The sequence below is a fragment of the Cricetulus griseus genome, assembly GCF_003668045.3.
Source record: "Cricetulus griseus strain 17A/GY chromosome 1 unlocalized genomic scaffold, alternate assembly CriGri-PICRH-1.0 chr1_1, whole genome shotgun sequence".
In the NCBI taxonomy this organism is placed as follows: Eukaryota; Metazoa; Chordata; class Mammalia; order Rodentia; family Cricetidae; genus Cricetulus; species Cricetulus griseus.
This window is the reverse complement of record NW_023276807.1, coordinates 132,533,908-132,636,586: the sequence shown is the minus strand read 5'-3', so window position 1 is coordinate 132,636,586 and position 102,679 is coordinate 132,533,908. Positions and strand designations below refer to the sequence as shown.

The window sequence follows — 102,679 nt, the reverse complement described above, 5'->3', positions numbered from 1 at the left end:
TTCAACATTGCAAACAGTATCACTATATGTGTAGACACTGGAAGTCATGCTTGAGAAAAGTCTATGCAACAGTGAGAACTTGGAGTTACCTCCTCAGTGACACCAACAGGCTGATGGGTATGCATTTATTTCAACAGGGGCTGAAGGATGGAAATTCAGCTTTTAAACATCTACTCCTTGGAACTAGAAAAAGTGATTAATACAGAATCATTTTGTCAAAGTCCATAAAATAAAATGTAAACAGACACCTTCCTTTTCCTTTTTCCTATCTAAACACTGGTTCCATCTATGTATACAATATACCTGACTACTATTTTCTGCCCGAATTCATCTTAAATCCTTATACCACCAAAACTTCATTTCTGGTGTTGCTACACTGGATTTCAAGAACATCTTACTTGCTATCCTGATGTATATTGCAGTCCAGCTCTGCTTTTCACATTGGTAAACAGCTCATCAGCCTAACCAGTAAAATAATGTGCTGCATTTGTAGTGCATAATGAGCAAAGCCTGCTGCCAGTTAGTTTCTTCCCGCAGACACTTCAAGATTTTTGCATAGTGTTAAATGCCACCAACAATCAGGAATATAAAAAATTTCAAAATAAGTGTTTTAATCTCAATTCACTGGTTTTACTTCTCAAAAGCAAACTACTCAAGATTCCAAACATGTACAGATTTTTGAAGGTGATGTGTTTAAGTAAACCACATAAACTTGGGACACTGGTTAGAACCAGTATGCCTTCAGTGTCTACATCCTGTGTTTGGAGTCAAACCTTTATGTGATCAATCCCAACATGCTGACAACTAAGTTTTCTACTAAAAGTCAGGCAGAGGCTCAGAAAAAGAGACTGGATTATGTAAAAGCCTTTTAGAGGGTCAGTGACTTGTAGTAAATCTGCATGCTCTAAATGAGATCTCACTAAAATTACTGGGGAGAGGTATGTTCCACAAGGACTGCGGAGCCCTGGCTGGCATGGAACTTGCTATGTAGACCAGGATGGGCTCAAACTCACAAATCTGCCTGTTTCTGCCTCTCAAAAAGCCTGGGGCTCAAAGCATGTGCCACCACACCCAGACCTAAATAGTAACTTTTTAGAACTTTTTAAACCGTCAAATTCTCAAATGCAGAATTACAAAAATTATTTTCCTCAGGGTACTTTTTACTAAGCCTGAATTTTTAGTATTTTCCTAAATGTTTTTAATACCAGAATAAAAAAAAAATTGAAGCTTTTTTGTTTCTGATTAAACCTACCAGCAGTTGGGGGGAAAGAATTTTAAAAGGAGGACTTAAATGAAAATGAGGAGAAATCTCTAGCAGTTTTGCGTATGCCTTGAACTCATGGTTCTGGTACCCAAGAGCTGGGATTACAAGAGAATTTGCTTGCCACCACCCCTGGCTGAAAAGTAAGTTCTATAAAGGCCTCATCATGGAAATCTGTGAAACCACATACTACACTTCTCCAATTTTCTGGGTGCTAGGGACACTTCATTGTGTTTAGTAGTTTAGTACATACAGAATGGGACCAGTCTCAGGCCTGGGGGGTGGGGGTGGGGATACCAAAGCAGGACATAGCTGTCTCCAAGAGCAAATTGGGTAATGCCTGATTCTAGTCATCTGAGTTATGTCTCATCTGTGTCTAAACAGATAATATTCCCTGATAATACAGGCAAAGGGTAAACCCCTAGAGTATTTCATACTTTTAAATATCCAAATATTAGTATTACCAAGCCACCTCCACTAAAAAAAAAAATCTAGTCAATAATGGAGCACAACTGCCCATGACTTCACACAATTCCATCTAATCTCAGAATATAAAGAAAAGTACAAAGTTTTAGCTATTTAAAATAAATAAAGAAAAACTTGTTTCCTTTGGCATCTTTAGAAAATAAACTACAGCAATAAAAGGATGTGGCTGCAACAGGAAATGTGTGCATCCGCAAACATGGAGAACAACATAGCAGCTTGAGTTTAGTGTGCAGGAACAGCAACCCTAAGAGTCACTGTTAACTGTGAAAGCCTTACAAATTGCTCGAAGAACCTTCACATCTTTAATGTTATGTATTTAATGGTTCTTTTATTGCTTGTAGTATCAAGATTATTGAAAAGTTAAATGAAGTTATGCTGAGTTAATAGGTTCAAAAAGTATTTTCCAAACATTTTATGACTATAAGATGAAGAACACTTCAAGAAAACAAACCTTTTATAATATGACTTTCAAGAGAGAGCCTTACTTTAATTCAGTCTGATTCCATTACATTTCTGTTATTTATGCATTGGTCCTCAAAATTCATAATTGTATCTCCTATGTAATAACTGCCTACATAAATTCACTTGAACCTTATTAAGATGGTTAAATTATGTGTTTGAATTTTCAAAACAAAGAGTTTTCAAACTTTGGAACTTAGATGTGACGGTCAATAAGAACAGGAAGTCTATGTACAAGAGAAGGGAAAGTTTCAATTCTCACATTATTAGAAACATCATAAAGAAAGCTAGATTTATAACACACCCCTATTCCTATGTGCATCTGAAGTATGTACAGTGAGACACAACAGCTTTTATGTGTCAATATGGGGAGTGCAAGAAGAGTGACTCTCAAGTGTCCGATAAAAGCAAACTAAAGTCCCAGTTAAACTGGACACTACTAGAAACAGTTGGCTGCATCCTTCAAGTTTCCAAAGATTGATCAGTTTAAAAATGTCAAATTCACTGAAAAACTAAGTAGGGTCCTTTTATTAAATCTGGGAATACTGCAACATCAAGTGTTAATTCTTTTGTAAGAGAAATAAAATTTGCAGCCCCATTTTTACATTATTACTTACATAGTGAAGAACTCGGACAAAACATTTCAAACCTATGACCTAAAATGGAACAAGGGACACTTCCTCAGCACGTTTCCCACCAAACACAGAGAAATTCACCATGAGAATCTTAGCTCTGGATGGTAACAAGGAAAAAATAAGAGTGTCCTTAGACCTATCCACAGGGACTGAAAGGCTCTGATTAGGTCATCTTTAAATCTGAATAAATCTCAAAATTCAAGAATCTCTAACACTTAAAAGGGTGGTCATTTCAGCTACCCATCCTAAGAAGTCAAGTACAAGCATGCAAGTAAATTCACAGGCACAGAGGATCCATGTTCAAACGCTTAAGGTAGCTGTGATGCAACAGGACAATGTGAGCAGGAGACACTCAGTGTTAATCCTAGTTATTCAACAGAACCCTGAAGCAAACTCGCTAGTCTTGTTATACTGCTAAACACTAACGTAGCATGTTTTCTCCATGGTTTTAGCTTAGCTCAAAGAATTTTTACACTATTAAGAAAAAATTAAAGTATTTCCCCTTTTTAAATTTACACAGACGTTTAATTAGCTTTATTTACAGAGCAGGGAATTATTTTTTTTTTTGCAGTCTCCAATGGTGCCTAGATAACATCATTAGGCAAGAATGCCAGTTTAAAAGAAATTTATGCAGAATCCTAAAAATAACAGATGTTGGTGCTCCTCAAGAGGCGAGCGTGGCTGGTGGCAGCTCCCAGGCCTCAGTTACTCAGAAGCAGTTCTGTTGCAGTCTCTACATCCCATGATTTTGAAGACAAGGCCACTATTACTGCATTCTGTAAAGAAGTGGATAAGAACAATCACATCTCAAGGAAGCAGTTACTAAGCTCTGAAAAACCTCACTAAGGTTTGCACAGAGAATCATGCATTCTTTCCTCTACCAGTGCCTGGAATCAACAAAAAGAATCGTTGATTTCAGTAACACAACACTATTAACCAAACAGTTTAAAAAAAAAAAAAAAAAAAACATTGCTAGCCCACCTGTCCCAAGGACTCAGAGCAATTTAGAATGAGGAAGTCAAATCAATTCCTCCTGTACTTACCCTATCAAAGCCCATAGCACACAGGTTTTCTATTTTTTTGGTGTATTCTGGACTAGAAACTGGTGCTCCAGCATACACATGTGCCCAAAGTCGAGCTGTCTGCTTGAACATTTCAGGATTTTGTTTGTACTACATGGAGGGGGAAAAAACGATTAGCATGACAATGCAGTGACAGTTAACATAGCATCTCAACTAAAGAAAATACATTTATATCTAAGATGGGACTCATTTGGGCAGAGCTATGGGGAACACTGAATGGTATTGTTAACTGAGTCAAAAGTCAGAAGTTCAGTTACCAGCACCTACTATATAATGCGGCAGAGGCAGGCAGATTTCTTTGAGTTCAAGGACAGCATGGTCTATTGAGTTAGTTTCAGAACAGCCAGGGATACACAGAGAAACCATGTCTCAAAAAAAAAAAAAAAAAAAAAGATATGTATTTCAATACTTTGTAACCAAACAAGCAAAGTTATTAGTTATTTTAGATGTTAAAAAGTCAGCTTTGGGGGCTGAAGAGATGGCTCAGAGGTTAAGAGTGCCAACTGCTCTTCCAGAGGTCCTGAGTTCAATTCCCAGCAACCACATGGTGGCTCACAACCATCCGTTATGAGATCTGGTGCCCTCTTCCGGTGTGCACATATACATGGAAGCAGAATATTGTACACATAATAAATAAAATCTTAAAAAAAAAGTCAGCTTTGATGTTACATCTAAATCTGTAGGAAAATCAGTGCTAAATTTCTGAAGACAAGATGTCTGCTACCAAATTATTAATGAATAGCACATATGTGCAAACTGCGAAAAGCCCTAATTCCAAGCACTTTAAGTCCATCAATGGAACTAAGGAAGCACGCATAAAAAAGAATAAGCAGATCTTCAAGCAGAAGGAAGAGAGAAGGGAAGCCTGAAGAGGTGTCTCTTCCCAGCACCAATATTAGGTGGCCAAAATCAAGGATATATTACCTTATTTAGACCTCAACAGGTACTGGCACTCAAATGCTCATACCCAAAGACACACATATATATATAATTTTAAAAATAAGTCCTTTTGTTTTGTTCTTAAAGAACTTAAGGATAAAGAAATTTGGGCCGGGAAGATAGTTCAGCAGCTAAGGACACCGCATAAGCCTGACAAGTTGAATTTGATAACTAAAAGCCTGGCAGTGGTGGCATACACCTTTAATCCCAACACTCAGGAGTCAGAAATAGGTGGATCTGTGACTTTGAGGCCAGCCTGATCTACAAAGCAAGTTCCAGGACAATTTGAGCTACAAAGAGAAACCCTATCTCAAAGGAAAAAAACAAATACAAGAACAGTTTGAAGCCTGAAACTTAGGTAACATGGCTGCTGTGAGGTACCTATGCCCACGCTTAGACATCAAGCAAGTATGTTCGCAAGCACACATACACAGGGACAGTTCTAAAAAATATAAGGATATTCGATAAGAAATGTTTCCCAAAGGAGAAACAAGGAAAACAGTATAAAAATTAAAATGATTACAATCCCAAAAATTCATGAATTCGAATAACATTATGAGTTAAAACATGTTCAATAGCTTAAATCATGGAAAACCTCTGAAATGTAAGTGTTAGGTCATGAGTGAATAACAGTTGATTTGGGTTGTTAGTTTTGAAACAGGGTCTTACTTTTTAACTCTGTCTGGTCTGGAATTTACTTAGTACAGCAGGCTGACCATGAACTCACAGAGGTCCACCTGTGTCTGCCTGCCAATGGCTGGGATTAGAGTACACCTCCACACAGGCAGGATCTGGGGTTCAGAGGTCAAGCACGGTGCTTTGATCATCCAGGGAGTGCATACAATGGAAGGGGAACTACAGTAGGAGCCAATAGCTCTCATTAAAAGTGATTAACAGGCCGGGCACTGGTGGCGCACGCCTTTAGTACCAGCACTCAGGAGGCAGAGGCAGGGAGATCTCTGAGTTCGAGGCCAGCCTGGTCTCCAGAGCGAGTGCCAGGATAGGCTTCAAAGCTACACAGAGAAACCCTGTCTCGAAAAGGAAGGAAAAAAAAAAAAAAAAAGTGAACAACAATGGCCAAAAAGGCAGAGGCAAGTGGATCTTTGTATTTTCAAGAACAGCCAGCCAGGAGGACTGTTACACAGATAAACCATGTCTTAGAGAGACAGAGACAGGGAATCAACTTTAAAAATAGGGAGAGAAGAGGAAAGTATTTCATAAATTGAGAGATGTTTAACAATAAAAATGCTCAGTAAATCAGAATACTTTAAAGTAGAGGTTGGTGAACTAAAACATAGATTTTAACAATTTAAACCTTTCAAACCACAGACAGTGTGACTGGATATCAAAATAAACACATGGTTATGACTCTGTTCCTATAAAATGAGATTGCCCAAACCAGCCAGTGTGAATGTACCTTACCTTACCCTTAGAGGCATTAAAGAAAAGGAAAAAGTTCTCCATTCAACACCCATGAAAACCATTGCAATGCCACTACCATCAGCTCCACTTCTGTGGTGGGAGGTTATTATGATCACCACCAGGAAGAAGCCAGTAAGGTATAGAAAGAGGGTTACAAAAGTGCACAAATGATAAAGTGCATGTGGTAAATGCTAACTGTAGAATCTACACAGGTGCTCACTATGGAATTCAATCATACATAAGGGAAAAGCATCTGTCATGTATCCAATGAAACCATTTCCAAATTTAGTACCAATATAGAATGTTCATATGCTGACATCAAATATTAAAATCCATATACACAGGTCTAAGAAAGTCTTTCAAAAACTTCCTTCTTACCTGATTTGCTACTACTGCATCTTGGGGGTCATCTGGTTCTGCAGCTGCCAACAGTGCTTGCAATGACAATAATACCGTGCGCAGAGTCATTGCTGCTGCCCTAAATTTCAAAATAGGAAAACATACCACTTAAAGGGGGTGCTGAACGACCTAAACAAAGTGTATGTTTTCTGAATTTAAATAAGAGTTAACTAATGTGTGTATAATTGCCATTTTTTTCTTACAATGAGCCTATTTCTTCGATAATTTAAATCACTGTATTCTTATCTGACTTCACTTTTTCTTTTTGTTACTCTTACCTATCTTGTAAGCTTTATCTAATGGTTCCATTTATAATTCATTCTCTTCTTAAACAGAATATTTTAGGTTTTAAGTGTATGAGTGTTTTGTCTCCATGTATGTGTGTGCACCTGAGTGCCTGATGCCCAAGAAGGTCAGAAGAGGGTTCTGGATCCCCTAGAACTCCGAGTTACAGATATCATAAACTGCTGTTTGGGTGCTAGGAACCAAAGCCAAGTCCTCTGCAGGAACGCATGCTCTTACCCACTAAGCAGCCTCTCCAGTCCCTTACCCATATTTCTTAGTAAAGAGATAATTAAAGTTATTAATATTAACATGGGGATTTTGAAAGTTTTATTGTTTTGAATTGTAAGAATATTCATTTATGTGCATATAAGTACAGGTGCCTACAGAAGCCAGAAGCAGCTGATCCCCTCCAGCTGGAACTACACACAATTGTATGTCATCCAACATGGGGATTGGAAATTCAACTTGGGTCCTTCAAAGAGCAGTAATGCCTTTAACCACTGACCCACCTCTCCAGCCACCTCTTTTAATAACACGCTAAATAAAACAAGCAAATAAAGTACCCTTTAGAAGTTCCAAAATAAGTCTGTTATATTCCAAAATAGGACAAATTTTTGTTTAAAGTATCATCACTTGGGGTTGGAGAGATGGTTCACAGTTATGCATGTGTACTGCTTTGGCAGAGAACCTAAGTTTAGGTCCCTACATAAAGGGTTGTGAGTTACACTGAGACGTGTCTCAGACAACAGCAGCAAACACCAAAAAACAGGCTGACCTGCTAAACTAGCATTTAAGACACAGAGTTCTTTTAAAAGCTTTGAAAACACAGCTGGATTGCCGGACATTAGTGGCGCACGCCTTTAGTCCTAGCACTCAGGAGGCAGAGGCCAGCCTGGTCTCCAGAGCCAAGTGCCAGGATAGACTCCAAAGATACACAGAGAAACCCTGTCTCGAAAACAAAACAAAACAAAACAACCACAAAGGTGGGTAGTACTAGCCTTTACTCTAAAGATCACTGTAGGCAGAGGCAGGCAAGAGTTCAAGACCAGCTTGGCCCACAGTTTTAGCACCTCAGCTACACAGATGCTGTCCTAAAACAAAACCTTTAAAAACAGCTACATAGTTCTATATCCTAGCTGACAAAACAAACCATGTTTTCTTTTTCCTCCCCCCACCTAGACCTAGGTGTTCAATTTCCTAAGAGCATCAATGTTAATTTTCCACCAAGAGCTGTAATACTAAATTTTAGCACAGAAGTTGATAAGATGTCTAAGTGGATAAAAACACTCATGACACCAGCCTCAAGACTGAAGTTCATCCCCAGAACTCAGTTGAAAGTTTGATGAGAGACCAGAATCCATACTGATATCCTATGACCTTCACACAGAAACCATACCCATATAATAAGCTCTGAAATAAAGATTAAGTCACATATAACCACACTTAGCTCTTAAATATTTATATCTGTCTTTCCATTACCACAAAAACACGGAAAGAGTGTATCACTCTGATTTTAATTTTTGAGGAATTTCAGTGGCTGGAGAGATGGTTCGGTGATTAAGGGCCTTGCTGCTCATTAGAAGACACAAGTACAGTTCCCAGACTCCATGGCAGCTTCCATCTGTCTTTAATTACAGGTATAGAGGTTTCAACATCTATGGCCTCACACATACATACAACCAAAAGGCCAAATTCATTTAAAAAAAAAAAAAAAAAAAAGAGGCCACTAAGACCTCTCTCCCGTAACTAAATTACTTCTTTTTAAAAATTATGTTTGGGGCTAGAAAAATAGCTCAGCTGTTAAGAGCAGTGACTGCTCTTCCAGAGGACTCAGGTTCAGTTCCCAGCACCCACATGGCAGTCAAGACTGTCACTCCAGTTCAAGGGGATCTGACACCCATGGCAAAACACCAATATACTTAAAATAAAAAAGTATATTTATAAAAAAAAAAACCAAAAAACTGAAGGCAGGCAGATCTCTGTGAGTTTGAAGCCTGGTCTTCAAAGAGAGTTCCAGGACAGTCTCTAAACTTACAGAGAAACCCTGTCTCAAAAAACAACAAAAAAAAAAAGAAGGAAGGAAGGAGGAGGAAGGAGGAAGGAGAAAGGAGAAGAAGAAGAAGAAGAAGAAGAAGAAGAAGAAGAAGAAGAAGAAGAAGAAGAAGAAGAAGAAGAAGGAAGAAGAAGAAGGAGAAGGAGAAGGAAGAAGAAGAAACATTTGAACCAGGAAGGAGTGGTACACACCTTTAATCACAGAAGAAAAAAGAAATGAGCAGAAAATTTGTTTAGTGGGGTGGTGGTGGTGATGGCAATCCATCTTTAATCTCAGCACTCAAAAGGCAGAGACAAGAGGTTCTCTGAGTCCAAGACCACCTGGTCTATAGAGAGAATTCTAGGACTTCTTGGGCTATACACACACACACCAAAAAAAAAAAAAAAAAAAAAAAAAAAAAAAAAAAAAAGAGGGAGGAGGGAGAGACGGAGGGAGGTTGAATAGCAAAAAAAAAATTTAAGAATCTCGCCTTTAATCGAAACACTTGGGAGGCAGAGGCAGGTGGATCTCTGAGTTTGAAGCCAGCCTGGTCTACAGATCGAAGACTATTACAGAGAGAAATCCTGTCTCAAAACAAACAAAAAACAAATAATAAAAATAATAATTCTTGAAACTGCATAAGGTATATAGAATTCAACCACACACTTAAAAATGGTCAGGAAGAAGCAAACTATCCCTTTCCCACAATCCCTCAGGATATTCCTTTCCAATTTGACCAGAATGGTTCTCGAAGAGTGGTGACAAGGGCAATCTGCCACTTAGAAGGTGGTTGCTCAAGAATATAATACCAACATCCATGCACACACTCATGGAGAGGCCTCAAAGATTAATCACCCTGTGCACATAAAAATGAAAGGAGACAGGGACTCCAAAGGTGTTTTCTCAACAGAGTTGTCTGGGCTGAACATGCAATATGCCTAACACCTATGAAGGAGGAAGACTCGATAACCAATCCTGAGAGTTGGTTCATTTGGTGTGGTGGTTTGAATGAAAAAAAAAATGCCTATGTAGTGACATGTATTTAAACACATGATCCCCAGTTGACAGCACTGTTTGGAAAGTTTGTTAGTTTTAGAATGTAGAGCCTTGATGGAGATAGTAGATAGCTTCCCTACTTCCAATTCACTCTCTGTTTGCTGGAATGTTAGTGAAATGTGATAAGCAGCTGCTCTGGCTCCCTGCTGCCATTTGGTCCCTGCCATTATGGACTCTTGCCTTCTGGAACCATAGATAAACACTTTCATTTCTAAGGTGCTCGTGGTCATGGTATTTTATCACATCAACAGAAAAATAACTAATATACTTGTATTCTCATACCAATTTGTAAAACCTAGAATAATCAATGTGGATGAGAATAGTTAATTGTCAAAGTTATAAAATCAAACATGTAGTTAAAATGATATATATCCTCATGTTCATAGAGAGACTCTGTTTCAAAAGGAATAGGTTGACAGTGATACTATGACATCCAAAGCCTATATCTGGCTTCCTGTCTCAAAGAGAAAAGATAGGGGGTTGGTGATAAACAAGTGATTTAAAAAAAAAATGAACAAATTGAATAAATAAGGAAGCCTGAAGACATGAAATTGGGAAAAGACGGCAGGGAATATTCAGGGAGTTAAAAGGGAAAAAATGAGAAGAGATATAATCATATTCCAATGAATACATATACAAAATTCTCAAATTAAAAAGTATCAATATTTTTTAAGTAATACTAGCCAGGTATGATGGTGCACCCTTAAACCCAGACACTTAGGAGGCAAAGGCAGACAAATCTCTGAGTTTCAGGCTAGTCTGGTCTTTATAGTGAGACCTCACCAGATAGATAGATAGATAGATAGATAGATAGATAGATAGATAGATAGATAGATAGATGGGTGGACAGATAGATAGATAGATAGATAGATAGATAGATAGATAGATAGATAGATAGATAGATAGATAGATAGATGGTAGTGGCCAACCCTAAAAACTACAGAAACTCTTAGGTGGCATTAACACATATTTTTATTGTTTTATTTAATCTTTAAAAATCTAAATTTGCTAATGTCAAAAATTAATTATCTGAAAAACTTGCATTCTACTCATTTTTGTCACAAGTGGTGAAATTTTCAGTATTTCATGTGCAAAATTAATTTTATTTTAGGAAGTACTAAAATGCAAATAGAAATATGAAATTCCTAAATGTATTAGCTGACAACATGTCCAGACAGAAAAGGTAGAAAGCAAATACGGACTCCACAAAGTTGTCCTCTCACCTGCACACATGCCCTGATACCCATGCTCACACACCACCTACACACAAAGCAATGAATTTCAAATAATATATATGGCAATGGCCTGACATGAGGCCCAAAGTTCAATCACCAAGAAAGGAAAAAAAAGAACAAAGAGAGGATGTAGGGTGGGAGAGATAAATGGAGCCTACCAGAGATCTTGGCAACCTGAGTTTAACCCCCAAGACCCATTTGGAGGAAGGAGAAAAGTTGTCTCTTCAAAGTATACTGTGTCTCACACACATACACAAATACATATGGACTAACAGACAACAGAGGCAGACAGCACAAATTTTGGATCTATGGTCAGCAAATTAACATTTCGTTAATGATACTGCTGAAAATGGCCTGAGAAGAACAGAGTGAGAGACTGAGAGGGGACAAGCTACTGCAATCATCCAGACAAAAAGTAAAATGGACTGTAACTCAAAGTGACAGTAGGAAAGCTGCCTATAAGACTGCAAATTTTACCAAGAGATTTGTTTAGACAGGATACAGGATACACAACATCACAACAACAGACAAGACAAAAAAAAAAAAAAAAAAAACAAAGCCAGGTGTGCTGTTGCATGCCTTTAACATAAGCACTTGACAGACATATAGGTGGATCTCTTCAAAGCAAGTTCCAGCCACACAGTAAGACTATCTCAATTTCAAAACAAAAAAAGGAAAAGAAAATCCAAGAACATAATGAGGCTTCCAAGATCATAAATGAACAGATGTACAACTGCTAAGAGCTTAAATGAGGAAGACTATGGAAAGAAGATAAAAGTCTTTTTATGTTTACTTATGTGTACTGGTATGTGTTGCCTGTAGGTACGTCTGTGTACCATGTGTGAGCCTAGTGCTCCTAAGCTGGAAGAGGGCATTAAATGTCAAGGCACTAAAATGTGAATGTGCTGGGAATTCCAACCTGAGTTCTCTAGACCAGCAGCCAGGGTTTTTAACTGCTGAGTCATCTCTCCATCCCGAAAGGATTTTTTTTAAAGTTAGTATTTCACTATGTACCCTGGCTGGAGTGAACTGGGTATGTAGATCAGACTGGCCTCTAACTAACAAAGACCTGCCTGCCTCTTCCTCCTGGATGCTGAGATTTAAAAAAAGGTGTGCATCACCAACTCCGGAACAGCAGATTTTGGTTGGATTTTAAAACAATATGTTCATTATGTAACTCAAATACAGATAGACATCAACATAAGCTTGGAGTGTAAGGAAGATTCTTAAGTACTTGGCAAAATGGCTCAGTGAGTAAAGGCACTTGATGCCCAAACTTGTTAAGTTTGATGTTAGAAAAAAAGGTACCAAATATAGGAGGTTGTCTTCTGCCACTCTCCATGCTCTATGTTCTTACATGTGCACACATAAAAAATTTTAAAATATAAGAATAAATGTAAACAGATCAAAAGGAGGCTAAGATAAAAATGGGAAAATATGAAATTAGAGTAATTCATCAAGAAGCAAATATGGAGAAGAGTCTAGAACTGATTGACCTGCATGGATCGAATGTGCAAAGAGTTGGAAGACACACAAACAACAAGCAGATTATGGAGTGGAAACAGGAAAAGAAAGCCCAATGGATGTCCTGGAAGCAAAATAAAAAGAGAACACCTCCAGTTATGCTAATATCCACTAACATCACTGTGACATGAAGTTATAAGAGGCTATAAATAAAATGTTGTAGAAAAAAAAACAACTCAAAACCTTGACTTTTAAGACACTGACCAAAAAAAGAAAAAAAAAGTCACAAATCAAAGAGTGACTAGTAAGTATATTCTAAAATAAATCAAGCTACTTGATACAAAAAATACCAAAACAGGAATCCTACCATGTTCACAGTCAAATAAACCAAACTGCCCATATACTAAATGTCTTCACTCCAGTGTGAGTGGTCTAAAACATCATTTTGTTTCCCTTAAAGAGTGAATAAACACAAACTTGAACAATATACATGACTTCTGTAAGATCAGTGCTCCATGTATTCTTACCAAGGGCACCATTTCCCTTTGTTTGTTGAAGTCACATACTTTTATTTCCCCCCTTTCAAAGCAGGGTCTCATTTTGTTGCACAAACTTAACGATCATCCTACCTCAGCCTCCCATGTTCAAGAATCACAAGTGTATACTACTTTACTCGATTTCATTTTGTAATTCTGGACACAGTTTCTCCATTAATAATAAGATTATGTGCCAACTATGAGTAGGAACATTTTATGGCTAAACCTACTCCATCAGATTAATTACTGCTAACATATACCAGGCTTCATTCTAAAGATATCATATGAATCAACATATTTAATTCTCAGGCCAATGAAATAAGCATAAATGCCATCTCATAAATTAGAAAGCCAATAGCCACACAACCTAACAAATGTTAGAAGGGGGATTTAAAACTGAGGTCTACAAGAACGGAAGTTTTAAATACTAATCACTACCAGGAACAAGGAATATACTCCTATAATCCTAGCACTCTGAAGTGCAAGGCAGGAAAAGAAGCTCCAGTTCAAAGGCTAGCTTGGACTCCACAAAAAAAAAAAAAAAAAAAAAAAAAAAAAAAAAAAGCAAAACAAAACAGTACATATGCACCAATGAAATAGTTCAGCAAGTGGAGAAGTGGAGGTGCTTGTTGCTTCCCACCAAGACTGTTACCTTGAGCTCAATCATGGGACCCAAAGAGTAAAGTGCATTGACGTCTGTTGACTTCCCTAGTGTACCGTGGCAAGTTCATGCACACATACATACACACTTAACAAAACCAAAACCAAAAATATACACATAAAGTAACCAGGCAAATGAAGTGAAAGAAGCCTTATGCAAAAGAAAGTAACACTTACAAGCTGGGCGTTGGTGGCACACGCCTTTAATCCGGCACTTGGGAGGCAGAGGCAGGCGGATCTCTGTGACTTTCAAAGCCAGCCTGGTCTACAGAATGAGTTCCAGGACAGACTCCAAAGCAATACAGAGAAATCCTATCTCAAAAAAGAAAGAAAGAAAGAGAGAGAGAGAGAGAGAGAGAGAGAGAGAGAGAGAGAGAGAGAGGGAGGGAGGGAGGGCAGGAGAGAGGGGAGGGGAAGGGACAGGGGAGGGGGAGGGAGGGGGGGGAGGGAGGGAGGGGAGGGGAGGGGAGGGGAGGGGAGGGGAGGCAAAAGACGGGTGATACCTGAGAGCCTTTAACTGTTTTCAATTAATACAACTTTGAACAACTTTTGCCTATATTTCATCTGAAAGATGACTGTGTCAACTTACATTTTTAGTCTATTACAAATACCTTCCTTAGATAAAAAAGAAGGAAATTTACCAAAATAAGAAACCCAAGATTTTAAATGTAAAATTAGTATCTGATAATACTTTTAAATAGCTATCATGATATCAATCAAAATACACTTTCAACTATGTATGTACTTAAGAGAATTTATAAACTACTGCCTAAAGTATAACTTATGTTTTAGAGAATTAACACACTTAACATTTTTAGTCTTGGTTCTCCTATGTGACAGAGAAGAGAGAGCAAATTCAGAAGTCTCTTACCATTGATCTTTCAGGATATCCAAACAAATAGCGCCTGTGACGGAACTAATATTAGGATGCCATATTTTAGTGATAAACCGGACCTAGAATATAAAGCACACTTGAGTTTTTAAATAATAAGGGAAAAACAAAACAAAACAAAAAGGCTAACATATAAAGGTAAAATAGAACTAGAAGAAAATGGTATCATGAAAGAGAAATACACTTTTATGACATACTTTTCCAAGGAGCCATATAGAAATCAAAGCTTTCAATCCGCCAAAGGTCAATGACATATGTTTGAAGCTTTTGACGTACATTCTACATTCAAACACACCTAATTATCAGATGTTTACACTGTACCTCATATTATGCCAGATATGAGAAATAAGACTATAAAATCCAATAAAACAGCAAGTAAAACCAAATGAAAACATTAAATGATACCTACTCAAGTTGAGGTAAGGAACAAAAACAGGCTTAAAGAAAAATGGATGCATATGTACGATGGTCCTAATTTTTCTATACAAGTTATTCTCAAAATTATTAGATAATACTTTGATAAATATGTATTAGATACTTATTAGATAAATTAGATGAATATTCGAAGGTCAACTATTAGATTTGACACTAATAAGAAACAATCTTAGAGTTTAAGAAAACTAAAATCAAGGTGGGCATGGTAGCCAACATCTCTAATCCTAGCACTGGGACACAAGAGGACAGATCTCTGAGAGTTGGGAAGCCAGCCTGATTTGCCTAGACAGATCATGCCAGCTGGCACTACAAAAACAAAATAAGAACAAATACTTTCACTGTATTCAATGATACCAACTTTCTCTCAATCGCTCTAAAGAATGGTTTGACTATTTGTGACAGGCCTGGCTCATTCACCTGTTATAACATCTTGCTATTATCCTAACTTCAGACCACAGTTCAGGTCTCCATAAATCCCATATTCTACTCTCTGCCTCATTATCATAGTCAAGGGTTTTGTTTTCTTTGGCCTCAACTTTTGTGTGCCATTTTTTCTTCTCAGTAACATTCTTCTATACACTCCTTGTGCTAAAGTCATATTTTAGCTTCCATAATTTTCACTTCTTCCTAACCTATTCCCACAGTAACCTTTATTTCTCCCTGTATCATATAATTGACTTCATATCTATAATTTCTGCCTTGTCCCATCTTTAATAAAAGATCCTACCTTTCGAACTACACTTGTATGGGTCCCTGAAAAGGCTAGACATGGTGTCAGATCCCTTGGACTTGGAGTTACAGGAAACTGTAAGCTGCCTAAGATGTGTGCCAGGAACTGAACTCAGGTCTTCTGGAAGAGCAACAAGAACTTTATAAACTGAACCATACAGCTCTCCAGCAACCATTTCTTTATAACAGATATAAGCACAAAAATGTACAACTTAATAGCCGATCAGTAAATTAAGCTCATAAAGACATCAAATAATCACTGAAATTAACAGCAATACCTTAAGAAAAGCATAGTATTCTATAATTTTTGCTAATTTGAGACGAAGTCTCACTATGTATCCCTGATAGGCCTGGAATTATGTAAATAGATCAGGCTGGCTTTGAGCTTAAACTGCCTCTCGCCACTTCAAGGATGAAAGGTGTATTCCACCATACCCAGCTACCCTGTAATCATTTTATTTAAGGCTTATTTATTTGTGTTAATGCATCTCAATCTGCATGTATGCCTTTATACCAGAAGAGAGCATCAGATCCTACTATAAGATGGTTGTAAACCACCATGTGATTGCTGGGAATTGAACTCAGGACCTCTGAAAGAGTAGCCTCTTAACCACTGAGCCAACTCTTGAGCCTCTATTTTGTAATCTTAAAGTGTTTCGGCCTTTGTGACAAGAATGAAATATAAAGTATTTTTTTTATTGTTGTTTTGTTTTTAAGATAATGACCTCAAATTCAGGATCCTCCTGTCTCAGCCTCCAGAGAGAAGAAATTCTAAAGCTGCACTAACATAACTAGCTTTTGTAAAACAGAATTTTAAATTACTACTAAAGATGCCAGAAAGAACAGGTTAGGCAAGTGATCTGAGGACATGTTAATTTATCTTGTTCTTGCAGGGAGTGGGGAGCCACTGTGTTGGGTCTCAAACCTACGGCCCAGGAAATTCTAGAGGCAAGATTTCTGTACCAGTAAGCTATATTGCAAAACACTATATTTTGTTTCTAAAGGGAAGGTAACCTATACATTATTTATTGAAGCTATAAATGTACAGAACCAAGGAATTAAAGGGACCAAGGAAATTGTTAAAATAATTCTTTTTATTTTTATTTTGTTTATTTATTTATTTTGGTTTTATCGAGACAGGGTTTCTTTCTCTGTGTAGCTTTGGAGCCTATCCTGTCACTCGCTCTGGAGACGAAGTCTCCAGAGATCCGCTTGCTTCTTGCCTCCCGAGTGCTGTGATTAAAGGCGTGTGCTACCAGCACCCCACTAAAGTAATTCTTATATTGATAATTTCCTGTTATAAAAAAATTTGAATTTAGAGGGTCCAATAAAGACAACTTCTTCAAAAGGCCACTCAATTATCATCTACTCATACAACAGTGACAGACTAACAAGACATTTTTATGTACACCAGCATTCCATCCCATATTCCTTTTTCTTTTTCTTTTTCTTATCATCAGTTACGTCTGGCTTTCCTGGGCCTTAAGTTCTACCTAAGCAACCCCATGCTTTCCACACCATTGTTCTAAACCCACCTGGTATCAACCATATACTAACAATTTCTCCCATTTCTTTAATTCCTGAACTAAGTTAACAGAAATAGGTCAACATAGTTGGATAGGCCCTCACCCCCCTTTGGGAGATAAGAGTCTCACGATGAGTTTCAGCTGGTCTGGAACTCAAAGAGACCTATCTGCCTTGAATCCCAAAAATACTGGAATACAATACATTCACAGCCTGTGAGACTCTTAAAAAACAAACAAACAAAAAACAACTTGTTCTGTGGGGCCTGAAAGCCTGAATTCAAATCCCTGCAACCCATGAAAAGGTAGAAAGTGAGAACACAATCTAAACGTTGTCCTCTGATCTCCACATGAAGTACAATGATACAATGAAAGCTCTTTTAGAGTCACATTCTATTCTAATGACAATCATTTATATGAGTTATTATACTCTAGTACTACAATACACTAATAAAAACAATTCAAGTCTCATTATTTTTACACAAAAATGGTATTAGCACTGTGTAAAAAAATCAAAACTGGGTAGTGGTGGTGCACACCTTTAATCCCAGCACTTGAGTGGCAGCCTGGTCTACAAGATCTAGTTCCAAAGCCACAGAGAAACCCTATCTCGGAAAAAAAAAAAAAAAAAAAAAAAAAGAAGAAAGAAAGAAAAGAAAAGAAAATGCAAAACTCACTAGTTATAGTGAATGTTCAACTGCTACGCAAACATCTGAATATTGTATACACAGAGGAAAAAATGTTACAGAAGAGAAGTGAAAGAGACATTAATCAGCCATACTAGCAACGATTATCAGTATTATTCTCTCTTCCTACAATGTACAATCTCCATTTCCCTCACTCTTAATTCAACAAATATACAGCTCCTTCATGTTAGACATAAGTTCACAATTTCATCATTAACTTTGATTTAAAAAAAATTAAGGATATTATATGTACTTCATAATGGAAAATACTTCACTTAAAGGGAAGAAAAAACTATATTATTTAAGACAAGCAGATCTGCACCTTAAAGATTGGTATTAGCGGGCTGGAGAGATGGCTCATTGGTTAAGGACACCGGCTGTTCTTCCAGAAAACCCAGCTTCAAGTCCCAGCACCCACATGGTAGCTCACTACTTTCTGTTATTCCAGTTCCAAAGGATTGGACACCCATACACTAACAGGTATGATACCAATGCACATAAAATGAAAATAAATCTTAAAAACATTAGTATTGGTATTTAATACTCAATTTCAGAACTGGAGAAATGGCTCAGTGGTCAATAGAACTGGTCATTCTTCCAGAGTACTGGGCTTCACAATTCCAAGCATCCAGATATTTGTTTCTTTTTAAAAAAATAAACCGCATTTAAAGAAAACCAAAGGCTCAGATCTATACTGTTTTAAGATATAAGGATGTTTTGTATGCATGTATGCCTGTGTACACATGTATACCTGGTATTTAGGAAGACCAAAAGAAGGCATTGGATACCATGGAACTGGAGCTGCAGATGACTATGAGCCATTATGTGGGTGCTGAGACTCAAACCCAGATCTTCTTGAAGAGCAGCCAGTGCTATTAACCATTGAGCCATCTCCCCAGTTCCCATACAACTATTTCTAATTCTAAGTCCAGGGGATACAAGGCAGTCTTCTGACTTCCAAGGGCACTGCATGCATATGGTTCACATACATATATGTAGGCAAAACCATATACATAAAAAAATTAAAGCAATTACTACTTAATTCTTATTTAATAGCTATATTGGCTAGTCCAATAGTGAGTTGCCCATACTAACTGGGGGCTCAAACAGCTTTATCCCCAGCCCTACAGAATCTAATTCTAAATTATTTTTATTACCACAGGAAGAAATCCTGGGGCAAAGCATTTGCCTAGTAGGCACAGCCCCAATGTTCAAACTGAACATAGCAAAAAATAGAAAAGAATTAAACCAATGGGCTGAGAACATGAGGCAGTGAGAAAAATCAATTGATGCATAAGTGTAAAGACCTGAGTCTGAATCACACACACACATACACACACATATACACACATACACATACACACACACACACACACACACACACACACACACACACACACACACACACACACTCGGAGTAATACTTTGTTCTTACTCCTTCCAACCCAATAACATCATTACCTAACTCTGAAAATGCAGCAGCTATAAAGCCTGTTTCTTCCTTCCTTTTCATTTCCATCTGGGAAAAAAATTACTATATTGCTTGAGTCTAGGAGTTCAAGTCCAGCACAGGCAACAGAGAAAGCCCTTCTCGAAAACAAAAAACCACTGGGCATAGTATCATATACCTTTCTTCTAAGAATTTGGAAGGTACAGGCAGGCAGATCTCTACGAGTTCCAGGACAGTAAAGGCTCCACAGTGGGACACTATCTCAAAACAAACAAAAAACCCAAAGACTAACCAGATGGCTCTGAGAACAAAGGCACTTGTTACCAAGCCAAGTCTTACAACCTGAGTTTGATCCCTGGGCCCCATAAAGTAGGAGAAACAACTCCTCCGTTTGTCCTTTAACAAATATCAATGTGTGCACATTGACCCACTTGCATTTACAGAGTGTTTGTGCATACATGGTAAATAAGCAAATAAGTATTTTTATTTTTTTGATACAGAGTTTCTCTGTGTAGCCCTAGCTCTATAGACCAAGCTGGCCTCAAACTCACAGAGATCCACCTGCCTCTGCCTCCCCAGTGCTGGGATTAAAAGGCATGCACCACCACTGCCCAGCATGCAAATAATTTTTTTTAGAATCCATTCATGTAAATGGATAACTGAAGTGGAACATGTACATACAATAAATGAAACACTCAACATTAAAAATGAAGGAAATCTTGACATGTTACAACATGGATGAACAGAGACAACAAAATGCTAAGGGCAGACATCAAAGGACAAACACTGTGTGATTAGTCTTATACAATGAACCCAAAAGAGCCAAATTGATAGACACAGAAAAAAAAAAAAAAAAAAAAAAGAACAATGGTTTTTCTTTGCTTGGGGAGAGAGGCAGTATTTTATTTAAGGTCTCTTCTATTATTTTGCTCTAAGCTGTCCTGGAACTCAATATGCAGATCAGGTTAGCCTGGAACACACAGAGATTCACCTGCCTCTGCCTCCCAAGTGCTAGGTTAACCTGATCTACAGAATGAGTTCCAGGACAGTCAGGATGACACAAAGAGACTCATACAGCACTGGCCTGCAGCTGGGATTAAAGGTGTGTACTACCACATTCAGTTAAACGGTATTTTTTAAAAGCTGGAAGTAGGGCACTACAGAATTACTGTTTAATGAACACACATTTCATTTTAGGAAGATGAAAAAACTCTGAAGTAGATGCTTATGGGTGCACAAAATGTGAATACATATTGCTGAACAGTACATCTAAAAAGGCTAAGGGGATTGGGGTTGTAGCTCTCGAGTGCTTACCTAGAATGCAAATAGTCCTGCCTGCATTCTAGGCACACAGGGAATGCAAGAGGATAAGCAGTTCAAGGTCATCAACAGTACATAACCAGCCTGGGCTACTCTGTCTCAATCAATCAAAAGAATTAAATTGGTAATGTTTATTTTACCACAATTACAAAAAGAAAAACAAACTCCCTTTCCCCTCAAAAGTCAGCCATATCATAAAACAGATAGATGTACATTAGCAAGAGAGTTAGGTGCTCCAAACTCATCCTGGAGTACTGCCAGGTGAAGCTGAGTGGTAAAGTGTTTGTCTAATGTGCACAAGACTACAGGTTCAATCCAAAGCAACAGAAAACAATGAATGAAAACTATGCAACCTGTAATTTTCACTACCACATTAATTCCTTTTTATTTGTATTGTGGTTCTGTATACTTTTTTGGTTTTATTTTCCATAGGTCTCTGGCACAGCCCCAGAAGACCTGAAACTCAGTCCTCCAACTACCATCTCCAATGTTGAGGTTATAGGTTCCCATTTTTTTGTTTTGTTTTGTTTTTTGAGACAGGGTTTCTCTGTGGCTTTGGAGGCTGTCCTGGAACTAGCTCTTATAGACCAGGCTGGCCTCAAACTCACAGAGATCCGCCTGCTTCTGCTTCCTTCTGCCTGCTGGGATGAAAGGTGTACACCACCACCATCAACACCACTACCAAACAGCTGATTTCTATCTATTTTTAAACAGAAACAACCAACAGGTTGAGAGATGCATTCCAGGACATTTCAACTAAGATATTAAATCAAGGAATTACACTATCAAAAGCTATAGATAAAACATAGTAGTAATAAGGCCACTGAAAGACAAAAATATAATACATGAATTTTAACAGTATTTATGTCAGCATTATATAAATTTTATAAAACACTAATGAGATAGGGGACAGCTCATTATTTAAGAGCATTTCTTGCTCTTCCAGGACCCAAGTTCAGTTCTTAGCACCTACAAATGGCAACTTACAATGTCTCAGAACTGCTCATATCCAGATCCCAGCTTAAGGGATACCTTCTTCTAGCCTCCATTAGCACCCATAAACACTCAGCATATTCACAGTCACACATATACACATGAATTCCTTTAAGGACAAAAATACAATCCAAGAAAGCTGATACAGGCCATTAAATCCAGTATTTGGGAGGCAAAGATATTCGGGATTTCTGGGAGTTGAAGCCAGAAATGAGTTCCAAGCAAGTCAGAGCTGTAAAGTGAGACACTGTCTCAAAAATAGGAGGGAGGCAAGGGTGTAGAGTTGACTCGGAGGTTAAAAATGTTTGATGGAGGGTTATGAAGGTGACACTGGCTGTTTTTTGTTTGTTTGTTTGTTTGTTTTTTGTAAACCCAGGTTTGATTCCCAGCAACCACATGGCATCTTACAATTATCTGTAAACCCAATACCAGAGGATGCCCTCTTCTGGTCTGTGTACACTGCATCACAGAGTGAACAGACATATATGCAAGCAAAACACTCATATACATATTTAAAAACTAAGGAGTGCTTGCTGCTCTTGTAAAGGACCCATGTTTCGTTGCCAATATAGTCAGGCAGCTCATAACCACCAAAAATGCTAGCTCCAGGAGACTCAAGTAAGTCAGTCCTCTTCTGGACTCCTTAGGTGTCTGCACTTCCATGTGCACATATCTACACAGAGATATACAATTAAAAATAATCCGTTAATTTCTTAGCTGGGTGTGGTGGTGCATGCCTTTAAAACCAGCAAGCACTCAGGAGGCAGATCTCTGATTTCAAGGCCAGCCTGGTCTACATGGTGAGATCTTGCCTAAATAAATAAACAAGAGAAGATAAATCTATTAATTTTTTTAAAGATTTATTTATTATGTATAGTGTTCTGTCTGCATATATGTCTGCAGGCCAGAAGAGGGCGCGAGGTCTCATTACAGATGGTTGAGAGCCACCATGTGGTTGCTGGGAACTGAACATAGGACCTTTGCAAGAACAGCCAGGGCTCTTAACCTCTGAGCCAGCATCTCTCCAGCCCCCTATATCTATTAATTTTTTAAAGTGAAAGCTGAAAAAGAAGTATTTGTTGGGCACAGTTTACAAAGATAAATTACTCACAGCTCAAAAGAAAACTAGAATTTCAAATAATATGGATAAAGACTCAAGGGAAAACAATAGAAGGCACACAAGAATAAGCATCTATCTACAAACTGCAAATAATCTAGGCTGGGAAATGAGACTCATGTATAGATGGAAAGGATAAAAGACTAAGATGGACAAGAAAACTGTCCAGAGATCCAGTTGTGGGAAGTTGTTAAGTGCCAGGATAAGGAGTTTAGACACTATTAGCAAAATAGCACTCTTCTTTAGGAACATTTACTGAACAATAAATGAGTAAGATGACAAAGATGGACAGTTGATCATATAATAGGCAAAACAAGTAATAAAATTGGATGCCTAGACGATGGTTATAAATATAAAGGTATAAAGAAACTGACGATCAAAAATCTAAGTTTAGGCTAGGTCTCCTTATTATATACAATCCTAGAGTGATAGCATTCTCTCTCACTTAAAATAATGGCTTTTCCCTTCTACAATGTGAGCTGCATAAAAGCAGATAGTGTTAAGTCTTACTGATAAATTCCTTGGCACACTTTTACTCATTTTTTGTTTGTTTGATTTCTATTGTAGTTTATTTGGGGTTTTTCTTTTTGGCAGTAATTCAAATAAAACCAAGGCCTAATACATGCAAGTTAAGTATTCTACCAATGAGCTAGCTAATCCCTGATCTTCAATTTCTAATTGAGTGTAGAACATATACTTCTTCAAATAACATTTAAAACAAGTATGAACCTCTCTCTAAAGCAATAATACAGCTAATTATCTGAAGCTAGTATTTGGACCATTATGAGATACAAAGTGTACTCCAAAATACAGCCATCTATGGTTACCATTAGTAAACTTTGCTTTTCATTCTAACTTCAGAAGCAAACCATTGACCAATGCCTGAAATTATGTCCATTAGATTTAGTCACACTTAACTCAGAATGTTGTAATTTTAATAAGTACTAAAATGTATTGATATTCATATATTACTAAGGTGAGTCAAGAAATACAGAGTATTTTTAAAACTCCATGCACAAAGACAGGGTTACAATACCTTAGGGGGATTAAATGGATATGTTTCTGGTATTTTTATCTCTAGTTGATAGCGTCCACCTAAAAAAACAAAAAAAGGGAAAAAAACAAATTTGAGAATGCTGATCAACTCAATTACATAAAACAAATACACTGAAAGACAGTTTCAAAATATGTATTATTTTGTACTAAGAAAATTAAAAACCCAAAATAAAATAACCAAAGTTATTTTATAAGACTATTTAGAGCATATAAAATTCCCAATTATACTAATTAACGGTATCAGAACTACAGACATATTAACTCTATAGACAAACCAATGTCAAATATTTCATTATTAAATAGCAGCATAAAGTTCAGAGTTCTTGTTTTATCTAGTCCACATGATAAAATATACTAAACAGGAAACAGAAGGTTTAAAAAAAAAAAAAGGCAAAGATTTAAAGGATAGACAGTATAAAGACAAAGGACACAAAACTCTTAGCTAGTTAAATCCCTATAACCTAAGCACTTGGATAGCATAGAAAGAAGAGAACCACTGGGGCCTGTAGCATAAATTCTAGTTGGTCTTAATAAAAACCCAGAGACAGATGTTGGGGTTAAAGCTGAAGATCAGAGAGACAAAGTGACCAGCGTTCTCACCTCTACTGATGCTCTGATTCTCTTTTAGACTAGATCAATTTCAAGTAGCGCAGGGTGGCCTTGAATTAATAGAGATCTGTCTTCCTCTGTCTCCCAAGTGCTGGGATTAAAGGTGTGTGACACCATTGCCTGGCCTCTATGGATAACTAGTTTGGCTGGCTTTGCACTCTGATCTTCAAGCAAGCTTTATTTGTTAGATCATAAACAAAATATCAACACAGAGAGTTGGTGGCACACTCCTTTAGTCCCAGCACTCTTGAGACAGAGGCAGGGGGATCTCTGTAGTTTGAAGCCACTCTGGTCTACAGAGTGAGTTCCAGGGCAACCAAAACGACATAGAGAAACCCTGTGAGAGGGTGAAAGAAAGGGAAAAGAAAAAGGAAAGGACCAGGAACCCAAGGTCCACCAAGGCTTCACAGAAAGTTCAAGACTAGCTTGGGCTACATAAGACCTGTCTTGAACAAAACTAAAAAAAATCAACATGTGCCCCAAAATTAGATGTCAACATTTTGTCTAAAATTTCAAAATAAAGGCAAAGAACAAAACAAACAGGCATAGGACACAACACTAACCTCTTCCAAGACTTTAGAAAGTACTGTCAATAATTTATATAAACAGCAACATTCTGTTTGCTTCTGAAGTTATCTTGAACAACCACAAGTTGTTAAACAGGCATTTTTTAAAGTTCTTTAAAGAAAGAAAAATGTAGCTAGGTTCTCACAAAGTGAACCATGACTCCATGTTCCTAATTTCTGAAGGAGAAAGTCTTCCAATAATGGACTGAAAAGGAAGACTCTGTAAACTGGGTGTAGCAGCACATTGCTACAAAGCTAGTCTAGTACACAGTATAGGGAGACTAGAAGGTCTCTTGACTCAAAACCCTGCTGACCTACAGAGCAGAGCATTCAAAGCCAGTCTGCCTAACACACTTCCCCTCCCCACACCTCCCCTTCTGCTGCAAAACTCTACCTCTAATTAACCTCCCAGTTCTGGATTCCACTATTTAAAAGCAGGAAGTAAAATTGGGCTCCTGAAATAAACATTAAACTAAGGAATTTTTCTACTAATAATAAAGAAATGAACTAGATTAAAAACAAACAAGCCATATTATTAAGTTAGTTACCCCTTCCTATGCATATGAAAGTTAACATAGTAAAAGTATGCTAGTGGCATTATAATGATCAAACATTCAGCTCTTGAGAAATTTAAGTAGTGAACTGTTGTCAGTATATCAGGTGTCCTATCAAATCTTTCTCCACTGTTACAAATGCACACAGGTCAATCTCAGAAAAAATACAAGAGCATTTCACTGATAATAGGTTCTTTAAGCAACAACTCCCCTCCCATGAAAATCCCAAGGTCTCACTATCCACCCAGGCTAGCCTTAAACCTGAAATTCTGCTGCCTCAGTTTTGCAAGTGTTGGGATTACAGAAATGCAACATCATGCTCAATCTTCAAAAGCTTTCTTATTCCAATTCTTTTTGCCTTACAATTCTTTTTGTAGAGTCCCCTCATTTAATGATATATGAATTAAACAAGAAAAATGAATCAAAAACATATGGTAAAGGTGAAATATAAAGCAGTCAGAACAAGAGAAGACAACAGGTAAGAGAAGGGTACTGAAAAGAACCTTCTAAATACGGAAATGACCATTTATATTAAATATTATAAATAACAATTCCAAAGACAGGTACAATGCAATTAGCTTGAATACTATGTAGACTCATCTTTTTCTTTGTCAGCAGTTTACTAAAAGGAGAATAAAATGACATGAGGAAGTGGCTGCAGCACACACAGAGTGTTATGCCTACACAGGCTCTTCTTTTCCCTGAAGAGTCTCTTTTTCTGACTAAATTTCTGAGTGTCATCTTTATTATCTGTCACAAAGCTCTTCCTTCTTAAATGCTTAAAACGATTTTTAGGAATAGTTTAAGAGCCCAGAATATTATATAAATACTGTTAGATTGTGGAGCTCTCAAAATCTTACTGCTACTCCATGTTATATTGGTTGTCTTCTATTATACAACAACTTTCATACAAAACCACTATAAGATTGGTCATGACATACAATAGTTTCCACTTGACAAGGCATGTGAGAAGTGTATCATTAAGTGATCTCACCTGTACAAACATCATAGCCTGTTAAAGCAGCTAACTGTTGCTGGGTACTGCAATCTCAAGGGCCCACAGTCATACAAGTAGCTCCACCATTGAATATCTAAGGGACTTTTATAAGCATTATACACAACAACCTTCAATATAATTTATTTTACCTCTTAAGGATTTAATTTTTATTCTATTTATGTTTTATGGCTCTTTATTTTAGAGAACAGGTCTTGCTATATTACCTACGCTAGCCTTGAACTGTTAGGCTCAAGTAACTCTTTCACCCTCCTAAATAGCTAACTACAGACATGCCACTACACACAACTTTAAGAATAGTTTCCAATTATCAAACGTTTAGCAACTTTTTCTTTTCTCCTGTAGGGTGGGGTTGGGGTTGAAACACATCCTTTATAGTCTAGTAATATCTGGGACTCAAGTGTCCTAGGGTGGCCCTGAATTCAAAACAATCCTCAGCCTCCCAAAATGCTAGGGATACAAGCCTTGGCCCACTATGTCCAGAGAAACAATTGTGAACTTTAACTTCCTCTAAAGAGAAGAAAGGAAGTGGATGAGAATTACTGAACTGCCCATTTAAATTCAACAAATCTGAAAGAACTTTTACACAAAAAGAACTAAATTAGTTCTTTACCATTAAGTTATTTAGGAAAAAGAAGTTAAAAAAAAAAACTGAGATAGTGAAATACAATATGGAAACTTTCTATGTTTATTCTCCTTGACAACCTGTTTTGGTTTGTTTGTTTTTTCCAGAAAGGGTTTCTCTGTGTAGCTTTGGAGCCTATCCTGACACTTGATCTGTAGACCAGGCTGGCTTCAAACTCACAAAGATCCCAAGTGCTGGGATGAGAGACATATGTGCCACCAATGTCTGGCTCAATATGGTTATTTTTAATACTACATAAAATTGCCTTTTAATGGTAATACAGATGAATATTTTACAAGTAAACTTTCACTTTAGCTTTAAGTTAGACCAAAAGCAAAAGCAGACTGAGGAAATACAGCTCAGTTAGAGCTTGCCCAGCAAGGACATGGCCCTGAATTCTATGCTCAGAATGCCTATCTCAGCTCAAAAAAAAAAAAAAAAAAAAAAAAAAAAAAAAAAAAAAAAAAAAAAAAAAAAAAAAGCAAAAGGAAAAAAGGAAACAACAAAAACCCCATATCTTCCCACAGTAAACCTATTTTTCACCTGTGTTTATAATATTCAGAAGGAAAAGTTTATGACTTAAATGGTACTTTTTCTTCAAATACTGCTGTAACACTTTTATGATAAAAAGATCTTAAAACAATCTACAGTTCAAGCACATGCCCCCAAACCATAAGGAAACGAATAAAAATGTCTTATTTTGGGAGCTGGAAAGATGGCTCAGAGCTTAAGAGCACTGGCTGCTCTTCCACAGGTCATGAGTTCAACTCCCAGCAACCACATGGTGGCTCACAAACATCTGTAATGAGATCTGGTGCCCTTTTCCCTCTTCTGACGTGCATGCAAATGGGCAAGTAAAACATTGTATACATAATAAAATTTTAAAAATGTCTTATTTTGAAGCAGCTACAGAAATAAGCACTTAAATAACTTGTTTCTGACAAGTATGGAATGTTTTATTTTAATTAAACATTTACAAGTTCTTTTACTTATGAAACATGACTAAAAAGGTAAAAAAAAAAAAAAAAATCTATCCACTGAGTTAATGAGGTACCTGTGTATTCTAAGTTTGCCAGAGAGTTCTAGAATAAAAATACTATTTCTTGCATTTTAAAGCTATCTAAACAATCTCAAAAAGCACTTCGGGAACAATTATGAGGTTAGGAATGTAGCTCAATTTATAACTGCTTAGGACCATGCACAAGGCCTTGAATTTGATTCTTGGTACCACAAAAAAATGAAACAAAAACACAATTATAATACCTGGCATTAAAGAAGGTAGGAGATCAAAACAATATTTGCTACTAAGATATTTGATTTTTATAAGGTAATTAAAATCTTCTAATATCAAAAGAACTAAATCAGCCAGATGTGGTGGCATACACCTTTAATCCCAGCAGTTGGGAGACAGAGGCAGGCAGATCTCTGTGAGTTCAAGTCCAGCCTGGTCTAGTAAATTCCAGGACAGCCGGAGCTACATAGTGAGACCCTGTCTTGGGGGTAAGGGTGGGTTGAGGGGGTTGAGAGAGAACATGTACAGCAAGCCAGACATACTAGTAGGTATAGAATATTTAGCAATATAAAAATTGTTTGCACTTCAAAATTGTTGCCCCAGCATATGAGCTATGACTGTATATCCAGCAGCTGGGAAAATAGGAGGAGGAGGAGCAGGAACTCAGAACCAGCCTCAACCACAGCTGCCAGTCTGAGGACAGCTTAGATCACAGGAGAACCTGTCTCAACAAATCAGACAGGAGTAGGGAGAGAGTATGTTGTGAGAGAGATGAAACCCAGGCTATAATCCCAACATATAGCAAAATGAAGCAAAAGGACTGCTGAGTTTGAAGCTAGCTCAAGCTACAAAGAAAAGCCCTGTTTCAAAAAAGAAGAAAGAATTTATAGTGATACTTAATGACGGCCTAGGATCTTTTAAGGTTTTGAATGAAAACAAACTTTGCCAAGAATATTGGGTTTTTCTGAACTGAGACACATTTAAAGAAGCCATAAGCACCCCTATTAATACTTGGTAAAACCCGATTTAATCAAAAGCAGAAAGTTATTTAAAAGCATAGGCTCTGAAGCAAAAGGCAAGCTAAATCCCGCTGTTCGACCTTAGACAAATGACTTATCTCGAAACTCAAATTTGTCTATTAAACAGGATTATACTTACCTTGTATGATTAGGTGAAAACTGAATACAAAGAAGAGCTACCACATAAGGCCATATGCTTTCTATTATACAAATGCTTGAATAGTTATTATGCAATATGCAAAAGCCATGGATATCCTACATGACCCAAAGTTGCAGTAATACTCATTAATGAAGATTTGTCTAAGAAATCCAAATCCTCCAGTTTCTTCCTTTATCATATACTTAATTCCAGGTAAAGAACTAAAAGTCATAATTATGAACATGGAAAGCAACAAAGCTATTTCCTTTTTTATATAACCACTCAGAGTGATTTTAAATAAAGAAAATTAAGTATCTAAAAACCTATATAATTACGTGACCAAATGAAATATGAAATGATAGGGACGGGGAGTTTAAAAGCAAAACCATTATCTTATTACTCAAAATGTTAAGACAAGGTTTGTTATCAATCACATCAAGGGTGTCTGAGTATATCTAAATTCATGGCTTAACATTCTATATTTAATCCTGTTATGCTATAAAATGTGTGGCTACTTTACACAACAGAATTGAGAACAAGATAAAGAAAGAGGCTTTACGCTTTATGGCATAGCAGAATAAGACAAATGGAATGTTAAATTCTAGCCTACATAACCTGTAACCTGGCTCTATGAGATGTATTTGAAAAAAAAAATTTTAATTGCCTAAAACTCAGTATGAAAAATGAGTTAAGTGTCAAAACTGATCATTTTTTAAACTGCAGTATACCCTAAGCCAAATAAGATTGCCTTCCATGAATTTTGTAGATGCTCAAGATTACTGACTCAATCTTTCAGACAAGTTCTAATACGCACAATATTTTGATACAGAAAAAAGTACTTGCCTTCATATGGTGTGTCTGGAGGTCCTGCTATTTCTCCTCTTAATTCTGTAAAATTCTCATCTACAAGATCTACTTTAATTTGATTTTTGCTCGTCTTAAAAATAAACAGAAAATAAATGTTAGTTATACCAACAAGAAGAAAGCCTATTTTAAAATATTACCTATTAAAAAATTAAAAACCCATTTTTCATGTGATTATCTATCTACTTTAGTAAAACAAGTCCAAGCTTTTCTAAAACCTAAAAAATGTTTAAATAAACATATCTCAAAATTTTTAATAAAATGGTACCAATTTGAACAAGAGCACAATTGCTTGCTGACCTTATTTATTATAGACAAATTATTTCATTGGCCAATACAATGCATGCTAATCATCTGCAGTTGATTGCTAAAAGACACTGTCTCTACACTATCTCTGCTCAATTACAACAAAGTGTATGGTTTAATGAAAGCCATTTAGGCCATAAGCTCTAATTTGAATTAATCATAACAACTCTAGATATTTGATTAGCTGAAAAAATTACTATACCATCCCCGAAATGATAAACACCCTAGGCATAGCATTCCTTTCCATGGTAAAAAGCCTAAATTCGTTACTAGTACCTGCTAATCTAATGTCTTATTTTTCTGCTTCACTTACTTCAATGACAACTATCTTCTGACTAAAACAAACCAACTTTAAACTTATCTAAAGCTACTTATTTTTCACTTAATGCTTCTCAAAGTACATTTCATAACCTTGTGACAGCCCATCCTCAAGAGCCATGGTAATCTTAAATAATTCAGAAAAACACCCAATGTGATTCATATTAACATTCTCTTCTAAAGATTTGACGTGCATGGAAATGAGCTCTCTCCATTTACCATCTTATGCTTTTCTTGTTATTTTATTGGTCTATATACTAAGCGCTCATAATTTACCAGTTTCCTCAATTTAAAACTAAACCCCAATGTACAAGTTTTTCAAATTTGAATTCCATATTTTTATGTAAGTAACATGACTACATTTATGAAAGAAAGCTTAACAAAAAATTCAGTAGTGAATTTGTTGTTGTTTTTTTTTTTTTAAGATTTTATTTATTTATTATGTATAGTCTTGTGCCTGCATGCCAGCAGAGGGCTGCATGCCAGCAGAGGGCACCAGATCTTTTTCAAGGTGGTTGTGAGCCACCATGTAGTTGCTGGGAATTGAACTCAAGACCTCTGGAAGAACAGTCAGTGCTCTTAACCGCTGAGCCATCTCTCTAGCCCCGAATTTGTTGGTTTTTATGAGCACCTTCTGAATGGATAGAACAGCAAGAATGACTATTTAAGGTCTTTAGCATCTTCTTTTCACATCAAATAAAAAACATCAATCACTTTTACTTTTTTATATAATAAATATTTTTTAATATAGAAACAGTAACTCGTTTTTTAAGTTTTTATCACTCATATTTGAATAAAAGCACAGGATGAAAAACATGACTTTTATGCATTCTAAAAGCATCCTAACAGTTTCACCTTTTTTCTGAGATGACAGTATCTCTTTTTTTTTTGTTCAAAAGATGATTATTAATGATAAACACACATGAGAGGCTTCTTACTGTATCCTAGGAAATTAGCACTATGAATTTGTGGTGGAGGAGGAGATGTGTATTTTAGTAAAGCAAAAATACTTTGTCTATTATGTGTAAGTGTTAAGAAAACTGGAGGCACTGAGTTTTACCAGCCAATTTAAACAGCCACAAGTATGACCTTCATACTTCATTTCTCCCACTAAGATTTTTAAGCAAAACATCTTATAAATCATCAGTTTTTTCAAAAATAACTACATAGCATCCACTTCTGTATAAAATGAAATAAACAATGATAATATGTTACAGGACTAATGGATCTAATTAGAGTCAAGCTTTTGAAAAGGAAAGAGATGATAAATTAGAAAACTGCTTTTCCTACAACTCTCCCAATTCTCTGGTTAGTAAAACACTAAGTAAATAATTAATTTTTACACTTGTCCTTCTATCTGTCCACATGACCCCCATATTATAATTAAGAGGAAAAAATGGACCTTTTTTCACTCTAGAGAAAAAACATTATTCGTGTATGAAGAATTTATTAAATCAGCTCAAAAAGTGCCATCACCATGATGAATCCCATTATAAAGAAGCATTCTACATGGTCTAGAGTAGGGTCTTTATCTGCAAATAACTAAAGATAAAAAGAAAATGAAAAGTTAAAAACAAGTAGTTTTCAGAACTCGATTTTCTAACAAGTTAATAGTTATTCTTTAGAGTTTTGTGGTTTGATTTAAACATCCATTTCACAATCCAAACCTCCTACTACCCCCACATCCTAACTTAAAAATCTCAATGTGTGACTCAGGAACATTAGGAAACATGGACAACAGCCCTAGAAAGGCATGGCCTCTGGATCAAATCTGTGCTGATTCTGCTCTGTCCCTGACTCTGTCCCTGACAGTAGTTCAGGGTATGTCACTGAATATGCAACTCTCAATTTTATTATAATCATTTTGGTAACATAAATTTGATTATTTCTGTAATTTATCTTTTTTGGGTTGTTTTTTTTTTGGGGGGGGGAGGGTTGCTGGGATCAATCCCAGGGCCTTTGGGCATGCTACGCAAGACATCACCAGCACTTATCTCAGAATAAATAAGTAACCTAACAGATACTGAATCATTGCTTAACAACAAATACCTACAAACCTTTGATTACAAAGCCTTATTGTGGTTTTGTTCTTATTTTTTGTTTGGTTTTCCAAAACAGGATTTCTCTATGTAACAGTCTTGGCTGTCCTGCAACTCAACTCTGTAGACCACTCTGGCATCAAACTAAGAGATCTGCCTGCCTCTGCCTCCTGAGTGCTGGGATTAAAGGTGTGTGCCACAACAGCCCAGCTACAAAGCCTTATTTTATAATTTACTTCTCAGTTCTGCTGCCAATGATGGAAACATAATTTCTAAAAATGAAAAACAGTATGCTAGGGCTGGAGAGATGGCTCAGAGATTAAGAGCACTGACTGCTCTTCCAGAGGTCCTGAGTTCAATTCCCAGCAACCACACGGTAGCTCACAACTATCCATTATGAGGTCTGGTGCCCTCTTCTGGTGTGCAGATATACATGGAAGCAGAATATTGTATACGTAAGAAATAAATAAAAAAAGAATCTTAAAAAAAGAAAAACAGTATGCTACCATGAAGAGTGCAACAACCAGAGGTTGCAGCTCTCACACAAACCCCTGAAGTGTCACATTTTGGCACTGCAACTTTAGTGAGGATAACTGCAAAACTGTTCTTCTATAATTTTCTTCTAACAGTTCAACACAAGGCAAAAGTTCTAGTCTTGGATTTCCTGATACTCCTGTAGATCTACAAAGCATTACTAATGCCTTAACACAAACTATTAAAGGCACACCTTTAATAGCAGGACTAGGGAGGCAGAGGCAGGCACCTCTCTGAGTTTGAAGCTACATAGCAAGTCCCAGGGCAGCAAAAGAAACCCTGTCTCAAAAAGCAAGGGGAAGGGAGGGGATATTTGTAAAAGACACAGCTCCTAATAAGCAATGTAGCTATTAAGAGAGCAAACCAGCACAGAACACTGAAGATAACCATATGAAGCTAACTAAGTGAACATTACTGCTAATGAGAAAATACAGAATCAGTTGGTAAGAGTGACATGAAATTCTGGCTGGGTGCGATCTCAAAACTAGGGAGGTGGGAGGAGGAGGATCAGAAATTGAAGATCGGGCTGGAGAGATGACTCAGAGATTAAGAGCACTGACTGCTCTTCCAGAGGTCCTGAGTTCAATTCCCAGCAACCACATGGTAGCTCACAACCATCCATTATGAAATCTGGTGCCCTCTTCTGGTGTGCAGATATACATGGAAACTGAATGTATTATACATAATAAATAAAATCTTTAAAAAAAAGAAAGAAAGAAAAAGAACTTGAAGATCATGTTCAGCAGCACAGCAAATGTGAGGCCAGCCTAGACTACATTAAACCTTGTCTCCAAAGAAGGAAACGGGGAAAGAAAACAGGGCAGGAAAAAGAAAAAGAAGGCCAGCAACATGGTTCAGTAAGGAAAGCGAGTTGACACCAAAAGTGATAATTTCTAGAACCCACATGGTAGGAAAGAACCAACAACTCACACACCAAGACAAGTTGTCCTCTAATCTCCCTGTACCCACATGTGCATATACACACATGTACAGACACACAAATATGAAAATAAATGGTAAAAAAAAATAGTATAGAAAGCAATCCTTGATACAGCATTGATGAATGTAAAGCAGCAATTTGTGCCATTATTGTTCATTTTTGGCTATTACTGTTCTCTCAGTCTCCCTATGCAGCCCAGGCCAACCTCAAAGCTGTGGCAATCTTTCTGCCTCAGTGTATTAAGTACTGGGATTTTGGTTATGTGCCACCATGCACATGTGGTACTGAGGATCAAAGCAAGGCTTTGCACATACTAGGGTAAGCACTCTACCTAGCTGAGATACATTACTAGCCCATAAATACTGCATATGTTGTTATGACTATGAGAGAAATGCCTGTGCACCACTTGCTTGTCTGGCGTCCATGGAGGTCAAAAGAGGCCATTGGAGCCAGGCAGTGGTGGTGCTCGCCTTTAATCCCAGCAGTCAGGAAGCAGAGGCAGGCGATCTCTGAGTTCGAGCCCAGCCTCGTCTACAAAGCAAGTTCCAGGACAGACTCCCAAGCTACACAGAGAAACCCTGTCTCAGGGTGGGGAGTGGGGGGAAGGAACACAGTTCCTAGCATCCACAGTGTGTCTCCAACCATCTCTAATTCCAGTTCCAAGAGACGCCACCATCAGCCATGCAAGTGGTACACAAACATACCTGCAGGCAAAGCACTCATTTACATGACCGTGGTGGTGCTTGCCTTTAATCCCAGCACTTGGGAAAACAGACAGGTGGATCTCTGTGAGTTCAAGGCTAGTCTGATCTAAAAATCGAGTTCCAGATCAGCCAGAGATACAGAGAAACCCTGCCTCAAATAATAAAAGGGTAGAAGAGAGGAAGGGAGAGAGGGAAACAACTATGGTAGCCAGTACTCTGTCAGAACATAGGTCTATGAATGAAGATGAGTGAGAATTCTGAGAGCCTATAAGAAAGACCTCTGTTCCTCCAATACACAAATTGGAATGTGCGTTTGTGCCCCTCCTAGGTGTAGTAAAGAATGGATTTACTTCAGATTACCTATAATGCTACTACTATTATTATTCAGATGATGTTTCCAAGCAGAGGTTGTTCTAGTGACTGCATACAGCTTGAACTAAAGTGACCTCTGCTCACATGGCCTTGCTTAACCCTCCACATACCCTTAGAATATAAACTGGTGTCCTGAATAAAGTTGGCTATTGCATCAGACTTTAGTCTACCTATTTTGAGGCTACACTGTCTAAAGGTTCGCTCCACCAACTAGAACAGTAATACTCTACCACTGAGTTACATACTTCCAGCCCTGGTATAAAGAAATTATTCATTTAAACTGGGCATTGCTAACAGAAAGAGTAACATCGAACAGACAATAATGTGGGATAATTCCTTTGTACTCTATGAAGATTTGTCACTGTGATTGATTTAATAAACAAGATGAATAGATGAACAGAATAAGGTTAGGTGGGAGAGTCAAACTGAGAATGCTGGGAAGGAGATGGGCAGAGTCAGGAGACACCAGCCAAATGGAGAACAATTTGGACACACAAAATGGGATAGAAGTAAAGACCATGACCCTCAGGGCCGAACATGGATTAATAGAAATGGGTTAAATTGTAGGAGCTATTAGCCTAGAGTTTATAACTTAATATTAAGTCTCAGTGTGTTTATTTGTGAGTTGCTGGCGGGACAGAAACTTCTGCTTACACAATAATCTAAAAATCCAACAACTGAAGGATAGCCTCAAGGATCATCACATAATACAAAGGAATAAACCAACAGAGGCACTAGAATAAAAGTAAACAGGATGGAGAGACAGCTCAGTCAGTAAAGCACTTGCCTTGGAAACTCAAGGACTTCAAATAAACAAATGTGATGATGATGGACATAGTGACTGCCACAATTAATCCCAGCAATGGGGAGGCAGAGATGGGTAGATCCCTGAAGTTCTCAGGCACCCAGCCTAGGCCACTTGCCAACTTCTTACCCAATGATAGACCTTGTCTCCAAAATAAATTAATTAAATCCTGAATACTGATACCTAAAACTGTCCCTCAGTTCCGTTTGTGCAAATACATGTACACACACACATTTGTGCACACATTTGTACATGTACACAGTATGCACACATGTACATGCGTTTTCTCTGTTTCTGTTTTATCATAAAAAATGTTTCCACTCGGGAGGCAGAGGCAGGAGGATCTCTGTGAGTTCGAGGCCAGCCTGGTCTCCAGAGCGAGTGCCAGGATAGGCTCCAAAGCTAGGCTCCAAAGCTACACAGAGAAAAAAAAAAAAAAAAAAAAAAAAAAAAAAGTTTTGAATTCATCACTCATACTAGAAGACATAAGCACAGTAATGGGAGTGTGGGATCTATATATCATGTATAAAACCCTCTGGTTCAATCCTCAGCACCAAGAAAAAAAAATCAACAGCAACAAGCTGAACAAACTGAAAAATCAACAGCTCAAATCACAGAGCACACTGCTGTCCCTCAAACTGGAAAGGCAGAAAAATACATATCACAAATTACCAGAGTAGAATCTCATGACGTTCTCTGTGGGAACTCACACCAATTTATACTTCTATAGTGATGGATGCATTATTGGAGGAATAAGTGAGCACAAATATGAGCAAAAAATCCTAGAAAGTTCCCAAGTTCTCTATTTTTCCTCAAAGACTGGTCCTCTAAAGGACATATGAGAAGAACTCCAGCAGGGAATAGAAAGGGGGCTATATTGTAAGTCCACAGTATTCTGTCCTAAACAAGACCCACCACCAAGAGAAACCACCCTGATCAACTTAGTGAGAACTTGTGTCAAAATAAAAGAGGGCTGGGGATGGATATAGCTCTGTGGCACAGCACTTGCCTAACACAGAGAAGCCTTGTGTTCAATCTCCAGAACTACCAAATAAAAGAGAGTGATACTGGCATCAGCAACAATCTTGTATATCGGTTCTCAACCTGTGGGTTGCAACCCCTTTGGGGGTCAAACAACCCTTTCACAGGGGTCATATATCAGATATCCTGCATATCAGATATTTATATTATGATCTGTAACAATAGCAAAATTACAATTATGAAGTAGAAACAAAAGTAATTTTATGGTTGGTGGTCACAACATGAGGAACTGTATTAAAGGGTCATAACATTGGGAAGGTTGAGAACCACTGATCTAGTAGATGAAAAACTGTATACAGCGTACTTTCATAAGATTTTTTTTTGTACCTAAGTTTTTTTTTTTTTTTTATTTTATATGTATGAGTGTTTTGCTTACATGGCTGCATGCACACCAAGTTCATGTCTTATGCCTGCAGAAGTCAGAAGAGGGCATCAGATCCTTTGGAAGTGGATAGTTGTAAGCCACCACACAGATCCTGGGAATCAAACCCAGGTCCTTGGCACAGCTAACAATGCTCTTAACCACTGAGACATCTCTCCAGTACCATGTGTACATTTTATAAATTCTCACAAAAAGCACATAGACAGGACTGTGTTCCTGACAAATATTACTTAACTACAAAGCCCCATTCTTCTACTGTTTGCTGTTTTTCGAGACAGGGTTTCTCTGTGTAGAACTCACTCTGTAGACCAGGCTGGCCTTAGGCTGGGGAGATGGCTCATCCGTTAAAGGCGAGGCTCACAACCAAACATAAAAGACCAGGCTGGCCTCAAACTCAAGAGATTTGCCTGTCTCTGCCCAGAATGCTGGGATTAAAGAAGTGCACCACCACTGCCTGGCTTCAAACCCTCATTCTTATGATAATCTCAATTTTTGCCAACAAAAATTATACCTTCCCCCAAATTATTGCATTGTTCCCAGATTCTCATTTGCCCTGCAAACCCACCAGCTGGCTTCATCCCAACATGAACACTCTGATCACTCTTTTTCTGATCACTTCTAATATCCTCACTTTTCTCCTTAGTTCAGATACCAGGGACATTTGTTATTAACACACTCTTACAAAATACTCTTGACAAACCTAATGTTTTCTTTCATGGTACTCATTGAAAGCCCCTAAGCTAGTTAAACTCATCTCCCAATTAACTAAAAACAAAAACTTTTCCTCTCCCCCCAAGGCACCACTGCTAGAGAAAACACAACCACTGTTAATTGGTCTGTTAAAGTGCAGACCAAAAATCCCAAATGAAACTTAACACTGTTCTGTGTGTCTGTTTCTATTAAAGATTAATCGTCCCACTTCATTATGAATACCACCCTACCCCTCTTCTTTTTCAAAGACTTTGAAACTTCCCTAGCAATCTTGTTAAGAAAAAAAAAAATTCTAATTACTCTCCAGCATAATCAAATTCTCCTACCCACCAACATACAATTCACTCCATTATCTGCCAGAGTTCTTTTCAAAGTTCCCTCAAGCCTGACTTCCTCCAATTCTGTATGACCTCTCTTCTCAACTCTCCTGTTAAGCTACACTCCTAATGCCACTTTCTCACCTCATCTTTCAGTAACCCATTCCAATCAGACTTCTATCTTCTCTTCACTTTTCCAATAAAAAACTCCAGCAAAGACACCAATGGTTAACTAGGTTGAAAATTCAATGGTTATTTTCCTCTCAGCAGAATAGCAGACCAATTTCTTCCTAACACCCTTCTCTTGGTTTTAATGACACCACACACTTCTGCTTTTCTTACTGAACAAGTATTAATTCACTCTATCCTCTTTTAGTTTTCCTTAGTTTCAATTTCAGTATGTGCCGAAAACAAAGACCAGGACTTCATCCTAAAAATCTGTATTTTAGGCATTTTCACCCTAAGGTTCCCTAGTTAAGGCTTTAAATATACCACCTGCTTATCTTACCTATGTCAAATCTCTCTCCAGATCTCCCCTCCAGACTCATAAATTGAACCACTTGCTTGCTATTTCCATCAACATAAACCTAAAAAGGACATAGCAAAATTCTTGCTCTTTTCCATCTCACCTATCTCAAAAATTATCATCACTAATTATTAAAACCAAAGACATTGGTGTTTTCCTAATCCATCAGATTTTCTTGTCTGTACCTTTTGTCCGTACCTTTTAAGCATATCCCAGCACTACTCTTCAAGCTCCCTACTCAACTCTAACCCAATTTACTATCATCTCTTTTCCAAGTAAACTAGACAGTTTTCCAAATAATCATTGAGTTTTCCTACCCTTTCTCAATAACAAGCTAATGAATTTCCTTTCTCAACTGGATAGGGTGGCATAAACCTGTGGTGACAACACTTGAGGCAGGTAGGAAGATCTGCAATTCAAGGCCAGCCTAACCTACACAGCAAGACCTGATTCAAGAAAAAGGCAAACTTCCTCTATCCTTTTGCACTAATGAAACATTGGTTTTAACTGGGAATCAATGTATTCCATCAAAATACATTTTTGAACATTTTTATTTATCTGTGCACAGGGTGGGGGTCATGTGGAGATAAGACAATTTGTAGTATTAACCCTTCTACCATGTTAATCTCAGAGATCAAATTCAGGTCATTAGGTTTGGCAACAAACACCTTTCTTTACCTGATAAACCTTTCACCAGCCCTAACTTGCATTTTTTAATCTTCTCTAAATCAGCAGTAAAAACTTTAAAAAGTAAAAACAGAAGTTATTGGAAAAAAAAACCTCTGAGAAAGCTGTTTGAAGGAGTCAAGGTGGGCTGGCTGTCTTATGTCTTTCCCTGCTGAACTTCAGGTATCTTGTCTTGACTACCATTTTGGGAATTTAAAAACAAAAGGAACATGCTTAAGGACTGTACATTGAACATGATAAGTAGTCTATTAGCTGGGAATGGTGATGATCTTTCTGTAATCCCAACACTTAACAGGCTGAGATAGAAAGGTCATGGTTAAAGCCAGTTTGGAGGAAACAGTGAAGCCACATACACAGCTGGACACTATCTCACAAATCTAAAAGATTTTTAATCTATAATGCTAAAGCCACCTGGAATACCTCCTTCAGACTTCCCCTACTTATCTAAATTATTGACTACTATCTTGTTTCTTGTTATATCCAGAAACTCAAGCCTCCTGATCAATGGTTCTCAATCTGTAGGTCATGCGAGCAGATATTTACATCATGATTCATAACAGTAGCAAAATTACAATTATGAAGTAGCAACAGAATAATTTTATAGCAGGGAGGTCACCACAACATGAGGGATTTTACTGTATTAAAGGGCCGCAGCATTAGGAAGGTTGAGAAACACTGACCTAGATCCTTTTTCCTCAAATCACACCCCCAATCCCCCCAAAAGAAAATAAAAATCACCCAAACTTTGTCTTTTCCTTTAAACCCTCCAATGGTTTCCACACTCTCTTAAAACATTTTAAGTTGTCTGGATCCTACCACCCTTTCCAAGCTCATCTTTCATCATTGCACACAAACTCCTGGCTTTGAATACTCCCTCTTTGAGTACTGACCTTAACAGTGTCAAGTCCAAGGGCTATGTAGTAAGACTACCAATGCCTACCACTGCTAATGTCTAGAAACACGAAAGGGGTGGGGGGCAGATGTAGTGGCCTTTAATACCAGCACTTGGGAGACATGAGGCAGGTTTGTTCTACAGAAGTACTTCCAGGACAGCCAGGGCTGCACAGAGAAACTCTGTATTGAAATTTAAAAAAAAAATAAAAAAAGATAAGGTGGTGCTCAGCACTTGGAAGGTGAAAGGAGAAATTCAAGGTTGCCCTCAGCTACACAATGAAGTCAAGGCTGGCCTGGGATATAAGGCCTTGTCTTAAAACATAAGGTAGATGTAGATGAGAGACAAAAAGAAAAAGGAAGTATCTTTGTGGTGGAATTACAGATAACCTTTACTATCTATCTAAAGCAAACCTGTAACTTTTACATTTATAAACACTAAGTAATTAAGCTGGGCAAGGTGAGCCTATGCGTTTAATCTCTGGAGGCAGAGGCAGGCAGATCTGTTTACAGCCTGGTCTACATAGCAAATTCCAGACCAGCCAGGGATACATAAGAGACTCTGTCTCAAAACAGATGGGTGGGAAAAGGAAGAAAAGGAAAAGATAATGATTTTTTTTTCTATCTTTAGTTGTTATGATTATCAACTTTATGTAGATAGCTGATTCTCCTAACATATAACTAAGTTTATTCAAATTACCTCCAAGTATGGCTGTGTAAAGGTTACCCCCAAGGAACTCTCTCCCTGAGGTTAAATTAAATTACTCAACCATACAGCTTTCCTTAAGCTATAAACACACATTTGAAATTAGCTGTTCAGCATCTCACTGCCTTTGTAGGCTGAAATCTACTCAGAGCAGTGACTTCTATTTTATTAACCACCTAAGCAGTATTCAATAAGTATCTGCTGAATAAATGAAAAAAATTACAAAGATAAACAAAAGAACCCACAGGGATACAAATGATGTCATACATACTACATAGATGCCCCTTGAGATCTTCAAAGGGGAAAACAATAAAATAAAGCCAAAATAACTTCCTTCTGACCATCTAGCTTCCTAGTTTTTGACCTGGACACTCATTTTCTAAATAGAGGATTCAACTAAATCAGTAGCCATATATGGAATAGATGTGCAACTTGACCTGGAGACCATCTTTAACAATTTTACACTTTCCCTAGTCTCAGAAACAGAACAAAATGTATTAATTTCATGGTGGTTGGGATAAGCGCCCCAAAAATCTTTAAATTTTTTTCAGTAATACAAATGCCTCCTACTTACCTAAATGTGTCTAAACAGTGGAGAATGGAGTATCAATAAGTTAGGTCTCTGAAAGTTTTTAGATCCACCGGTTTCTGACTCCCTAAGTACTGGGACTAAAGTTGTTCATCACCACACCTGGCACATCCCTATTTCTTATGGGGCTGTACCTTGCAAAGTAAACATCTTAGAACAAAAAGTATGACCAAATGCAGAGACATAAAAAAAAAAAAAAAAAAAAAAAAAAAAAAAAAAAAAAAGGCCTGACAGCTGGGACAAGGTGTGGTGGCACACACCTTTAACCTCAGCACTCCAGGCAGAGGCAGGCAAGCAGGCAGAGTTCCAGGCCAGCCAGGGAGACACAGCATACCTTACATGGGGACGAGGACTGATATGCACAACCACTAAGGGCTGGGGATATAACTGAATACTACAGAACATGACAGACATACATAATGCACTAAGTTTGCATGGAAGCAGGGATGTCTTAGGGGAGCACTTAGGTTAATTTAGACATCAGGCACAGATGGCATAAATACATAATCCCAGCATTCAAGAGGCCAAGGCTAAATTATAAGCCCATTCTCATTCAAAAGAATGAATGAAAACTGTTGCGGGAAAGTATGAAGAGATAAGGTAGGGAGCCACTCAACAGAACATAAAAATACAGGTTAATTTAAGTTATAAGAACTAGTTAGGGCCAGGTGGTGCACATCTTTAATCCCAGCACTTGGAAGGCAGAGGCAGACAGATGTCTGAGTTCAAGGCCAGCCTGATCTACAGAGTCAGCTGCAGGACAGCCAGAGCTATAGAAGAACCCTCCCTCCCCCCATACCAGACTACTTTTTAAAAAATCCCAGGAGGGTTAGAATGTAGCTCAGCAGGTAGAACCTTTGCCAAACATAACAAAATCCTAGGGTTTCAATTCATGTACCGCATAAACAGAATGTGGTAGTGTATAATTGTAGTCCCAACACTTGAAACAAAGGCAGAAGGATTAAAGTTCAAGATCACCTTCAGGTACTTATCAAGTTTGAGGCCAGCCAAGGATGCAAAGGACCCTGCCTCAAGAATTAGAGAAGGCGGCACAAAAGCAAAGTATACCTATCAAAGATCTGAAGTGGTAACTCTTTAAAATATCAAGCGAGTTCATCCTAGTAACCTACAAGATGCTTAAGAGAAAAGGATTCTAAGAATTTTTAGGGAGTTTTTTAGAAGTCTATCAAAAACAGACAGACATAATAAGTACAATTAATAATATACTGAGTGCACTAATGAAGTCTGACAGTGACACTCTGTAGAATAGGAGTAAATTGAGGGTTCAAGAAAGACTTAACAAGTGGCAATTTAATCAGGAATGGTGACACACAGAACCTATAATCATAGTGCCTGGAAAATGGAGGCGGGAGGATTAGGAGATTCAATACCAACCTTGGCTATACAATAAATTCAAGGTCAGCATAGTCTACATGGGACCCTATCTTCCAAAGAAGAGGTAGTATTTTAGGATAAGTAAGTTTCATTTATTTCTTTTTGTGAACCAGAATTTCATTTTCTTGTTCAGGTAGGTCTTAATCTCCTGGCTCTGATGATTTCTTCTTGTCACATCCCAACTTCTTGGGTGCTGGGATTATACAAATGTGCCCCATATTTGGCCTCAAATTACAGAACCAAAGGACTAGCAGGATGTGGTGGCCAATTCCTTTAATTCCAGCACTCGGGAGGGGAGGGGTGTCTACAAATTGGAAACCAGCCTGATCTACACATTGAGTTCCAGAACAACAAGGGCTAGGAAGAGAGACCCTGTTTCAACAAAAACAAACACACACACACAAAAGCAAAGGCTTGGAGTCAGGAAGATGGATCTTCAGGTAAAGCAAAGACTGGCAAACTGAGCTCAATCCCATTAATCCACTCGGTGGGAACAAAGCCAAATCCTGCAAGTTGTCCTTAGATCATCATACCCTCCCCCCATACACACACAATTCATTTTTAAATAAGGGAAGGGGCTAAAGTGTTATCTCAGTGGTTAGCCCACATGAAAGTAGAGAACTGACTCCCCCAGGTTGTTCTCCAACCACACATCTCTCAAAAGCTAGGATTAAAGGCATGCATCACCACCACACCTGGCCTTTTTTTTATTTTTAATTACATATACAAGCGTGTGTCTTTGTGGTCCATGTGAGTGAAGTGTCCAGGGTGGCCAGAAGAAGAAAGTGGATACCCTGGAACTGGAGTTACACGAGGTTCTAAGCAGTCCAAAGTGAGCGCTAGAACCAATCCTGGGAAGTCTGCAAAGGCTGTAACTACTCTTAACAGCTGAGCCGTAACACTAGCCTTACCTTAATTGTTTGTGTGTCTGTGTAATGTATGTGGAACTAGCAGTCAATATCAGGTGTGTTCCTCTACAGACCTCCACTTATGTTTTTTGTGTGTTTTTTTTTTTTTTTTTTTTTTTTTTTTTTTTTTTTTTTTCGAGACAGGGTTTCTCTGTGTAGCTTTGGAGCCTATCCTGGCACTCGATCTGGAGACCAGGCTGGCCTCGAACTCACAGAGATCCGCCTGCCTCTGCCTCCCAAGTGCTGGGATTAAAGGTGTTTGACACCAACGCCCGGCCCTCCACTTAAGTTTTTTATATTTATTTATTTTCTGGAGGAGGGATGCACACGTGTCATGGCACCAGCATGTGGGGTCAGAAGACAATTTGCAGGAATCAATTCTCTACTTCCACTATGTGGATCCTGTGAATCAAACTCAGGTGGTCAGGACTGCTGAGCCTTCCTGCCAACCCCTCACCTTACTTTTTGAGCCAATGGTCTCTCAGTGAACCTAGAGCTTGCAATCTCAGACTAGCTAACCAGCAAGCCCCAGGTATCTGCCTGCCTCTGCAGCCATCTCCAGTGCTGGGTTTACAGACGCTGTCCACTGTACTGGCTTTTACATAAGTGCTGGGGATCTCAACTCTCCACCCTTGAGCAACCAGCAAATTACTCACTGAGCCATCCCCCAACCCACATTTTATTAGACAAAGGTAGGATAAAGCTAAGAGAAACAAAGTCGGTCATAAAAGAACCAATTAAATGTAATAAGAGAAGTCAACTTCACAAAAACAGAAAAGAGAATGGTGACTGTCAGGAATGCGGGGGAGAGAGGAGAGTGTTACTGAGTACAGATTTTTATCAGTTTTACAGGGTAAGAAAAGAGCTGGAGAAAAATGGTAGTAATGGCTGCACAACAATGTAGTAAATCTACTTAACACCACTAAGTATACATCTAAAAGTGATTAAGCTGGCAAACTTTGTTAAGTGCTTTATAAGAGACAGGAGGTAGTACTGGGAGCAAACTCATAATGGCCTTGCACATACCAGGCAAGTGTCCTACAAATGAACTGTGTCCAAAGCTATGTGTATTTTATCATACTTTCAAAGAATAAATAAAATAAATAAAAAGGAAACATGAAACATATATTTTAAAAAAATTCTTAAGCTGGGCGGTGGTGGCGCACACCTTTAGTCCCAGCACTCAGGAGGCAGAGGCAGTCCGATCTCTATGAGTTCAAGACCACTCTGGTCTCCAGAGCGAGTGCCAGGATAGGCTTCAAAGCTACACGGAGAAACCCTGTCTTGAAAAACCAAAAAAAAAAAAAAAGGAATATTCTCATGGGACATTGGCATACTGTGTTTGGAGCTTGGAGCAGACAAAATTTGTCGTTCACTACTAACTACCTTTGTGTCACTGACCAACAACCAACTTCTTGGGTCTTATTTTCCAATATTTTTCTTTCTTTCTTTTTCAAGAGTTTCTGTGTAGAACTGGATGCCTGGAACTCACTCTGTGGAGCACGCTGGCCTCGAACTCAGAGATCAGCCCGCCTCTGCTTCCCAAGTGCTGGGATTAGTCAAAGTGCAGCTTCCACCACTGCCCTGCAGTTTTCCCATCTTACAGATAAGGAATTCATTATGGTATCTTTGGGCTCTTAAAAAAACAAAAACAGGCCGGAAGTTGGTGGCGCACACCTTTAATTCCAGCACTTGGGAGGCAGAGGCAGGCAGATCTCTGTGAGTTTGAGGCCAGCCTGGTCTCCAGAGCCAGTGTCAGGATAGGCTCCAAAGCTACACAGAGAAACCCTGTCTCAAAAACAAAAAAACAAAAAAACAACACAATACATTTTAACCATTTCTAAGACACTCTTAATTATAGTAGAGTTGGGTTTATTTGGGTTTTGTTGCTTTGTGGCTTTTGAGACAGGGCTGGCCCTAAACAAAACCCCTAATCCTCCTGTCTCAATTCCCAAATGTTGTCACCAAACCTGGAGGTTTTTTGTTTGTTGAGACCAGGTCTCTCTCTGCAGTCCTGGCTGCCCTCCAATTCACAATCACCCTGCCTTCTGCCATTAGAGAGATGCTAGCATTGAAGGCCTAGCCACTATGCAAGAGTGGAGGTTTTCATTTTTAAAAAAAACAAAAGATTTTGAAGAACCCTCTGGAACAGCTTAGCAGGTAAAACTGGTCTACAAGCCTCATGATCTGAGTTTGATTCCTGGAATCCACAATGGAAAGAACCACCTTTCCAAAATTGTCCTCTGACCTATGCACATAGACAGACAGATGACAGAAGGACATTTTTCAAAAACCTTCAACCTTGTATCATAGGTATATACTCTCATCTATTCTTTTACTCACACACACTAATCTGTGCTGTAAGAAATCAGAAAAGGTGGGTACAGTGGCACATGCCTTTCATCCCATCACTGAATAAGCAGTGAAAACCAGCAGGCAGGTGCATGGTGGCACATGTCTTTAATCCCAGCACTTGGGAGGCAGAGGAAGGAGAATCTGTGAGTTCCACATAGCCAGTTCCAGGACAGCCAAGACGAGAGAGAGAGAGAGAGAGAGAGAGAGAGAGAGAGAGAGAGAGAGAGAGAGAGAGAGAGAGAGACAGAGAGACAGAGAGACAAAGAGAACCTGTCTCAAAAAAAACAACAACAACAAACCCCAGCAGAGCCGAGCGGTGGTGGTGGTACATACCTTTAGTCCCAGCACTCGGAGGCAGAGGCAGGAAGATCTCTCTGAGTTCGAGGCCAGCCTGGTCTACAAAGTGAGTTCCAGGACAGCCTCCAAAGCCACAGAGAAACCCTGTCTCGAAAAACAAAAACAAAACAAAAATCCCAGCAGGTCTACATGGCATGTAGGTCAACCAGGACTACACAGTGAGACCCCTTTTTTAAAACAAAATGAGAAAAGTAACTGGAGGTAGGGTTTCTATGGTACTGCTAATGTTGTTTCTTGATTTGAGTGCCAGTTATACTGTATGTGTATTTTACTTTGATATGGAAAAGGGTGCTTTTTCCCAAAGATAACAAACAGAACATAATTTCCCAACTATTTTGAGTGCAAAAGAGCTACAGACTTCTCTGTTATAAATAGATAAATCAATCTCTCTTCCCCATCCCCTCTCCCACCTGTCTGTGCCAACAAGTTAGCTGAAGTCCCTCTTGACTCCTTTTGAATACAGCCTACAAACCTCTTCCATTCTCATACCCATAACATCTCCCCCTACTCCAGCGCTAACAATAGAAGCCATAGTCTTACAGATGTTAGGCAAGCACTCTCCCACTGAACTGTACTCCCAATCCTAACCTAGTATTGTTACCTACCCTTTATTTAACTACTCTACCATTCTAATCAGGTAAGTATTTTGAGGTGGTTGAGATCAATATGCTCAATATGTTCACAGAAAATACGGATATACTTTACAAAGGAGGGACATGCCAGGAAAGCCAAGATGCATCTAAACTTTTGCCATAGATCAAAGTCTCTTCCTTTGTAGTACTGAGGATAGCATCTGAAGCCTCCCACAAACTAAACACATGTCCAGCCTTACAGTCGCTTAAGAGTAAAAGCCAGGGGTAGTGCTGTATGCTGTATGTGTTTAGTCCCAGCAGTTGGGGAGAAGTAGGCAGTTTCTTTGAGTTCAAGGCCACCCTGGTCTACAGTTACAGCCAGGGCTGCTATGTAAAGACTGTTTCAATCGGGGAAGAGGGGGCAGGGCAGTGGTGGAACACACCTTTGATCGCAGCACTTGGGAGCCAAAAGCAGGCAAATAAGTCTCTGAGTCAGCCTGATCTACAGAGCTAGTTCTAGGGCAGAAACCCTGTCTCGAAAAACCAAAACAGAAAAAGAAAAAAAAAAAAAAAAAAAAAAGAGAGAGAGAGAGAGAGAGAGGGGAGAGGGGCTGGAGAAATGGCTCAGAGGTTAAGAGCATTGGCTGCTCTTCCAGAGGTCCTGAATTCAACTCCCAGCAACCACATGGTGGCTCACAACCACCTATAATGGGATCTGGCATGTAGGCAGAACACTGTACAAATAATAAATGAATAAATCTTTAAAAATAAAGAGAGAGAGAGAGAAGAGTAAAGTAAAGCAAGAAATGTAATCCAACAACATCACTTGTACAGACTTTTGTTTTTTAAACCAGTATGGAAGGCTGCTGTGTTCAGTCCACTCCAGAACCTTATAAAGCACACTGAACAATCCATACAAAACTGTAGCTTATATAACTGAAGAAAAATCCTACTCTTGCGGGCTGGAGAGATGGCTCAAAGGTTAAGAGCACTGACTGCTCTTCCAGAGGCCCTGAGTTCAATTCCCAGCAACCACACGGTAGCTCACAACCATCCATTATGAGGTCTGGTGCCCTCTTCTGGTGTGCAGATATATATGGAAGCAAAATGTTGTATACATAATAAATAAATAAAATCTTAAAAAAAAAATCCTACTCTTGCTGAGCAGTAGGGGCACAGGTCTTCAGCCCCAGGAGGCAGAGGCAGGCAGATCTGAGTTCGAGGACAGCCTGGTCTACAGAGCGAATTCCAGGACAGCCAAGGCTACACAGATAAACCTTGTCTTGAAAAACTGAGAAATAAAAATCTACTCTGGACGTCATGCATACGTACTCAGCAGAGTAGCACTCACCCTATTATTATACACAAAGCTCTGTATTTGGTCATAAGCACTGAAAAATCTGTTAAAAAATGTTTTTCCAAATTCTAGTTACATTATGTTTTTTGTAGGTAAAATTATGAAAGACTAAATACTAAAGAAAAACTTAATAGACAACAAGAATTTCATTAAACTTGCTTATACCACAGATTTAAACATTCCCTTTGAGAATACTAGAAAATATCAGCAAACTACAGCTAAGAATTATAAAAATAAAAGTAAAACAGACATACGACATGAACATAAATATAAACCAGATGCTATATACTCATTTAAGGGCACTTTGTATCACTGAACTTCAAATTTAAAAATATCTTATGCTGAAATTCAAGTAAACCTTTGATTAGAGGTACCAATTAATGAGTTTATACTAACATTAACCAGTGCTTAAATGCTTTAACAAGTAATACAAAGCATTACAAGTAATAAAAATGTAGGCCCAATCTTGATAATTAAAAGTATACCTATCCTTACAAAGCCATGACGGTGTAGTACTTATTAACATAAGCAAATCTTAGCCGGGCGGTGGTGGCACACGCCTTTAATCCCAGCACTCGGGAGGCAGAGGCAGGTGGATCTCTGTGAGTTCGAGAAACCCTGTCTCGAAAAAACCAAAAAAAAAAAAAAAAAACTATAAGGTATTTTAGGTAAATTTTCTATTCTGAGCAATTCTGAACCACTACTTAAAATTCAGTCATATTCGTCATATTCTAGAGTATCTAACAGATAAAAGGTCCATCTCCATATAGTACTTTACGAAAATAGTACCATGCACATGACTCAAAATACATAGTAGGCACAGTCATGCAACTTCCCCTACAAATAATCAGTTTCATAAATCTTTTCACTGTACTACACTGTACTGGCAAATACACATTTCCCCCTTTGACACAAATTTGAGTGCCTCTCCATAGTACCTGGCCATGTCTTTAACATTTATGTTAAGTGCTTATATTTTGACTAATACACTCAGTACAAAAAAAAAACAAAAAACACTTACAGCCAATTCCTATAATCAGATTCAACAAATGGTAGCTATCTTTGTATTTTCTGGGACACGATCTCTATGTGTCCCTGGTCAAAAATAAGTCATTAGATCCACCAAAATTCTTAAACACCAGCATATGAATTAAACCTGGTACACTGGAGATTTACTGAGGTGACATGCTGAAATAATTACTTGATCAGCTATTGGAAAAATTACATTTATATACTTAAATAAAATATATAGATTACACTATGGGTCCTTCATTAAGGTGAAAATTAACCAACAGCCTATCTATGGAACTGAACATACTAAAACATTGATGAAACAAAATACTGAGAATAGAACTAACTGTAGTGCTTTTTATATTACTAAATGGTTTTTTTTGTTGGTTTTTTTTTTTTTTTTTTTGAGACAGGTTTCTCTAACAACCATGGCTATCTGGAACACTGTAGACCAGGGTGGCCTCTAACTCACAAAGATCAGCCTGCCTCTACCTCTCAGTGCTGGGATTAATGGCTTGTGCTACCATGACCAGTTTACAATATTAAATTTTATCTGATCTTTTCCAAGTATCCTTTGCAGTTTACTTTCCTGGTTCCTAAGTTCCTACAAGGTTTATAAAGGCACTGTTCCTGAATAACTTGTGTTTGCAATCCCTGTTTTCCTAAGAGATAATGACAATTTTTTTAATCTCATTCTTGAGAATGAACTTTTATTTGCATGTGTGGGTATAGAGGTCAAAGGATAACCTTCTACCTTGTTGGTCCTCCGGACCGAACTCAGGTCATCAGGGTTGGCAGCAAGCCTCCTTTACCCAAGGAGTCATCTCCTCAATCCATCACTTAAATAGAAAGTCACATCACATAAAGCAGAGGATATATGGATTTTCAGGCCAGTAACCTGACACTTTTAAATAAAAGAAAGCATTACAAGTCTAAAGACTTGTACAACCTTATTGTAGAAAAAACGTTTTAGGCTGCTGACAACAAAATCAGTTCTCATCTTTCATTAAGAATATATGTCTACAATCCCAAAGTACATTTGCTTATTAAAGAAAAAGTTAAAATCACTGTTAAAATGTATGTGAATACAGACATTCACACTTTCTGCACTGTTCCACAAAAATACAAAGTCATCCTTCCATTCAGAGTTTTGGCAAATGAATACAGAGGTCAGAGTTCATGCTATGTAAGACAGATCACTACTTATTTCTTAGTCTGTTCACTAAGCCTGCAAATATAGTCACTTCAATTTTAAGTAAATTTCTACCAAAGATGGATAATTATCTGCAGACTCAGTGGCACAAATAATGCTGGAGTGCTAAAGGATTTGTAACAATTCCTCATATACTTAAAATATCTAATTTTAAAGATCGTTATTGGCATTATCAAAATACCAAGCACATAAGAACATATAGCACTGCTTATTGGACAGTGGAATGTGAACCTTGAGAAAGATAATTACTTTCAGAATTTTCTTGCTAACTTCAATCACAGAAAATCTGGGATTTTTGTTCATTCAGATCTGAAAAATTGTACTATTGTTTGCAAAGCTGAGTCAGATTGTTAAAATTCAATATTTCACATAAGTATGACCAGCATTAACGTATTTAAATTTTGAAGGACTCACGGGTAGTCTTATTTTTTAGTATGCTATTACGTGACATATTTTGTATCAGAACAAACCTAACTCAATAATGAGCTACAACAATGCGAATCTGATGAAATCTCTTGTTTTTAATATGCCTCTTTTCAAAAGTAAGACTTAAGTTACCTACAAGGGACATCATAATGAAGTTTCACAGTACACTAGTCACAGAGGCATTGCCCTAGGAGAGACTCTGATATTGGTAAACAGTATTTTGAAATAAGCTACTCATCCTTTTTTCCTAGTTCAAATCATTTAATAACAAACTTCTTGCCTTTCATCAGACAAACAACTAAATGTCAATGATGAGGCCTAGTGACTGGTGGAGTGCGTGGAAACGAGATGATTATCTAATTTGGAATTCATTTCCTATATGTAATGAAAACTGCTTCAACACCCCTTCCAAATACGAGACTGACCATTATGTCTCCATGTGTCCCCCAACACTACTACAAGGGAGTAACTGAATGTCTTCCTTTCGTTCATACCTAAGGACTCTGTAGGCTCCTTCCTCAAAGAAAAGACAGCAAAGGACTGGCAAGCAATACCCAGAGTACCCCGAAAAGTGTGGGCCTGTGAGGTGCGCTGCTGCCGGGGATCTAGTTACTATCTTTCCCCTTCCCCCAACCCACTTCCCGGGTTTTCTCGGCCTGCTCCTTCCCCACCCCAGAGCCACACAGACAGATGTTGCCTCCGCCTCGGGGCTCTCCCCAGAGCTCACGTGTCCCCGACAAGTGCTTCTGCATCTGTCCCCCAAACCCCGTTCCTCCCCAGGCCGGCCGGCCGCCCGCGAGACCGTCTATCCCAGGGCCCGGGGAGGGGAGGGAAAGGCGGCAGGAGGAGGAGGGGAGAGCGCCGCTTCCCCATCGGCTGAGAGGCGGCCGCAGCGAGGCCAGCCGGGACCGCCGGGGTCGCGGAAGGGAGGGCCCTCCCGCCCCGGGCTGAGATGGGGGTGTCCGGTAGATCATTTCTGACCTCCTCGCTCTTCAGCACCTCCTTGAACTCCCGCTTGATTCGCTGCACCGCGATGTTGGCCATGTCTCTGCCCGCAGCTGATTCGTACCCGCCTCCTCCGCCACCGCTACGACCACCGCCACCGCCGCCACCTCTTCCTCCACCGCCTCCTCCCTCAGTGATTCGGACCCGAGCACACGAACGCTGCCACTGCCACCCTTGCCGCCGCGTTCCCCCTCAGTGTAGAATCACCTCCGCGCCCGGCCACCAAAATGGCGCCGGGTCCGCGCATGCGCACCACGCTGACCCGGGCGGGCGGCGCAGCCGCTCCTGTGGCAGCCCCATACGTCTCAGCAGCGAGCCCGCGCCGCGCCGTGCCGCGCGTCTCAGCCGGGGCTTCGGCCGCGTGGCTCCGCCCTGCCGGCGTCTGGGGCGAGGAGGGTGCGGCTTCCGCGCCGGTCAGCGGGGTCTGGGCCTGGCCGGTCCTCCCCTGGCCCTCCGCCCCTTATCCCGGGAGGCTCGGAGCCGAGGTGGGAGCCCCACCTGGCGGGTTCCCCAGGCCCCACCCGGCCTGAGCCCCGCTCTAACTCTGCCAGACCCAGAGCCCACGGGCTTGAGGTGCCTCCCTGTGTCCAACCGAGGAAAAAGCTATGCAGGAACTCGGTCCTGCCCAGCGTCCGTTGGTAAACCCCCCCGGGAAATCCACTGCCGTAGCTTTTGTTCTGGAACCATGATAACGCAGCTATTATTCGGTCATCTCAGGTATTACACATTGAAGTTGTGTAATGGTTGGATCCCACGGGTTGTGCTTGCTACAGGTATTGCCAGGGAGAGGCCTGTGGTTGGTTTAAAAGCCAGAAGTTAATCTTTGGCCTGTTTAGATAATGAATGTTGAGCTGTAGAACTAACATTGTTTTAAAACTTGAGGTGCTTCAAAATCCCTGGAGAGCTTAAGATTGCTAGGCCCTATCCCTACAGTGTGGATGGGCCTAAGAATTTGCATTCTTAGCAAGATACCTGGCTGCCTATTTTTCAGCGACTACGCTGTGAGAACGGCTGAATTAAGCATATGAAAATCTGTTATGATTATAGTGAAAGTTGGAGAAATAGACACTCCTTAGGAGGATGAAGGAGCTCTAGACCTACATAGGTGTTTGGCACTGGTAGATTTAAATAAGCCGTGAGTATAATTGAATGGAGAAGATGATAAAGGAGTAAAATGTTTTAGGTCAACAATAATGTTGGAAGGCGATTTGAAAGTGGTCAGTAGAGTTTAAAGCAAATACTATAGTTTGGGTACTGAGAGGTACTTTGAAATAGTGGAAGTTTTATTTTAGGAGTATGTTTCGTGTATTTCGTCACTTAATCAATCACTTGAATATTCTAAGACTAATAGGAGCTTCGTGTGGTGGTCCACACTTGTAATCCCAGATTTCAGGAGTCTGAAGCGGAAGGGTCATGGCAGTGCTGCAAGAGCCGAGAGGACTTTTTATTCCCCATTCTGTCCCATGCCACCTCCATTGTCAGCTACGATTCCCTCATCTGTGAAATAAGGAGGTGCTTAGACTTCTACGAGTCCAAAATTCTGAAGCATCTCAATGTTTCCCTGAGTAGACATCAATTATAAAAACTCTTGTAGCTGAGCCCCCTAGTGGTTATAAGGGGAGTCAACTATAACAACTAAACACTACAAAGAATTTTTGCCATGGTAGAAATCTAGAAGTGCTGTAGGTATTTGTGCCCATACGACTTAAAACATATTTTACGTTTAGCGTTGGTTGCCCATGCCTTTTATCCCAGCACTTGGGATTAAGAGGCAGGTGGGTCTCTGTGAGTTTGAGATCAGCCTGGTCTACATGCAGAGTGAGTTCCAGGATAGGCTCCAAAGCCACAGAGAAACCCTGTCTCAAAAAATCAAAGGGGGGAAAAACTATATTTATCACACTCTGCCTAACCTCAAGAAACTTAACAATAATCAAACGGGGAACTAGTTATAAAGGTTTGATAAGTTATTTGAAAGAAAGTGACTTTCTGTGCCAAAGTTTGAAGCCAGGCCTTGTGCATGCCAACTATGTGCACTATGAATGGTGTGAAGCCCAGCCAGGTTGTGGTGTGTGTTTATGTTTAGGCAGGTTCTCATTATACAACCCAGGCTGACCACAAACTGAATTTTTTCTGCCTCAGTCTCCCTAATGCTCAGACTACAGACAGACACCACCACACCAGGCTCAGGTTTGTGAATTTTTTTAATGCCAGTAATCGTTTAACTGCAAATCCCCCTTTTGGAATTCATTCTATTAACATTCTAGAGACCCCAAAGGATGTGACTAGTGATACCTTAATAACTTCATGGGTAGGTGTTATAGTAGTGTTAGTTTCTCAGTTTTGGCAAAGCACTTTAGTAATTTACAATGTTCACATTAACCAAAGGTGAGTCAAGAACATACAGAAATCTCTACCATCTTAGCAGCTTATCTGTAAATCAGTAATTCTAAACTGGGCATGGCACCTTACTCCTGTAACCCCAACTACTTGGGAAGCTAGGGCCAGGGAGCCTATAACTCTGGTCAAGAGAATGGAATCTCTCTGGTCTGGGTGTAGACCCGACATTCCAGCTGGACTAGTTCAGTCTCTTTAGCTAAAGGACCACCTTCTGCCATGCTACACAGATAGGCAGTGTGATTAGTTCATTAATGAGATGTTGTACTTTTCCTTCCCAGAGTCTCATCACCCCTAATGCCCAGGAGTAGCCCAGGAGCTGAGTTTTGTAAGATTGTAGAGCTGTCTGCTCTTCCCAATTACTCAAAAAAAGTTAAATTTTACTTTTCTTCTGTCTGCTAAACATACTTTTCCCTAATACTTGGGCTCTTTCCCCCCCTCCAAATATTTTGGGCTCCCTTATTTCTATAAAGCTACCCATTGTATGGCTGCTTATTTTTCATGTGCCTGACATCCATGTCACCATAAATGCCCCCCCCCCTCATTTCAGCTAGCTGCTGAAATTTAGACCTGGCTTGGGGTTTTTATTTTCCTTTTGTTTTTGTCCTTGAGAAAAGGTCTCACTGTGGCTTTGGCAGGCCTGGATATTGGTGGTAGACCAGGCTGTCCTCAGAAAAGATCCACCTGCCTCTGCCTCCTGAGTGCTGGGATTAAAGACATGCCTTTTTTTTTTTTAATATCCTTCTTTCCAGTTGAGTCCATCCTTAAGTTCTTTTATTAATGAGACTAAAAGACCCTAAAGGTGATTCCAGTAATATCAAGACCTTCATTCAAGCCAGAGAGATGACTCAGAGGTTAAGAGCACTGGCTGTTCTTCCAGAGGTTCTGAGTTCAGTCCCCAGCAACCACATGGTGGCTCACAACCATCTATCATGAGATCTGATGTCCTCTTCTAGTGTGCAAGCAAACATGCAGACAGAACACTGTATACATAATAAATAAATAAATCTTAGGGGAAAAACCCCTTCACTTAAGAAGCTTTTTTAATTGTTACAAAAGAATCCAAGCAGTGGTGATGAATGCCTTTAATCCCAAGCACTTAAGGAAGCAGAGACATAAGAATCTCTGAGATCTAGGCTAGCCTGGTTGGTCTACAGAGTTCCCAAACAGCCAAGGGTACACTAACCCTGGGGAAAATAATTAGTACAAAATTAGTTGGGAGGTGTGTTGGTAGTGTTAGAAATAAATTTGGGGTTTTAAAAAAGGAGCCCACCATCACAAGTGAAGCATCTGGAAAAGGAAACTTTTGACCAATAAGGTGTGCTCAGAAACATGAACACACAGAGACAGGAAGTGCATTTGGTGTTTATTCTGACTCAGGTTGTGACTGCCTTTTCCTCTTTGGCTGGCTTGGTCCCACCTCCCAGTCTTAATATACTTGGTATAAAAGGAATTGGTCTATAGGAAGTGAAGGAAAGAGGTCACACTCTAGGCCATCAAATTCCTGGAATACTTCAAGCCTTGGACCTTAGTGTAAACAAAGGAGGGATTAAAACATTTATTTAAAAGTCTTCAGAGGGCAGGGTATTGGTGGCACACCCCTTTAATCCCAGCACTCTGGAGGCAGAGGCAGGTGGATCTCTGTAAGTTGGAGGCCGGTCTGGTCTTCAGAGTGAGTGCCAGGATAGTCTCCAAAGCTACCCAGAGAAACCCTGTCTTGAAAAACCAAAAAAAAAAAAAAAAAAAGTCTTACAAGGTAGGAGAGGGGATAAAAACACTTTAACTCCTTGTTGTAAACACAAGGTTTATAGTATTTGATAGAAAAAGAAAGACTCATAATTTGATATTCCTGCTACAATAAGCAACTACCCACTGACCCACTGAACTATCTCACCAATCCCTAGATCTGCCCCTAGTAAACTACTTTCTTTAGGACCACCTTAAAAAATGTCTATCAGCCAGGCAGTGGTGGTACACCTCTTTAATCCCAACACTCAGGAGGCAGAGGCAGGCAGATCTCTGTGAGTTCCAGGCCAACCAGCCTGATCTACAGAGGTAGCTCCAAGACAACCAGAGCTGTTACACAGAGAAACCCTGTCTGGAAAAAAAAAAAGTATCAACTCCTCAATAATGCCTTGAAATTATGAATCCATCATTGAATCAATATATTGATTAGGTAAGAGTCCTCATGATCCAACTGCCACCAATGATTGGATCCACTAATTGGGGACCAAGTCTTCTAAACATGAATGTTTTCAGAAAGATACTTCATGTCCAAGCTATACCAAACACTAAGCAATGCAATTCATATTATATCACCGTTTATATGACAGGAAAGATTACATTTGCATATGTAGTGTTTCGTTAATCTTTAAGTAGTACTGGAAAAATATGTAAGCAACTGAACAATGGTAGCCATCCTTGAGAAACAAACTTAAGTATTTGGAGAAAGAAAAGTAGGTTAGAGCCTACCTGTGAGTGCTGAGCTTGACAATTGAGTTCTATCCCCAGAACACACTGGTAGGGACGAACTGACTTTTCTTATTTGTCTCTGACTTAACACACATGCACACATAACACAGCAAATGAATAAAAAAGTAAGTGATGAGCCAGGTGATGATGGCTCTGACTTTAATCCCAGCACTCGGGAGGCAGAGGCAGGTGGATCTCTGTGAGTTGGAGGCCAGCCTGGTCTACACAGTGAGTGCCAGGACAGATTCCAAAGCAATACAGAGAAACCCTATCTTGAAAAACCAAAAAACAACAAAAAATAAATAAGTCAATGCTTACCATATATCGTGTTGTATTAGTGTGTTCTTTCGTATTTGAGGCAGGGTCATAAAAGCTGACCTCCAACTCTTTTTGTTTTGTTTTCTTTGTTTGTTTGTTTTTTCAAGACAGAGTTTCTCTGTAGGTTTGGAGACTGTCCTGGAACTCTCTTTGAAGACCAGGCTGGCCTCGAACTCACAAAGATCTGCCTGCCTCTGCCTCCCTAGTGCTGGGATCAAAGGCATGTGCCACCACCGCCCAGCTTTGACCTCCAACTCTTAATCCTGCATCAGCTTCCCAAATACAGGGATTTTAGACATGTGATTTCACACTGGTCTTGGAGATTGTATTCTTTTCTTTTCTTTTTTTTAAATTTTTTTTTCAAGACAAGAGTTTCTCTGTGCCAAGGCTGTCCTGGAACTCGATCTATAGACCAGGCTGGCCTCAAACTCAAAGAGATCCACCTGTCTCTGCCTCCCAAATTCGAGGATTAAAAGCATGCACCACCCCTCACCCCAAAGTCCCAGTGTTGGTTTCCTCTTTTTTTTTTTTTTTTTTTTTTTTTTGAGACAGGGTTTCTCTGTGTATCTTTGACTGCCCTGGAACTTACTCTGTAGACCAGGCTGGCCACGAACTCACAGAGATCTGCCTGCCTCTGCCTCCCGAGTGCTGGGATTAAAGGCATGCACCACCAATGCCCGGCTGCAAAGGAAAAAATTTAAAAATAAATTAATCATTAAAAAAGAAAAACAAGACCTCTGACTGGCTCATGAGTTTAATCCCAGAACTCAGGAGGCAGAGGCAGGTATTGGGGTTCAAGCTGAAAAGTAGAAAAGCAAAGCAGCCAAGTCACCAGAGAGTTCTTACTTCTACCAAGACTGGGGAGGTCCTCAACGTGGCTGGAGATTGAATGCCATCGAATCCAGCATGAGACCCTGAGCTGTCTTATATACTTCTCTAGTGATGGGACTAAAGGTGTTAGCTCTGATTCCTCTTTTAGACTTATTCTCTTTCATGTAGCCCAGAGTCCTGGGATTAAAGGTGTGCACCACCACCTCCAGGATTCTTTGGCTATGGCTAGCTTTGCATTCTGATCTCTAGGCAAGCTTTATTAGATCATAACAACATATCACCACAGGTGTATTCATTTTTCAGTAATTTCTCAATTTTAGGGTTTTTTTGGCATACTTTATATATAGCCATATAATTTACATGTTTTAAATGGTTTAATTTTATTTTGTGTGCATTGGTGTTTTGCCTGTATGTATGTCTGTGAGTGTGTCAGATTCCCTGGAACTGAAGTTACAGTTTTAAGCTTCCATGTGGGTGCTGGGAATCCTCCGAAATAGCCCTTGACCACTGAACCATTTCTCCAGCCCTTATGATTTACTTACCAATTAATACTATAACTGAATATTTTGATATGGTTTTGTCTGTTGTGATTTTGGTTTCCTTTTCTTGAGACTGGGTCTCTGTGTGGCTCTGGATGACTGGAACTCACTATGTGCATCAGATTGGCCTCAAATTAACAGAGATCCACTTGCCTCTGCCTGAATGCTGAGATTTAAGGTATATGCCATCACACTCAGACTCATATAGTTTTAAACAGAAGGAGAAAGGGAAATTTTTCTGGTTATAAAAGCCCTCTCCCCAGAACAGATTTTTCACAAGTCACTTTCTGAGTACGTCATTGACAAATGTACAGAGACTAGGTGTGCATTAGTAATAGTCAATGGGATTAAAAAGAAAGCCCAACTTTCACAGTCACTGCCTCAAAGAAACAACACATGTTAGATTCTTTTTTAATATAAAACTGATTATTTCCAGGACGGCTCCAAAGCCACAGAAAAACCCTGTCTCGAGAAGCCAAAAAAAACACAAAAAACGAAAAACAAAAAAAAACCCTGATTATTGCTACTTCAATACACAGTAATCTGAATTTACATACCCACTATGGGTAGGTACTAAAATAGAACTGAAGTAAAAACAAACAAACAAACAAACAAAAAAGCTTTCTACTGTCTTTCATGATTCATTTGTCCTTCTACATATACTGTCAGTTTTTGTTTTTAAGGTGTTGTTAAAAGGATACCCATGTGCCCGACGTTGGTGGCGCAAGCCTTTAATCCCAGCACTCGGGAGGCAGAGGCAGGCGGATCTCTGTGAGTTCGAGGCCAGCCTGGTCTCCAGATCGAGTGCCAGCATAGGCTTCAAAGCTACACAGAGAAACCCTGTCTCAAAAAAAAGAAAGGAATATGCAGCTACAAGTGAGCTATAACTAATGGGCCTTCACATGTCTCATTGGTATTGCCAGTTGCCTTTCCAGTAGGCTCTCTGCTGAGCATCTCAATTGCCACTGCTGAGCTGGTTAATTCCTTTCACATTTCTAAAGCAGAGTGCTTTATTTTAGAGCCTCGAATCACTGAGAAGCCACTAGGCTCACCTCAAAGGCCATGAATTGGCCAATATTAGAACTTACTGTTAAATGAAAGTTCACAACTAGTTTGCACTTACTATTTTAATTATGCCAATTACTTATTCATTTTGAACATAACTACTTCCTAAATACAGAAACCTGACTAAGTTGACCATGTTTGCTCTCAGAAATTAGCTCTCCACATCATCTAGTGCTCTGTGCTCTCCAAAGCTGGAAGTATGATCTATGATGTAGTCTCTGCATCAGTAGGGCTCCTTTGAAATCTGTGTTCCATTTAAGTATAGCTAATGGGATGCTCTGACAGAAGATGCAGCTGAGGGTAGATGATGTCATTTTCTCCCAAAGCCTACACTTCCTGTCCAGTGGCTCTGCCAATTAATCATTCCAGTGATGTTACATTATTCAAACATGTGGATACCAAGACTTCCTGATGTTGTTAGCCTTTGTCATCTTTAATGCTTATAGACAACCTGTCAAACTCCTCTCCTTAGCTACTTTGAGATTAAGCTATGCCTTACTCTAAGTTACTTAATACTGTGTCAAACAGTAGCTTTCAGGCTATACATTGCCCTATGTGACTGCACTTTATAAAACAGCAGTACTCTTCGTTTTAAGTTCAAATGATAAGGCCTAATGACTCCACAACTTTTTTGTGGAAGTAAGCAACCACCATCTATCCAATATAAACCATAATCCAGGCAGTGGTGTCAATGCCTTTAATCCCAGCACTTGGGAGACAGAGGCAGGTCTGGTCTACAGAGTGAGTTCCAGGACAACCAGGGCTACACAGAGAAATCTTGTCTCAAAAACAAATCATGGGGCACAGGCACAGACTAATAACTTATTTACACAGAATATTAATACTTAACTTTTCTGATACTGTTTTGATATAGTCTGAACACACTCGGGGGTGGGGGGTTGCAGGGACAGGACACACTTTCATGGATTTTCTAAAAGAGGGATATCTCACAGTAGGGTATAGTGGTACTCAGTGTCCTATCAACAAACAGTGTGGTACTTGTGTCACAGGTATATGTGTCAGATGACAAACATCTGACTGTCTCTGAGCCTTCAGCATGCTTCTGCTGCTTGACCCTGCCCACTCAAAGTAGAATTCCTGCAGAATTCTAAGCTCAGCTGTGTAACTAGATTTTTATGTTAAGATTTTTTGTGTAGCCAGGTAGTATAGAGCTAGTTCCAGGACATACATACATACATACATACATACATACATACATACACACACACACACACACACACACACACACATACATATATATAGTGAGCCGGGGCAATGATGGCACATGCCTTTAGTCCCAAGACTCTGGAGGCAGAGGAAGGTGGGTCTTTGTGAGTTCCAGGACAGCAAAGGCTACACAGAGAAATACTGTCTCAAAATAAAAATTATTGTGTGACATTTCCTGAGAAGAGATATGTCTATACACCCCAGATAAGATACTGACAGACCAAAGAAAGGATTCCATCCAAGATCGTCTTGATGCACCCATGAGTAGTTTATCAGGGTTTCTTACAGGAGTGTAGGTTACTCCAGAGCAGCTGCATCACCAAAAAGTCACATTCCTCCTATTATTCTCACACGCTCAAGACCCCATGAAGCTAGATCAGGCTTGGTATGTGTGGGACAGGAGGACACAATGACAGAAATTTCAAGTAAGGTCTCATGAGCCTCTCCTTCCTGTCGCTCTTTCTCCAGGACAATGTTAACCCTCACACATGACTATCAACATGGGCATAGCTATTGGGTCCCCCATCCCTGGAGTGTTGTTGAAAGGACTGTAGGCCAGGGTTTTCTGTAGGTCATCAAAACTGCTGCTGCTTCATGAGAGTGGTGGTCATGTCTCAACAGGACAAATGTCTTAATGACAAACTATCTAACCACCTGCAATGACTGCTCTCTGCATCTGTATCTGCTCTCTGCCTCTGCCTTTAGTCAGACTTTTTTGAACCCTATAACTTCTTTAACCCTTACATAGCCAACCTGTATAAGGCTGGAAAGATGACTTAGCAAGTTATGAGTACTTTCTGTCTTTGTACTCATATTTGGTCCAGCTCCAGATGAATCTGACCCCTCTGGCCTCCAAGGGCACCTGTATCCACTTGCACATGTGTACACATAATTTAAAAATAAATGGTTTTAGGAACTAGAGAAATGGTTCTGTGGTTAAGTGCGCTTACTATTGCAGAGAATCCAGGTTAGGTTCGCAATGCTTACATGGTGGCTCACTACACTATAACTCCAGTTCCAAAGGAGGTGATTCTTCTACTGAACTCTACAGGCTTCTACATACATGTTGTGCACATACATATACTCAGGCACACACACATACATATAAATCAGTATTAAAAAATAAAGACCTATATAAACCTATCTGTGGGAGTATACACCTTTAATCCCAGCACTCAGAAGGCAAAGGAAGGGGATCTATGTGAGTTCAAGGCCAGCCTGATCTACAGAGTAAGACCCTGTCTCAAATAATCTTTGATGCCCAGTCTTCATTGCCAATTTGACTGGATTTAGAGTCCTCACAGGATATTTCTGTGAGGTTATTTCCAGAAAGGTTAACTGAGTGTGGCTGGAACCATTTTGTGGGCAGGAATCCAAGAATGAATAAAAAGGGGAAATTGGGGTTGGAGAGATGGCTCAGAGGTTAAGAGCTGCTCTTCCAGAGATCCTGAGTTCAATTCCTGACAACCACATGGTGTCTCACAACCATCTATAATGAAATCTGGTGCCCTCTTTGGATGTTCAGGCATACATGCAGGCAGAACACTATATATAATAAATTTAAAGGGGGGGGGAGCGAGCCAGGTAGTGATGATGCACATCTTTAGTCACAACACTACAAAAGCATCAAGCCTGGCAGTGGTGGTGCAAGCCTTTAATCCCAGCACTTGGGAAGCAGAAGCAGATGGATTTCTGAGTTTGAGGCCAGCCTGGTCTACCAGGACAGTCAGGGCTACACAGAGAAACCCTGTCTCAAAAAAAAAAAAAAAAAAAAAAAAAAAAAAAGAAAAGAAAGAAAAAAAGAAAGAAAAGAAAGAGCCTGGCGTTGGTGGCCCACGCCTTTAATCCCAGCACTTGGGAGGCAGAGGCAGGCGGATCTCTGTGAGTTCGAGGCCAGCCTGGTCTCCAGAGCGAGGGCCAGGATAGACTCCAAAACTACACAGAGAAATCCTGTCTCTGAAAAAAAAAAAAAAAGAAAGTGAGCAGAATATAGCATTCGTCTTTCTCTGCTTCCTGACTGCAGATGCAATTTCACCAGTTGCCTCATATCCCCACTGCCCTGCCTTTCCTGAGATAATGAGCTATACCCTAAGCCAAAATAATTTCCTAAATTGCTTTGGTCAGATATTTTATCAGTGAAAAAAAACTAGCACAATTTCATTATGTAAAGTATAATGCCTGGCCTGAAAGTAACTAAGGTTGGAATAAAAGAATCCTTCTTGCAATTCTTGCATCTTTGGGGTGCTGATAAGGGAGTGTTGGGATGCCTGTGAGAGCAAGGAGATTTCTTGGCTCTGTTGTGCTTGAGAAGCTGGCATCTCAGAAACTCAATGGCCACCAAAGTCACCTAAGCCTCCTGAATTCAAAGAATGAAATTCACAGACCACAGAGGGAGATTTAGAAAAAGAGTTTGTTATATGGGCTTAAGGGAGAGAAGGAGGAAGGCAGAAATCTCGTAGAGCAGGATTGGTCTCCAGCAATGGCATATTATTGAGCCTCACTGCCCTGGAGTTAATAGATGTGGGAAGGGGAGGAGGGATGAGCAGCCCGATTCTCATTCCTCATGATTTTGGGCATGTCCTCATTGTGGTTTTCAGTGAAGAGTGTTCCCTTGGGGAAAGGAGATAAAGAAAAACCAAACCCCATTCCTGGCATCTCTAGCCTCTGGCCATGGTAAAACCAAAGGCATTTGGCTTAAGCACTTCTAACATATCTGGTGTCTGGCAAGGACAAGGCTATGGACATTTCAGCTTTTAACCAAGGGAGAAACTGGTCACTTTACTTTGAGGGTCTTTTACCCAGAACTGTCTAGCCAGTTCTTACCAACATCAAAATGTGTTTTGAGGTACCAAACACACTGGTTCTAGATTTTACCAAATAAACACTTGAATCTAATTCATTATCTGATGTTAAGAGAAGATGTGTGTGATGTCATCTGTATCAAGACTAGTTCTACCTCCGTATGGGTTAAAATTGTTGTGTAAATGACCTTTTCTCTCTGTTGGTTTGTAATGAGAGGATTCCCTTTGATCAAAGCTTCATAGCTCAAACAAAAAAAAAATTGTTGTCCTGGAGGAAAAAAGTGTTTCAAACTTTAAAAAATAAAACAAGGCAAAAGAAAGCAATAAGTAATGAAGAGAAATTCAAAGGAAGTTATGACAACATTTTCTGCTGTTGTGTTGAGACAGGGTCTCACTATGTGACTCGGGCTATCTGAAATGCACAGAGATCTGACTGCCTCTGCCTCCCAAGTGCTGAGATTAAAAATGTGTGCCACCACACCTGACTGCTTTTGGTGAAGTCAACAACAACAATAACAAAAAACATTATGTGATTTTTTTTTACAGTAGGATAGGATTTTATCCTGAAGTGGCCATGACAGGACACAACTGCTGGTCTGAAGTGGGCATGGTGGCTCCTGCTTTTAATCCCAACATTTGAGAGACTGAAACAAGAGGTTTGCTGTCTCAAAGCCTGAACTGGATTGTCAATTCCAGACTCTACCTAAAAAAACAAAAGTAAACCAGGTGTGGTAGTGCACACCTTTAATCCCAGCAGAGGGAGGCTGAGGCAGGAGGATTTCTTACGAGTGTGAGGTCCGACTACTCTACGTAGGAAGTTACAGGCCAACCAAGGTTACACAATGAGACTGCACTTCTACCATAAAATACAGTCAAAGCTGCCCCAGAGGGAAGCTCAAGCATGTGGCCCCCTTTGAAAGGCCCTGTGGAAGGTCCTTTCAGAAAGGAACTAGCTCTGAAGCATCTTGATGTAGAAATTAAACTGGCGACAAGACATAATCATCTAGGGCATTTGATATTGACCTGAGTATAAGTATGCAAAATAAAGCCTCCTCAGAGACCATTTCATCTCTGTCAACTGGGGGATTGCAGAGATTCGGAAAATTGTCTAGTATGGAGGAGAATTTATAAAAAGAAGCTATGTCTAAAAAGTCTTACTGACAGACTGAAACCTCAGTGCCTGAAGAGTTTGGAGCGTTGCAGTCTAGAACCTACTTAGAATTTATCTTGGGCTATTGTTAGCACCCTAAGAAGCACACCACTGTGTCAGCCCTAACATCCCGATAAGCAGATAAAAGCCTTTGAAATGTATCTACCTGACAGAATCCTATCTCCACCATGGGGCTACACATGCTATTAGAGACCTATAGATTTCTCATGTTTCCACCAGTGTATTTTTTACATGCCTTGATGTATTACTTCTTTGTTCTGTTATAAAAGCTCCATGAAACTGCTTCCAAGGTGGACCATGCTATTTGGAGAGATCCAAATTTATGTTCCTGGGCCATGGTCATTCTCTTTTGGCTCCAGAATAAACTCTCTTATTCCGTTTAGATGAGAGGTATGTTTTTTCACAGACACTACCTGTGCCTTTTGTACCTTATATGAAGCTTAAAATTACATGAAGTGCCACCTTTATGATGTAAACTGAACAAACCCTGACACCTTCAAGCTCATCATTTTAACCTTGAGCTGAGCATACCCAGAAACATGCCTACCATCTTCCCTTCTTGAGTTAAACTAAGTATCCCAGGAATATGCCCTTCCCATATGAGTATGTGTGGGCTGGCCAATGAAGTCTTCAGGATTCCTTAGTTGGAGAAAACATTGTTTGGGAACACTGTTTTATCTCTTGGCTGTGCTTCGCTTATGTCTGTGTTTCTTTTGGGATCAAACCCAGGGCCTCATGCCTGCCAAATATACTAGTTACTACTCTCAGTGATATGACATCATACCTGACAGGAACACCCTGTAGAGGTTTATATTGGCTAGTGATTCAGGGGCTACAGACAGTTATGGCAGAGAAGGTATGGTACCTGGTGACTCTCAGCCATGATATGTGGAGCTTGTATACAATCATTGCATACTGGCAGATCAGGAAACAGTTTCTGATGGACCTGCAGCTGGACCATAATCCTCTCCTCAAGCCTTCCCACCTGTAACCCACATCATCCAATTAGAAACCACTACCTAAAGGTTGTACACCTGAAATAATGCCACTAGGACTTAGTGTTCATATACATGAACCTATGGGGACATTTCACATTCAAACCTTAACACAACCACCAAGCAAACACTCTACAACTGAGCTACTTTCCCCTCTTAACGGCATTTTGGTTGCAGGACCATAATTGGTGTCATTGCTGGTTAGCCTTTACACAATAATAAGCAAACGCTTATAAATAATAATAATTATAGCAAGTAATAATTTTGAGCATATGTTTAAGAAGTTCTAATTTTATTTCACTTGAAATGCAAGTAAATCCAGTTCTCATCATTTGGGTATTTGTGAAGCATGTTTTGGTGGGGTTTTGTTGTTTTTTACAAGACAGGGTTTCTCTGTGTAGCTTTGGAGCCTATCCTGGCACTCGCTCTAGAGACCAGGCTAGCCTCGAACTCACAGAGATCCGCCTGCTTCTGCCTCCCAAGTGCTGGGATTAAAGGCATGCATCACCATCACCCAGCTACATTTTGGGTTTTTGAGACAGGGTTTCTTCGTGTAGCCTTGGCTGTCCTGGAACTTACTCTGTAGACCCTGCTGGCCTCTGCCTCCCAAGTGCTGGGATTAAAGATGTGAACCACCACCATCTGGCTTTGTTTATTTGTTTGTTTTTCCAGCAGCTTGTTTTCTTAATAATAGCCATCTTGACTGGTTGAGATGGAATTTCAATATTGTTTTAATTTGTATTTCTTCGATGGCTAAGGACGTTGAACTTTTAGATACCTATTAAGACATGGTTTTGGTATGTAACCCTGGCTGGCCTGACACTTGCTACGTAACCCTGGCTAATCTGACACTTGATACATAACCCTGGCTAGCCTGACACTTGCTAGGTAGCACTATCTGGTATGACACTTGCTATGTAGAGCAGCCTGGCCTGGCACTTGTTAGGTAGCCCTGACTGACATGACCCTTGCTATGTAGAGCAGCCTGGCCTGGATTTTTAACAATCCTAGTGCCTGTGCTACATGAGAATTTATTTTCTTAGGTTTATAGGCCATTTATTTCTCATATTTTGATAATTATCTGTCTACGGGATTTTCCTATTTAGTAAATAGATTGTCTCATTTCTTGGTAGACTTTCAAATCTTTACATTTAATTTTAGGTATTAATCTTCTGTCAGATTTTTAGCCTGCATTTTTTTCTACCACCCTATAGGCTGTTTCTTTCTTTAAAAAAAAAAAAAGATTTATGCCTTTATTATGTGTACACTGTTCTACCAGTCCACCAGAAGAGAGCACCAGATCTCATTACAGTTGGTTGTGAGTTACCATGTGGTTGCTGGGAATTGAACTCAGGACCTCTGGAAGAGCAAGCAGTGTTCTTAACCTCTGAGCCATCTCTCTAGCCCTTGACTGTTTCTTTCACTGTACAGAAGCTTTGAATTTTTATTCAGTCCTATTTGTCAACTTTTGATTTCATTTATTTTTATTTGTTTGAGTGGGTTTTGGTTTTTCTTTTGTTTTGCTTCGTTTTATTTTTTTGAGACAGGGCCTTACTATGTAGCCCCAGCTGGTCTGGAACTTGCTATGCGGGCAAGGCTAACCTTGAAGTCATAGAAATCTGCCTGTCACTGCCTCTGAGAGTGCTGGCATTAAAAGTATACAGCGCCTTTCTGCCGACCAACCCAGGAACAAGGTGAGTGAGCCTCTGCCCTTACCCAACCTCAGCCCAAACCATCATTCACCCCGACCTCCCTGGGCCTGCGCCTGCCTGCATGGGGTAGACATGCAGAGACAAGGAGGAGCTCCCAGATGGCTTCACTGCAGAATTCTACCAGAAATTCAAACAAGAGCTAATTCCAGTACTCCTCAAACTGTTCCACACAATAGAAGCAGATGGGATATTGCCAAACTCTTTCTACTAGGCTACAATCACTTTGATACCCAAGCCACACAAAGATATGACTAAGAAAGAGAACTACAGACCGATATCCCTCATGAACATCAATGCTAAAATACTCAATAAAATATTGGTGAACCGAATCCAAGAACATATCAGAAAAATCATCCATTATGATCAAGTAGGCTTCATCCCAGGGATGCAAGGATGGTTCAACATACGAAAATCCATCAATGTAATCCACCAAATAAACAAACTGAAAAAGAAAAACCACATGATCATCTCACTAGACGCTGAAAAAGCCTTTGACAAAATCCAACATCCCTTCATGATAAAGATCTTAGAGAGAACAGGAATAACGGGAACATATCTAAATATGATAAACTCAATATACACCAAACCAATAGCCAACATCAAACTAAATGGAGAGAAACTCAAAGCGTTTCCTCTAAAATCAGGAACAAGACAAGGCTGTCCACTCTCACCATATCTCTTCAATATTGTACTTGAAGTTCTGGCTAGAGCAATAAGACAAGAAAAGGAGATCAAAGGAATACAAATTGGAAAGGAAGAAGTCAAACTCTCACTATTTGCAGACGACATGATAGTCTACATTAGTGACCCGAAAAACTCTACCAGGGAACTCATACGGCTGATAAACACCTTCAGCAAGGTAGCAGGATACAAAATTAACTCAAAAAAATCAGTAGCCCTACTATATACAGATGATAAATCCAATGAGAAAGAAATCAGGGAAACATCACCTTTCACAATATCCACAAGCAACATAAAATATCTTGGGGTAACACTAACCAAAAAAGTGAAAGACCTGTACAATAAGAACTTTGAGACTTTAAAGAAAGAAATTAAAGAAGATACCAGAAAATGGAAAGATCTCCCATGCTCTTGGATAGGTAGAATTAACATAGTAAAAATGGCAATCCTGCCAAAAGCAATCTACAGATTCAATGCAATCCCCATCAAAATCCCAACACAGTTTTTCACAGACATTGAAAGAACAATACTCAACTTTATATGGAAAAAAAAAAACCCAGGATAGCCAAAACAACTCTTTACAATAAAGGATCTTCTGGAGGCATCACCATCCCCGACTTCAAGCACTACTATAGAGCCATAGTTCTGAAAACAGCTTGGTATTCGCACAAAAATAGAAAGACCAATGGAATCGAATTAAAAACCCTGATATTAACCCACGCACCTACCAATACCTTATTTTTGACAAAGGTGCTAAATCTATACAATGGAAAAAAGATAGCATCTTCAACAAATGGTGCTGGTACAATTGGATTTGGACATGCAGAAAATTGCAGATAGATCCATACCTGTCACCATGCACAAAACTTAAGTGCAAATGGATCAAAGATCTCACCATAAATCCAGCCACACTGAATCTTCTAGAAGAGAAAGTGGGAATTACCCTTGAACAAATTGGCACAGGAGACCACTTCCTGAACATTACGCCAGTAGCACAGACATTGAGGTCTGCAATTAATAAATGGGACCTCCTGAAACTGAGAAGCTTCTGCAAGGCAAAGGAAACAGTCAGTAGGACAAAACGACCACCCACAGAATGGGAAAAGATCTTCACCGATCCCACATCTGACAGAGGACTGATTTCCAAAATATATAAGGAGCTCAAGAAGCTAGCCACCAAAACACCAAACAATGAAATTAAAAAGTGGGGTGCAGAACTAAATAGAGAATTCTCAACAGAGGAATCTGAAATGGCTGAAAGACACTTAAGAAAGTGCTCAAAATCCTTGGCCATCAGAGAAATGCAACTCAAAACAACTCTGAGATACCACCTCACACCCGTCAGAATGGCTAAAATCAAAAATACTAATGACAATCTATGCTGGAGAGGATGTGGAGAAAAAGGAACACTCCTCCATTGCTGGTGGGTGTGCAAACTTGTAAGACCACTCTGAAAATCAGTATGGCAGTTGCTCAGAAAAATGGGAATCAGTCTACCTCAAGATCCAGCCATTCCTCTCTTGGGTATACACCCAAATAGTGCATGTTCATACAACAAGGACTGTAAGGAGCCGTCCCTGCATTCTCCATTACAAGATGGCGCCGGCATCTGGCGGACACCGAATGGTAAACAAGTTAGTGGGCAGGCGCTGGGTAACTTTCCATCCCTTGGTCTCTGCCTCTCCCATGGCGTCATGTGGTCCGATGAGCTGCAGCCAGTCAGGGGGTGACACGTCCTAGGCGGTGGCTGCCAGCCTATATAAGGGATGGGTTTTTTGGGTGTTTGGGGTCTTTGCTCTGTAAGCTTATGCTCTCCCTCTCAAGATGCATTAAAGCTTTACTGCAGAAGGATCCTGAGTGTGCCGCGCGTCGTTCTTGCTGGCAAGACGGTAGCGCGGAACAACTGGTGCCGAAACCCGGGAATTGAGACCTCATCATCGTCAGCACCATCGGAGACCCCTTGGCTACAAGGAGGATTCAGAACTGCAGGCAGGTATGATTCGGAGAGAGGTATGTCTTTTCTGGACTTTGGCTTGGGATTGTCGCTACCTTGGGAAGATAGTGTCGAGGCTTTTGTGCTTGTCCTCGGAGCCATCTTGATCTTTTTCGCTGTTGTAGCACACTTGAAGAGGTCCAGGATAGCATTCAGAAACTGAGCGTAGTGAGAGGTTGGGCGCACGCAAGAAAAAAACCGTCCACAAGAAGGAAAAAGCCCCCCCCCCAGTGAGTCTAATGACAAGGGGGTGTATTTGTCAGATCCTAGGGATCCTCCCCCTGTTGTTAAATCAAAGGGAGGAGCTGGCTTATACCCTGTACATGAGCTTGAAGCCTTAAATCTCGATAGCTCTGATGACTCTGAAAGCTCAGGAGATGAGGTCTTAGATACTGAGGAAGAAGCTGAGCTAGATGAGGAGGCTGCTAAATATGAGGAAGAAAGATACCATCCGGATGACCATATACAAAATAGCAAAAAACCTCAAAGACGGCAGTTTCAAACAGCCCTCTCACAGGTTGTTCCTTCGGCGCCCCCTCCCTATGAGATGCGCCCGAAGTCTTATTCTTTTCTCCCGGAAAAGGTAAAAAGAAAGCTGCGCCTCACTTTTCCCGTCTTTGAGGGCATTGAGGGACAGCGGATGCATGCGCCCGTGGAATATAATCAGATAAAAGAATTGGCAGAATCAGTCAGGAAATATGGAGTCACAGCCAATTTTACTCTTGCACAATTGGATAGACTTGCCCTAAATGCTTTGATGCCATCTGACTGGCAGATGGTCGCAAAAGCTGCGCTTGTCAGCATGGGCCAATACTTGGAATGGAAAGCACTCTGGCATGAGGCCGCCCAAGAGCAGGCCAGAGCTAACGCGATGGCCTTAACTCCTGAACAACAACTATGGACATTCAACCTGTTAACGGGCCAGGGTCGTTTTGCAGCTGATCAAACAAATTATCATTGGGGCGCTTATCCACAAATCGCCAACGCGGCCATTAGGGCCTAGAAGGCGCTCTCCAAGAAAGGGGGGGTTGACAATCAGCTTACTAAAATCATTCAAGGAACCCAGGAGCCTTTCTCCGATTTTGTAGCAAGGATGACAGAGGCAGCGGGACGGATCTTTGGCGATCCTGAGCAGGCCGCACCTCTTGTTGAACAACTTATCTTTGAACAGGCCACCCAAGAATGTCACGCAGCTATAGCCCCGAGAAAAAACAAAGGATTACAAGATTGGCTTAGGGTCTGTAGAGAACTTGGGGGACCCCTTACTAATGCAGGGTTAGCTGCTGCCATCCTACAGTCTCAGAAGCGCCCCCTTAAGGGACCGGATAAAAGAACTTGCTTTAGATGTGGAAAGGCAGGACACCTGAGAAAAGATTGTAAAATGCCAGATAGGGAGAGAGGTCCACCGACTCTTTGCACTCGTTGCGGCAAAGGCTATCATAAGGCCACTCAGTGCCGCTCTGTGAGAGATATAAAAGGTAGGATTCTCCCTCCTATAGAGACAACAATAAATGAGGTTCCAAAAAACGGAGCAGCGGGCCCTCGGTCCCAGGGCCCGCCAAAATATGGAAACAGGTTCACCAGGGTGACGGACGGGGACCCCCCCCCCGGAGTTGGAGCAAGAATGGACTTGCGTGCTGCCTCCGACTTCTTACTGATGCCTCAGATGGGCGTGCAGCCCGTTCCTGTCCAAACCCCCAAGCCATTGCCGAGAGGGAGTATAGGTCTTATTCTCGGTAGAGGGTCGCTTACACTACGGGGACTAATTGTTCACCCGGGTGTCATTGACAGTCAACATTCCCTCGAGATCCAGGTTCTATGCTTCAGCCCAAATGGGATCTTTTCCATCAGTCAAGGAGACAGAATAGCTCAATTGCTACTCCTCCCAGGCGACCCCTATCAGGATGCAGGAAAGAGGCAGATGGGCTCTTCAGGACAGGACTCAGCCTACCTACTTGTTCAACTCCATGATCGACCAAAATTGACTCTATGGGTTAATGGCAAGAAATTTGAGGGTATATTAGATACAGGGGCAGACAAGAGTATAATCTCTCATTGGTGGCCAAAATCCTGGCCGGTTACAGAATCATCACACTCTTTACAGGGCTTGGGTTATCGCTCTCACCCCACTATCAGTTCTTCCACACTCACTTGGAAATCAATGGAGGGTCATCAAGGACAGTTTGTCCCATACGTGCTCCCTCTCCCTGTTAACTTATGGGGACGTGACATCATGCAGGGTATGGGGCTTGCTTTGTCTAATGAATATTCACCACAAGCTATCAACATCATGAGAAAAATGGGGTACGAATCAGAAAAAGGATTAGGACGCCTAGAACAAGGGTGGATAGAACCTATATCCCCCGACCCAAATCCAGGAAGACAAGGCCTGGGTTTTTCCTAGGCGCCATTGGGGCAGCACGGCCCATACCATGGAAGACAGAGGATCCGGTATGGGTTCCCCAATGGCCATTAACCTCTGAAAAACTGGAGGCTGTAACCAATCTTGTCGCAGAACAATTGGCTTTGGGGCACATAGAACCATCAACCTCCCCTTGGAATACTCCAATTTTTGTCATCAAAAAGAAATCAGGTAAATGGTGTTTGCTCCATGATTTAAGAGCTACTAATGAGCAAATATCTTCCCTTGGTGCAGTGCAACGAGGTCTTCCCGTGCTTTCTGCATTACCCAAAAATTGGAATTTGATAATATTAGACATCAAAGATTGTTTTTTCTCTATTCCTTTGTTTCCTCTGGACAGGCTGCGTTTCGCATTCACTGTCCCCTCCATTAATCATATGGACCCTGATAAGCGATTCCAATGGAAGGTGTTACCTCAAGGCATGGCAAATAGCCCTACCATATGTCAATTATATGTACAGGAGGCTCTCAGACCAATAAGAGAACAATATCCAAGTTTGATTGTGATCCATTATATGGATGATGTGCTCATGTGCCATAGGGATTTAAGGATTCTTCGAGAGGCTTACCCTTTACTGCTTAAAAATTTACAACTTTGGGGCCTCCAAATTGCTACGGAAAAGGTCCAAATTGCAGATATTGGACACTTCCTGGGCTCCATGGTGCTCCCAGATAAGATTCTCCCACAGAAATTAAGGATTTATAGAGATGATTTACATACCTTGAATGATTTTCAAAAATTATTGGGAGACATAAATTGGCTGCAACCGTTTTAAGATCCCCTCTGCGGAATTAAAACCTCTGTTTGATATTTTGGAAGGGGATACCCATATTGCCTCCCCCAGGTCTTTGACTCCCGCCGCGGAGACAGCCCTCCGTTTAGTGGAAGAAGCCATTAAAGAAGCACAACTATACCGCATTGATTTACTTCAGCCTTTCTCCCTTTGTGTGTTTAAAACAAAAAGATTGCCCACTGCAGTATTGTGGCAAAATGGGCCCTTGTTATGGATCCACCCACATGCTTCTCCTCAGAAGATCATTGACTGGTACCCTGCTGCCATAGCTCAACTTGCCCTTAGGGGCCTGAAGGCCGCTGTCAGCCATTTTGGCAGACATCCTGCGGCCTTAATTGTTCCCTATAACTCTCTTCTAGTGCAGACTTTGGCCGCCACCTCTGATGATTGGGCCATATTAGTCACCACCTTTTTGGGAAAAATTGATAATCATTACCCTAGACACCCTTTGTTGCACTTTGCTGCATCTCATCCTATTGTGTTTCCCGGAGTCACCTCTCCTACTCTGTTAAAAGACGGGTTGGTGGTATACACAGATGGCTCCAAGACTGGCCTGGGAGCCTATGTTGTGGGTACCCAGGTGTTCTCACGGCAATATGCTGAGACTTCCCCTCAGGTGGTAGAATGCTTGGTGGTATTAGATGTTCTTCAAAAATTCCCAGGTCCTCTTAACATTGTTTCTGACTCCTCCTATGTGGTCAATGCTGTAAATTTACTGGAGACGGCTGGAGTCATTAGATCCACTAGCAGAGTGGCATCTCTATTCCAAAAATTACAAGATTGTTTGTTAACCAGACAGGCTCCCATGTATATTACACATATTAGGGCTCATTCGGGACTTCCTGGCCCGATGAGCCAAGGAAATGATTTGGCAGATAAAGCCACAAGGCTGGCTGCGGCAGTTTTTGTCCCCCCCACTGCAAGCCGCTAAGGCCTTCCATGACAACTTTCATGTTACTTCTGAGACCCTACACAGGCGCTTCTCTCTTACCAGGAAAGAGGCACGTGATATCGTTACTCAGTGTCACAATTGTTGTCAGTTTCTCCCTGTCCGCCATACTGGAGTAAATCCAAGAGGGATTTTACCATTACAAGTATGGCAGATGGATGTCACTCATGTTTCTTTCTTTGGGAAACTCCAGTACGTGCATGTATCAATAGACACCTGCTCCGGTGTTCTCCATGCCATACCACTCACTGGAGAAAAGACCTCCCATGTAATACAACACTGTCTTGAGGCATGGAGTGCCTGGGGAAAGCCTAAATGCTTAAAAACTGACAATGGACCAGCTTATATTTCTCAGAAATATAAACAATTTTGTGCACAAATGCAAGTCACACATATTATGGGCTTGCCATATAACCCTCGAGGGCAGGGCATCATTGAGCGCGCACATCGCACGCTCAAATCATACATAATTAAACAAAGAGGGGGAATAATAAAGGATTTGCCCCCCGTGCCACGAGTTGCCATAGCAGTGGCACTCTTCAACATAAATTTTTTAAACTCAGATGAGCATGATCAGACCACAGCAGAGCGACATTGCTCAGACCCACATCGACCTAAGGAACTGGTGAAATGGAAAGATGTGTTAACCAATGAATGGAAAGGCCCGGATCCTATTCTAATAAGATCCAGGGGAGCTGTTTGTGTTTTTCCACAGAATGAAGAAAATCCTTTCTGGGTCCCTGAAAGACTTACCAGGACAGTCCTGGAGCAGAAGGATGCAGCAGACCAGACACATGAAAGGGGGGAGCAAGCTGCTCCTCCTGATGTTACTGATGATGATCAAGACCCCAGCTGTCCAGGGGGAACCACGTTGGGGAATCATGTCAACGTTCCCACTTCCGATGCCGGTGATATATAATGCACAGGTTTTTCCCCAATTCTTTGCCACCAATAAAGAGCTGGGCTTAGCTTTCCTGCCTAAGGATGAAACAGATTCAGGAGCTTTGTGAAAATAGGACTATTTCCCTTAAAGGAAGTCTCTGTTTCTCAGTAGCTGACCAAGGCGCTGCTAATGTGCCTTGCATTCTCTTAAGTAATCAATCCTCGGCATGGCTCAAGGAGGCTGCCTGGGGAAATGGAGGTAAGGTTGTAGCTAATGCCTCTGTAATTTATGGATGGTGGCCACGCTTTCCAGTGGTAAATACCTCCACTGCTCCACCTCGTCAGCCAAAATTAGCCCCCTTCTGTAGAGGGGAGCAAACTGAAGAATTGACTTTACCCTGGACTGGATGCCAGTCCAGGGGCTCTGCTTGGGCCGTTGAGGGCTTGTTCTCTTTTCCCCCAATATGGGTATGGGAACTAATTTCACATCCTTGGACCCCATGCGATCCAACATTAACCCTTTTGACCAATGGCTGCTCTGTGGCATTAATGGAAGCTGCACTGATCTTACACCTACGGCAATGCGTAAAGGGGGTAAAAGTGAAAAAGGGCGGTTGGAGTTTGACTGGAAAGGGTCTTTGGGGAGCAGCCTCCAGTCAGGCCATAACTCTGGGTCATTTAGTTGGACTGCCTCTGATATAAAGTATCAATTCTTCAAACATACAGACTATGATGCCACACCAGTGTGTGTCTGGCCTCCTTTTATTTGGATTGTGAGCAATAATACTATTAATAATACTGAGCTTGGTCTAGATTGCAAATCAGGGGGCTGTTATTATACTTTGTGCTGAGATGCTGATAAATTCCCTCTAGCTGTAGTAACCCACATGCCACGCTTTGTACCTGTCCCGGTGGAAACACCTAGTAGTATGACACTCTTTAGAGAAAAAAGAGATTTTGGAATCTCTGCAATCATTGTTGCCATTGTGGCTACCACCGCAGTCGCTGCATCAGTTACAGCCTCTGCCCTTGCGCCGTCAACCTCTGTACAAACTGCACAGACCATTAATGGTTTGTCGGCCACTGTTTCCGAGGCTTTGGACAGACAGGCCTCTGCAAACACTCAGATACAGGGAGGCCTGATGCTGGTAAACCAGCGCATTGACTTAGTGCAGGAACAATTGGACATATTATGGCAGATGGCCCAACTAGACTGTGAGCAGAAGCTCCCCAGCCTATGTGTCACCTCCATCCAATATGAGAATTTTACCAAAGCAGCTAATCTGTCTAAAAGCCTTTCTCAGTTCATGTTGCAGAACTGGACCTCCGAATTTGAGCAAACGCTTCGGGAGTTGAGAGCCACTATTATCCAGATTAACTCCACGCACCTTGACCTGTCCTTGACGGAGGGACTGTCATCATGGATTGCATCAGCTGTCTCCTATTTTAAGGAATGGGTGGCGGTGGGATTGTTTAGTGCAGCCGTTTGCTGCGGATTGGTGTTGCTTCTCTGGCTGGTCTGTAGGCTCAGGGCTCAAACTAAGAGGGACAAGGTGGTTATCGCCCAAGCGCTTGTAGCCTTGGAACAAGGGGCTTCCACTGACATTTGGTTAACAATGCTTAAGCAATAGGCCGCCGGCCAGACAGCTCTTGCACACCCGGAGCCTAGGCTCATTGCACAGGGTAGAGTGTCTGGCTTGAGCAGCCCATGAGGGATGTTGAGCAAAGCATCGCACAGAGAGTTGCCTAATATGCAGGCTTCTCTGGGAGGCATGTTGTCCTTCATAAGGGTTGCCTGCCCCAGTTTCCCTTTCCCAGAAAAACGGCGGAGGACAGGTCGAGAGTGCTTCGGGTCAAGCTAACAGCCTAGTGGCGACTCTCGTACACAGTCTTATTGTATGATTTGGGAGGTACAACCTCTGCCTCTATCCCTCAATGTATGGGTGACCTACTTGCTTGTAAAAATATGAAGCCTTATCATTAATTAATAAAAAAGGGGGAGATGTAAGGAGTCATCCCTGCATTCTCCATTACAAGATGGCCCGGCATCCGGCGGACACCGAATGGTAAACAAGTTAGTGTGCAGGCGCTGGGTAACTTTCCATCCCTTGGTCTCTGCCTCTCCCATGGCGTCATGTGGTCCGATGAGCTGCAGCCAGTCAGGGGGTGACACATCCTAGGCGGTGGCTGCCAGCCTATATAAGGGATGGGTTTTTGGGTGTTTGGGGTCTCTGCTCTGTAAGCTTATGCTCTCCCTCTCAAGATGCATTAAAGCTTTACTGCAGAAGGATCCTGAGTGTGCCGCGTCGTTCTTGCTGGCAAGACGGTAGCTCGGAACAAAGGACATATGTTCAACCATGTTCATAGCAGCATTGTTTGTAATAGCCAGAACCTGAAGCAACCTAGATGCCCCTCAACTGAAGAATGGATTGAGAAAATGTGGTACATTTATACAATGGAGTACTACTCAGCAGAAAAAAGCAATGGAATCTTGAAATTTGCAGGCAAATGGATGGAACTAGAAGAAACCATCCTGAGTGAGGTAACCCAGTCACAAAAAGACAAACATGGTATGTACTCACTCATATATGAATTTTAGACATAGAGCAAAGGATTACCAGCCTATAATCCTCTTCACCAAAGAAACTAGGAAACATGAAGGACTCTAAGGGATAAATGGTCCCCAGGAATGGGAAGTGGCATGAACTCCTGAGCTAATTGGGAGCATGAGGGTAGGGGAGAGGAAGCTGCTACAATAAGAGCAAGACAAGAGGAGTAGAGGAGAGGAAATGGAGGAGCAGAAAAATTGAGTTGGGGGAAGAATAGAGGAAAGAGAGCAGGATGAGAGATACCACATCAGAGGGAGCCACTATAGGTCCGAGAAGAGATCTGGAACAAGGGAGATCTCCAGAGACCTACAAGGATGACACAATCTGACAATCCAGGCAATGGTGGAGAGGATAACCTAAAAGCCCTTCCCCTAAAATGAGATTGATGACTTCTCTTTATGCCATCCTAGAGCCTTCATCCAGTGGCTGATGGAAGCAGAGACAGACATCCGCAGATAAACACTGAGTTGAAATCGGGAATTTAGTTGAGAGGGAGGAATGAAGAGTGAAGGGGTCTGTACCAGGTTGGAGGAACCCATAGGAACAGTTGGCCTGAACAAGGGAGAGCTTGTTCATCGACCCCAGATGCTGTCTGGGAGGCCAGTACAAGACTGATCCAGACCCCTGAACATGGATGTCAATAAAGAGGTCTCTGCATTCCAGGGAGCCTCTGGTGGTGGATTAGTATTTTTCCCTGGTGCAAGAAGGGACTTTGAGAGCCTATCCCACGTGAAGGGTTACACTCTGGCCCTGGACACATGGGGAAGGGCCCAGGACCAGCACAGGAAGATTTGGTGGACTTTGCAGAGCCCCGGTTGAGGGCCCTACCCTGCCTGGAGAGTGGTGGGTGGATGGGGTAGGGAGTGGGCTGGGGGTGGGGGAGGAGGGATGGGTGATGGGGATCTGAACATAGGTCCTCTGCCTTGAACAGCAATCACATTACTAACTGGGTCACTGCTCCAGCCCCCAAGGTATTTATTTTATTTTTGGTTTTTTGAGTCAGGGTTTCTCTGTGGCTTTGGAGGCTGTCCTGGAACTAGCTCTTATAGACCAGGCTGGTCTCGAACTCACAAAGATCTGCCTGCCTCTGCCTACCAAGTGCTGGGATTAAAGGCATGCGCCACCACCGCCCGGCTCGCCCCCAAGGTATTTAAACCCCTGTGAATGGAATACTTTTCTTGACTTCTTTCTCAGCATATTTTTGTATCGGTACAAGGGAAGGTTACTGATCGTTGTATGTTGATTTTTCATCCTGATTTTTTGCTGAAAATGTTTTCAATTCTAAGAGTTTTCTGCTGGAATCTTGTGGTGGGGGTCTCTGAAATGTAGGCTGGGATTGTTTGACTTGTTCCTTTCCGGTTTGTATCCCTTTAATTTCTTTTTGTCTAACTGCTCTATATAAGACTGCAAGCACCATATTATGTAAGACTATAGAAAGTGAACACTTAACTTGTTTCTGATTTCAGCAAAAATAGCTTGAGTTTTCCATAATTACTATAATGCTGGCTATAGGCTTGTTTTATATATATTGCTTTGTTTTATTTTCTGTTATATATTTCAAATGTTTTGTGTGTTTGTGTGCATGGACATGCTACAGTTTACATGTGTAAATCAGAGGACAGGTGGTATCAGTTGGTTCTCTCCTTCCACTAGGTGGGTCCTCAGAATGGAACTCAGGTCTCAGGCTTGGTAGAGGCAACTTTACCTGCTGAGCCATCTCGCTGGCCTCCTATTTCATTATTTTTTATTTTTCTTATCATGTTGAGGATCAAATCAAGGGTCTAGTGCATGCTGTCTACCACTGAGGTTCCAGCCCCAGTCAAGAGTACTTAATCTGGATCCACTTACTATTTGCTGAATTCATGCCTTATACCCTGTTTTCATCCTAAAAATCTCACAAGCCAATTATCTAATGATTATTTCCAGAATCTTGCCAAGGACAAATGTCACCATGAGTTTACTGGTTTTTTTTTTTCTTTTTAGAAAATGAGGACATTTGTCCCTTTCTAGTCATTTGGTACCTGTCCAGTTCCTAACAAGGACACCACCACATTTCAAGTTCTTTAAGCAAACCAGTTAGGTAAAGTTTTACCAGAGGTCTAGATGCTCTCCCTTACTATCTTAGACTTTATTTCCCTCCTTATCATGAAGGTCTTACACCTTCCAATGTGAGGAAGATAATTTGTGATGGATGATGGAATCCAAGTAGAGATGATTAATTTTGCTCTTTTCTGTCATCTGTCATCATTGCACCTTCTGTTCCTTGTCTGTCTTGCCTAGAACATCAGTTTTCCTGACATTTGCATATACTGCTAGAAAGTGCTATTATTATAGCTAGTATTTCTGGACTAGCCTACTTAAATGCATCACAGTCAGTTTAATAAAGACCTTACTTTAAAAATATCTCAGCCACTCCTAAGTATATTTACTGTTGTTCTCTTGTGTAATAAATAATAATTATAACTCACAAATATTCTTTTTATATTTGTGAATATAAAAATATTTGTAAAATACAGTTTCACACAAGAATACACCTACCTTATTATTAAAATGGAGTCCTCTAAAAATGGCAGGAACAAAAAGCATTCTATCTCTCAAGTACATAATAATAATAAGTCAGGAAAAGGCAAGATGCTATTTTAATAGTGGAAAATTTGTTATATCATTTTTCCCTCTTCCAAGTAATTCATTCTCTCTGGGGAGATAAGCTAGCCTTACATTTTACCACTTGATCTGAATTTCCATACATTGAATTGTTAGTAAGAAATCAAAGAGCTTAAACTCTGTGTTTAATTGCATCATTTATGTAATTTCAAATCTCAAGAGAACACCCACAGCCGTCTCTTTCCATGGGCATCTTCAAATTCAGCCACTTCAGAGTTTATGCATGACACTTTGGTGTCTAATTTCTTCTCTATCCTCCCTAAGTTCTCTTAATGTGGTGGTATTTTCAGATCAGTTTGGTAAACTGTTCCAGAACAGTTACTATCTATTAGCCCCTGCTTGCTCTTGGGTTATAGCTGAGTCAGTGTCTGCCTTGAAGGCAATAAAGTCTATTTGCCAAGTAGTTATGTTAGTATACAAGATAGTAAGAAAAAAAGTCCAGTGCAGGAACTTCTGGGGGACAGTGACATCCCTGAAGGGTCTGTTCCCACTGTCAGTTGAGGAGGCTGCTGGAGACTACAAATGTGTGGCCAGAAAACATGTCTATTTTGTAGGTTTTGGAGACTAGATCTCACTTGTGGCCTGGGCTGGCTCCAAACTCACTATGTAGCCAATGACGGCCTTGAAACTTCTGATCCTTCTACCTCTACTTCCTCAATGGCCTTTCTGGTGAGGATATCTGAAAAGATGGATAAGTATAAAACACGCAGATAAAATAGAAAGATGTGCCAGGCATTGGTGGCGCACACCTTTAATCCCAGCACTCGGGAGGCAGAGGCAGATGGATCTCTGTGAGTTCGAGGCCAGCCTGGTCTCCAGAGCGAGTGCCAGGATAGGCTCCAAAGCTACGCAGAGAACCTCCCCCCCCAAAAAAAGAAAAAGAAGATAGAAAGATGTTCCAGACATGCAAAAAGGTCTTGTTGTGTTCAGGAAACAATGAGGTAACTGAATGTAGCCAGCGTTTTTTTTGTTGTTGTTGTTGTTTTGTTTTTTTTTTTTGTTTTTTTTAGAATGTACTATGTATGGCCTCCAACCTAGTTCCCAATAGTCTTTATTCCCCTCTGAAGCCTCATGAGCTGTGTCTTCACTGTCAACATTTCTCTCTCATCATTTTGGTCTTCCAAGTTCTGACTACAATGGCCTCATTTGTTCTGCTTGCCATATCAGGTCTTCTCTAGCCTGAAAACTCTCTAACATTCTTCCTGAAAATCCAATCCAGGGGTCTAAGTACCACCAGATCAAGTTTATCTCAGTGTTGCTCTCACTCCAGGTAGCAGTTTTCTTTACTTGTTACTTTTCTCTTTATAATCATAAAATGCTTTACCAATTTAAGGAAGGAAGAGCGAATTTAGGGTCATAGTCCATTGTGGTGAGGAAGGTATAGTTGTCTAATGATTTAATAGCAGGGGAGGGTACCTTGGTCAGTTGGAGCCAAGGGGTGCCACAAAGTCACACCATGCAACAGAGATCTCATGAGAGGTTTATCAGTGGTGGTGGTGGTAGTGCAGAAATGGCCTCTATTGAGAGCGGAAGGAAAAAAAGAAAGTGGGAGAGAGGATGATTGCTTTTTTTTTTTTAAGATTTTATTTCTTATGTATACAACATTCTGCTTCCATGTATATCTGTACACCAGTAGAGGGCACCAGATTTATAACAGATGGTTGTGAGCCACCATGTGGTTGCTGGGAATTGAACTCAGGACCTCTGGAAGAGCAGTTGGCACTCTTAACCTCTGAGCCATCTCTCCAGCCCCGACGATTGCTTTTTATAAGGAGATATAGCACATACACACAGGGAAAGTATGCGACTCAGTGGCAGCAGTAGCCAAAATATCATATCTTGGCGGCTGCTGCTTATGCATCTTGCCGTCACTGGGCCCTCAAGAGCAAACCAGTATAAATGCCTAAATGCTAGCAGTAGTTGCAAGAGCAACTCTACCTGTGGAGGCAGGAATGTGAGACAGCAGTCGCATTACATCTACCACCAGGAAGCAGAGAGATGATGAGTGTCTGTGCTCTGCTGGCTTTCTATTCATTTGCTGGACTGTGGAATTGTGTAACTCACATTCAGAGTTGGTCATTCTTTCTCACTTAAACATCCCTGAAAAAAAATTCCTTATAGACAAACTGACTTAATAGTCCATTCTATAGATACCTTGCTCAGCCTAGATACAGGGGTGGGGGGGGAGGTGCCTTGGTCCTGCTTCAATGAGATGATGGGACAGACTTAGTAGACTTCCTAGGGAAGGCCTTATCATCTCTATGGTAGGGTGGGGAGGAGGAATTGTGGGGAGTGGGAAGAGAGGAGGGACAAGGAACTGGGATTGTCATGTAAAAAATAATTTTTAAAAAAGATTGATGTAGCCAGGTGTTGGTGGTGCATGCCTGAAATCCCAGCACTCAGGAGGCAGAGGCAGGTGGATCTCTGTGAGTTCAAGGCCAGCCTGGTCTCCAGAGCGAGTGCCAGGATAGGCTTCAAAGCTACACAGAGAAACCCAGTCTTGAAAAACAAAAACAAACAAACAAAAAGATTGATAGGAGAAAAAAAAAATCCTTAAAGACACACCCAAGGTGTTTTCTAGATTCTAAATCAAGGCAAGTGGACAATGAAAATTAGCCGTCACAAACTGCTGGCCAAAACTCACCACTAAACAGAGGTTTTGAGACTTTTTACCTCTGAAATAGGGATAAGTCAAGGGACCAGCTCCCCATTTTGGCAGCCACAACAGCCGAACACGTGCTTGTCTGACCTTGTCTTAGTCACTAGGAAGTCCGATGCCTGCCTCGTGGCAAGGAACCAACCAGAAGTTACCTGGTGGTGCTGTGCTTTATGGCTCTGGGTGTGCTTTACAGACAAGTGCACAACAATGACTCGCAGAGCATAGCAACCACCCTGGGAGGGCCTATGGGCCATAACAACCAGTTGACCAGTCAACACAGGGCAAACCCTCCAAGACTGGAGGCACACCAATCCTGAGCCTGCATACCCCTAGACACTCCTCTTACGCTGCCCTATAAGATCTCTATGCAGAAGCTTCACAGCGTCTTTTCCCAGCCACCGGCCATGGTGGATGGGTGAAAGGCCTGAGCTAGCATGGGGTTAGCTCGTTAAACAACTATAATAAAGCCTCGTTCTGTTTGCATCAAGCTTTGGACTCTGCCTAGTGATTGGGGTAACCATGGTCCTGGGCTGAGATCCTGGAGGCCTGAGTGTCCCGCGCGATAGCCTCGCCAGCAAGAACCACACAGGACATTCGGATCCTTCTGCAGTAAAGCTTTAATGCATCTTGAGAGGAGAGCATAAGCTTACCAGAGCGGAGACCCCAAGCCAAGAATCCCGTCCCCTAATAAAGGCTGGCAGCCGCCGCCTGGGACGTGTCACCCTATGATTGGCTGCAGCTCATCAGGCCATATGACGCCACGGAATAGGCAGAGATCAAGGAATGGAAAATTACCCAGCGCCTGCGCAATAATCTTGTTTACATTCAGTGCCTGCCGGATGCAGGCGCCATCATTGTAATGGAGAATGCAGGGACGGCTCCCTACACCTGAGCTTCCGGGAGTCTTACATAAGGTTATGCTTATAAAAGTGGTGAAAATACAAAACACAAATTACTATTACTGTAAAACACAAGAAGGCACTATTTAGAGACAAAAAATGAATAGAACACAAATTTCTTGTATCCGAAACTTCTCCTCTAGCCCAATTTCTATTCCAAGACCTAACAAAAGTACATTACGCCAAAGCTACACAGAGAAACCCTGTCTCAACCCCCCCAAAAGTACATTATGACAAAATTTTTAAAGGGTACATTTCTACAGTGTACTCAGAAGTAAAAAGAGGAGTGCTTAGATAATACTGAAAAAACAAAAACAAAAACCGTAAATACAACAGGGATTGAAACAAAAAAGCTGTGGGACATGATGAAGAGAAGTGGGTAAAGGGAATCCATCAAGGCCAAGCAAAGCAAGCTTCTTCCATGCTGCATATGGGAACTGTTTTCCTTGCCACCACCGCCTTTAGCTGTGCTACACTAAGAAGCACTCATTTCTTTTTCTTCCTTCCTTCCTTCCTTTTTTTTTTTTGTTTGTTTGTTTTTTCAAGACGGGGTTTCTCTGTATTGTTTTGGAGCCTGTCCTGGAACTCGCTCAGTAGACCAGGCTGGCCTTGAACTCACAGAGATCTGCCTGCCTCTGCCTCCCAAGTGCTAGGATTAAAGGTGTGCACCACCAACACCCAGCTAAGAAGCACTCATTTGTAATTACTCGGTGTTTCTCTAGCTCTGAAATGGCTCCTTTTCCAGTCTGAGTCTCTCAGTTCTTTTTCATCAAGGGGAGAACACTAGAATGCATTGGGATCCACAAGGAGGGAGGACAAGGATGAGGGGCTGGAAACTCCATGGATTTGCAGAGTGGTTTTGGTTGGGTGGGTTGGTAAGAAGCAAAGCAGACAAAGGCCGCATTTCCCCCTGCAGAGATGGTGTCTGAATATGTACTGGATGAGACTTAGAGATTGAAGGGGTGCTGAATGATTGTAAACTAATCTGGCATGGGTTATTTGAGCTGATGCCTTTTTTCATTTTGCTTTTAGTTATTTGATTGTTTAGACAGGATATCATGTATTTCATGGCTTTGAACTCCCATGATAGAGGAGAATGGAAACAGCTGATCCTCCAGGCTTTACCTCCCAAGAGCTGGAACTATAGGACACACATCTAGTGCTTGCTGGTTTTTTATTATTTTATTTAGTGTATGTATGCACATACCAGTACATCCTGGCACCTGTTGAGGTCAGAGGTAGTTTGGGGAGTTAGTTGTCTCCCTCCATCATGGGGGTCCCAGGAATCTAACTCAGGTCCTCCAGCTTGTCAGAAAGAACTTTTATGCACTGAGCATCACAATGACCCAAGTGATGCAATTTTGTTTCTTTTTTTTTATAGTTTGATTTTTTAAAAATGTGTATGGGTGGTGTCCATGTGATTGTATGGGTATAAATATACAGCTGTTCACAGTGGCCAGAAGAGGAGCTCAGTTGCTGAAAGAACATCAAATGCTCTAAACTTCTGAGCCATCTCTCCAGCCCATCTGGGTATTTTAAAGACTTAAAAGACATGTGTACTCACGCACTATGCACACATAATAAATGTTAGCTGGGCGGTGGTGGTGCATGCCTTTAATCCCAGCACTCTGGAAGCAGAAGCAGGTGGATCTCTGAAAGTTTGAGGCCAGCCAAGGCTACACAGAGAAACCCTGTCACAAAACAAAACAAAAAGCAAAGCAAAAGAAAAACAACAAAAAAAAAAATCTTAAAACAAAGTTTTAACAATTTGATAGGACTTGAATTTCACCAGATCTCTCTCTCTCTCTCCCTCCCTCCCTCTCTCTCTCTCTCTCTCTCTCTCTCTCTCTCTCTCTCTCTCTCTCTCTCTCTCTCTCTCTCTCTCTCTCTCTCTCTCTCTCTCTCCTCTCTCCCTCCCTCCCTCCCTCCCTTCCTCCCTCCCCACCCCCACATCTTTCATTCTTGTGACACGTCAAGATGGCAAGGAAACTAGGGGGAGCCAGAGAGCTAGCTGTGGAGGATATGATTTTGTTAACTTGGGAAACAAGATTTAAAAGTCACTGACTTGTCCAAAACAAATAGTGTATGTTTTGTACATAGCTGTGTCTCAGAATATGGAGAAATCATAGGTGGGATCTCAGGAATTGAACTGTGTTGTAAAAGAAAAATCAAAAATCCCATCTAGACAATTGAGCATTATACTGGAGGTCAAAACGGAGTTTTCAGCAACCAAGTCCTACCTCCTTTTAAAGGACTTTTTTTAAAAAAAAATGTATTTGTGCCCAGGGGTGGGAGGCGTGAGGGGGAAGTTGGGGGTGGAACACGCCTTTAATCCCAGCACTAGGGAGGCAGAGGCAGGTGGATCTCTGTGAGTTGGAGACCAGCCTGGTCTAAAAGAGCTAGTTCCAGGGCAGCCTCCAAAGCTACAGAGAAATCCTGTCTCGAAAAACAACAACAACAACAAAATAATAATAAAATAAAAATGGGGATTTTGTTTATTTGTTGTTTGGAGTTTTTTTGAGACAGGGTGTTATTCTTTTGTTTAAAAAAAAGAAAAGGGAAATGCTGAGACATGAGACATGTTGACTATAAGTTTATTATAAGGCCTGGCAGAGTAGGGAGACTAAGAGGAGGAAAGGAACAGGGATAATGGCTGACCGCCATGGCCGGTCGCCGCAGAGAGCTCATAGGTGAGAGAGAGTAGAGAGGAAGCAGAGAGAGAGTAAATGGGCAGGGATCTGTCATTTTAAAGGGGTCCTCTGCACCTTCGTGCAGACTTAGTTCCCATGGAACATTGGACTGACCAGGGTACTGCCTGTTCCACCAGGTAACAGGGGCAGGCCAGCATAATGCCTGGACCTTTCACAGGGTTTTACTAATATAGCCCTGGATGGCCCAAAACTTGCTATGTAGACCAGCCTGGCCTTCAATTCACAACGGGTGCTGGGATTATGTGGTGCTGGGGTTATGTGCCACCATACCCAGTTTAAAAATTATTTTTGTTAGTATATAACTCTCTAAGAGCAACAGATCAATATTGTTACAGAGCATAGTCAATCTTAGTGATGTGTGTTGACCTTCCTCTACTCTAAGAGGTCCTGGTTTGAAACCACCGGGCCTGGACTAGGATTGATTGAGGAAGTAAGATCCAAAGGCAAACAGTCTTTTCCCCTGGTGGGAGGAGATTGTTCAATTTAGTGAGGTGTTGAGTTATAGTGAACCAGAGGCTGGGGCTGCTATAAGGAAGGGTTGGGCCAGGAGCATAATGCTTCATATTAGTAATAAAGGGAGGCCAGAGAGGATCAGCAAAAAACTCTTGGATGCTTCCCCTTCAGGCATGCAAAGGAAAGTTCAAACTAGAAGTTAGGTAGGTTAACCTTGTCTCTTTGTATCTCTCTTTTGTAAATAATTGTCTAGTGTCCTCTTCTGATCTCTGGGACACCAGGAGGTCACATGGCACATATACATTCATGCATATGAATTTATATTATAAAACACATATATATTGAGGTTGGAGAGATAGCTTCATGATGTTTCTTTTTCTTTATTCTTTATTTTTAGTTTTGTTTTTTTTTTCAAGACAGTGTTTGTCTGTGTAACAGTCCTGGCTGTTCTGGAACTCTGTTTGTAGACCAGGCTGGCCTTGAATTCACTGAGATCTGCCTGCCACTACCTCCCCAGTGCTGGGATGAAAGGCATGTGCTACCAACACTGGGCTCCAACTCCACAGTTAAGAGCACCTACTGCCCTCGTAGAAGATTCTGGTTTGTTTCCCAGCATCTACATGGTAGCTCATAACTGTCTGTAACACTGCTTCCAGGGGATCTGAACTCTCCTGGAGCTGCATATACATGGTGTGCAAACATATACTTGGGCACATACACATAAAATTAAAAAGATATCTAAAAACAAACTATGTACACATAAAAATAAGCATATCCTTAAAAATTGTTTCCTTGCTGGGCGGTGGTGCACGCCTTTAATCCCAGCACTCGAAAGGTAGAGGCAGGCGGATCTATGTGAGTTTGAGACCAGCCTGGTCTACAAGAACTAGTTCCAAGACAGCCTCCAAAGCCACAGAGAAACCCTGTCTCAACACCCCCCCAAAAAAATTGTTTCCTATTTTAACCACATTATTTATTTAGAGGTAGGATACTGCTTTGTATCCATGGCTAGCCTAGAACTTACTGTGTAGACCTGGTCTCCTCCTGGCATTTAGGTTATCAGGTAGTGATTCTCCTGCCTCTGCTTCCTGAGGGCTAGGATTGGAATTATAGGCACATGCCACTGTGGTTTGTGTTATTCATGTAGTGACTGAAAGGAAAAGATGGTGAGGAAAGGACTCCTTTCTTCTTTTAATTTTATTTCATGTACATTGGTGTTTTGCCTGCATGTATGTATGTGTGAGGGTGTCAGATCCCCTGGAACTGTAGTTACAGACTGCTGTAAACCACCATGTGGGTGGTGGGAATTGAACTTGGGTCCTCTCCTCTGGAAGAGCAGCCAGTACGATTAACCACTGAGTCATCTCTGCTGCCTCCAAGGAAAGGATTCTTCTACTTCTCCTTTCCTCCCCTCCCTAGGTTTGTGTTATTCAGTGTGTGTGTGTGTGTGTGTGTGTGTGTGTGTGTGTGTGTGTGTGTATAGAACATGCTCCCATGTGCATTTGGGGCCAGAGGTCAACATTAGGTATCTTCCTCAATAACTTTCCACTTTATTTTTGTGACAGATTCTATCATTGGCTAAGTTAGGTTTCTATTGCTGTAATAACGACCATGACCAAAAGGAACTTGGTAAGAAAAGGGTTTATTTGGCTTATAGGTCATCAAGGGAAGCTAAGGCCAGAACTCAGGTCAGAAACCTGAAGGCAGGAACTAGAGCAGAAACCATGGAGGAGTGCCACTTACTGGCTTGCTCCCCATGACTTGCTAAACCTGCTTTCTTATGCAACCCAGGACCACCTGCCCAAGGGTGACACAAGGGGCTGAGCCTCTCACATCAATCATTAATAAAGAAAACTCCCTAAATCTTGTCCCCAGGCAATCTGATGGAGACGTTTTCTCAGTTAAGGTTCCTCTTCTCAGATACCACTAGCTTGTATCAAGTTGAAAACAAAACCAACCAAGATACTCCTGAACCTAAAGTTCACTGATTCTAGGCTGGCTGGCCAGCAGCCCATCTGTCATCATGGTGCTTCTGCTGTCTCACCCCTCCCCCCCACCCCCTAACTCCCTGTGCTTGTTACAGTGACTGACCTTTTCATGGGTACTGTGAATCTGAGTTTAGGTCCTCATGCATGCATCATAACCACTTTACCCCCCCCATCTCTCCACTTCCCTATGTATCCCAGGCTGACCTCAAATTCACAACTCTGCTGCTTCATCCCCACAAGTGTTAGAATTACAGACATTTGTTACTATTCCTGGATCCTATTGCATTTTTCTGCAAGGTGGTGACATTGGAAGATGCTGACAGAAGTGGTTTGAGTGTCTTGACTGAAGAGGAAAGAATTAAAATCCAAGGGTCTCCACTTGAAAGTTTTGTTGTAAGCCAGGCATGGTGGTGCATGCCTTTAATTCCAGAACTCAGGGGACAGAGGCAGGTGGATGTGAGTTTGAATTCAGGTTGGTCTACAGAGGGAGTTCCAGGACAGCAGGACTACAAACAAAAAGACAAACAAAAACGTTTTGTTGTGGTATGTGATGTCACTGGTAGATAGTAATTCGGAATGAAAATCAGGATACAGAAACAACAGAACAGCATCACTGAAACAGGAAGGTACCCAAAATGACTTAGACTAGTGAGAAACTTGATGCAAGAAGTTCTTCAAATGTTGTGCCAGCGTGGCATCTGCTTCAATGTGTGTATCTACTTGGTGTGTATCTACAAGAGATAAAGGCCCACACTCACATTGGCTAAACATTAAAAACAATCCTTGGTTCATGAGTTTTGAATCAACCTGCAGTGTCCCCAGTTCCATTTTCTAGTAATTCTCTGAACTCTGCTTTCTTCCCCAAATCAGTGTTTTTCCTTAGGCTGGTTTTGAAGAATGTGCTAAAGCGAGGCTGGCAAGATGGCTCAGGGCATAACAGCCTTGTCCCAGGAGCCTGATGACCTGAGTTCAGTACCCAGAGACTATGGTTGGAGGATAGAACTACCTCCCAAAAATTGTCCTCTGACCTTTACACACACACACACACACACACACACTGTTTTATTAAAAGGAATGCTTTCACGATTTTGGTCTCTCCCATCTGCCCATGACTAAGTTAGGGAACAATGAGGTCTTTTTTTTCCCTCTAGATCTCACTTTCAATGTCTAGTCTACATTGGGTCTCATTTAGGTCCGCACTGAACCATTCCTTGAGACCAAAAGGAATGATTGTGCTCATTTACATCAGTCACTAGCAACGCAGGGGTTTTGGCCAGGATCCATAGACAGTGAAGGGAACCCTCAGAATCAGAAGGTAGGTAGAAATGTGACTCCACAGCAAAGAGATAGAGTTGGAGGTCATTTGTATTGACGTTAAAGTGAAGCTCGGGAGAATCTGAGATTATTTGGAGTGACAGTGTTTTGTGAAAAGAACAAGAGAAGACAGAGGAACAGAGGGCCAGTTGTGGGTGATGGGAGACAGCAAAAGTGAGATGGGGCCAGAGAGGCAGTATTTGTGGAACCAAAGTCAGAGCAGCTACTAGGTATCTCTGAAGCCACGGCTTGAATGTTTAAGAAGTGGGTTTTTTTGTTTGTTTGTTTGTTTGGTTGGTTTTTGTTTTTTGTTTTTTTGAGACAGGGTTTCTCTGTAGCTTTGGAGTTTGTCCTGGAACTCACAGAGATCCACCTGTCCCTGCCTCCCAACTGCTGGTATTAAAGACTACCACCCACCTGGCCCAAGAAGTGTAATTTTTAGTGTTGGGGAGATGGCTCAGTATAATAAGTATTTGCCTTGCAAGCATAAGGAACTGATGTTCAATCCTCAGAACCCACATTTTAAACAAGCAAAGGTAACCCAACAAGATGGTTCAGCAGATAAAAGTTCTTGCCTATAAGCTTGAGGGTCCCACAATAGGGGAGAACTACCAGGGATGATTCTCTGACCTCTGCATGTACATCATGGCACACACGTGTCTGTCTGAATTCATATGTACAGATAACACACACACACACACACACACACACACACACACACACACACACACACAAACACACACACACAAATAATTAATCAAAAATTAAGTAATGAAAGCCAAGTCTTGTAGTATGTGCTTGTAATCCCAGTGCTAGGGGTGTGGAGACAGGCAGATCCCAGAAGCTCACTGGGCAGCCAGCTGAGCCTACTTTGCAATCCCTGGCAGGCGAAGCTGTCTCAATTTTTTTTTTTAAGTAGGTGGTGCCTACATTGTCCTCTGGCCTCCAATATGCATGTGCTCTGGAGCACACAACATACACACACATTTGTTTTTTTTTTTTCTTAGTTCTCCAACTCAGTAGTTCTTCATAGGTAAACGCTATCCCTCTTATTTCATTTTCTCTATAACAGTGTCCTTCAAAGTTTGTCTGTTCTCTTCTTTAATATTTATTTATTCATTGTTTTTTTGAAACAGGTTTCTCTGTCTATTTTTGATGTGTGTTTTTGTGCCTGTGAGCATGCCATGGCTCATGTATGATCAGAAGATAGCTTGCCTTAGACCTGGCCTGGGAGACTCTTGGGTGGGTCTCCTGTCTCCACCTCCCAAGTCCCTAAAGGACTGCTGGGATTTCAAATGCATGCCACCACAGCTAGCTGCTTATGTAAGTTCCAGGGACCCAACTGAGCCTTCTCTCCAGACCTTTGTTTTGTTTTGGAAGACAGGGTTTCATTATATAGTCTTTTAGGAGATACGCTCGGTTTAATTCCCAGCACCCACTTGGTATGACTTACAACTGTCTCTAATTACAGCTCCAGAGGATCCAGCACCTTCTTCTGGCCTTCGAAGGCAGGCACAAAGTACAAAGCACTCATAGGCATAAAAAAGTTTTTGCTGTTGTGGTTTTCTGGTTTTTGTTTCTCATTTTTCTAGACAGGGTTTCTCTGTGCTACAACTCTGGCTGTCCTCGAACTCAGAACTCATTTGTAGACCAGGCTGGTCTTTTTTTTTTTTTCTGGTTTTTCGAGACAGGGTTTCTCTGTGTAGCTTTGGAGCCTATCCTGGCACTTGCTCTGGAGACCAGGCTGGCCTCGAACTCACAAAGATCTGCCTGTCTCTGCCTCCTGAGTGCTGGGATTAAAGGCATGTGCCACCAATGCCCAGCCCAGGCTGGTCTTAAACTTACAGAAATCCACCTTCCTCCAAAGTGCTGAGGCTAAGAACCACTGCCTGGCTACTTTTGGCAATTCTTTCCCCACTACTGCCACCGACTACCTTGCACCATTCCTTAACACTGATTAGTTTTAGAGGACAAGCTCTGGCTTTGGGGGGTTAGTGGCTGGCTCAGTCATGAAGACCTGAGTTCAGGTCCTCAGCTCTCATGGAACTGAAGAGATGGCTCAGAGGTTAAGAGCACTGGCTGCTCTTCCAGAGGTCCTGAGTTCAATTCCCAGCAACCAAATGGTGGCTCTGTAATGAGCCACCTATAATGAGATCTGGTGCCCTCTTCTGGCATGCAGGATATATATATATATATATATATATATATATATATATATATATATATATATGACACTGTATATATAATAAATAAATCTTTTTAAAAAAGCCCATGGTGGCACATATCTGTAAGCTTAGAGTGGAAATAAGTTCCATGGTGTGCTGGCCCCCTAGGCTTGCCAAAGTGGAGCTACAGGTTCACCTGACATCAGCTTTCAGCCTCTATACATGCTCTCACAAACAGGAATACGGTGGTTTTAATTCCTTTAATCCCTTTCCCAGAACTCTGGAGGCAGAGGCAGAGGCAGAGGCAGACAGGTCTCTGGTCTCTGGTCTCTACAGAAAAACCCTGTCTGGAAAAACCAAAAATAAGCAAACAGGAATACCTAGACTTTTCATATATTGCACTCAGACACATGTATTTACACACACACACACACACACACACACACACAGAGAGAGAGAGAGAGAGAGAGAGAGAGAGAGAGAGAGTTCTGACTTTGAAGTCAGAAAACTGAGACAACTTTATGTTTCTCAATTTCTTCATCTGTAAAACTTCATAATAATGTGTGTTTTTGAGTCAAGGTCTTACTCTGTAGCTCTAGCTAGCCTGGAGCTCACTGTGTAGACTAAGACAGCATCAACTTTGCAACAGTTCCCCTGTCTCTGCCTTACCAAAGCTGGGGCTATTGGCATGCACCACCAAACCCAGCTTAATAGTAATGTTACTGGGAAAATTACATAGTATTCCTAACACAGGTCAAAACTTGGCACAACAAAGGTTCTGTGATGATGGCTGCTAAGTCTTCAGTTTCACTGTCTGATCCTACTGTTCTCTTCACTCTTTTTGCAAGTAGTTGGCAGACATAATTTAAAAACAGTTCATAATTCATAATTTAAAAACAGTTGTTGCTCAATGTGATTTTTCAGTATCTGGGAGGAGAACTACTTAGCAAAGCCAAGGACTGAGTGTTCTGTTTCTGTGTCATGCTTATTCAGGCCTTCACCACAGTATGTCTTTGGCCTTACATTTCTCAGTGGTTTTATGAGTTAATCATTGGAAATGGCTATCTGGTCCTATGTTCTTTAGTAGTGTCTGTCTTATGGAGGGAAAAGCAGGTCACCACTGCTGTAGACTATCAGAGTTTCTATAATTTCAGGATAAGTTTTGTTTGCTTTTGGTCTATACTTTCAAAATATTGCCAGATATCATCCTTTTTTCATTCTTATCTGCTGGATCCAAGTGATCTTATACTGTCCCAAATTTTTTGTCCTCCTACTTACTTTATAACAAATATTGAAAATTCTTCCATAGGAGGTTTCTACTTTCTTTTTATGTATGGATATTTTGTCTACATGTGTATCTGTGTGTCACTTAAGTGTCTGGTATCTAAGGAAGTCAGAAGTGGGCATCAGAACTGGAGTTAGAGATGGTAGGGAACTGCCATGTAGGCACTGGAAATCGATGAGGGTCCTCTGAAAGAATAGACAACGCTCTTAACTGATGAGCTATGTGTGTGTGTGTGTGTGTGTGTGTGTGTGTGTGTGTGTAAACATTTTTGTTTACTTTGGTTTTTTGACACAGGGTTTCTCTGTGTAATAGCCCTTGTTGTACTGGAACTCACTCAGTAAACCAGGATGGCCTCAAACTCAGAGATCTGCCTGCCAGTGTCTCTATAGTGCTGGGTTTAAAGTCTTGTGCCACTACTGTCAGGTAAGCTCAGCTTCTTAAAGGTTCCACACCTCCTGATGCACAGCTCAGGAGACAGACCAAGTTTTTAATGCATAGAGGGCTTCAGAAGACAACCCAGAACCAAACTATAACTAAGGCTAAAGAGTAGATTTGCTTAAATAACACCACACATACATACACAGCTTCTGCAGGAAAGAAGGGATTTCATCACTGCAAAGACTACCTCTCAGTAAGGATTCAGAGTGGCCATGCCAGGCCCTTTGCCTACTCCATGTCAGGTGTGGAGCCAGATTAAGTTTCTCTTTCAGATCAGAAATCACTGGTGGTGCATGCCTTTAATCGCAGCACTTGGGAGGCAGAGGCAGGCGGATCTCTGTGAGTTCAAGGCCAGTAAACAATAAAGATGGTCTCCAGAGAGAGTTTCAGGTTAGGCTCCAAAGCTACACAGAGAAACCCTGTCTTGAAGAACCAAAAAAAAAAAAAAAAAAAAAGAACCCAGGCAGCAAATTGAGTTCCAGGAATATGTATGTTCCACATAGAAACCCTGTCTCCAAAAACAAAAACAAAAACAAAAACAAAAAAAAACCCAAAACTAAAAAACTTTAATTTAGAAGGAAAATCTCAGGTCAGGCAAAGTGTAAATCTTGACACCTGCCTGGAGGAAGAAAATGGAAGGCATGTGCCACCACCACCCGTTGAGACCTGTCTTTTTAAATTTTGATGGGCAGTGGAAAGCAGGATAAAGTACACACATATAAGGTATAAAATTGAAGAGTATAACCAGGAACCCAGGGCCATTTGGTGTTGCTGGAATGTGAAGGACATGATGGGTCTTCCGGAGCAAAATTCCGGATTTCCCTGGGCCTTCCCGTAGGAGCTGTGATCAACTGTGCTGACAATACAGGTGCCAAAAATTTGTATATCATCTTTGTGAAGGGCATCAAGGGATGACTGAACAGACTTCCTGCTGCTGGCGTGGGTGACATGGTGATGGCCACAGTTAAGAAAGGCAAACCCGAACTAAGGAAAAAGGTCCATCCAGCAGTGGTAACTTGACAACGAAAGACCTATCAAAGAAAAGATGGGGTGTTTCTTTATTTTGAAGACAATGCAGGGGTCATAGTAAACAATAAAGATGAGAGGAAAGGCTCTGCTATCACATGTCCAGTTGCAAAGGAATGTGCAGACTTGTGGCCCAGGATTGCATCCAATGAAGGCAGCATTGCATGATTCTCCAGTGTATTTGTAAAATATATTCATTAAAAACTATTTGCCCCATGAAAAAAAAGGGAAAGAAGAGAGAAAACCATGCCTTTTGAAGTAAGTTGGCTCGTTTCAGCAATGTGGCAGCTTTGCGGCAGATGAGCAGCCTCATGGCAAAGCTGTGGTGTGCCTCCAGAGAAAGAGTAAGGAAGTGCAAAGTGCAAGAACCAAAAGAAAGGAAAGGAAGCAGTTATGCCAACCAAACAGCCTCAAGGAGGCTCTGAAGCGCCTGCTCCACATTTTTTAATCTGGGTTGTTGTTAATATTATTAAGAATGTGTTTGGTAGCTGGAGAGTGGTGGTGCTCGCCTTTAATCCCAGCACTTGGGAGGCAGAGGCAGAGGCAGAGGGATCTTTGTAAATTCAAGGCCAGCCTGGTCCACAGAGCGAGTTCCAGGACAGGCTTCAAAGCTACAGAGAAACCCTATTTTGAAAAAACCCTTGAGGGTTGACAGTATAAAGACTACAAGATCCCCTGGTGGGAGAATATGTATGGTTTTGATATGTCCTACATCAAAGACGTGGCCATCAAGGAGCCCTTGGTGGACATGGTGTATCCAAAGCAGCTGGTCATTAATGCCTGCCTCATAAAGGAGGTGGACATTTATACAGTAAAGGTAGAGGATATGACCTTTGCCTCCTGCTTCTGCCTGCAAGTGAAGAGGAACGATTACATGCATGTATTGGTGGCCTACTTCAACATCGAGTTCACCTGATGCCACAGAGGACCAGCTTTTCTACTAGTCCTTGAGTCCCCATACACACACTGCAAACAGACTGTGGTCTACGTGCAGGACCACCTAACAGAGGAGAATGGCAAGGAGATCTTTGGCACCATTGACATGAGACCCAACACCAAAAACAATTGCGACTTAAACTTTACCTGGACTTCAACGGCCAGCTATGTGAACTCTCTTGCTCCACCGACTACCGCTTACATTGAGGAGGAATAGACTGGTCCTCCTGCAGAAGGGGCTCAGGGGCTGTGCTTTGGAAAATAGAAGGGCACATCATGACTGTTTTTCATACCATTTTTTTTTTAAGACTTATTTATTATTTCTAGTGTTCTGTCTGCATGTAACCCTGCAGGCCAGAAGAAGGCACCAGATCTCATTACAGATGGTTGTGAGTCATCATGTGATTGCTAGGAATTGAACTCAGGACCTCTTGAAGACCAGCTAGTTTCTTACCCACTGAACCACCTCTCCAGCCCCATAACTTATGTTTTCATGTAGTTGCATTTGAACCAATAAATTCCCAGCTGACCATTAAAAAAAGATGCATACCCTTCTCAAATTAAAAGATCTTTGACATTTGGATTATAGTGTGTGTGTGCCCATCTCTGTGCTGAGCTTAAAACCCAAGACCCCTTACAAGCTACACAAATGCTCTACCACATCTTCAGCCCCAGCTGGACTCCATATCAGGACCTTTGTACCATCTGCCTACCTGCCTTTATTTACCTTTGGTGCAAGATAAGAAATGGCCCTACCCTCCTTGAAAAAACAAACAGGTAGTCCATGAAAGGGTCTAATAAAAACTCCCAGAAGTCTCCTACTACTCTCTAACTCCACTTCCTTCTCTGTTTAACTTAGGAATTGTTGCTAGTTTTTCCTTTTATATTATGGGTGAAGCAAAAATACCTTGTCAATTTTGTCAGATGAAGACATAATACAATAGCTAACAACAAGTGATACTTAAAATTTTCCTATAATGCTTGGGGATTCTTCATCATTTACATTCCTGATCTGGGGAGCAGTTACTGAATGTACTGCCCCTGCAGAGGACCTGAGTTTGGTTCCCAGCATCCATACTGGGTGGCTCACAATTATTTGTAACTCCCAATTCCACCGGATCCCATGCCTGTGGGCACCTGTACTTAAGTGTATACATACCCTCACAAAGACAAACACATATTAAAAATAAATCTTAAGAAATTTACATACCGCCGGGCGTTGAAGGCGCACGCCTTTAATCCTAGCACTTGGGAGGCAGAGGCAGGCGGATCTCTGTGAGTTCAAGGCCAGCCTGGTCTCCAGAGCAAGTGCCAGGATAGGCTCCAAAGCTACACAGAGAAACCCTGTCTGGAAAAAAAAAAAAAAAAAAAAAGAGAGAGAGAGAGAGAGAGAGAGAGAGAGAGAGAGAGAGAGAGAGAGAGAGAGAGAAAGAAATTTACATACCAGGGCTGAAGAGTTGGCTCAGAGGTTAAGAGCTGCTCTTCCAGAGTCCTGAGTTCAATTCTCAAAAACCTCATGGTGGCTCACAACCATCTATAACGAGTCCTGGTGCCCTCTTCTGGCATGTAGGCATACAAGAAGATAGAGCACTCATACATAAAATAAGTAAAATCCTTAAAAATTTTTACATACTAATCTGGACACACGGTAATACTCTTATGTAATCCTACCATTTGAGAATGTGGAGGCAGGAGGCTCCAGGAGTTCAATATTATCCTTAGCCACATAGCAAGTTTGAAAAGCCTTATGTAAACCAGGCTAGCATCAAATTCATGGATGGTCTACCAGCCTCTGCCTCCTGAATTCTGGGATTAAAGTTGTGAACTACCACAACTTTTTTATTTTATTGCTTTTATATACAGGGACTCTACATCACTTTGGCTGTCTGGAACTCACTATGTAAACTATGCTGGTCTCAAACTCACAGAGATCTGCCTGTCTCTTGCCTCCCAAGTGCTGGGATTAAGTTTACATTACTGCCCCCTACTTTAAGACTTAATTTAGCTAGGCAGTGGTGGCACACACCTTTAATCCAGCCCTTGGGAGGCAAAGGCAGGCAGATCTCTGTGAGTTAGAGGCCAGCCAGGTCTTCAGAACAAGTTCCAGGACAGGCTCCAAAGTATCACAGAGAAACTCTGTCTCACCCCCATCCTCCAAAAAAGACTGTCAACTTCATTTTAAAAAAGGGAGCCAAGAATGGTGGTAAATGTCTTTAATCCCAGCACTCAGGAGGCAGAGGCAGGCAGATCTCTGAGTCTGAGGCCAGCCTGATCTACCAAGTTATTTCCAGGACTATTACACAGAGAAACCCTATCTTGAAAAACAAAAAAATACATTAAAAAATGAAGCAAAAGGATGCATTTATAAAAATTCTATGAGGACATAGCAACAAGGAAAACTGTAAATCAGGAAGACTGGCTTCATTGGAAGCCAGGCCCTTTGGCATTTTGATTTTGGATTACCAGGATAGCCAGGGATACACAGAGAAACCTTGTCTCAAAAAAAAAAACACCAAAACCAAGCCTGGCATGGTGGCACATGCCTTTAATCCCAGTATTCCAGAGGCAGAGGCAAGAGTGAAAAACGAAGTTCAGTTTGACTTTGTCAATCTGGACCAAACTTTTGGGAGCCTAATGCCAGGTGGTTCACTGTCAGCATATTTAAAACAGTACAATTTGGGGAAAGGTTTCCTGGCAACAGTCCCTCCAATTCTGGGTGCACAATAAAGCTTAAGGTGTGACTACATAGAGACTCTTTTACAAAGTTCATGTGACCATGAGGGTGGGTTCTATGGCTAAATCGTAGAATCTGATATAGTCTCTAACTGATAGCATAGAGGTCAGCAGTACATAGGACATCTCCCTAAGGATGGGTAATGGTTTGAGGGTGGAAGAGTCTAGGATAGTCATTCTTGGGAATTTGGGTGAGGTCTGCCTCCGCAGATAGTAAAAAGGTCAAGAGGCTGTTAACTAAAATCCACTCTCAGCCTTCGGGGCAGCAAAACGGGTATTTTATCTCCTCCGTTGAGAAGAGGCCCCTGTGTGGTGTGTTTAACATTCCTGGTTTCCTTAATGCTTCTTTGTGAATACAAGGACTTCTGTACTCCCAACATGCCACCACCACCATCCCCACCCCGGCAATTTTTTTTTTTTGTGTGTGTGTGTGACTTAAAAAAAATACTTATTTGGGGGGATATATTTACATGCAGGACACGGTGTGCATGTAAAAGCCAAAGGAAACATTTTGAGAATTAGTTCTTACCTTTCCCACATGTCTGGGGGTAGAACTGAGGTGTTTAGACTCAGTCATTTTATCTTCTGAGACATTTCACTTGCAAGTTCTTAAAATATAGCCCAGGTTCGTCTTGAGCTCAACATCCTTCTACATACCCCATCCCCAGCTTACAGGTTTAGACCACCCTATTAGATACAGCATCACTTGTGAACACTGTACCCTTTATACCTGTGCTAATTCTACTATGTCTCTAAACTTAACCTCTGAAAGTTTATACACCCTTAGAACAAGGCCAAAAATCTGAATACTGGTGAAGTTGCCAAGGCCATGGCAAAACTCACCTGTGATGATCCTGATACAGAAGCTCCCTGAAAGAATATTAAGAACAGGGCTGGGGAGATGGCTCAGAGGTTAAGAGCACTGGCTGCTCTCCTAGACGTCCAGAGTTCAATTCCCAGCAACCACATGGTGGCTCACAACCACCTATAATGAGATCTTGTGACCTCTTCTGGCATTCGGTCAGAACACTATATACATAATAAATTAATAACAAATCTTTTTGAAATCCCCATTAAAAAAGAATATTAAGAACATGTTGAATGGTTGGGATGATTATTGCTGTTACGGGAATTATTGCATTGACTGCTACTGCTACAACAGCTGGAGTGGCCCTTCATAAAGAAATTCAAACTGTTGAGCTCGTTAGAGACTGGCATAAACATTCAATAGAACTCTGGACTGAACACAATAAAATAGATAATGAAATAGCTGATTTGGGACAAGCTGTTATACTGTTAGATCAGTTAAAAATATTAAAGGAGCAGATAAAATTAAATTGTGATTGGAATGTTACACCATATTGTATTACACCTTTAAAGTTTAATGAAAGCAAGTATGATTGGGAGGTTAAGATACATTTGATGGGTCACCTTAATTCTCAAATGATTTATGATTTACAACAAAAAATTGAGGAAACTTTTACAAAACAGTGACCTGATATGACAGAAACGGATGTTATGGAAAGCCTTGTATATATGATAGCCTCATTTAACCCTGATGAATCACTTTAATAGTTTCTTGTTTTATCGAGTATAACTGTTGTGCTAGCAATAGTAACCTTATTGGCTTTAAAATAAGATTGTACAACAGAAAGGCAGGGGAAAGGCTGTATTTGCTATAAGCTATATAAATCTCCAATATAATTCATTGTTGCATATAGAAAAGTGAGATATGTTGGGATCTATGTTCCTGTAGATCTCTGTAGCTGGTTTGATTCTGAAATGATAACACCTGGCTTTGATCTGCCTTTTTAAATTGCTACCTTGTCTCCATACCTTATGTTTGAACTTTTTTTTTGGTGTGTGAGGGGGTTTCAAGACAGGGTTTCTCTGTAGCTCTGGAGACTGTCCTGGAACTTGCTCTGTAGACCAGGCTGGCCTTGAACTAACAGAGATCTGTGTGCCTCTGCTGGGATTAAAGGCTGTACCATCATAACCTAGCCTCTGAACTCTTATCTAGAGTTTCCTAGGGTTTCAAACTCTACGCAAAACTTGGTTGGAGGAGTACCCAACAAAATTGTCCTTTTGGGAAGTTCAGTTAGGGTGTTTTGGTTCATTGATTGCAATGAACAGTTGCCAGACAAGTTGATGGGACAAAGAGGTATACTGTATGACACACAGACGCCTCCAATGCCATAAGGAAGGATGAAAAGGTAATGGAGAGGCAGAGAGAAGAAGCAGAGATTTCTGTTTTTGGTGTGTTTTTTTGTTGTTGTTGTTGTTCTGTTTTGGTTTATTGTTATTTTGTTTGTTTGCTTGTTGACATTTCCATTCATGGGGGGAAGCAACAGAGATGAGGGGAGAATATGGGGGGACCAAGAGATGAACAGAATTGGGATGCATGATGTGAGATCCCCAAAGATTCAATAAAGTTTAAAAAAAAAAGATGTTTTGGTTAAGGAAATTGACTGGCTAAAGGTGTGAATTGTGTAATGATAAAAAGCCCTTTGCTAAGCTAGTGTCTCAGTCCA

The 102,679-nt window shown here is 40.8% G+C and overlaps 1 protein-coding gene and 2 pseudogenes across 3 annotated transcripts; 2 read left to right on the top strand and 1 right to left on the bottom strand.

Moving 5' to 3' along the window:
• Positions 1-2,209: 2,209 nt before the first annotated feature.
• On the bottom strand, positions 2,210-53,265 carry Ube2k (ubiquitin conjugating enzyme E2 K). 3 transcript variants are annotated; one of them, XM_027390757.2, is made up of 7 exons: positions 52,999-53,263; positions 30,535-30,628; positions 24,133-24,191; positions 14,823-14,905; positions 6,663-6,762; positions 3,885-4,013; positions 2,210-3,617 (listed from the first exon to the last, which is right to left on the bottom strand). In XM_027390757.2, exons 1-7 carry the CDS (start codon positions 53,059-53,061, stop codon positions 3,543-3,545), a joined length of 603 nt encoding a protein of 200 aa, XP_027246558.1. In that variant the 5' UTR covers positions 53,062-53,263; the 3' UTR covers positions 2,210-3,542. The 3 variants fall into 3 exon arrangements, with proteins under 3 accessions (XP_027246558.1, XP_027246560.1, XP_027246559.1); XM_027390759.2 differs by lacking the exon at positions 30,535-30,628 and having other exon boundaries at positions 52,999-53,258; XM_027390758.2 differs by lacking the exons at positions 24,133-24,191; positions 30,535-30,628 and having other exon boundaries at positions 52,999-53,265.
• A 34,496-nt stretch (positions 53,266-87,761) lies between these two features.
• Positions 87,762-96,685, top strand: LOC100763537 (annotated as a pseudogene).
• A 93-nt stretch (positions 96,686-96,778) lies between these two features.
• On the top strand, positions 96,779-97,622 carry LOC100763821 (annotated as a pseudogene).
• Positions 97,623-102,679: the final 5,057 nt, after the last annotated feature.

Bases quoted from the DNA above. Each gene is read 5' to 3' on its own strand.
- Ube2k (XM_027390757.2), bottom strand. From the start codon at position 53,061: ATGGCCAACATCGCGGTGCAGCGAATCAAGCGGGAGTTCAAGGAGGTG. The intron at 6,763-14,822 runs GTAAGAGACTTC...TTTGAAATTTAG, and splicing joins GATATCCTGAAAGATCAATG to GGCAGCAGCAATGACTCTGC. The intron at 3,618-3,884 runs GTAAGTACAGGA...ACTTCTTTACAG, and splicing joins GTGCTATGGGCTTTGATAGG to AATGCAGTAATAGTGGCCTT.